This window comes from Adiantum capillus-veneris, chromosome 4 (genome assembly GCF_014529385.1).
Source record: "Adiantum capillus-veneris isolate H3 chromosome 4, ASM1452938v2, whole genome shotgun sequence".
NCBI classification, from domain to species: Eukaryota; Viridiplantae; Streptophyta; class Polypodiopsida; order Polypodiales; family Pteridaceae; genus Adiantum; species Adiantum capillus-veneris.
This window is the reverse complement of record NC_140934.1, coordinates 49,371,731-49,515,909: the sequence shown is the minus strand read 5'-3', so window position 1 is coordinate 49,515,909 and position 144,179 is coordinate 49,371,731. Positions and strand designations below refer to the sequence as shown.

General features: G+C 42.2%; 2 protein-coding genes across 5 annotated transcripts; one reads left to right on the top strand and one right to left on the bottom strand.

Annotated features, from left to right (window-relative positions):
- The first annotated feature begins 76,476 nt into the window (after positions 1 to 76,476).
- LOC147459130 (uncharacterized) lies at positions 76,477 to 78,742 on the top strand. The gene has a single exon (XM_086510461.1). It carries the CDS (start codon positions 76,772 to 76,774, stop codon positions 78,107 to 78,109), a length of 1,338 nt encoding a protein of 445 aa, XP_086366587.1. The 5' UTR covers positions 76,477 to 76,771; the 3' UTR covers positions 78,110 to 78,742.
- A 13,940-nt stretch (positions 78,743 to 92,682) lies between these two features.
- LOC147459129 (DEAD-box ATP-dependent RNA helicase 26-like) lies at positions 92,683 to 141,496 on the bottom strand. 4 transcript variants are annotated; one of them, XM_086510457.1, is made up of 13 exons: positions 140,859 to 141,496; positions 125,689 to 125,798; positions 124,679 to 124,734; positions 124,298 to 124,519; positions 124,013 to 124,219; positions 123,850 to 123,936; positions 123,675 to 123,770; positions 123,378 to 123,596; positions 94,292 to 94,474; positions 93,893 to 94,181; positions 93,756 to 93,800; positions 93,409 to 93,611; positions 92,683 to 93,327 (listed from the first exon to the last, which is right to left on the bottom strand). In XM_086510457.1, the coding sequence occupies exons 1-11, from the start codon at positions 141,224 to 141,226 to the stop codon at positions 93,781 to 93,783; spliced, it is 1,857 nt and encodes a 618-aa protein (XP_086366583.1). In that variant the 5' UTR covers positions 141,227 to 141,496; the 3' UTR covers positions 92,683 to 93,327; positions 93,409 to 93,611; positions 93,756 to 93,780. The 4 variants fall into 4 exon arrangements, with proteins under 4 accessions (XP_086366583.1, XP_086366586.1, XP_086366584.1 ...); XM_086510460.1 differs by having other exon boundaries at positions 140,928 to 141,494; XM_086510458.1 differs by lacking the exon at positions 93,756 to 93,800 and having other exon boundaries at positions 93,869 to 94,181.
- Positions 141,497 to 144,179: the final 2,683 nt, after the last annotated feature.

The following is a 144,179-nucleotide window of genomic DNA, read 5'->3' as shown; positions in this document are numbered from 1 at the left end:
TTGAAAGGTACTATGTGAGAGAGAGGCCAGACATGCGGCATGCATCCCATGCTAACCAATTCTTATCTTCTTCATTGGAGTCCAAAAAGTCTTTGGATAAAGAAGGTTGAAATGTAGCCTAAGACGGAGGACGAGCATCTATTGGAAATTTCATCCACAACTTATAGGCCTTGCCTTTAAGAGATAGACTTGTTTCCACAGCTGTCTTTATATCCGGGCTGTGTCTCAACCTATGAATATCACTCCATTTGTGTATGAACGTATTGACCGCATCCTTGTTGCGATCATGCTCTTCCTTGTGAAACTCAAGAATGGTGATATTCTTAAGCAATGCATTGCTACCTTTTGCATCTTCTAAAGCACCTGTCTCTTGGACTCCTTGAGTTGTGCGATCTTGGTTTCCTTGAACCGTGCCACTTGTGGCTCCTTGAGCCATCTGTGAATTCATAAATTTCACAAGTAGCTCAGTAAGATTTGTAACATTGGCATTGAGTCCGAGAGATTGCGTTCAAGTACGCTTTGATGATTTTCAAAGTCTTGAAAGCAACCATATCTACAAGTCCATGATCTCCTAGATCATCATCATCATGCATATTAGTGTCGGCAACACCCGTGGTGCCCTCATTTTGATCTACATGCTCAAAAAAGGGTGCATAGGTGGGATATCCTCACTGGCCATGATAAACACACACTAATGTAAAGAGAAAGAGAAAAAAGTCAACTTGTACCTTGTAAAGCTTGAAGTCTTTGTTTTTTTTATGCTCGGCGCTTTGTGTTGCATGCAAACCTCACCTTGTAGAAATTGTATTGCTTCAAGTGTTGTTTGTCGTAAGAACACCTTTGTTGATTCTTCACAAAAACTCGTCTTTCTTGTGAAGTCTTTTGTTCACTTTGAAGCTTCCTCCTTGAGGAAAAAAGAATTTTTGGAGGAAAACTTGTCTTCCTCTAAAAAGTGAAAAGGAAGGGTGAAACTACTTTCTTGAAGTTTGAAGCTTTCCTTTTCCTTCTAGCTTTCTTGTCAACACAAGTCTACTATCTTTCCTTGTTATACACAACAAGGCTCAATAGCTTGGTGGTAGAGTGTTAGCCTCTTACCCTCATGGGGCGGGTTCAACCCTCCTTCATGCAAGGGTTTATAAAGCCTTCCTACACATGGTGCAACCAACAGCACCAATGGAGCCTTCCGTGCTGTAGAGTTGTCGATCGAGTCTGCCTTGGTTGCCCTCCTTAGTCCTATGTTGTGGAGGGCGTGGGTGGGGAGGTTCCAGTCGGCTGTCATTGTCTACCTTTGCGTGTTGCACACAAAAAACTGTCCCTACCTTCTTTTTTTTGCACAATGAGATGTCGCTATCTGCCGATCATGGGAGAGAAGCAGCACGTCGCATGCACATGCAACCCGCTTTTCCCCTTTCCTAGAAATAGCTTGGATACCAGTGAAAGGGCGGTGGTAATGTGTGTTCTAGTCTCCATGCAACTGTGCTACCTTATAGCCTCCCCCTAGCGTACACACGGTGGAGGGCGTGGGTGGGGTAGTTACAGATGGCTGTCTCGCTGTCTGCCTTGGCATGCTGTACATAAGAGATTGTGCCTGCCTTCTTTTTTTTGCACAATGGAGACGTCGCTGTCTCTCGATCGTAGGAGAGAAGTAGTGCGAGGGTGTCTTTAGCACAAGAACTAAAAAGCACATTTGGTTCCCCAATAGGATCTCCAAGGATGAGAGAGCTCAAGAAATAAACCCAGCAAACTCTGCATTATGGGAAAGGTTTTTTGTACAAAAGCAAGACTGCTTGCATACCCTATCTACAAAGTGTCTTCCTCATTACATAAATTAATATGGCAAAAGAAGTGAGGGAGGTTTTCTCGGATACTAAAGTCCCCCCATTCTTTGGCATCAACCCTTAGAAGGAGATTCCATTCATTGCCCACAACAAAGGAGGCTAGAATCTCGTAGTAGGAACAAGATATAGTCAACCTAGAAACCTCCGGGCCAAAAACAAGAGAAACAATAACGTGCTCTACCATGTAAATTGAGAGGAAGCACAGAAGTGAGACCGTTGATGTTTGAGTCCTTAGTGTTTGAACTTGGTTGCAGTTGTTATATGAATAATTATATGGCCAAACCAAGACAAGCTTAAGCTTTCGTGACTAGTATCCACAAAGACTTAAGAGCTTCACACGCTTTAAGATTAAAATAAGAGATAGATAATGACCACTTTAAACACAACCCCAATTGAGAAGGCTAGTTGGTTTTTTTTACAGTTGCCGAGTTGAGTAGTGTCGCCTCCCTCTCCTTTGTTTACCGGTTTGATAGCTTCAAGACAACCTTGTGCAAAGATCCCTTGATAGCCTCAGTACTTCGCAGCCCTCTAAGGTCTTGTCTCCTCCACTTGTGTCTTGCAAGAGGACCCCTAGCTTCCACTAAAAAACCCTCTTTGAGAGCAATTCCTTCCACAATGCTGCCCTTGTATAGTGTTGGATACTACCTGAAGCTCCTCCAGTTCACAAGACGGGCCCCCTATGAACTTTTGTTGTAGGTTGCCTCAAAGCTCCTCAACCCCTTCTATAACGCTCCTCTTTAAGCTGTATGTAGCCCTTCTACTCCTTCTACTATGCTAGTTTCAGCAACAACAATAATAATGGCTTTACCCTCTTTCATAGGAGAATTGGAGATGAATCTAAGGTTAAGGTTGTGCCATCTCAATGGACTCCAATTCCACAGATAATGGACACAAAGAGCGTGCACGAACTAAGGTTCTCTCCTATAAGATATACCATTACTCTTACAAAAACTCTAAGGATCATACCACATTTATGGGGTTAAATGATCAAAAACTTGGAAAAGATGGGGGTGAACATCCCTCCATATAATAAACGTGCAAATGAATACATGGATAAAACTCAATCCAAGAAACCAAAAGCAAAACCAGTACTAGTGAACAAGGTTGGCGACTATTGTGAAGGAGAAGAAGAAAACACCACATAAACACTTGAGTACAAGGGAGTAAAAACAATAGCTATACTCAATAGTGGGGCTAGGATAGCCATCACTACAAAAGAAATCTGGGAGAAAAGGGGTAGACCACTCCTATGAAAACACATATGAAACTGCAACTAGCAAACGGGTTTGTAGAGAGACCCCATTAGGAAGAGGATGGGGTGTAGGAGGGCCTCTTTATTTTCCATGAGCTTATGGAGGTGATTAACATTTTGATGATTAAGTGTATGCCATGTGTGCAAGAATGGTGGGTGTGTAAGAGATGTCTAAGAGTGGTCAAAGGATGCACTTTTTCCCCAAAAAGGGAGATGGACAATTTTATGATTTTTGGCCTTCCATAACACACATATGATCTCCAATTTGAGCGGAGATTGTAGATCTTCAATCTACACATCAAGATCTTTCCATAGATATGTTACATGATATGGTTTACTTGCTAGATTTTAAATTCTATTTGGGGGGAACTTTGAATTCAAATAAACTAGCCGTTTTGCCTGTTTGAATTCAAAAGCTATCATTTGATTAGTTTCTTAATACTAAAGGTTTGACTTCCTTAAACTGCCAAATAAAGAGGCCCTCCTAAACCCCATTCTCTTCCTAATGCTTGGGAATGCTTGAACAAATAATTGTATCCTCATGTGGCATTGAGTATGAGCACACTTTTGTTGAAGTAGATTTTGGAAAAAGAAACAATTTTGAGTTTATTTTGGGACGACCATTCATGCATCAACTCAACATGGTTCAAGGTTGGGACTATGACGACCTCTAATTGAAACACATGGGTAAACCAACGAGGGTAAACACAAAGGCATTATAAGGAGAATGGGATCTAGGAGGGCCTCTTTATTTTGCAATTTAAAAAATTCAAATGTTTAGTATAAAAAAGTAATCAAAGAATAACTTTTGAACTCAAACAGAAAAAACGGCTACTTTATTTGAATTCAAAATATCCCCCAATAATGGAAGTTAAAATCTAGCGGGTAAAACCATTTTCATGTAGCATATCTATGGAAAGAGCTCAATGTGTAGATTCTAGATCTATGTTCTCCACTCAAATTGAAGATCATATGTGGAATTTATGAAAGGTTGAAAATCATAAAATTATCCATGTCCTTTTTGGGAGGAAAAATGCATCCTTTGACCACTGTTACACGTCTCTTACACACCCACCATTCTTGCACGCATGGCATAACCCTACTTGTCAAAATGTTAATCACCTCCATAAGCTCATGGAAAATAAAGAGGCCCTCCTTGTTAACTGAGTCAATCGTCAATTAACAAAAGCTGCTAAAGACCAAAGACATATGAATCCACATCGAAGATCAAAGTGAAGAAGCAGTAAAGATTGGAGTTACACATTTTCCACGTTTTCCCAAAATGGTCCCGTATTGTAAATTCCCAATTTATTCCAAGCCATTGTAATATTTTAATGTGTTACGGGCTCAATGGGAGTTCCAAGATGTAAAGAATAGGTCGATTAGAGTGCCTAGGTTGTAGATTCACTAAGTGGTGGAGCCCTAAAGGCCTTGGGCGCCCGGACATTGCATATTTTTACCCTAGGTATATAAGGCAGTGTGTAAAAGAAATTAGGGTTCTCAAGTCATTTGTTGAGAGCACTCTTTGGTGAGAGCTCTTGAGGTGTGTGGTTATGGATTCCTTGAGCTTCTCCTTGCTCATGAGACTTGATTAACACTAATCAATGATTCATTTTCTCTCACTATGCCTCTCTCTTACTTCTTATGATTGCCTATGATGCTTAGATTAACTAGATCTTAAATATTTAGTGGTTAATCCCTCTCTAATCTTGTGTGATTGCCCTCTTTTTCTTGTGTGTGCATGTAGGTTTGATTAGAGTGTGGTGCTCGATAGATCTATGTGTGTGTGATTGCGTTTAGTGTGTTGAATGATAGGATTAGTATTGTGTGCGTCTTGTAATCATAGTGTGTGTGATTGGGTTGATTAAAGGTGAAGAGAAGTGGATATGGAGATTGCCCTTCATTGCAGCTTCGCTCCTCCATAGGCCGAGAAGCTCACCTCATAGAGTTAACCATTTGTGTTGCCACAAGACTGGGTCTATGACTATATCTACTCGAGACACAAAGAGGTCACTACAAAAATTAGTGTCAAAGATCATAGTTATAGAGATGTAGAGCGAACCCTAAGGGAAGAATTAAACTCCACAATTGATTTTGAAAATAAAGCGCATATTTGGATGTACGGAGATCCTGAGAATGGAAATCTTAGAAAGGAAGATTGTATCTTAGAGCGTTCAGTAGAAGATGAGGCATATATACCAGAGTCCTTTTCAGAGGAGTTATTTGAACCCTTTGGATGGGATCAAATACTGGTGACTCTTGATGTTTGCGTAAATGAGATGACATACACCAAATTTTGTGATGAAGATGGCTATGATATAACTCCCTTGTTTACAATAAAGGTGTTGAAGGAAGCTAACGAGGTTTGTGAGTGTGAAAGCAGAAAATGTGAGATAGATAGCTACATCATGGAGCATGATGCCAAAGTGCAAATGAAAGAAGCAGAGCAACCACAAGAATATGTCATCATTGACATACCTGAAGAATTGACAAAAGCTGTTTCAAAGAAATCGACTACTAGAAAAAGCGCAAACAAAAGCAGATGAAGGAAAAAAGTTTCCAAGTTCAATGTCAAATGTTCAGAAAATGAAAGATCAAAAGAAAAACAGGGACAAAGAAGAAGATCGAGTGTCTCCTACGATGATCAAATTCAACATATGCGGAGAAACAGGACTCAAAATCACATGTTTAGCTGTGATAGATCCAGAAGCAACAAAGAATCTAATGACTTATGGAACGTGGATCATGATGGGAAAGCCACCAATCAAAGAGCTAGAGAAGATCGTGTATACAAGTTTGAAAATGCCGATTCCTAGCTTTGGAGTGGTAGAAGTTGTACTCAAGTTGAGTACCGTGGAGTATAAGGATACTTTCCACATAATCGACTCCCATCACATCAAAGAGAGTCTGGTCTTGACAAAAAGTTGGAGGAACATCTTCTTTCAACCACAAGGAAAATCTTCATTAACAACACCATCAAAAGCCCCAAAAGCACCTCAAGTCAATGCAAAAAAAGAGCAACCAAGCATAGCAAAAAAAGATAAAGCTAAGGTAAAATTTGAAGTATATCAACCTCGCAAGACGACTTTACCTTCAATGAGCCCCCATCAAACTTCCCGCAAAGTCTCTACATCAAGAGCCACATCATCAACATTGCAATGGAAACCAAAGCAAGAAGTCTACCAAGAGAAATGGATATGGAGATTGCCCTTCATTGTGGCTTAGCTTCTCCATAGGCCGAGAAGCTCACCTCGTAGAGTTAACCATTTGTGTTGCCACGATTAGCTCACTAACCGTGTGAGTGTTTCCATGCCCTTCCGGGTAGCTCATCCCTCCGGATTGATAATTTTGTTGGTCATTGGAGCTATTGCAATGATGGGACCCCCAACATTTGGCACCATTGCTGGGGACGATGACCTATGTTAGTGTAATTGTGGCATAAACAAATGCGTTTCCTCACTAATTTCACTTGTGTGTTTATGTTTTTGTGGATTTTGAATGTGTGTGCATGAAGCATTGTGTTCATGATTCCCTAATGTGTGACCATATCTTGCCAATTGTGTGTTTACACACTCTAATTTCTCACTAATCCCTTGCTAATTTGACTAACTTTTAACTTACTAATGTGCTATGAAGAATTGGAGCATTCGACCATTCAATTGATCTTCAACCATTCAATTCGACCATTCAATTTTGAATGTGTATGCATGAAGCATTGTGTTCATAATTCCCTAATGTGTGACCATATCTTGCCAATTGTGTGTTTACACACTCTAATTTCTCACTAATCCCTTGCTAATTTGACTAATTTTTAACTTACTAATGTGCTATGAAGGATTGGAGCATTCGACCATTCAATTGATCTTCAACGGAAAGGTAATTAAGGTGGTATTCTCAATCTCCCTAGAAATGATCTAGAGATGTGTAGAATTGTGCAGAAATCCCACCATGATGCGATGTAATGTTGATGCAATGTAATGCTATGCAATGTTGATTTTATGGATTGAAATTTTGCGATTATTCATTTTCACACCGTCGTAATGCCAAATTTTTTAAGAATTGGTGGCGCATGAATTTGATATGTTTCAATTGCTAATTGATGAATGTGGGTTGCTAATTGGGTGCCTAATTGAGTTAATTGCATGCTTGGATGGTCAATTTCAAAAGTGTGTGTACTAAAATCAAGTGTGTGTGTGCATTCTAATTGAGTGTGTGTATGCTAATTTTATGTGTGTGTGTGTGTGTGTGTGTGTGTGTGTGTGTGTGTGTGCACTATTTTGCCCATGTTTGAGCACCTAGAAATCAATGTGTGCGTTACGATTTTTCACTTGTGATGATTGATGTGTATTGTGCTCATGCCCAACTAATGATTTATGAAATCACATTGCAAATCCGACAAGTTTAACTCTTTTGTGTGCGCACCTAAAGATTGGTAAAAACTGCCAAATTTTTTTTGTGTGTGCGCCTAAAGAAGTGTTTAATTTGCATGATTGATTCGAATTTTGATTGCAAATTGGATGTGTGTAATAATTAAATGCTGCGCTTTTTTCTCAAAATAGTGATTTACACACTCCAATTGCATCGAATTTTGACCTAATTTTGTCGGTAATTTTGCCGGTTTAATTGCCTAGTCTTGATTTTATTGATTAAATTTTTGGGCAATTGAATTGATGAGATTTTTGTAATTTTATTTGGCTGAACTATTCCTCAATGTGTGAATTTTTTTTTTTTTAATGGGTATTTTTCGGATAATTTTTGTATTTTTTTTGGATTTTCGGGTGATTTTACGCGTTTCGGCTAATTTTCGAACTAAATTTGGTTTTTTCGGTTCTCGAGCGTGCCTTTCAACGCATGGACTTTCCTCGTCGGATAGAGCTTTACCTCTCTTGGGATAGTTTCCTACGACGCTAAAATAATCTTCTTCTTCTTCTTTCTTCTTCCGCTTTCGTCGCCGTTCTTGTGCTTCATGACGTGTGAACCCACCCTTACACACATAACACACAAGCTACAAGAAGACATTATACATTTTTGAAAAAAAAAGGGAACTACTTGTCTTCTTTCTCTCTTTCCCAGCTCGGCTATGGAGCCTTTTGTCTTTTTGCCTTTTTTTGTGTCATTGACTTTTGTATTGATTCATTTCATTTTGTTTCAATTTCATTTCATCTCGTTTTCTTTCCCTTTAAATTTCATTTCAATTTTATTTTCTTTTTTTCTCACTTTCATTTCATTACTTTGTTTATTAGTAAAAAAAACACAAAAAAAACCCATTAAAAATCATAAAAACAATAAAAATTTTCAAAAACCTAATAAAAAATCAAAAAAGGAGTTAGAAATTTATTTAAAAAATAGAAAACTCATTAAAAAAAGAGTAATTTTTTTAAAAAAAAAAGAAAATTCACCAAAAAAAAAACACATAAAATCACAAAAAATAAAAAATTCACTAAAATTTTTACAAAAATAGTAAAAAACTCAAAAACAAAACACAAAAAATCCTTAAAAAGTCTAAAATTGATCGAGAAAATTTCAATAAATCATAAAAAGTTCATAAAAACTCATAAAAATTAGAAAATTATCAAAAAGATTTATAGAAAATCAAAACTTTTCCAAAAAAAAATCATAAAAATACAAAAAATAGAAAATTCAAAATTTAAAAATTAGGAAAAAAAAGAGAAAGTTATCGAAAGTGGAAAAAAGTCAAAAGAGTCAGAAAAAGCCACACTCCGGGCAAACCGCACAAAAGCGAACAAGTGGAAAAGGCAAAGCCGAAAAGTGTACCGCACATCGAGCAAACATAGCAAACCGAGCACACCGTGCAAAGCGGATCAGATCAGCAAAAAAAAGCAAGCAAAATGACCAATTCAGAGCGTCAAATAAATTTCAAAAATTTTGCATGCGAGAATCGAGCAGGTGCAAGTGTAGCAGTGAAAGTAGTTTCCAATCGAACAAATAGGGACACAACTCGCATATGATTGCAGATTAGGCTAGTACAAGCAACATAAATTCTGTTAATCAACACGAAAATCTGTCAATTGACAGTTTTTATAGATTGAGCCAACATGGACTCAAATCAAGCCAAGAGTTCAAGTACATCAGAGCAAGCCAGTAGCAGTGGCAACACAGCTACAACTGCAATAGAGCATATTTTATAGCTTTATGGCTACAATGGAGATAAAGTCTTGTATATAGAATCAAAAGACCATAGAAACTTGATGAGCGGTAAAAGCAGCACAGAAGCCAAGATCTTATTGATCAGAGTAAAGCCAGATTCAGAGAACTCCCAGATGTTCACTGACTTCAGTGGAGCCAGGTATTGCAAGCTCAAAGATGAGGTGCAGATAGAGTTCAAAAAGTCAACCTAAATTGTTATCGAGAAATCTGCACAAGTTCGCAAAGCAACCATTTAATGCATATGCAACCAGGATCATTGTACATGGATTACAATGGTCAGATCTATAATCGAGAGCCAGAGTTGCAAGATCCAACAGATCGACCAATAGAAGAAAATCTAATTGGAGAACCAAGCCAACGACGGTACAAGGGTAAAGATGGAGCACTCTACAGCTTGATGCTCAGTGTTCTAAAAGAAGATGCCGACAACTTGACAAGCACAAAAATAGAAGCTCCTCAGCAAGAGCTTGACATGAGAGAACCAAATGAAATACCACCAGTCATGGAGTATTGCTCAAATTGTGGACAAAAAGGTGGACATTTTTTTGAAGATTGTCCCAGAAATCTTGACAACAGGGATACATCAACTGCCGAGCAAGGTACAGAGAAAATTGAAAATGTGAATCTCGATGTAAGTGCATCTAACTTGTCACTTTTAATGCAATCAGATAATTCTGCATTACCATTAGAAGCACAATTAAAAGCACTGCAAGTTCAAAATGAGCATAAAGATGCACAGACACCTGAAAAGCTTAAAATTGATTCTTTGAACAACAAATTCCTGCATGAATTTTAGTAAAGGTGTCGAGATATCACCAAAGGTTGAAAAGACTGTTAGGTTTGCAAATGATTTTGCATCCACTGCCATAAGTGTGCAATCATTCACGAGTCTAAGGGACACATCGAACAGAATGATGTTAGCTTTGTATGTGTACTTTGTATGGTACACATAATTCATATGCACACTATGTAGACCAAAAAGGAAAACTCTACAAAAAGGATCAACCTGTGTTTGAACGGCCCACATACCAGCTCATAGAAGTGTGTCCAGTGATAGATCAGAAAGGATGGTTTATTTCAGACCAAAGTATCTATTATAACCCATCCTCTCTAGAGCTGAAGGATATTACCCGAGTGAACCCAAAAATCTGTTGAGAGCCAAACTCTCCTCCATCGGAAATCAAACTTCGATGTTGTGACCAAACGAGCACATACTTTGACAAAAACAGTCGTAGATATAGACGAGAGTCTAGCATCTATGATACCATGGGTCCTGAAACCATAGAAGCTCACATCATAGGAGACCCATGGGATAGACAATATCAGGGCAAAGATGATGCCATCTATAGCTTGACTTGGGGAATAATTTGTCATGTTTCAAGGAGATACATAGGTAACTATGTAGAAGGTTTACAGATACCAAATGTCAACAGTGCTACCCAAAATGTACCTTCACAGTCCTAAAAGGTGAGACTAAATCAGAGCCAAAAAGTTTTGAACTCTTATAATGAAGCAGTCTATAGTGATCACCCTAAGAAGGGGGGAGCTATAAATCCATCAAGCTCAGCTTATGTATCAGGAAATGCTACAGCAGTTAGAAGCCTTAGAGCTTCTAACCAACAGACCCTTTCAAAGCAAAAACCATTGAAAGATCATATGGTTGTTGGAAGTTTCCAATTGACCCAGATTCCATCAAAATCTGCAGACAAATGCTTCTATGAAGATCATCAAGGATAGAAGTTTCAGCTGATCTCCACAAGTCAAAGTCAAAAACCAACAAAGCCCATAGTGTTCAAACAGTTACATGTGACCAAGCTCACATATGCATATCAAGATGCACATGGTAACGATTATCAGCAAGATGCACATGATAATGATTATCAGCAAGATCATGACCTTGTACAAACCCATACGGATGGCCCGATTGAAGTCAAGGACTATTTGAAGATGATGCAAAGCCTTAAGCTACCAGAACAGGTGATAGTAAAGTCAAAGTCAATGGGAGCTAAAGTTCAGAAGGCTACACAAAGGCCACCACTAAAATCTCCTCCAAAGAGACAGATTTTGCCAAAAAGTACAATGGATCTTCTAAGGTCAAGAGTTACTCAGATGCAGGAGGACAATGCTCAACAATTGGAAAAAAGTGAAATATTACAGTAATATGAGTCGACATCAACGGAAGCAGGTGGTCAAACCAAAGAAAATGCAGATAAAGTTCAACCAAAGGACACTGCCACAGCAAAAGTAGTCAATTCAGACACGAATCCTAAGATGATCAAGTGCAACATTGTTAATGAAAACAAAGAGAAGCTGTCAAGAGAAGTAAAGCTAGATTTTTAGTTAGACAAGAACCTTATGCATTTTTGCACTTGGAAAAGATGTGGCCAACCACAACTGGAAGATGCTCCTGAATTTGTGAGCATATCAGTAGACAAACGAGCAGAATGCTGGGGAATCATCTCCACTACCATTGAAGTGAGTTCACAGATTATCACAACTCAATTTCATGTGATCACAATAAAGGATATGCCAGACAACATCATAATGGGAATGCCAATGGCCCAGAAGATGTTAGACATACCGAATGCAAACAAGATGCAGTCATCACAGACAACAAAGAAGGAAGACAAAGACAGGTCACCCGCGGACAACAGCAAAAAGTCCTCAAGCACAGTTAAAATGGAGACTGATATCAAAGCAAATCTTATTGAAGATGATCCATCTCCATCAAACAAAACTTTAAAAGAGCTTAAAGAAAATCAATCAATAGTAAGTGCAGATCAAACAGAGAAAAGAGCAACCATGGAAGCTATTGAGCAGAGAATGCCACCAAAGCCAGAAGTTAAGAAGAACGAGGTTGTAGTCAACCAAGAAGCAATAGGAAGTTCAAAGATCAATCACTCATTGCTAGTTGAATTAGCTGATGAAAGTCGAATTGGAAAACTGGGTCTCAAGCCACCCTACATAGAGCCACAGTTAGATCAAGATGAGACCATGGCAAAAGCAGAACAAAGATCTTCAATAGAACCAAAAATCCTAGATTCAGAGTTGCACAAGTCACAAGAATCAAAGAAAAATCTTGCAGACAAAGGTAGAGCTAAAGTGGACCTCCCACTCATTAGCAAAGAAGGTGTGATAGCATATGCCTCTACATCAAAGAACCCTCATGGATCAGCTTCTTTGAGCAAGTCAGGCTTTTATAATTTCAAGTCAATTGCTGACCCAACTAAAACCTCTAAAGAGACACCCCGAAAAGCAAAGGTATATCAGTCAAAGTACTCAAGAAAGCAAAGGAAAGTCAAGCAAGTGTTTGTTCCGAGCAGTTTAATCAAAGTCAATGATCCAATTTGGATTAAAGATGGGAAATCAACACAAAAAGACAAACACATGGGATGGATAGCATCACAATGGAGCTTAAAAGAACAAGAGTACTATGGAGGTAACAGACAGATTTGGGTACCAAAACCGCAGGTTAGAGCATATGAAGTAGCTTCAGGTCCCTCCCAAGAAGGAAGGCCCACAAGGTATCAACCTCAACAATATTCTAGGATAGCTAAGAAGCAGGTATATAATGGAACAACATCAAAAGATGCTAAAGTCAACCACAACTCTCAAGAGGATACATAAAAAAGATGGATCTCAAAGAATCTTCCTCTTGGACAAGGATTCTACACATGCTATACAAAGATTTGGCTACCAATCAACTACAAGCCAACTGCAACTACACCAAACCTGCATGAAGATCTCAAGAAATCAACAAGACCTAGAGCAAAGCACAGTTTCGGGGCGGTCACTTATCAAAAGCTTCATATATCACGTGCGTTCAAGAGGTTATTAATAATACCTCAATATACATACTATATTTACACTACATGCCTATTTAAAAAACCCCACCCCCCTGTATGTATACATTTTGATACATTTTGATCTTTTAATAATCCTCTCCGGTTAACTCACGTGATAGCATACACATTCTAAAAAGTGACCGCCCCGGGAGCACAGTCAACAATGGAGATACAAAGGTCATCAAGAGATTTGGATTACTAAATCTTCCAATGCTCCTAGTCAAAAGCCAAATGCCGATAGACAACAGAGGCCTACAACAACATCAAAGACTCCTATCAATAGGCCTACTTGGAGAATCAAACCGATAATGGAGTCCTCACTGTCAAAGAAGGACAACCCAACAAACACAAATGCAGATTCAAAGATGATAAAACAGGCATGGAAAAAGAAACCTTCAATGCCAACTTGGTCCTTCACTAATCCTCTTTTTGAGGATTCAAGCTTACTTTTACCTGACGAAATGTTTGTAGTAAGCTCAAGAACGTAAAAAGTCAAGTTGCCAGGGTGCAAAAAACACTCTTTGGCATAGTAAGGGTCGGACTGTTGAGCCATGAAATGAGCAAAGCATTAGTCCCAAAGCTTCAAGTCATATTAAACTTTTTGCTAAGAGTTGTAGTTATTATGCTTACGCTCAAGCTAGAAGAATTGAGCATATCTATGTCATGTCGCTCATGCTGGATGAGATGAGCATAAGTGTCCAATGATGGGACATCCTATTTATGCATACACAGAAATGCATGGAAAACAATATGCTGTACAAGAAAGGTTTTGAGGGGTTTTTCAGAAAGATGGTGTAGCTATAAAAGCATATGACATGACTTTGCAAGCTGGCACCCCTTTAAGAATTGTTTTCATTGATGAGGATATGTGCTCTCACCTTACTGTGCACTGTGCGTGAGTGTTGGACTTTACAACACTCCACCAATTGTAAGTTAATAGACTTCGACTAACTCCACTGAAACCTTTGGTTTTTCCTTAGCATTTGATAAAGAGGATCTGCAACATGTGCATATTATTTCATTCTCTTTATTGCTTACACTTTAGTTGGACAAGATCAATGGCCATGAGGACTACAAATATATCCCACTATGAATATTTCTTCAACCCCAAACACTAACTTTTCACTAGACAATGTAAGTTCACATCTTCCAACCTTGTTAAAATTTTGTCGCGATCATTGATGTGGTTTGACACATATTTGAGGCACCCCCTCAAATCTAGAGTCTCATCTTTTTTGACTATGTTGCATCCTTTGATTGGCACGTCATCAAGAAAGGGCATTATAATTTGAGGTATGAAGTCGTGTAGACCTTTCTTCATACCATTCATCATGTGTGAAACCGAGCTGGTTGCTCCCTGTGGTAAGGTGCAAATCCTTACCAAAACCAAGGGTGTTCTCATGGTAGTCAAGTCCCTGCTTTCCATTGCTAGTTAGAACTAACCATACCCTGAGTAAAAATCCCCCATATAATATATTGCCCTTCTTGCAAATGCCTCTACAAACTCATATACAATTGCCACTGCACCCATATTCCTGATTGTGACTTTGTTGACAGGTTGCATGTCTTGAATGAAGTGTAGGGCTCCATTTTTCTTTAGTACTGTGAACCATCTGCTGAAGTAAGGAGCACATGAAGGCTCCAAAATACCATCTTTATCTTTTCATTGAGTAAGTCTTTGAGCTTTGACAAGAGTTCTTTTGGCACTAGAATTGGTCGTAGATTCCACAAGGCACATGCGTTACAATGAATATTACCATTGGTTTGACTATAGAAGGATCCACACACCCTATCTTATGTGGCTCAAATGAAAATCTTTTCCATTCTTTGAGAGAATCTTCTCAAAGAATTTCCTTTCAACATGTGTGGAGGAGTCATTGCTTCCAACTTTTAACATCTTCAATGAACCTTGAGTAAACTTAAGCCCAATTCTTTTTGGATCTCCGAAATTAGGTTGCAAAAAAGCCTCCTCCATCTTTTCCTTGCAACTTGTAGGCAAAGGCAGTGCCACTAGTTTCATCTTCTTTGCTATAATATTGTACTTTGTCTCCATTCACACTTCTAGATCTTTTTGTGCATTGAAGCACTCCCCATCTTTAAAATCTTCAATGATTCTATACATGTCCATAGAAACTATTTTTACCATGTCATTTCCATGTTGAAAAATAGAACTTGTTATAAGATTGAAATCACCCATAGTATCTACAAAAGAAACCTCTTCAAAAACACCTAAAATGTACTCGTCATCATCTAGAAAATCATGGTTTTTGTATTTTCTTTGTACATTATTTACATGTTTTTTTTTCCTTTCTTTAAATCTCACAGAATTTTAAAGATACGGATCCATCTTCTTCTACTAGGACACCTGTAGAAAAAGCTTCATCTCCCTTTGGATCAGGCAAGAACCTTTTTCTTCCTATTCAACTGCACTCTCGCTTTACAATGGTACTCGACCAAAACCCCTCATCTCCCTTTGATCTCGAAACTCCTTACTTGATTTTGGTAGAGAATGGTCCCTTAAGCTGTCACAATCTCTCATGGTCAATGCAAACTGTCAAGAATTAAATAGCTCGTTTTCCATCTTTTCTTTTGACCCTGGCATAGGTAGATCCATCATCCATTACTTTTTTCTCCATTTTCACTGCGGTGATGTATGGTTGTCCAAGGATTAGAAGATAGCTTGACATCTCTTGAATAAAGAAAATCTGCTCACCTTTCACATGGTTACATTAACATTTAGACTGTAAGGTCCTCCTCTTAGCCCTTACTCTTGATGACATATCTAAGCCATCGACTTTTTGAATATGATCTAGTAAAGCACCCTAACTACCCACGAGACGCTTTCGGTTTTAACCATGCGAACGTGGATATAACCAATGCATGGGATATTAGTTTTATCTCAAGAAAAAAAAAATTATATAAGAAAACCAAGAAAGAATAAGAGTAAGGTGAAAAAGTAACTTGTTGAAAAGTAGCTTGTTGAAAAAGCCACTTGTTGAAAAATAGCTTGTTGAATAAGCCACTTGTTGAAAAGTAGCTTGTTGAATTGAAAAAGTAGCCACTTGCTGAAAAAAAGTAGCTTCTTGCATAAGTAGCTTGTTGGAGAAGCTTTGAAAAGGAAGAAAGGATATTAAGATATGCAAAAGTAACTTATCACGATAAGTTAAGGGCTTTATCAAATTAAGATTAAAAGGAGGCCTTCCCTACTCATTAAACACTTCACTTCACTTCTCTTCACATTTTCAAAAGTGCAAACTTGATGGTGAACTATGAAAAGCCAATGCTAATCTTCCTTCACACACACCCCTACACACCTCTCTCTCCTCAAGAGAAGCCATAACCATAATCAAAATTACCATTACACTCTTCACCTTCTCTCTCTTAGTCTACAAGCTTTCCATAGCTTGAATTTTCTTAACCTCTCTCTATTCACATAGCCAAATCGGTGGTTTTCAAGAAAAGTGAAGCGGAAAGAACCGGCTACGTCAATACACTTTGTCGTTACTCTTCCAAATCAAGGAGAAGGTCCTACTATATACACATTAAGGTAAGGTTACCTTGTTATTTCTCATTCTTGAACTAGATTTGCTTCCATGCTTACTTAAATTCCATAAAGTCATACCCTCTTTTCCCACTTACCAAATGGAAAGTTCCGAAACCATAAGCCTCTTCTAGCAACATAATTAATCCTCTCCACGGTAGTAAAGGTATGCGTAAATCCCTTCTTGAAGAAGATTTTTTTAATCATTCATACACTATTACATGCAAATTTTACAATACATAGAAGGGTTTCACTCTTGTATAAGCACTCAAAGGAAGTTTTTTGATAAATTGCCCAAGATTGCAAGTTGCTGCATTTCAAAATTTGTGTGTACCATGCATAGACACACCAAGAAAAAATCATTATAGAAAGCATATGCATTGTTCATTTCAAGTTTGTCTACTTTCAAGTTTGTTTTTGCAAATTCAAAGGGGGGAGTAAGGGGATAGCTTCACGGATGTCGTGACCGTGTTGCTTGAACATAAAACTCCCATCGCTTCCATGGAGATGCCCCATGGATGGCAATGATAAAAAGGGACAAATGGGATGCATCAAAGACGGGATTAACTCGAAACTTACTTTGAGACAAAACCTTAAACTTCCTTGAGATTCGTTGTTTTCTTAAGGTCTTGTTTGAGTAGAAAATTAAAAGGAATTAGGAATTAAGGGATTATAACTCAAGGAGGTTAATCTAAATTTAAATTAGGATTAAAAACTTTACCAAGAAGATTGATGTGGATAGCCCTAGCATAATATAGAGATTTATGGGTGAACTTGTCTCGTGTTTGTTAAAAGACCAGCGTAGGTGTTTACCTGTGAGATACAATGAGGGATGGTACTTCTTGGCTAGGACTAATAACAGTTGGTGTATGTTTTGAGATTGGGCTTATTCATTTCCCTAGAAATGGAATTGAATGGGAGTGTGTCCCGGCTGGGTGATAGGGACCCGTGGATATGTCTGGAAATGGGCCTAGTCTGGGTAAACCTGATGCCAACGAAAAAAGGAGGAAGGAAAAAGGATCCATGGAGGGATCATGATAAGGGAGGATGATGTGATTTAATTAAGGAACTCTTCAAATTTTTTGGTAAAAAGGAACCTCGGAAAATCTAGGAACCTAAAGGGGCCATTCCACAATTGTCCTCAACACCCGGACCTTTGCTCTTCTTCTCGGGATTACTGATTTAAAAGAAACCTAAAGTAGATTATCTTTGAAGCCTTTCCCACACAAGATAAAGAAAACCTAAGAATCGGAATCTGTGTAAAGGCGTCGCCTCCTCACGTGGCAGAGGAGACAGGATACCCGAGTCCTGGGACAAGGATAGGGATATGCCTGGAGAAGTATATGTGATTGTTTGAAAGATAGCTAGATAATTTTACTATTATTAAAGGAAAAAAGAAGTAAAAATATTGTATAAAGGAAAAAGGTGGGAACAACATGATAAATGCACATTTGCAAGGGTATGCAACAATTTGCATGTTGATTTCAAATGCTTGAAATGTATTCTGGGTTTGACATGATTGGAATAATGTTTTCTAGTATCATAGTATTACCTTGGGAAGGTGCATTTATCAAATGGTTTGGTGGGTGATTTTGGAGGGTTAAGTGTTGGCCGAAAAGTTGAACCCAATTTTATGTTGTCCTAGAAGTAAAGTCAAGAGCGGGGGAGAGGGATTCCGATCCACGGAGCGGGAGAACAAGTTGGGATCGAGGGATTCGTGTAGATTATAATACACTCACCTTATGCAAACACATTGATGGCTGTGCTCGGTCATAACCGGGAAAAAAGTGTCAATGACCTTGAACCAAGGGTGAATTAGAGAACTCTCCCAGTTGACCCTAGAAGGTTGAGTTCCAAGTTAGTTTGATGACTTCGATTGGTAAGTTTAATCGGTAAGCAAAGGTTCTTTGGGGCTAAGGGTTTCATATGAGAGAAAGTGAATGTTATCACCCCCTTGAGTTGGCATCGAAGAGCAAGAGGAGTCCTGTCTTGGTGTCGGTCTCAAGCGGGAGGGATGGCGGAGATCACGGTGTATCTATTTCGAGATGGTACTCTTGGTGGTCCCTGGGCATGGCCCTCACATGGACAAGAACCCTAGATATCCCTAGAAGAGTTTTTTGCAGCCCTAGTCATCAACCTGTGGTTAGTATCAATCAACCACTTTCTCTTTATATAGAGACTCTTGGACATGAGGTTAATCTTTGAACCATGGTCTATCAAGGCCACATAAAGCTCTTGGAGATCTCCCACTTTAACCAAGGTTTTTGTTGTAACCCTCCTAATGGTTTCTAGAATAGTGGCTCTTCTAAATGACTTCCTCCTCATCTTCATCTTCAAACTTAACATGCCTATTTTTGCCGCCCAAAGATTGATAGAAGCTTACAACATTCTCATCTTCATCCTTTGTTGTACTTGTATCACATGAGTCTTTGAAGCACTCTCTTCAGGCTCTAATTTGATAGACAATGTTAAAGCTTGTCTCTTTCTTCTTATGATATCAATGATTTCCTTGTGGAACTCTCTCTTTGCAATGCCAAGGACTTCTCCTAATGTAAACTCCATCTTTCTATTTAAGATCCTTTCTTTCTTTAAATATGTGGTAGATTCAATATCTGATTGTAGCTTGTATGATGGGCTTTTTCCTTTTCTCTTTCCTTTATCTTGATTTTCCTTTGGTGCATCATCCCTCATTGGTGTACTTCTTGTGATGGAGGTTCCCTTGACATGGGATTTTGAGTGGGAACCCTATCCTTTGTTTCTCCACCTCTTGTAGCCCTCTTTGAGGGACCTTCATCTCCATTTTCTCTCTTGCATTTTTCTTCAACAAGTGCCTTGATTTCTCGACACTTTTCAATATAGGCATGCATTGACAACATATCTACAGCTTCATTCCACCCAGTCTCAAAACGAACATAATATCTAGCTTCATGCAAGATTTCTTTTGTTAACTTTCCCTTTATAGCTAACTCCATTGCAGATGGCCACACATCTTCACCATCCTCACTCACGTCTTAAATAAGTTTTGATACTTTGAGTATGACTTGGCCATCCTTCAAGCCAAATGATGCTTCTTTAACCATTAAGATGGCATGAGTGGTTTCCATGTCCTCAACTAGTTTTTTTATCTCTCCTTTGCCAAAGTTGGCTGCCAAGGACTCTCCTGTTTCACTTAGATGTATCTTTCCCTCTTTGAAGAAGACAAGATCTTTACCCAAGGCAACTTTGAAGCTTTCACAGTCCCTTCTTGGATGGTTTGAACTATCACACCATATGCACCTATTTACAAACCCCTCTCTGCTATGAGGTCTTAACCCCACGACTGTCCAAATGTTTGCCCCTTTCCTTCATTCCTTGCTAGCTTTAATTTCAGCTCACATATGCCCTTCATAAGTTCTTCAAGTATAGATGCATCATTCTTAGAAGCTATGACAGAAGATTTTGGTTGCTTTTAAGAAATAGCAAAAACTGGAGTATCGTTGTTCAACACCATCTTGTCTCTTCTGTGCTGCCTTTTTTCCAATAGGGAGACTGCATCTTGTACATTATTCCACCTCGTCTTCAAACCTTGATTTGTATCTTTGTCTTCCAAGAGAAGATCTAACTTTTCTTCAATTTCTTTGCTCGCTCCTTTTAGGAAGAGTTCGACCTTCTCCCTTCCAAGGAAGCTTGTTCAATTTGTGATAGTTGAGCATTTTGCTGTTCAAACTCTTTAAGAAGCTCTATAGCAAAAATCTCTTCTTTAGGCTTTGCGACCCAATCTAAGAAAGTCCTTTTGGTCATCCTCTCATAGTCCTCCATAAAGTAGTCTTCTTTTGTTTCTTCTATGAGCATTTTGGATTGCCCTAATATGGTCTCTGATCTCTAGAACACAGACTAACTCAAAACTTTGGACCGTGTCTTCCTTGCACACTCAATTCAACTCCATTTCCTTCATATAATCTTGTAGATAATTTTTGATTTCCTTGCTCTCAAAATAGTCAATTCTCTTCAGAATGGATTGAAGTGTTTTGGTGGTTGAAATCTGGCTTCTTTTCACTGCTTGTTGTTGCCGCATACACATGGAAAATGCTTGAAAAATCTGCATGACTACAAGATCAAAGTGCATCCCTTGTGTCTTTGGATTTTCATCTATGGCTAGCAAAGCGTGTAGATATGTTCAAAAACTCCCACCCTAGTAGCTTTGCACCGCGTTCATCAGAAATGTCGGATTGTGTGCGGTCTAGCTGGGAAGGTACAAAACCTATGGATATGAGACTTTGTGATGAGAATCACAAAAATTTCGTGAAAAAAGATTCACCAACCCTCTTCCTAAAGATGGTTTAAACTCTAAGATCGTTCGTGATGGATAAGTCACAAACCCTCTTTGCTATCGTGCTTGGAATCTGCTTGTTTTCGTAGTCAAAATTATGATAAAAGGATCACCAATCATATTCAATTTTACTTACAAAGATCAATTGAAAAGACTAAAGTTTCAGCCATGAAACCCCAATGCTCATACAAGCATAAATCACAATCAAAACCCAAACCTGATCTTTCATGGAATCATGTAGCCCGGTCGACCCCAATTACATAGTCGTAACATCAATCAACTGAAAGGAATACACGTGCTTCCACCTTCACGGAGACCTGATTTTGAAGAGATTTAAGAGCTTATAAATTGAATCCCACACACCATTTTGATAAGGGAAAACCCTAATTCACTCCCTCACAAGCTCAGATACAAGATTGCGAAGAGACTGGACTGCACTACACATACATTGAGCAACCATGAAAGCAATTGCATACTAGTGGAAAATTATCGGTTTTTTCTCACTTAAAAGAAGCCTTCTCTCTCTTCTCATGGTATTTTCAGCTGATGTGTCGATTTTTGGGCCATCTTTTCACTTTGGACCAAAATGGTCATTTTCAACTCATTTTTGACCCAAAAAAGGTCATTTTTTTGTGAAAATCCCAAACGGAGTCAAAAAATCCATAAATTTGTGGAATCACTGGCATAAGCATAGAAAGCATAGATATGCATCATTTTTCATCAATATTTCAATTTGGATCACTTTCCATGCAAATTTTGCAACGGTGCTTATTGTGGGTATCGAAGGTTCATTCTACACCTTAGGGAATAATATAGAGAATATGGTTAGTTGTAAGACTTTATAGCTCATTCCACTTACATTTTTTATTTTATCTGGCTGTTAAATTTGGTATTTGCTACATAATGCTATGACATATTTCAGTTGACTGATTTCTTATTAAATATTTATAGATGTTACATAACCCCATATCATTGTTTTTTATTGGTTTTTTAGTATGATTTCCAAATTATTATTTTGAAAATGGAAGATAGAGATTCTAAAATTCCTTCATGGCATTCAGATAAATTTGAGTTTTCATTTTCTTTTAACTTTCATGTGCACGTGTGTGCATGTATGCATAAACACCAACGCAAAATTATATTTGGCAATCTTGAGATAAGAATGATGGGTTATCTAGAATTTTGATTCCTTGGCATATGGTTAGCACACACTCACACATAAGATTTTGTAAGTGCACTCTAATGCAAGGCAAGGTTGCTTCAAAGTGAAGCAACTTGTACATTGTTTACTTTATTTGTCCATGAACCATGCCGAAAAACATTTTATCCCAATTTTTCTTTCCTTTTAACATTCTCTCTCTCTCTCTCTCTCTCTCTCTCTCTCTCTCTCTCTCTCTCTCTCTCTCTCTCTCTCTCTCTCTCTCTCTCTCTCTCTCTGTTAGAAGCTGGACACACCCCACGGCATCTAATTATTCGGAAGATTATTCTTTTTGTAATTATTCATTCATTGAGGAAAACCTGATTCTTCACCTTGTAAATATTGGGACTTATAGAAGTTTCCAGATTGTATCCCAGTTTTGATAGTTAGATTGAGCGGATGGTTGATTTTGGAACTTTAGGGTTTGAGAAATTGTAAGGTATATATATCACTTTTTGACCTTAATGAAAAACCTTTTGTCATTTTAAAGAAGTTTTAAAGTCTGTGAGTGAGCGTACTGTGTACGCTCACTGTGTACGAGAGAGAGAGTGTGAGCTTCATCTTGACGCTACGTGTGCTCCGGTGGTCGGAATCGAGTGCGGAGAAGTGCAGCGTGTTGCCCCCGACGAGAGCTACGCACCGATACCTACATTGCGCGCGTATGGTCCGGTTTTGCGAGCTCCTTCTACGAGCTTCATCGGGTGTTTGGGTGAGCATACGTTGTCCGATTTTGCATTGCAGCATATCCACGCATTCACATTGAGTAGAACTAAACATTAGGCACTTTAGATTTCGGAAAGGAAGACCTGCAGATTTCGGCTAGACATCCTACGTGTTTCTGCACCAGGTGTTTTGGGTTGGGATTTTGGTTCTTAGACCTAGGAAGAGCGACCTATTGGTATTAGTAGGATCTCCTCAAGTTCTATGGTGTTTCGAGATTGTTTGATGGGTGTTCGGCTCTAGAAAGCGTGGTAGGAAGTTTCCTCTTATGCACTCTTGAAGGCTGTGACTTAAACAATTGGTAGAGACCTCTGTAGGAATTAGTTAGGAGTCGGTCGAGTGTAGGTTGACACCTTATGCTTGCTTCCACGCACCTACGGGTCGAGCTTCGTCCTTAGCTGACATTACATGTTAGGTGAGTTCTCGTTGTGCTGACGTCCATCCCGGCGTATCCGTCCAACATTGGCGCCACTGCCGGGGACGAAAACCTTAGGTAGGTGACCGGAACTAATCCTTGAGGATTGGGATTTTTGGCTTGCCAAGAGTTTTGTTTTACATTTAGAGAGGAGAGCCTGAGGGTGGAGGACGCTCTAGGTCTTAGAGGGAGTCTAGGAAGCGTGTGTCTGGCCTAGATCCTTCGACTTAGGTAGATTAGGTAGACCAAGGTAGTTTTAGGTAGTAGTCGAGTTCTTGAGTAAGAGTTGGAGTGGTAGAAGTGGTGAGAGGAGAGCTTGAGAGTCCGGAGAGGCCAAAAAGCAACCAAAAACACCATTATCACCATTTCACATGATAAGTAGGAGTAGAGTAAGTAGGACATCATGATTCAGGATCTAGCGCATTTCATGCATGTATACTTGCTTTGTAAAGTCATTACAAGTTTGTAAAAGACGCAAAAAGATGCAAAAGTGTGTTTGAAAGCCTAATCAAAGTCCAAAAGTTACTGTGAATGTTTCTGATAGATCTACAGAGCATCAGAAGCATTTCTGTCAGAAAAAAATTAATTTCAAGCCAGGAGACATCCTACGCATAGGATATCTACAGGCTAATCTGGGAGGAATTTTGGGATTTTGAGTTTACCAGTGTGTTCAGAAGGTAGGGTTTACTCTACTTTCAACTGGAAAGTGAAAATTTGGCCATATCTTGACAGGATAAGGCAAGATAGACTGAAATTGCCAGACATCCTACCCAAATAGTGCCAAAACATTATTTTGAGACCAAAACCATAAGAGGGTTGCATGAGCATGTCTTGCAGGATATATTGAGTGACTAAAAGGGGTTTCACCTCATTTGGGTGAGAAAATTGGGTTCAAAGCGGACTTTAGCACTTTTGACTGAAAAAGGAAAGAACAGTTGAAATTTGGGACTTTTGAAATCCAAACCAAAATCTAAGCATACCACTGGGTTACTGACATCAAGGGGAAACTGTGGGTCAAGTCTGGGGTCAAACAGGCCAAATAGACATCCTACACGTAGGATGTCTTCTGAGTGATTTGGGACTCCAAACCAAATTTTGAGTATACAAAAGTGATCAACAACTTAGGGAGAGCCTGGGCTTTAAGTTAGAAGCCATTCTGATGAAATAGACATTCTACACGTAGGATATCTAAAGCAAGAAATTGAAGCCAGACTTTGACAGTGAGCATAGACAGGTGTTGTATAGCCTAAGGCAAGCCTCCTAGTCAATTTTGGTCCAAATTTGAGTTGATTAGATTGATCAATATCAGCAACAGGCAGTCGGAACAGATTTTTGGCTCATTGACCAGCTAATAGGTGTCCAAACCAAAAAGTAAAAGCAGCTGTAAGCTCAGCACAACAAGGGGAAACCACAGTGCAAAAATCCAGGCAAAACACAGCAGGAGACATCCTACGCGTAGGATGTCTATTGAGGCATACTGCAAAGAAAATTTGACCTAGCATAGACAGTGAGATTCTATTTGGCTTAAGGGTTCCAGAACTTCTTTTAGAAGTGAATTTGGACCTTGGTTGCCCATTTGACGAAGCAAAGACTGAATTCAGATTTTTTCATGTAAATTGACCAACATCCGAGGGAAGTAGAGTTTCAGATTAGCATACCTAATCCAGAACATCAACAATGTATAAAATACAGTAGTGGTTGAGATTAACCCTCCACTTATACCAATCATTACTAAGATAACCTCTAGCAGATAAATGCTTTGACTCGATTGCCGAAATTAAAACGCTTGTGTACAGGTATATTCAACAACAAAGCAAGAAGTTGTGCAGAAACTGACCCTTTGCCAGGTGAGTGGTTGGATTTGTGATAAATTGCATTGATAATCTTGATGAATTTAAGATCAGAAAGATACATTGTTAGAGACCAGAAGGTGGCAGGTGACCAAGATAGCTTAGTGTCCACCGAAGAGAGTGTAACTCAGGCAAGGCTAGATCCGCTAGCACCGATTATTGAGGAAGGTAGTGATACTGACACTTCGTCAGACAAATATTTCTTCATGATGGGTAGTCAACAGCCAGGAGGTTTCACCTATGATGTACCTATGCGAGGAGGAAGCACCTCCCAAAATCCTTTGAATTATTCCAAGCTCATTGTGATCTTCTTAGAGGGAACAAAATCGAGGGGAGCCCTAGTCTATTCTGACTATTGAGGCCGCAAGTGCATTTGTATCCAAGAGAGGCCAGCTCAAAGATTGGAGATAATCCGAGTATATGATGATGGAGATAGATTCCGAGACGAAAAGGGGAACCACTATCTAATAGTTAGTAACCCTGAAGATTACAACAGATATGGAGATAACGTGGCGAAAGGGAAAATGGTTTCAGAAACTCAAGAACCGCCACCAAACATTGATCGACCCGGAGCTATTTTTATGTATGAAAAGAAAACAACTAGGGTTCCAACTTATAGTGAGAACGTGGGAATCTACAAAAATGAGAGTGAGGGTATAGTCTCTTACTTTCGCAGCAAAGAACCATACGTAAACGAACTAAGCAAAGACAAGGTTCTTTACTTATTCTCTTATGAAACTACTACGGGGTAGGGTATAGTTTTTGTTGATAGATACGGGCTAGAATACCAACATATTCTCCGAAAGGAGGTAGAAAGGGCAACAGGTCCAGGAGCATCAGCATATGCCCCCGAGGAAGTGCCAAGAGCCACCTACACCCCAAGCAAGTCAACGAATCCTTTTTCAGATGAATATGACGCTACCTCACATTCCACCCGACCGCAAGCATTCAACAACCAAGACCAACTGGCAAACCAGCCTTCATTGCAGGCATGGCTTCGACAGAGTGCAACAATGGAAAAAGACCAAAACCGAGATGGTTATCAAGCCGCATGAGGGATAAGGGATTTTCAAGAACCACCACTCTATTCAAGGTATCAGGGAGAGAGTAAGCCAAAGACTCAAGGGTCGACTGAGCCTGGAGGACCACCCATAGAACGAGTTCGAAGAGAAGAACCACCTTCAGCGAGAACCGTTAGAAATTATGGCTTAGGAGCACCATTGGGAGAGGGACTAGCCTATTACAGAAGACCTGAGGAGGTATATCGATTAGGACGGGGAGATCCAATGATGAGGTTTGTAGATCATCGGAGAATTAGGCCTTCTCAAGTGCAAAAATGGGTAAACAAGAAATACACAGGAAGCAGAGACCCAAGAGATCATGTAGTAGCCTTTGTGCGTGTAATTAGAGCCGAAGAGGTGTTAGATTTTCCTTCCCAATTTGCAGGGTTTGGACTAACCCTAGAGGATGATGCTGCCACTTGGTTTGACTCTGTAGAGCGTAGAGACTTTGAGTCTATGGAGGAAGTGTTTGACGAGTTTATCGAGGAATTCTCACAAAGGGGAATAGCTCATAATACCGTTTCACAGATCCATAAATTCAAACAGAAAGATGGAGAATCTGTACGAAAGGCAGCCCTAAGACTAAAAAGATATGTTAATTTCTGTCCTGTTGAAGAACTGCCAACTCAGTCCAGACTTATGCTGATATTCATCCAAGGACTAAGGAATGCAGATCTCCAGAAAGACTTACATATGAAGAGGAGCACTACGTTGAATGAGTTGACCAAGGAAGCTCTTTACCTAGTGGGGACAATTGTGCGGTCTACAAAGAGGGGGAGTTCAAGGACCTTGATGACGATTCGTCTTCACAACAAAGTGGAAGCAAGTCTTCTAAGACAACACCGAAAGGAGAAGTGGCTGTAAACCAGGAGCAGCTCGTAGATGAAGTGCTAAAAAAGATCAACTTGTACGCCAAACCCCAGGCTAAACAGCCCAAGTGGTGTGCTATTGAACAAAAATGGACAAACCATGGGACCGAGGAATGTTATTATAACAATGTATATGTGAGAGAGAGACCTTACACTCCCCAAGCTCCACTAGCTTCCCCTCAAGTTCCACCGATGCCTAGATATCAAGCAGGCAACCTACCAGGACCTGTAGGTGTCGAAAGACCACAACCGGTGTTGGGGCAACAACCACCCCTACCAGGATTACGACCGGTTGGTATAAGATACACACCAACAGTAATTGAATCAGAGGATAAGGCTTTGGTGCCTATGCATGCATATTATGAAGATCCCAATGGATATGCGGCAAACCCTGTCTATTATCGACCAGAAGAACCCTCGACACCAAAACCATGGAGCATGATAGGAAATACAGGACCACCAACTGCTACACAAGCAGCAGGAGAAGGAAGATATAGCTCAGATGAACGAACACTGATGTTCATAGCTAATGGGGGCATGGGAGGGCAGAGACATGCATACTAACAAAGAGGAGCTCAAGGAGCACCTCAACAACCCAAGGGACCCTGCTACAAGTGTGGTGGAGACCATTGGCTGAGAGACTATCCTCATGATGAAATCATTAGAGTCAATGCGTATTGCTCAAAATGTGGAATTACTTATTTGGTTCCCGATTGCCCAAAAAACCCGAGCAAAAGAGCAAAAACCACCTTGAACATGTTAGAAACAGTACCTTCCAGTGGAGGATCGGAAAATGAAACAATCATACCCATCCAGGCGGTAACACGAGCCTAAGCTCAAAGAAGGACAAATGAACCCATAGTTAAAGAACCAAAAACCGATGCCCAAAGTTCGGAAACGAGAAATAAGAGAAGCACTTGGAAAGCTAGAAAGGCTCATAGGAAAGCCAGGAAGGAACGAGAGCAAACAGCCCTATCCGAGGAGTTGAAACATACAAAGGATAGATTGGAGCGATTAGAGGATCTAGCTAGCTTAAGCTCACACACCACAGCAACCATAGCACCCAAGGAAATAGCAGAGCCCAAAAGTGCAGGATCAAGAGGATCTGTACTGGCTGACAAGGTAAATGAGCAGTTGGATGCACTTCTAAAAGCTTATGAAGCTCGACTTAAAAAGAACCAAACCCAGGAGCAAAGGTGGATGACTTATCCATATGCAGAAATAGAAAAACAAAGGTTGGATATGTGTAAAAAGATGATCGAAACAGCTCAATCATTGATGGAAGACCCGCTGGGTAAACCTACAAATTGGCATGAGGCACCAGCTCCAACCCCTATCCAACCAACATTAGAGAAACATGTAGAAACGAAGGAAAGACTCACTAATGCCTATGAGTCCAGAGGAGAGCATGTCATAGTGCCAAATACTACAGATAGGACAAGTGACGGATTCCAGCCTAAAATATTGGCAGAAATGGGTAAGGACTGTAATGGTTTAGATGATCTGTGGAAGCAAATCCGTGAGGCCAAGGAGGCTAATAGGATGAGTAACCACATGAATAGCACGAGAAAAGAAAAGAATGTAACCTTACCACCCATTGAAGAATTGAGGCAAGATGGCAAATGAACTTGAGATACATTCACAAGGGGGAGACCAAGGATCAATTAGTTCGGGGCATAGCCAACCAGACTCGCTAAGAACTTTACCCTCTTACCTAGGAGAGTTACGGAAGCCAAGTCGGAGGTGAGAGCAATCCCTTCTCAAAGACTTTCCTCTAACAAGGTGGTGGATTTGCAAGGATTGATTGAGTTGTTGTCCACTCCGGTGGTATGCACAATCACATTGGCAGAACTCCTAAGGTTACGGCCAAACATGTGGACCCCAGTAGGTAAATGCCTAGAAAAATTTGGAGTAAAAGACCCCACTGTGAGGCTTCAGGAAGGGATCAGAGAGTTGGACAGGCCTCAACTAAACACTAGGCCAGTACCATTGAACAAGGTTGGGGAGTACTGCGAAGGGGAAGATGGAAACACCACGCTACCGGTAGAATTCCAAGGAGTAGTTTCCAAAGCGATTCTTGACAGCGGAGTAGGAGTTGCTATCGCCACCAAGGAAATCTGGGAAAAATGGGGAAAACCACCTTTCAGGGCTACCAGGATGAAACTGCAATTGGCAGATGGGTTCATGGAGAAGCCTCTAGGACTCTTAGAAAAAGTGATTGTCACTTCGTGCGGAATCGAGTATGAGCATACATTTGCAATAGTCGATTTCGACAAAAAGAATATGAGATCATCTTGGGGAGACCATTCATGCGACAATTGAAGATGGTCCAAGATTGGGGTTATGACCACATATACCTCACACATGGCAAGACAACAACTAAAATACACCTGAAAGACCATAGTTACAAAGATGTGAACCAAACACCTGTGGAAGAGTTTGATTCAGCTACAGTAGCAAGACCAGAACTCCCAGCATGGTTAGGGAAACCAAAAGAGCTATGGATGTGCGGAGCTTCACATTGTGGAAGCTTAAGAAGAGAGGAATGCGTCTTAGAAAGAGCAATTGAGGACAAAGAGTATATTCCGGAACCTTTCCCTGAAGATTCCTTGGAACCTCTCGAATGGGAACACATACTAGCAACATGGGATGTCTGTACCATTACTGTTACCATATACATGTGGTAGTGATGTGTGTGAACACACTAGGACCGCCGGGGCATTTTTTCCCTCTTTAGGAGGTTTTTTCCCCCGTGCATTGTATATACACCCATCACTCTAGGGCTATCTATCTTTCCATTGCACACTCAATAACACATTCTCTATTGTGTGCCTTGAGCTTCCTTCGTCTTCTCCAAGTTGTGTGTGTTTCTCTGCAACCCTAATTCCAACAATTGGTATCAGAGCAGGTCACGTCCTCCCGGGCTTAGTCGCCAGCTGCTCCAGCACACGCCTGCTCACTTTCTCCGATTTCAGTGAGCTTTGGCGAGCGTTCGTAGGTCGACAAATATTTTGGGAAAGCTAGAAGAGCTTGGTCTGCTCAGAATTTTGATTTGGGCTCATTTCGGCCTCCGTTTCCACTACGGGCAGTACTGCACAGGCTATTTCGTCATTTTGTGCAGATTTTCTGTCAGTGTCGTTTTCTGCATAACAGGTGCCTTATAGTCTTCTACGGTTTGTGCTATATAGCACAAGTTGTTCCCGCTCCATTTCTCCTATTTTCGGGCAGTTTTCACATCAGGTGCAGCATTTACCATGGCTGACAACAACAACACAGATGTGTTCAAGATGTTTGCTGTTGAGGACAGGTTGGATGGGGACAACTACCCTATGTGGGCTTATATGATGCAACATGTTCTTGTGTCAAAAGGTGTCTGGAACATTGTGCAGGGCATTGATGTACGTCATGGTTCTGAAGATGTAGGCGATATTGAGGATGTTGCAGGTCTTGCTGCAAGGATTGCAGCTGTTAGAGTTGTTTTGCCTACAGCAGAACAAGCTCGTTGGGATGTTAAGGATGCGCAGGCTCATGCATTGATTGTGTTGTCTGTGAAGCGCACCATTATTCCTCACATCCGTTCAGCAAAATCTGCAAAACAGGCTTGGGATATTCTAGCAGGTCTTTATGCAAGCCGCAATGAGGCTAAAATTGCTTTGCTGCGTAAAGAGCTAGAGTCAAAGATTATGCATGAGGAAGATGATATGGACACTTTCCTTGCTAGTGTCAAGGATATCAATGAGCAACTCATTTCTGCAGGTGAAGTCATTTCGGACAGTTCCCTTGTGCAGACTGTTCTTGATGCCTTACCAGATTCCTACCAGACTTTTGCTAGTACTTGGAGACTGATGACCCAAAGAAATCCTGAAGTTGTCAAGTTTGATGCATTATGCACATTGCTGTTGCAAGAGTCACTTTCTAGAAAAAACAGGACTAGGCAGCGTGCAGTTGAACAGGCTTTTATTGCTTCTCAAAGAAAGGGTGGTAACAGTAATGCAGCCACTTCTTATGGTTCTGCTGCGAGTGGCAAAAATTCTGTTCCTAATGCTTCTGCTGGCAGCACTTCGTCTGGCAATTCTGGTGATAAGGGCAAAAAGAAGATGCATTGCCATTATTGTAAAGCCAATGATCACTTGATCAAGTCGTGTCCTAAGTTGAAGGCCAAAGAGGCTAAGAAGAAAGAGGGTGGTTCCACTGCAAATGCTGGTTCCACTACAAATGCAGCCATTGTTGAGTCTTCTGTGAAAGGAGATTGTGATGCTGATGTTGATGCAGAATGGGCTTTTAGCGCAGAGTGCACTTACAATCCTGTTGTCCATGATGCATGCTTGTCAGTTGCTGCAGATTCACATGTGTGGTATTTCGACAATGGTGCTACAAAGCACATTACCTCACATCGTGAATTGTTTACCTCTCTCGAGTCTGTCCCTCATGGGAATTCAGTCACTTGTGCCAACAACGCCTCTTATCCAGTTCAGGGAGTTGGAAAGATTGTGCTCACTGCTGCTAATGGCAGTTCCTTCACACTTGTTGATGCACTTTATGTACCTGGGATCAAGAAGAATCTCTTGTCTGTATCCGCACTTGCTAGACTTGGACTTGTAGTCAAATTTGTGGATGACAGATGTACAGTTCATGATCTCAGTTTTGGTGATGAAATTGTTGCATCTGGGCTTTTGTGCCGTGGGCTGTATAAGCTCACTTTGTATGACAAGTGTGGACAAAATTTTGCAAATGCTGTTGCAGATTCAAGGGCTATTTCAGATGCAAAACTTTGGCATGCACGTTTTGGTCATCTGAATTTTTCCAGTTTGCTGCGTTTACAGAAATCTGATATGGTTGCTTCTTTGCCGCCTCTTGAAGCACCTGTCAAACATGTTTGTGAAGGCTGTATTCTGGGTAAAATGCAGCGTTCTAAGTTTCCAAAGGATGGTTCAGTTAGGGCCACATGCAGGTTGCAGCTTGTGCATAGTGATGTTTGTGGGCCCATGCAAACTCCGTCCTTGGGCAATTACCTGTACTTCGTGACTTTCATTGATGATTACTCTAGGCATGCATGGGTATTTCCGCTTAAAGCGAAGTCCGAAGTTTTTATGTGCTTCAAACAATTTTTGGCTATGGCTGAAAATGTCTCAAAATGTACTATGGGCACCCTCCGTTCCGATCGAGGGGGGGAGTATATGTCTCATGAATTTAATGCATTTCTGGCTAGTCGTGGGATAAAACACCAATGTACAATGCCTTATACACCTCAGCAAAATGGTGTTGCTGAGAGGAAAAACAAGTCACTAACGGAAATGGCACGATGTATGGTCAAAAGTCAAGCTTTGCCGTATTCTTTTTGGCTTGAGGCCATCATGTGTGCCACTTATGTACTTAACAGGTGTCCTATCAAAGCTTTGCAGTCTATTACTCCATATGAAGCATGGCATGATAGAAAACCTTCTATTGAGCACATGCGTGTTTTTGGCTGTTTGGCATATGCTTTGGTGCCACAAGTGCAGCGCAGAAAATTGGATGATAAGGCTGTCAAATGTATTTTTGTTGGTTATAGTGCTGAAAGCAAAGGTTACAGGTTGTATCATCCGCAAACAAAACGTATTCTGGTTCACGGGATGTAGTGTTTGTGGAAGACTCTGTTCAGCCCTTGCTGTCATGTACTAGAGACAGTAATGTAAGCTCACAGGACATTTATGACACTTTGTTGCCTCTTTTCAGTGGTGAAAATACGAATGTAAGTTCCAATGAGACAAATGTACAGCCTATGGGGGTTTCTGAAAATGTTTTAGAACAGCCTATTACTGATGCAGATGTACATGATGTACTTGATGAGGAAAGGGCTGAAAATGAGCAGGCTAGAGGTATGCCAAAATGGCTGGTGCACACTTTGCGTGACAGTAAATTGGATGCACCTTTATCTAGTCGTACTCGTTCAGGCTCTCGCCATGCATCTTATGCATCAGATTGTTATGCTTTGGCTGTGTCTAGTTTACATGATGTTGAGGAGCCTCTGTCTTTTGTTGAAGCACAGAATTCAGAAAATTGGATTGCTGCCATGAAATCAGAATATGATGCACTTATAGAGAATGACACATGGACTTTATGTGATTCGCCTCCAGGAAAAAAGGCCATTGGTACGAAGTGGGTTTACAAGTTGAAACGGAAGCCGGATGGTGAGATCGATCGCCATAAGGCTCGACTTGTTGCAAAGGGTTATGCACAACAAAAAGGCATAGATTATGAAGAGACTTTTTCTCCCACTTGTCGTATGACTACTGTACGTTTTCTATGTGCATTGGCAGCTCATTTTGGTTGGGATGTACATCAATCAGACATTGTTACTGCTTTCTTGAATGGTGACATATTTGAGGAAGTTTATGTAACGTAGCCTCGCAGTTTTGTCATAAAAGGACAAGAGGACAAAGTGTGCAAATGTAAGAAGGCTTTGTATGGGTTGAAGCAATCTCCTCGTGCTTGGTATGAGAAAGCTGACACTCATTTGGTTAAACGAGGCTTTCGTAACAGTCCAACAGAAAGCACATTGTATGTAAAGCGTGAGGATGATGTATTTCTCATTGTGGTTCTTTATGTTGATGATTTGCTGATCACTGGACCAAATGAGAGACATATTGCTGAATTTAAGGCTGATTTGAATGCTACTTTCAAGATGAAAGATTTGGGGCTATTGCATCATTACTTGGGTATACAGTTTAAGCAGTGTGATGGTGGTATTGCCTTGTGTCAGAAAAGTTACATAGAGACATTGCTATGTAAGTTTGGACTTGAGGATTGCAAACCTATTGCCACTCCCATGGAAACAGGTTTGAAGTTGAGTCTACATGATGCTGGCGATCCTGCTGATGTCACTCTTTACCAAACTGTTGTTGGCTGCCTCATTTATGTATGCAACACGAGGCCAGATATTCAGTTTGCAGTCTCGCAGGTCAGCAGATTTATGCATAGCCCAGGGTCTAAGCATTGGCAGGCTCTCAAGAGGATTTTCTGCTACCTTAGTGGCACTTTACATCTTGGCTTGTTTTATCCCAAGGGGGGATCATTGCCGCCAGACTTACATGCTTTTTCGGACTCAAATTGGGCTGGTTGTTTTGACACGCGAGTGTCCACAAGTGGTTTTTGTTTCATGCTTGGCAGTTCATGTATATCATGGTTGAGCAAGAAGCAACCTACTTTCCCTCTTTAGGAGGTTTTTTCCCCCGTGCATTGTATATACGCCCATCACTCTAGGGCTATCTATCTTTCCATTGCACACTCAGTAACACATTCTCTATTGTGTGCCTTGAGCTTCCTTCGTCTTCTCCAAGCTGTGTGTGTTTCTCTGCAACCCTAATTCCAACAATTACCGACAGTCCAACAACAAAATTTTGCGATAAGGATGGCTATGATGTGTTACCCTATTACATGGTAAGCGTTATACCAGGAGAAAAAGAGACGGTAGAACCACTAGAACAAGAAGAGTTTTACAACTCCTCTGAACATTTGGAAGTAAATAATGAAGCAAATAATGAGTGTTCAGACACCTCAAGTGAGCGTGGAAATGAAACCGAGAATATCAAGTTTTATGATTTTGCTAATCAACACCCTAGACGTCAGGAACGCTATAGGAGGAAACGAGCAGAAAACAAAGCGAGAGAGAACCTGATGCCCAAGATAAAAGGTAAAACTCACTATTTGATACTTGTAAAAGCAGAGGATTGTGTAAAAGATCACATATCAGGAAGATTCTCAAACGATCAAAAAGAAAGAACGCGAGAGGAAATAAAACAGGTACGAAAAGCTAAAACCAAAACAAAATCACAAAAGTCTCAAAAATAAAAAAAAGACACAACAAAAGACCAAGCGTGGACCAAACTAGAGCGTAAACAGAAATACCAAGAACTGAAATGGTCTTTACGTGAGATATGGACTACTGAAGAAGATAATGATGGTAAAGGGGAGTCAGAAAAGGAAAACAGGAATGTACCATCACACTATCGGAAATTTACTATCCAGGCCAGAAAAATCATCATGACACCACCAGTCAGGGAAAGAACCAACCAAGAATCTTACGATGGGCATGAAAATGCAAAAAAGATAGACCTCGCAGAACCAGGTGAAAAGCCTCAGCCGGTCTATATAGCTAACGATTTAGAGCCTGAGGAGGAAGAACAGCTAACACAACTTCTCAAGAAGTATAAAGATGTGTTCGCTTGGTCCTATAAAGACCTCAAAGGAGTTGATCCATTGATATGCCAACATACAATTCCTTTGAAATCGGATGCAAAACCTAGCAAACAACGTCCTTATACATATAATGACACATTTGCTAAATGAATCAAAGAAGAGATTGATAAACTGATGGAAGCTGAATTCATCTATGAGATTGAACATACAGATTGGGTGTCACCCATTGTGGTAGTTCCCAAAAAGAATGGAAAACTGCGAGTGTGTGTAAACCTCAAAAAAGTAAATGCAGCCACCATAAGGGATAATTATCCCTTACCAATCACAGAACATGTTCTTGAGCGAGTGGCCGGGAAACGGGCTTATTCCTTTCTGGATGGGTTTTCAGGATACAACCAACCAATAGCAAGGGAGGATCAACACAAAACAGCGTTTGCCACAGAATGGGGGATTTATGCGTATCGAGTTATGCCATTTGGCTTAACTAATGCCCCAGCCACTTTCCAAAGGTTAATGATGCACGCATTCAAGGAATACCTAAGAATATTCTTAGAAATTTACATGGATGATCTTTGTGTACACTCTCTTATATGAGAGTAGCATATCGACCATTTGCAAAAGGTCTTTGAAAAATGCAGGACGTATCGAATCTGTCTTAACCCGGAAAAGTGTGTATTCATGGTTAAGCAAGGCCGCATCTTAGGGCACATTGTCTCAAGAAATGGCATAACCACAGACCTAGACAAAGTCAAAGTCATTGTAGACCTACCCAGTCCTACTAATGCGAAACAAGTGCAATCCTTCATGGGACACTATGAATATTATCAAAGATTCATATACATGTATGCGGTTATCTCACAACCTCTGTATTGTTTGCTAGTCAATTTCGAGTGGACCGAGGAGTGTGAAACTTCATTCCAAAAGCTGAAGGAAAACCTTATATCAGCACCTGTACTAAAAGAACCAGATTGGGAAAAGATATTCCATGTGCACATTGATGCTTCAGCATATGCCATTGGAAGTATTCTGGCTCAACCTGGAGATGAAACAATGGATTTTCCGGTTTGCTATGCGAGCCGACAGTTAAACAGTGCAGAAAAGAACTACACAACCACCGAGCGGGAAGGGTTAGGAATGATTTATGCTGTAAAGAAATTTCGTCATTATTTGCTCGCAAATAAATTTGTGTTCTTCACAGATCATGAAGCTCTTTTGTATCTGGTAAATAAACCTTGCAACAGAGGGAGAATCGTACTTTTATTTATTATATTGCTAGAATTTGACTTCACAGTGGTGGTCAAAAAGAGTAAAACCCATCTACGAGCGGATCATCTTTCAAGGATACACAACGGGGAAGCTCCTGAAGGAGTAGATGATGACATACCAGATGCTTATCTTTTCAACATTGAAATGGTACCCAAATGGTCTCAGGAAATTGTTAGCATTCTTTCCTTTGGAAGTAGGTTTGATAATACGGAATGCAGATCCAAATAGCAAACAATTCGACAAACAAAAAACTTCCAGTTGATAGCAGGACGGCTGTATCATCTTGGATCGGACCTAATCCTACGATTATGTATAAATCCGGAAGAATTCGAGTGCTACCTTGAAGAGGCACATGTCCAGGATTGTACATTACATTGTTCAACAGTGAAAACACACCAAAGACTGAAACAGCTAGGGATTTATTGGCCAACTATGTATGCGGACACCCATTCTTATGTTGCCAATTATACTATATGTAGTGCCAAAAGACCTGTGGATCACGCAACTTTGTTTTAGGTAAACATAGCACCTGCATGGAGTCGATATATCATTGACTTCTTAACCACCAGGACGTTCCCTGAGAACGTCACAAGAGCACGGAAAAAAGCTATAGAGCTGGAAGCTCGTGACTTTCAGTTAATTGGGAACCAACTCTATAAGTGAGGAAAGGACAATCAACTTAGAATCTGTGTGAGTGAAAGCGAATACCTGCTGATTCTAGAACATGCACATAGTGGAATAAGTGGAGGCCATTTTTCGAGCGATAAGACGGCAAAAATTGTCTTAACCACAGGAATTTGGTGTCCTACATTACACATGGATGCTGAAGAATTTGTAACCGTTGTGACGCATGCCATCGCACCAAGGTGCCAATAAAAAGAGATGAGATGCCATTACGGCCAATGATGGGAGCAAGAGCATTTGCAAAATGGGGCCTTGATTTTGTAGGACCTATATCACCCCCTGCATATCGCACCCATACCCAATATATCATTGTGGCTACGGACTATCTCACAAAATGGGTCGAAGCCAAGGCAACACAAAAAGCTGATGCACGCACCACTGCACAATTTTTGTATGAGAATGTTTTTGTACGATACGGGTTACCAATAGAAATTGTCAGTGATCGGGGGACACATTTTCTCAATGAAGTCATTGAATATCTGCTAGAGGAATTCATGGTCATACATAGGAAATCTGCACCATACCATCCACAGGCCAATGGGAAAGCTGAGGCCACAAATAAAACACTATGCACGGTTCTCACTAAAATAGTGTCAGAATCAAGAACAGATTGGGATCAGCAGCTACACTCAACACTATGGGCATACAGGGTAGCTTACAAAACATCAATCATAACAACACCATACAACATGGTGTTTGGCCTAAATGCTATACTACCCATAGAGTTTTTAATTCCAACTCTACAAGTAGCAAAATTCTTAGAATGGACAGGGCATGAGCTCTCTTCAAGAATTGATGATCTTGAAAATCTAGATGAACCCCGCTTACGAGCTGTAGCTTCAATCTATGCTAAAAAGAGAAGACAAAAAGAATTTTTTGACAAATATGTGCGCACTAAAGAGTTCAAAACAGGTGAGTACGTACTTGTTTATACCTTGAAGCAACATGCCAAGAAACTTAAAAAGCGAGGGATGGGACCATTTGTGATTAGTGATCTATCACAAAGTGGAGCTGTCAAGATTGCTACATTAGCAGGTGAAGAAATGCCGAACTGGATTACGACTGAATTATATCATCTACCACTCACACAGGAGATGCTCCAACAAATTCATCAAGGAAAACAAACAATGAAGGAAAAACAGAGAGTACGAGAGGAAGCTCAAGCAGAAGCACAAGAACGCATTGCAAAAAGAAGACTTCTCCGACAAAAACAACAAAGTGGAACGCCATTGCGAATCAATGCCATTCGACTGACGAAGTTGGATGAAGAAACAGTGGAGCCAATAATCGCGGTCAAAGTGGGCAGCAATCAAGTTGAATCGATAGCATTGCTCGATTCGGGAGCTCAAGCAAATTTGATCTCTTACGGATTATACCAACAGCTCAAAGTCACAGGTCAACTTCATCCTACCGTTGAAAACATTAGGATGGACTATATTGCATGTACAGATACATCAATATATTTACCCACACAAATTCTATGTGGTGACAGATGAAAGCACACAACACCCAATGATGCTGGGGCAACCTTGGCAAAAAGAGTACAATGTGCAGATCGATTGGAATGCAAAGGCAGTCTAAATTTAGCATGCACATGAACAACAGGTGATAGCCTTTGCTCACCAATACCAGAATGATCAGCTGCAAGCCATGCAATCACTGGAAACAAATCCAAAAGCACAAATTCCATCAAAGAACATCATGATACTCGAGACCAACAATCAGGTAAAATCCAACCGTACTACTTATAGACATATGAAGTCACCGGCCGCATTGCAAAGATCCAGGTTACCAAAACAAAGGAAACAAGTATGGATGCAGAAGGATAGAAATGCCATGGCGGACAAACAACAATGCAACAAGAGAATTCCAACAAAGCAGATGGTTCAACCACAAACCAAGGGCATAAAACAGATATGGATCCCAAAGAAAATGCTTAGCCATAACCCAAATGTTACTCACATTTGGATACCAAAACAGAAGCAAAAGGAAATCCCTTCAGTACAAGCAACAATGGAAGGCAGACAGCTGCATTTCAAAAAGGAAAACCGACTTATGTGGATGCCAATCAACAACAAACTAGTGGCAAACAAGAAAGTGCCAAACCATCTACAAAAACCGGCAGCAACAAAATGCCAATGGAAAGCAAAGGCAATACAACCCATAACCACTACGGCCCAGCCAATTCTCTCCTTGGACACAGCTACGGCTCTATCAACAGTGTCGACAAAGCAAGTGCCTTTTGCAAAAAAGACAATTAAACAGAGAGCAGTAGAGTTACAGCTGTTACTTATAAAAAAAACAGGAAACCTCAACGGAGAATGCCAATAAGCATCTTGCTTCTTCCCTTCTCTTGCACAACATTAATTTTTCCATGCATTGACCGAGTATGCATAAAGTAGGTCCACATTAATCGGCCAGGCATAAGCACAACTTTTTCAACCTATGCATGGCACATACTCCAAGGCGATACCTTGTCGTCCGAGAGGACTCCGGCTAGGAGGGAGGGAGGCATTCTCAAATGCAGAACCAATAACAGAAACATCAAAAAAAGGGCATGATTTTCGACTATTTTAAGGGTTGTTGTTGATTGCAAACTTTTTTGGAGTAACCCAAGTACATATGCCCTTATACAGCATGTATCTACAGGTATATGAGGCCAAACGCCAAATCAAGCCCCTAGGTGTGTGTATATAAGTAGAAATAGCCATTTTTCGGGCAAAATATTGGTAAAACGGAGAAATCCGGCCATAAAAATTGCATGCGAGTGTATATAATGTTTTGCAGTGATGTTTGTGATTTATTATGATTTTTGGGAATTTTCTGGGTTTGATTTGCTGTTTTCCTTTTAATTTTGCTAATTTTCGGCAGAAAAACTTCAAAAATACAAAAAGCAGATGAAAAACGATCGTAACGAAAAAACAAATATGGGGATGATCAGTGACTATAGGACAACCTATGGTACAATGGGGGTGCAATTGTGAGACTGGAGCGGAAAGCGTGTTTTGGCCAGGTTTTGATCGAAATGCCAATTTTTTGGTAAACAGAGCAAATGGAGTCCAAATCAAGAAATTTTTGCGCCTAAACCGCATCTCGCAAGAAGATAGGAGCACATGTCAAATTTCATGAAAAGTGGTTCGGGGACCTCCATTATAAGAAATTTTCACCCCATTTTTAGCTCATTCTCACTATTGACTTTGTGGAGAGAGCTTCTGCCACCTAGAGCAGACCGACCTTCCAGCAGCTTCTACAACGCACACGACTACCCGACGAGCTCCAGACATGAGAGGTAGGCTCACCACCTTGAGCTTTTCGTGCATGTTTGTCATTATGTCGTGAAAACTAGCATAGGGGTCACACACAAAGCGGGCGGTAGAGACCTACAAGTAGAGACAACGGCCTAACGACTAACCCGAAAGCAACAAGACTTCATTGGTAGCTTACCCTAGTCTAGGAGACCAGTCCTGGATGTCCAAAGGCAGTAGGAAACCATCGGAAAAAACCCTAATTCCCAGAAATCCGCAAGAGGCCACCAAATGGGAAATCGGTGAAACGGCGACCAAATGCTACCAAAATTCATAGGTAGGAGCATCTCGACATGCTCGACAAGTCTATATGACCCGCATGACCAAAAAGTGACCCGAAGCACCACTAAACTTCAAAAACAGCATCAGACACACAAAGCGTCAAATTGCTCTTGCGGCCAAACCGCAAGTCCATTTGCAACCAAACTTCACGAGCGGCCTTCCTAGACCATCAGCAACCAAGTTCTATGGTGGTAGACCACCACAAATCATCGAAGGTATGTAAGTGCAACCACGGGTGCTTCTAGAGCGACAAATTGCCAAATAGAGCTCCGGTTAAGCCAAAGTCAACAAAAACCATACAGCAAGGATCCCCAAGGGATCGAGAAGCTATGGAGACCAACATCAAGAAATTTCATCGCCAAAAAGCACTCCAAAAGTCAGAAAACGGCTCGGAGGCTCTGAAGTCCACACAGGGAGTTATTCTCTATCCATTTGACTTTTTTGTTGAAATTAGGCTCAAAAGGGACTTAGGGGGGGCCAAGGGCAAGCACTGGGAGCACCATCCATGAAAAAATCACAAGGAGACATCCTACGCGTAGGATGTCTCAAGGGCACTTTTGGGCACAATCTCCAACAATTTTCATCATGCACATTTTTTGAATGACATTTACAAGCTATCCACCAAGTCTCATCACATTTGGACCAAATTTGACCTCATATGCATGAAAAAACGCAAAGTTAGAGCATAGAGGCAATAATGGGCCATAGACCTACCCAATCTTGTCCAAATCCAATGAAACTTGCACAACACATTCACCAACACATCCACAACCAATCTGTGTGGTCAGAAGGAAAAAATGATGAAATAGACATCCTACACGTAGGATGTCTATTTGACTTTTTTGACATGCAGGGGATGTTTTATCATTCCAGATCCAATCACCTCATCATCAGGAGCCCATATATCAAGTTTGAGGCCGTTCTAATCATTTTTGACCCCCAACACCTTCAAGATACACTTTTTGAATCCAAAAACACCACACAGGCCCTTACAAGCATCAAATCTTGTCCAAATCCAAATCCAAGAACATGGCCATGTTCCATAGGCTAAGGACAACCCACAGAACAAGTTTCATGTCATTTTGATGAAAAAAGACATCCTATGTGTAGGATGTCTCCAGCATAAATTTAGCCTTCTGTGCAAAGAGTGACATCATGGGAGCCAATACCATGGTGCAATAAGCCCATATACCAATTTTCAACCCATTTGGACATCAATTGCTACCTATGATGGACATTCTACCCAAATTGTGACCTAAAGCCTGAATCAGCCCAAAAATCCACTTTTTGATATCCAAATTCAAATCCAAGCACATAGCCATGTTCCATGGGCCATACACTACCAGCATATCAAGTATGAACCAATTTTTATGAAGAAGACATCCTACGCGTAGGATGTCTAGATAAAAATTTTTTGCCAGATTTGCAATGTGAGCACATGCACAGCTTCACAAGTTCCTTTTTAGCTTTATTTTCAATTTTCAAGTCATTTGGATAAGTAAAACTCAGTTTCGCAGCTAATATGGAAAAAACACTAACTTCGGACTACTGAGTGCAACAGGATCTATGGCAGCCTCGAAGACACCGGCAAAGAAGAAGAGAATGACCATCAAGGATAACGTGGAAGAAGTGGAACCCTTCGTCATTCCAGAAGGAACACTAAAGCCCATCAGCACATGGATACAAGAGGATCTGTTAGGGTCCAACGACCTACAGATCTACCAAGGAGTGTTCAAAGACACTGAAGGCCATGTTATTGAGCTACCAATGCTGCCGAGAGAACTCAATGAGTTCGTACGAAGCAAGATGGCCGGATACTTGGAGAAGATTGATCTCCACAACTACTTTGAAGCAATACCGGCCGGGGTGGACATCAGGAGAGTCTGGGAGTTTGTGACAAGCATCAATGAGGATGGAGTGGCCAAAGTAACAGATTTACAAGGCAGACCAGAACAGAGATAATAATCATTGAGCGGGTTGTAGCAGATGCACTAGACCTCTCCAACGAGGGGGATAGTGTAACAAAAAGAAGGGATGAGGCCAAGGTGTACAAAGAGAAGAAGGGGAATTACACCTTTGAAGATATTTCCAACCCAAGAGTGGCAATCATGAGCCAGTTATACAACCACTACTTCCACATGTACACGAAGAGGTCACAAAAGTACAGGATTCCGCTAGGTGCAATGGCCACGACATTCACGTGGGCAATGACGAAAGGCACCCCAAAGATAATCAACTATGCAGCATATTGATAGCCGTTTTCGGCTCTCTGTAATTTCCATAGCGAGTTACCTCACCCTAGCAAATCACTCAAACACTGTGGTTACCCTCACCCTTTCACTGTATATAGGTGTGTGTGAGTTAGGGGACTTTTGCCATATCTTCTTAAAAACCCTCAATTAGCTAGTCACTAGGTTAGTTGAGCCAAAAATAAATAAATAAATATAAAAAAAATTATAAGTATATTATGGCCCATTTGTGTGTAAATATTTCATTGTATATAGGGCCTAAATAAAATGATTTTTCATAATTATTTTGGTATTTATTTAAATATTTCTACCTATGGTGTGTTATTTATGCTATGTACATTGACTTACCATTACCATATTTTTTCTTACCATTTTGCATACTCTTTATTCCATATAAAAATAATTTCATGCAAGCTTCTCTTATTTTTTGTGTAACTCCATCCCAACAAAAATTAAAAAAAAACTACTTCTATTTATGTGTATATTTTTTCACTATTGTGATTTTTTCCTTCCTACATCTATTCTCTATTACTCTCATAAATTAGACCACTAAAAATATTCATCTTTTTATGGTAGACTTATAATGAGAGAGATTTATTTTCACCCCTTTATATTTTTTCCACCTATATTATTTATATTTGACATATACATATTTTTTTAGACCCCTCAATATTTGATTTTCTTAGTTGTACTATTCACTTATATCATGATCTCAACAATATCTTCAATTATAGACCTACCAAATAAGGTCAAGGGTATGTGGCATGCATGCATGCACTATGGGGGGCTCACTCTTGGAGGTATTCAAAAGAATCATCCAAAGAAGGACCTCACAAGGACTTTGTGAAGTGGAAAAAACCAGTCGGTTTTGTTGAATTTTTAAAGATCACATGCTCCCCGAATTTAAAAAGGTGATACAAACAAACTTTGTAGCTCGTGGGCTGAAATTTTACCTCAAATTTTTTCATATTTTTTTGAGCTACGATCAGTGAGCTATGATTTTATTGGTGGACCCCAGTTTTCCCATGCTATGCAGCCACACTCCCTCTTTCACTTTATCATTTTCCTCTTTCACACACACTTCTCCACTCATCATCCCCACCTCTCTCACCACTCCTCTCTGCACCCTACTCACCTTCTTCTCAACCTTAAAGAATAAGAGAAACCATGGTGAACTCATGTCTCCTACACACACTTCCATTCCAAAATTGACCACCTAGTCTCATTTTTCCTCATTCATATTACCCATATCTATCAAAAAACCACAAAATTCAGCCTCTTCTCTTGAAAGACAGCATCATGGTGATTGATTACTCATGTTCACTTACCTTGGCTCCCAAGGGAGGTCAAGAGTGGAGAAAAAACGTATCATCAAAGCTAGTGGACCGTCAACAAGCGTCAAAATTGACCCTACTCAAGACACTTGGAGCATCAACATTGTAAGAAATCCATATTTTCTTACCTATTAAGAGTTTTTTCTTCCTTATTTGTATCCTACTTGGATACTCCCATTGTAAATATCCAATTCCATTTGTAAATCAATAAAAATACTAAGTCTACTAATTTACTAACACTAACCTACTATGAAAAGTCCTATCACCTCCACTTCTCTCCTCTCTCTCTTCTTCATCTATCCACACCAACTTCTTGATAATTCCAAGCAAAATAAATTAGATAAGTGCTGAAAATCTAACCCAACCATGGTTAGAGGAGTAACCCTAGCCCCCAAAATTGCTATAAAAGGAGGGTGTAGCTAGCACAAAAGGGGGGAGCCATAAGCAAGAGCACTATGCTATAGCTTGAGAAGCCAAGCTCAACCTCTCTAGAAGGAGCTCTTGAGTGGAAGCTCATTGTCTTATGCATATGCATGTATTGTATTAGGGGTGATTAGCAAGGGAGCTCTATGAAATTGTAAGAGAGAGTGATCATTCAATTGAGAGTAGGAAATCTATAATTTCTCCTACTAGTGTAAGCCCAACATTTGTTGAATCAAGGAGGGTGGATTTGGACTGAGCTTGGATACTTTGTCTCTCTTCCAACGTGAAGTAATGGACAACAATGATGTGTAAGTGTCTTGGTGTTTTCTTTAAGTTCTTAATAGCTTGTCTCTGGGTGTTGTCATCAATTTAGCCATAAATCCCATATATTGTAAGAGGGCGACAGGGTGGAGAGGACTCCCCTGGCCTTAAGACAGTGATTGGGGTGGCTTTTCTTGTGATGTGTTGTGGTGTAATTTACTCAAGCTATGTTGAACAAATACTAATCTCACTTTGATTGGTCATGACAGATTTGTAAGAAGGTATTAATGCAACAGCACCCCCTCCCCCTTCTCTCTCTTTTTTACATATATAATTGTGTTTGCTTGATCATTGCCGATACATTTCAAAGCAGCCCAAGCAATCTCTCTCTCTCTCTCTCTCTCTCTCTCTCTCTCTCTCTCTCTCTCTCTCTCTCTCTCTCTCTCTCTCTCTCTCTCTCTCTCTCTCTCTCTCTCTCTCTCTTTACGCGTCCTAGTTCGCATCCAAAACTAGGTGGTGCCCCAAATTTGTGTAGGATTAGGTTGCGGGTTTGTGTGTGTGTTTGTTGTTTTTTCCAACCCCAACCCAATTGAGCAGCACGGGAGCCTAGAAGGGTGCTTAAAGGCCACTCTTCTTGTTGCCCGCCCCGGACCGCCTCAATATATACATGACAGCCTAGTAAAGATGGGCAACAAGAAGCCAACCTATATAGTGCCAGGAGAACTAATCACCAAGGTGATTTATGAGGCACTACACGCAAAAGGAAAATGGTCTGACACCCCGTCTCAGAATGATTGGCTGAGGCTAAAAGAAGACAAGGAAGATGAGCCGCAAAGAGCACCAAGGGTGGCAACAAGATTGAAAAGACGGCTAGAGCCAGTTCAAGAGGAGCAGCCCCAGCAGAAGAAAGGGAAGAAGGAGTTTGCTCAAGTGCTGGCCAAAGAAACAAGGTCACCGAAAGCAGCAAGACTAGAGAGGCTGATGGAGAGCTTCCGAGCATAGAGAGCCCTCAAAGGCGATTTGAGTGAACTCTGGAAGCCTTCTCTAGAGTCTATGTCAAGATCATCCAGAAGAGTGCAAAGGGACCGATTTGAAGACTATATCAAGAATTTTGAGATTCTTGATGCTGCATCAGAGAACATTCCACATGTCCCTTTCATAGAGGAGGAAGTACAGCAAATACAGCAAAAACTGCTCGATGAACAAGAGAGCCAAGAAAGAGAAAGAAAAACAAAAGCAGATAGGGACTTAAAGGGCAAACCTGCATCTCTACTAGCCAGCCCTAAACCCAGCCCAAATCCATCAGCACCTCCTAGCAGCGAAGATAAGGAGGCTGAAGACAAAGCAGAAGAACGGCAAGGAGGAGAGCAAGAGCAAAGACAAGAGCCAGAGCCAAAAGAAGAGGCTAAGCCTCAAAGTGAGCAAAAAGAATTCGAAGATTATTACTATGCATTTTTGGACCTGCTAGCTGCAGGATATACGAAGGAAGAAGCCGCCACAATCGCATTTGACTTGGCGAGGACAGGGCCTAAAGAACGGATGCACGGCATCAGGCTAGTAGAGCTGAAGGAAATTGCTACAGATACAGTGGACCTGCACCCGCCCTCCAATGACTGGAACGTGGTGATGACCAAGCTAGCCGGGTTGAGAGCTCAATCCATGGCTTCAGAAATAGAGATGGCAGCTCTCAAGGCCAACGAAGTGAAGATTGAAATGGAAGTAGATTCTCTGCAAGCACAAAGCCAAAGACAAAAGGAGAGAGAAGTTGACCTCTCCTCTCCCTCCCTGCTCCCTTCTCTTCTCCTCCTCCCCTCTCTCTCCCTCTCCCCCATTGTCCCCTTCTCTCCTCCGATGTTCCTCACTCTCCCTCCCCACTCTCTCTTTTCATCCTTTGCTTCCTCAGAATAGCTGCCATGGTGCTCATGGACATCACAAATCGTATGCATACATATTTTCTTGTCATCGGTGTTTGCACCAAAGGTCGCACGTGAGGGTGAGCAGAGGTCATCCCAAGAACGTCGTACCGTCGGTGAGACAAATGTTGATGGTTATTCAATATCTTGGGAGAGGTGAAGTAGGCTTGTTAGGCTATTGCAATTGGTTGTGTATGGGTGCAGGTGCTTCTTTGCATTTGTGGATGCACGAATGTCAAGCTCTTCTCAAAACAGTGACATTACAAGAAAGTATTTCCTCTTCGAAGAGGGACGTTGAAACTCTCCAGCAAAAATTACAAGAAAAGGATGTATACATTATGAAGTTTGCCAATACCATCACATATTTGAATAAAACACCCCTTTGTGCAAAGTAACAATATACTTCTTACTTTTGGTTGTGTTCTTCTTTATCATAGAGTTTGAAATCTAAGGTGTTGCCTCTACTTGTTTTGTAGTGCTTGGCACAAAGGTTGCTTTTGTGCACAAATAGTGAAAGGTTGTAGGTTAGAGAGGCCAAGTGTCACCACTTTTCCTCTAAAACTTTCTTCTTTGTTACATTTTTCAAGTAGGTGCTTCAAATCTATGCTTATTAGAGGTGGGTAATCTTATCCTAATGTATATTTTAGGATTGTTTATTCCTAGTTGGATGGAAATACTTGCAAATTTGTACATCATATTCTTAACAAGTATCTTTATTATACAGTTTACAAATGTTAAATTCATACATGTTTTTGTTACAAGGTGACCTCTTACTATGCTAATTGAGTGGCGTTGTTTGCAAGAATGGCTCAAGGAACTGGCATAACATGAAGCTTTTACGGTGGCACAAAGCTCTCCTCAACGGTAATGTGACTCCCACTACCAAAAATCATTATGCTAACATAGAGAGATCCCTAGTAGGACAATGCAACAACTTTTCATCAGCAGCAACATACCCTTTTCTAACATGAGGGCACTCCTACCAAAGGTATTTTTATGTGATAGGTCACCCCATGAGCATACCATGTCATCGAATGGATGTAAGAACTATGACCGCACTACTCCTTGGAAGTTGTTCACAAATGTATGTTTATCAAAGTTAATGAGAAGAAATTTGGACTTTTTTGTTTTTGCTGTGATGTGTAAGAGCACTCTAGGTCTACCATATTTTAGATTGTTTAATAAGTTAATTAAGATTTGTAGTCATTTAAAGTATAAATTTGTTTTTTTTTTGTAAGATTGTACATGAGAAGACATGGTAAAGTACAAGAGATCTTGACGGAATAAACCTCAATTAGATTCCTACCATGCACTTGTGACACCATACCTCTCCTTGAACCCTTTGATTTCTATCGCTGTGGGAAGTCAAAGGGTGATCTATTTTCAAATTTTTAGCAATAACTTTTTTTTAAAGGAAATTTTGATTATTTTAAAGTTTGTACACAGTCTACAAGTTCATTCTGATTGTTTTCCTTCAATTTCAATTTTTTACCGAGGGCACTCCTTGGAAGCCACTTTTGAAGGTGTTAGGGCGAGATTTTGAGAAAGTTTTGTATGTAGAAAATACAATCGTTAACACAATAAAAAACATTGGTTCTTTGAGTATTTTCACATACCATGGTTTTAATGCTCGTTCGAGCCCTTAGATTAAGGAAAAGGTAAAAAATGTATGTTTTACATCATTTTTTTAGAAATTGCCAAGTTGCACGTTGATTTTTGGAGAATCCGAGCAAGATATGATTTTTTTGCATCACACAATGGTCGTAGAGCGTGAGGAGATGAACAAATTTATGTGAGACAAGCCCATACAAATTTGGAGCTGATTGGAAGCTAGAAGCTTTTGAAAATAGCCTAACAAAAACTTACCACTTGAATCATGGCCATGCATTAAAAAAATGCTTGTACTAGCAAATTTTGGATGGTCATTTTGCATGCCCTTGTGGCCCCTCTTGTTGAGGGTCCCTAGGGCCTTAAAATGGCTAGTATAGGCATTTTTTTTATGCATGGCCATGAGATAGAACTAGGCAGTTTAATGTGTTTAGAGCAAACTCCCCCTCCCCAATGGCAAATACCTAGATCTTGTAACATGCTTATCAACCATTTTCTACTTCCTTGTGTCCATCCCCTATTCTTGGAAATATCTTGGTCCCTATTGGTCCCTGTATGGTAATTTTGTGCACCCTTGTGGCCTCTCTTGTTGAGGGTCCTTGGGGCTTTAAACTGACAAATAGGGGCTTTTTTTTAATGCATTGTCATGAGATAGAGGTGTAGTGTTTGATGTCCGGAGTATTCACTATGTAAAATTTTCCTATATCATGTGAGTTCACCACAATGGATTAAAAGTACCCCTTATAGGCCTTACCTACACATGTTTCTGTAGCTTTACAAGAATATAAATTCCCTTCTATTGAACACATGTGCTATGTTACATATACTTTAGTGAACTCCCCACGTCAAAGGCCTCACAAGTTCTGTGCACTAAACATTTACACTAGAAATCAACCAAACAAGGAGCCAATTTTTACTTCCTTGTGTTCTTGGGAATGTTTTGGTTAAGCCATTCCTTTGGTATTTGAAACCACAGGTTTCTTGATTAGCAGTTTACATAGGCTCGAGTGATACATATCTTCTATGTTAACAATGCATGTATCCATAATTTATGTTTACACTTTCTCTATCCAAATGAGCTACATAGTAAAAATCAAATCCGCAATTTAACAATTAAGTTCAGTGATAGCTATTGGTATCATATTTAGCAATATCAAAAAAATAGCTACCAATAGCGAATGAATAGGGATATTTAAGAAGATTTGATACCAAAAACTTGTCAACACTACTAAAAAAGGTGGAAACTCAAAGGCTTTACAATACATGTATGATAAGTCACCCCTATACATCGACACCTCCATCTCAAGTTGTCATTTCTCTAAGTCAAGCTTGGCATAGGCATAGTTTGGAAACAATAACATGTTAGAAAGCAAGAATTAAGCTTTCTCAACTTGTGAAATTGTTGCTAATGATATATATTCCACATCCCCAAATGAGGACACCTTGACAAAGGTTATGATCCACTTTAATAAGAATAGCCATTAATGATTAAACTGAAATCAAAATATTACATGAATATCTTCATGATGGAATATTAAGACTTGAGACTTGAAACATCTTACAAGCAAATCAAAATATCCATAAAGTTCAACAATATTTCTTAAATCTGTATGAAACTCCAGTAATCCAAATTAAATACTCTCACTCAATGCGACACCATTTAACAAAAAGACATTTTTATATCGCATTTATAGAGGAATCCAGCCTCATAAAAATAATTACAAACGGAGACAATGTTGTTGTTGTTAGGCTTCTCTTACAAGTATTTGTATTCCTCATCTAGAGATTCATATACACTTAAGTATTTGTGTGTCTATGACACTAGGGAAGATAGTAGTCCTATATGGATGGCTTTCTTGAGAGTACCTATTGGTTCAAGATTCTACAAAAATCCTACCATTCTTATCAAAATCTTTTAACATGGTATTGAAAGGCCCCTCACGAAACAAAAATAGGGTAATTTCCATCTCTACACATGGTTGCTTGCTCATGTCCTCTCAAAACAAGTTGACTTTGTAAGTAAACAACAGATTATGTGAGCACAAAGTTATAAAGTACAAAATGATATCATTCTAATAATCTAATGACAACTATACAAATAATAAATTATAACAAAAATCTTTGATGACTCTCCATAGATAACACAACTTACTTGCATCGTGAGACTCAATCACAAGCTACACAACTATAGATAGTGTACCAAAGCCATCAACAAAATAGCACCACCCAGTGTTATGAGGTGTGAAGCCTAAACATTGAAATCCATAAAGAGGTTAATTCTCTCCATCATGATAAACTTAAAGATGGAGATGATGTTAAGCTTTGAATGTAAGCTATAAGGGTAGTTTTCTCACCATTCTATCTTTATGTTGCAGATGAACCCTTGCAATGCCCACTCACTATTCACACCTCCTGTTGTTGTGGTATGCAAGTCATGTGAGCTCATACTTTTTCCACCTTTGGGATTAGAGGTTTCCATGTAGTGCAAGTGAATGAAAGTAGAAGGAGTAGAATCTTGTTTATGTTGTAATGGAGGTGAGAGAAGGGAGAGGAGCTAGCTTGGTGTGAAACTATGTGGTGGGCAAGGGGAAGAGATAGGGAAAAAGCTTGCTTGGTGCTACAATGGAGATGAGAGAAAGCTAGCAGAGAGAGATATGCTAGACTATAGGGGGTGCATGTGGTTGTTGCAGCCATGGAGGGCTTGGAAAAGGGTTTGTAGAGAGAAAATCACTTTTTAGCTATAGAATAGGTTTGAAAAGACTTTGGAGTGTGGAAAATGATGTTTTGAATTCTTTTGGAAAAAAATAATTTTTTGAAATTTTTTAGTGCACGTTTTTTACTTTTGGAGGCCAAAAATACTTTTTTGACCATGACATAGGTTAGGAGACCTTTTAAGGAGGGAAAACTTGAAATTTGATTTTTTTTTTTAATTTAAAATTTTTAGTGTATTTTTAAATCCAAGCCAAAAAGTGGGGGAAAAGAGGTCAAAGTGGTCCCCCCCCCTCCATCCCTTTCCCCTAGCCACCTCCCTTACCTTCTCACTAGGTAAGAGGCCATTAAGAGGTGTAACGCTACCTTGTCCCCCTACTTTTTTGAGGGTATAGAGTGTGTCCACCACCCTCTTTCTATTGGGTGGCCTCTAATTAACCTTCATCCCAAAGGGCCCCTAGAGGGTTCATATTTTTTCTAATGATTGTGGCTCATGTGCTACTTTTGCTACTCATAAGATACCTATGGCCTTCTAAATTTGTACACAAAACCTTATCTCCATTGTAGCCATAGAGCAATAAAACTTTCTCTATTGTATTTATGCCTTTTCTACTGCCATTGACTAGATTTGGTTCACTTGAACTCTTGGCTCGACTCGAGTCCATCTTGTGTTGATCTGTAAGACTGTCTCCTCACATATTCTATTGTTGCATGGTAAAATTCCTCCTTCTCAGGTTGAAAATATTGCTTGTGTCAAAGCAATTCTAGAAGTTGAAAGCTTTTTGGACACACAAGAGTTGGGATAACTCTAGATTGAATGCATTAGAATTCGAAACGGTGAAAAACTATGGCTCTAAATAGCTTGATTTGTAATCACATGTAGCCTTGGTGATACTAAGCTATCTTCGGAGCGTCGAAGATAAAATTTCGCTATTTCAAGAGATTTTTACAAATGTGATTTTCTTGGGTTTTTACTTGTAGTTTCAAGTCTCTCCATTAAGTTTCACAAAGTTTGAACTGCATATGAGTGGTTTACCATCTCTTTTTGTCCAGTCTTGAAGGTTTCCATCTGTTTTGGTGTTTCAAGTCTTTGCACAGCTTCAGAGTTGTTCAAACTTGCTCAAGAGCTCTATATGTCAATGAAATTTTTGCCGAAATCACCTTTTTGGTAGAAAATGCGCATAAGAAGATTCTTCAACTTTTAAAATTTGACCACTTGAATGGGGTTCCTATGATAAGACAAAGCTAACCCTAGTGTCAAGATTAAAAAATCACCTTTCTAGTAGAAAAATTATCTTATGCGAGTATAAGATAAAATTCTCCAAAAACTAAACTATGACCACTTGAATGGGGTTCCTATGATACAACAAAGCTACCCCTAGTGTCAAGATTAAAAGAATTACCTTTTTGGTAGAATATTTATCTTATCCGCGCATAAGATAAACTTCTCCAAAATTTGAACTTTGACCACGTGAATATGGTTCCTTGATAAGACAAAGCTAACCCAGGTTTCAAAACAAAAAAATCACCTTTTTGGTAGAAAAAATTATCTTATGTGCGTCTAAGATAAAACTCTCCAAAATTTGAACTTTGGCCACTTGAATAGGGTTCTTATGACAAAGCTAACCCTAGTGTCAAAATAAAAAAATCACCTTTCTAGTAGAAAATTTATCTTATGTGCGCATAAGATAAATTATTCAAATTTTGAACTTTGACAACTTGAATGGGGATCCTATGATAAGACAAAGCTAATCCTAGTGTCAAAATAAAAAAATCCCCTTTCTAGTGAAAAATTTATCTTCGACGCACATAAGATAAATTTTCACTATTTCAAGCGATTGTTTCCCAAGGTGATTTTCCAAGGTTTTTACATGTAATCCTAGTATCAAATCAAGAAATTTATCCTTCTGGTGGAAATCTTATCTTATGCACGCATAAGATAAATTTTTCCTATTTCAACATATTTTTTCCCAGTATGACTTGTCTCTGTTCTTATATGCGATTTCAAATTTGTTCACTGAGTTTCACAAAGTTTGGACAATTTACCAATACTTTGTCACTCTTTTTGATCCTGTAGTCAACGTTTCCAATTTTCTTGGTGTTTTTACCCTTGTACAACTCCAAATTTGACGAAACTTGATTAAGAGCTGTATTATGCTCTAAATAGACCCTGTGAATTGAAATTTTGGCAAAATACCCTCTCTAGAAAGATTTCTATATTCGGCACACGTAAGGTAAAACTCTGCCAGATTTTGACCTTTTTCACTTTTTTCTTCAGAGATTGATTTTCCTACACTGTGGTTTCAAATTTTAGTCAAAATTGACTTTCCTTTTGTTAATTTTCTCTGAAGTTGGTGGTTTTTTCCAATTTTGGGCTTGACCAATGTTGGAATTAGGGTTGAAGAGAAACACACACAGCTTGGAGAAGACGAAGGAAGCTCAAGGCACACAATAGAGAGTGAGTTCCTTAGTGTGCAATGGAAAGATAGATAGCCCTAGAGTGATGGGCGTATATACAATGCACGGGGGAAAAAACCTCCTAAAGAGGGAAAAAATGCCCCGGCGGTCCTAGTGTGTTCACACACATCACTACCACATGTATATGGTAACAAATCCCCCCTGGAGTGATGCGGTGAACGAGAGCTGGCACATGAGTAAAGGGAAGTGCCATGCCCTGAGGACAGGATCAGTCCACAAAGGGGAGTAAGCCCAAAGCTTTGCGGAAAGCTTCAAGCTTCTCACGAGACAATGCCTTTGTGAAAAGATCTGCAAGGTTGTCCTGTGTTGGCACATAAGCCAAGCTGATCTCTCCTGCTGAGAGCCTCTCCCTGACATAGTGGTAATGCACCTCAATGTGCTTTGTGCGAGCATGAAAAACTGGGTTCCTCGCAACTGCCAATGCGCTCTGACTGTCAGTGTAGATAGTGTTGGCAGTGTCCTGTCCAACACCCAAGTCAGCCATAAGGCGTCTGAGCCATACACACTCAACCGTAGCTGTGAAGACTGCCCTGTACTCAGCCTCACAACTCGAAGTGGCCACAGTAGGTTGCTTCTTGCTCAACCATGATATACATGAACTGCCAAGCATGAAACAAAAACCACTTGTGGACACTCGCGTGTCAAAACAACCAGCCCAATCTGAGTCCGAAAAAGCATGTAAGTCTGGCGGCAATGATCCCCCCTTGGGATAAAACAAGCCAAGATGTAAAGTGCCACTAAGGTAGCGGAAAATCCTCTTGACAGCCTGCCAATGCTTAGACCCTGGGCTATGCATAAATCTGCTGACCTGCGAGACTGCAAACTGAATATCTGGCCTCGTGTTGCATACATAAATGAGGCAGCCAACAGCAGTTTGGTAAAGAGTGACATCAGCAGGATCGCCTGCATCATGTAGACTCAACTTCAAACCTGTTTCCATGGGAGTGGCAATAGGTTTGCAATCCTCAAGTCCAAACCTACATAGCAATGTCTCTATGTAACTTTTCTGACACAAGGCAATACCACCATCACACTGCTTAAACTGTATACCCAAGTAATGATGCAACAGCCCCAAATCTTTCATCTTGAAAGTAGCATTCAAATCAGCCTTAAATTCAGCAATATGTCTCTCATTTGGTCCAGTGATCAGCAAATCATCAACATAAAGAACCACAATGAGAAATACATCATCCTCACGCTTTACATACAATGTGCTTTCTGTTGGACTGTTACGAAAGCCTCGTTTAACCAAATGAGTGTCAGCTTTCTCATACCAAGCACGAGGAGATTGCTTCAACCCATACAAAGCCTTCTTACATTTGCACACTTTGTCCTCTTGTCCTTTTATGACAAAACCGCGAGGCTGCGTTACATAAACTTCCTCAAATATGTCACCATTCAAGAAAGCAGTAACAATGTCTGATTGATGTACATCCCAACCAAAATGAGCTGCCAATGCACATAGAAAACGCACAGTAGTCATACGACAAGTGGGAGCAAAAGTCTCTTCATAATCTATGCCTTTTTGTTGTGCATAACCCTTTGCAACAAGTCGAGCCTTATGGCGATCGATCTCACCATCCGGCTTGCGTTTCAACTTGTAAACCCACTTCGTACCAATGGCCTTTTTGCCAGGAGGCAAATCACATAAAGTCCATGTGTCATTCTCTATAAGTGCATCATATTCTGATTTCATGGCAGCAATCCAATTTTCTGAATTCTGTGCTTCATCAAAAGACAGAGGCTCCTCAACATCATGTAAACTAGACACAGCCAAAGCATAACAATCTGATGCATAAGATGCATGGCTACAGCCTGAACGAGTACGACTAGATAAAGGTGCATCCAATTTACTGTCACGCAAAGTGTGCACCAGCCATTTTGGCATACCTCTAGCCTGCTCATTTTCAGCCCTTTCCTCATCAAGTACATCATGTACATCTGCATCAGTAATAGGCTGTTCTAAAACATTTTCAGAAACCTTCATAGGCTGTACATTTGCCTCATTGGAACTTACATTCGTATTTCCACCACTGAAAAGAGGCAACAAAGTGTCATAAATGTCCTGTGAGCTTACATTACTGTCTCTAGTACATGACAGCAAGGGTTGAACAGAATCTTCCACAAGCACTACATCCCGTGAAACCAAAATACGTTTTGTTTGCGGATGATACAACCTGTAACCTTTGCTTTCAGCACTATAACCAACAAAAATACATTTGACAGCCTTATCATCCAATTTTCTGCGCTGCACTTGTGGCACCAAAGCATATGCCAAACAGCCAAAAACACGCATGTGCTCAATAGAAGGTTTTCTATCATGCCATGCTTCATATGGAGTAATAGACTGCAAAGCTTTCGTAGGACACCTGTTAAGTACATAAGTGGCACACATGATGGCCTCAAGCCAAAAAGAATGCGGCAAAGCTTGACTTTTGACCATACATCGTGCCATTTCCGTTAGTGACCTGTTTTTCCTCTCAGCAACACCATTTTGCTGAGGTGTATAAGGCACTGTACATTGGTGTTTTATCCCACGACTAGCCAGAAATGCATTAAATTCATGAGACATATACTCCCCCCCTCGATCGGAACGGAGGGTGCCCATAGTACATTTTGAGACATTTTCAGCCATAGCCAAAAATTGTTTGAAGCACATAAAAACTTCGGACTTTGCTTTAAGCGGAAATACCCATGCATGCCTGGAGTAATCATCAATGAAAGTCACGAAGTACAGGTAATTGCCCAAGGACGGAGTTTGCATGGGCCCACAAACATCACTATGCACAAGCTGCAACCTGCATGTGGCCCTAACTGAACCATCCTTTGGAAACTTAGAACGCTGCATTTTACCCAGAATACAGCCTTCACAAACATGTTTGATAGGTGCTTCAAGAGGCGGCAAAGAAGCAACCATATCAGATTTCTGCAAACGCAGCAAACTGGCAAAATTCAGATGACCAAAACGTGCATGCCAAAGTTTTGCATCTGAAATAGCCCTTGAATCTGCAACAGCATTTGCAAAATTTTGTCCACACTTGTCATACAAAGTGAGCTTATACAGCCCACGGCACAAAAGCCCAGATGCAACAATTTCATCACCAAAACTGAGATCATGAACTGTACATCTGTCATCCACAAATTTGACTACAAGTCCAAGTCTAGCAAGTGCGGATACAGACAATAGATTCTTCTTGATCCCAGGTACATAAAGTGCATCAACAAGTGTGAAGGAACTGCCATTAGCAGCAGTGAGCACAATCTTTCCAACTCCCTGAACTGGATAAGAGGCGTTGTTGGCACAAGTGACTGAATTCCCATGAGGGACAGACTCGAGAGAGGTAAACAATTCACGATGTGAGGTAATGTGCTTTGTAGCACCACTGTCGAAATACCACACATGTGAATCTGCAGCAACTGACAAGCATGCATCATGGACAGCAGGATTGTAAGTGCACTCTGCGCTAAAAGCCCATTCTGCATCAACATCAGCATCACAATCTCCTTTCACAGAAGACTCAACAATGGCTGCATTTGTAGTGGAACCAGCATTTGCAGTGGAACCACCCTCTTTCTTCTTAGCCTCTTTGGCCTTCAACTTAGGACACGACTTGATCAAGTGATCATTGGCTTTACAATAATGGCAACGCATCTTCTTTTTGCCCTTATCACCAGAATTGCCAGACGAAGTGCTGCCAGCAGAAGCATTAGGAACAGAATTTTTGCCACTCGCAGCAGAACCATAAGAAGTGGCTGCATTACTGTTACCACCCTTTCTTTGAGAAGCAATAAAAGCCTGTTCAACTGCACGCTGCCTAGTCCTGTTTTTTCTAGAAAGTGACTCTTGCAACAGCAATGTGCATAATACATCAAACTTGACAACTTCAGGATTTCCTTGGGTCATCAGTCTCCAAGTACTAGCAAAAGTCTGGTAGGAATCTGGTAAGGCATCAAGAACAGTCTGCACAAGGGAACTGTCAGAAATGACTTCACCTGCAGAAATGAGTTGCTCATTGATATCCTTGACACTAGCAAGGAAAGTGTCCATATCATCTTCCTCATGCATAATCTTCGACTCTAGCTCTTTACGCAGCAAAGCAATTTTAGCCTCATTGCGGCTTGCATAAAGACCTGCTAGAATATCCCAAGCCTGTTTTGCAGATTTTGCTGAACGGATGTGAGGAATAATGGTGCGCTTCACAGACAACGCAATCAATGCATGAGCCTGCGCATCCTTAACATCCCAACGAGCTTGTTCTGCTGTAGGCAAAACAACTCTAACAGCTGCAATCCTTGCAGCAAGACCTGCAACATCCTCAATATCGCCTACATCTTCAGAACCAGGACGTACATCAATGCCCTGCACAATGTTCCAGACACCTTTTGACACAAGAACATGTTGCATCATATAAGCCCACATAGGGTAGTTGTCCCCATCCAACCTGTCCTCAGCAGCAAACATCTTGAACACATCTGTGTTGTTGTTGTCAGCCATGGTAAATGCTGCACCTGATGTGAAAACTGCCCGAAAATAGGAGAAATGGAGCGGGAACAACTTGTGCTATATAGCACAAACCGTAGAAGACTATAAGGCACCTGTTATGCAGAAAACGGCACTGACAGAAAATCTGCACAAAATGACGAAATAACCTGTGCAGTACTGCCCGTAGTGGAAACGGAGGCCGAAATGAGCCCAAATCAAAATTCTGAGCAGACCAAGCTCTTCGAGCTTTCCCAAAATATTTGTCGACCTGCGAACGCTTGCCAAAGCTCACTGAAATCGGAGAAAGTGAGCAGGCGTGTGCTGGAGCAGCTGGCGACTAAGCCCGGGAGGACGTGACCTGCTCTGATACCAATTGTTGGAATTAGGGTTGAAGAGAAACACACACAACTTGGAGAAGACGAAGGAAGCTCAAGGCACACAATAGAGAGTGAGTTCCTTAGTGTGCAATGGAAAGATAGATAGCCCTAGAGTGATGGGCGTATATACAATGCACGGGGGAAAAAACCTCCTAAAGAGGGAAAAAATGCCCCGGTGGTCCTAGTGTGTTCACACACATCACTACCACATGTATATGGTAACAACCAAGTGTTTTAGTGATCCAGATGTTTCCAAAATCAAAGGGAGTAGTCTACTCAAGTTGGTTTACCACCTTGTAAGTCCGTTTTTCCAATATTAGTCTCAGAAACCCTCTATCTATCTTCGACGCACCTAAGATATATGTGAAATTTTTTGTGTTTTTCTCAGTGCACCTCAAATTAGATGCAATTTTGATGGTTTTGTACTTAGCCTACTCCTACTGAAAATGAAAAAAAAATACAAAAAGTGAAAAATTCAGCCTTAAGTCTCAAATGTCTATTTCCTACTTAGGTGATACCCTTAGCGACCACTAGCTTGTCTCAAGGACCCTCTACCTAGTCCATCCTACTAACTAGAGCTCCCGAGGTCCTTACCGAGTATCTCTACTCTCAAGCACCTCCCAGCTGTGACAAAGTAAAAAAATGTGATACTCTAGCAAAAACTAGAGGAAGTAACAAAATTGTAAGTGAATTCTTTAGTCTAGGTTGCCTCGTCCTTGGCAACAGCACCAAAATGTTGGTGGATTGCCAAGCCTCACCATATCGATGCTAGTACAACGAGAACCACGGACATTATATGTCAATCCATGGGATATACTTGACCCGACTAGTGCATGGAGGCTAGAAGAGATGGACAATCTCTCGAAAAACCCAAGTCTAGTGAGCTCTCCAACAAATTGGTCTCGCGTGTGTGTCAAATACCAAAGCGATTTTCCTTACCGCAAGCATGATGCAATAAATTTGTATAGCTATATCACTCCAAATGCAATGAAACTTACCACTTATGATATACAGAGCATCCTCTTCATTTGCATGTGCTCAAAAGTCATTTCTGACACTTGGAAAAAATTACACATAAGATAAACAACTTGTTTACCACAACCCTAAATGTGATTTCATGTAGCTATAGTGCCCCAAATGCGACGAAATTTTCTACGTAGGATGTGCAGAGTATCCTCAACATACGTATGTGCTCCAAAGTCATTTTTGGTACTCTGTAAAAATCACAAAACTTGCTACATAGGATGTGGAGAGTATCCTCAACATCCCTATGTGCTCCAAAGTCATTTCTGACACTTTGGAAGAATCACACATAAGATAAAGGGCATGTTTATCAAAGCCTGCACCAAATGCTATGAAACTTGCTACATAGTATGTGCAGAGTATTCTCAACACTCTCATGTGCTCAAATGTTATTTTTGAGACTCTGGCAAAATCGCGCATAAGATAAACAACATTTTTACCAAAGCCAAATAAGTTTATTTTTTGTAGTTACAGTGCTCCAAATGCATCAAAACTTACTACCTAGAATGTGTAGAGTACCCTCAACACTCTCATGTGCTGAAATGTCATTTTTGGCACTCAAACAAAATTGCAGATAACATAAACAACCTATTTTAGGTCAGTCAGTTTTGAACTCTGAAGCACTCTATAGCTTCCTTAGGACGTGCTCTATCTACTCCTGTGGTAAAAACCAATTAATATGGGTGTATTATGTGTAGGGAGTGAACATAGCTTCTAGACCAACACACCTAAAAACACAACCTCATTGTGAGAAATTTGCATAGAAAGAGAGAGATTTCACCTATGATGAGTGCATTGGTATTCTCGGATTTGTGATGCAACACGACACGAGGGAGACACAAAATATTGAATCAACAAAGAGCTCACATGACTTTACTGCAATGTCCGCTCACTTTCATTATCCAAAACTTAGGTCCAAACTTACAAAAATTGGCATGTATACCTTAGCGAAGGTTTAAAATGTGCAATTTTTGGGCACCAAAAGACCTTTGAGGCTCCACAAATTACTGTATCTGCAACCTAGGCACGTTAAATGACCTATTACCTACATCTTGGATCTCTCATTGAGCCCGTAACATGTTACAATCATCACAATGGCTAAATAAATCGAGAGATTACAATACAGACCATTTTGGAAAAATATGAAAAATGTGTAGCTCCAATCTTCACTGCTTCTTCATATTCATCTTTGATGTGCATTCATAAGGCTTCAATCTTTGATACTTATTTTGCACATGGCTTTTTTAGAAACATTTTTAAGTTAATAATGTTTTGTTTTATCTAGTTTTATTTTGTAGCATATAAAATGATGTAGTTTCTTTTTCCTTTTCTTGTGTCCCTTTACTTTTGTAGTTTTATGAGTGCTTTATCCCCTCTTATAATTTGTGAGTTCAAACTATTCTAAACTTATGAAGGTATACCTTGTGATTGCCTAAGAAAAGGGCAAGAATTACATGCTCATGAAAATTCTATAACCATGTAAGATTGTTGCTGCATTCCATTGTCTACATAGGAATCATATGATTGTTGACTCTATAGTTCAAATTGTTTGTCCAAACAACCAAGCAAAGGTGCTGCAAACATTTTAATACATAGCCAAAGGCCTATTTTGAAGGTGGAGGTCACAAAAGACAATCAAGACTCAAGGTTATCTCAAAATGTAACCCTTCATTTGGAAGGTAGTTCTATTGCTTGTTGTAGAAGCTTTAAAAGTAGTTAGCAATCAACCACACGATCAAAGAAAATTGGCTTGCTCTCAATTGAACACACGTGCTTGTTTTGTGACATGCATCATAACACAGCTGACGTAGTCATAGAGGGGTTGCTGCCAATGATCGAGTGAGTTTGGTAGTAGTCATCTAGGGATTGGTCTTTTTATTTTCTTCACAACACTAAATTTCAATTTTGGAAGGTAGTTTCATTGCTTGTTGTAGAAGCTTTAAAAGCAGCTAGCAATCAAAACAAATGATCAAAGCAAATTGGCTTGCTCTCAACTGAACACACGTGCATGTTTTGTGACAGGCATTATAACACAGTTGAAGTAGTCATAGAGGGGTTGCTGCCAATGATCAAGTGAGTTTGGTAGTAGTCATCTAGGGATTGTTTTTTTTATTTTCTTCACAACACTATATTTCAATTTTGTATATCGTACTGGTTCTTATGTTTCTTGTTTGGTAAGCTTTGATATCTCGCATCTGCTTTCTTGCAATCAAAACTTATGCTTGTAGTTTAAGGGTCATGATTGGCCCATTGGATATTATTTGCATAGTTGAATACATGGCTGTCCAAAGCAAAGAATCACCATTTTTACACGTGCAACTGCTCTATTATATATTGAGCTAGAGTTTGATTTCAGCCACTTTTGGAAGGTTTTGTTGTTGCATCACTTGTGGGAGCTGCTTGAAGTACCACCTTTGCGGGGTCAAGAGTAGGTTGACTTGGATGTTGCATAATGATATGTATTTTTGCAATAGTGTACTTAGTGTATGCTCTTTTTGCATGAATGTATTAGGTAATGCCTTCATGGAAGCAACATGTTCTCCAGTTGAAATTGCACTTGATGAGGATATTACAAGGTATTTCATTTATTATTAATTATAAGTAGCACAATTTAGTACTTTTCAATCTTGTGAAAGTGACCTTGTCTTCTTATTTGATAGTGCTTTCCTCTAAAATGTAACTTGTATATGTGTCTAGCAACTTATGTGTAAGTTGTAAAGTCATAATGTTCAAACTACAAATAATTGAATTGGCGCTTAGTGCTTAATTCATTCTACTTCTTATATGCAAGGTTTTATAAGGAGAAACGATCAAGCTTGTTTGTTCTATTTATAGAATTAGTTCTTATTGCTTCATGAGTTCTATTTTTCTATTCTGGCCACATTTTCAAGTTTAAAAGCAGAAATTATTAAAGCTTCAACCAATGAGTGAGTTTGGTTGGTTTGGACTCCATATATCATACATTCTTCTAAAGCCTGGGGTCTCCCTCACCTCATAGGAAGAAAAGAGATTTTTTTTTGAGTCTTAGCTCTGCTTCATGGTTGTGTAAAAGTTGTAAATTTTTTAGATAGTGCCATGGTGGCCATCATACTGTATAGATATATGTAAAAACATTTTCTTGTTGGGTCTCTAAAAACCGATTGATGAGCTTGCTGGTTACTGGTTTGATATGCATTGGCTAACCTTGAACTATTTTGGTCTCTACAAATTGATGTTGGGATATAATGCTATATTCTAATTATAGAATTCTTCATATGGAATTTTACACATTTAACATTTTAAATTTTTCAAAAATATTTTTGCGATATACTATTGGAGTATGCCTATAAATTTTTGATATGATGTACCTTGAGGTTGTTTAGGTTCTAGCCTTTTAGGTACAGTTACTCCCATGAGGGATAGTACTTGGGATAGTTGGATTTCCTACTTGGATTTCCTACTGATAAATCTTTTTGACTCATAAATTCAATTCTGGGGTCTGAGCCTACTTTAGAGATAGAGATTGCAAACCCTGGCTAGTGCTAGGTTTGTAAAAAGCTATAATAATTATTTATCCTAATTTACATCGGTATCTTATAAACCATGTCGGATCAGATGAGCTCTTGGAATTTTAAATTTTTGGTTGTGTGGCACTTTTAGCTAGCTTTAAACTATCCCTTGAGCTAGACCCAACATTAGGCTTTTACTCATAAAAAGAGAGCATCTATTTGGGTACTTAATGCTTTATGTATCCCAAGATAGTAGTTATTTTGGTATTTGGTTGATTTATCTAAATAATTTGGACTCTAGTCTAATATGAATATGTTTCAGTAAGCAACTGGTTCAACGTTAGATGATGAGTTTGACTGGTCGTTTGCCTTGCTCAATTAAAATGGATGCATGTACATGCAAAATCTAAAATTAACTACTTATGCTCAATATTTGTTTAAAATAGTTGTATCCAAAGGGGTAGTGGCCTTTTGATGCCCTTAAATTGGGTTATAATTCAAAAAGATACTTCATGTTTTGGTTACTTCACTCTTCAAAAAATAATGGGTCAACACTTGGATCAAGAAGGGCGATGGCCTTCTCATCACAGTTAAAACATTTGGAAATATTTATCTTTAACTACTTACTTTTGAAAGGATGTTTGAAAGGATAAATAAAAGATGTTGGGTGTAATTTTAAAGACACCTTAGTGGGCTAGCTCACATTTCAGATAAGAATCAAAAAATGAATAGAGATATTAAAAAATCCTAAATAAAGTTTTGTTAACACTTGGATCAGAAGGGGGGATGACGTTATGATCTTAACTAAAACCACTTGAAAAAATATGTTTTTTAGGTTTTAAACCACTTAATTTTGTAGGGTACTGATAATTGGCACTATGTGACACTGTAATTTATTTAACACTAGTCCGGTAACCTAACAGGACATAAAAGTGTCCTTTCACGGTTTTGGAAAAAAATCTAAAACTATAGTAGATCCACTCATTTTGAAAAATCCTCTCATGAGCTTATAGTTCAAGGATTTCTACATATGGATAAAATAAGAAACTTGTAAAATTTCTCATGGCTTGGTCACAACAAACCTCCAAAGTTGATGGACCAGTGCATTTTGTCCAAACCAGCCATTTCTTACGGTTAATTGCATATAAATAAGAGTGGGGATTTTTGTAGGACATGAGATAAAATGCCCCATTAACTTCAATGGGTTGGTGATTTAAAAAAAAATATGGTTGCTTTTGCCTCACTAAATGGCAAAAACAATAGATACAAAAAAGTTGCATTTTTGCCATTCTGTGGACCTATCATCAAAGTTTCTATAGTCAAGCTCAATACTGATATTATATACATGTTTTGTTAGATCCCTTTGGGCATTTGGATTCAAAAGGAGTCATGGAGCATGTCAAAAGAATAATGGATCTCTTACTAAGTGGAACCTTGGGAACAATGATGAAGTGTTAAATACAGCAAACATGAGAAAACTGGGTTTAGCATTATGACCTCTAGAATCCATTAGAAACTACTCAATATCTAGCCAAATTTGTAGTTTATAATTAGATATGGTTACTACCTACAAAATACACACAATTGGCCCAAGAAACTAGCAATATTGAGAAAGCTATACTTGCTACAATAAATGACTCATATTCTTCAGCAAATCAAAAAACTCAACCATCATCATATACTATGCTATATAGCACATTAGGTCCCCCAAAACTCAAGGAAGATTATATTTATGCTATATATGCCACTTACACAATCAAAATTGCATTTGGATATCAACAAAGATACTAAAAAAATCATAAAGGTGCTAATTTTGGCCAAAAAATTAGGATTAAGAAATTCTTGTAAGTTGGTCATAACTTTCACTTTTAACACTTAGTTCTCCCTAGAAGCATCAAAACATGTTGAGAACTATGAATTCTTATCCTCTAGCAATATAAACCTTACAAACATGAATTTTAGAGTGGCATAGTTGCAAAAATTTGAGAAAAAGCCAAAAATAGGACATGATTTTTCACATAGTTTAGGCTCAAAAATGTTGTGCAAGAGTAAGGTAAATGGTGAGATCGATATTCCAAAAAAAATGTCAACTTTTTTTCAGCTCATAAGACAACTAATTTGTGGATATATATATCACCTAGAAATTCATTTTCATACTCTTCAAATAATTCAAGAAAAATGGTCACTTAACAGGACACAAAAGTGTCCAAGGACATAAAAGTGTCCTGTTATAATTCTAGTGTTAAATGATGGTAGGTTTATGTTAAATTTTTTTAAAGTAGAAAATGGATAACAATTGATGGGTTTGTTGACACTTGAAAAATCTATTGTCTTGTTTATATGGATACTGGTGAGAATCCTTTATATGGATTTCTTGATGTCCATCACTAAAGAACTGGGCTTCCTTTGCCCAGTGGACTTCCACAAATCAGTAGTTTTTTGTAAGATCATTTGGAATGATTTCTCATTCTTATTATATAACTGAGTCATTTTTGTATGAATATTTGTCCAGTTTTCTAAAGCTAGTTGTCTTTTGAACGGTTAAGTTCTTTTGTGTATATGTATTAAGTTTAATATAGAAACCCAAGGGGTCCACCATTCAAGAGGTAGTTTTAAAACCCCTCTACCCTCTTCCTTCATAAACCTATAACGTTTCTTCAATCTTTTATTTTTAAACCTCTCTTGTACATATAATTTAGTAACTTTTTGGTATATTAAAACCCCTCTGGGTGAACTCACATGCTACACTTACATATTTTGAGGCGGACCCTCGCGTATAGCAGCAACACACACACACACACACACACACACACACACACCATGAATGCTTCACTTACTTATCCTCCCTGATCTCTATATAAATTCTATAAGGATTGAGGATAGTGACATTGTGAGAAGATAGGACCAAACAAACTTGTGTGTCTATATGTATCTATGTAAAGAGAGAACTAAAAGATGCATCAAGATTAGAATGGAATGTGTATAAATAGAGAACTTAGAATGTGGGTAGAGTTTTCCAACCTCACTCTTTGTCTTAGGGGAAACCAAAAATATTTGCGGACTCTTTGGAACCCTATTATTCATACCTTTTAGCAGAAATATGGGTATCACAAAAAATCAGTTATACATATGGTGACATCAAGAAATAAGTTATGCATATGATGACATCAAAAAACCCCAACCCAATAATATAGTTGTAAATGTTGGGGCTGTCCTCAAGGTAACTCCACTTGCTTTTGGTGAATTTTTGGTGTGTGTTTTAAATGCAATGGCTTTGGACACTTTGAAAGAGCTGAGTTTCTCTAAATGTGGCTTCCAATACCAAGAGGCACAAGTGCTTGGATGACTAAAGGAACACCCACCTGACAACCCAAAGCTCTCTTTATGTATGAGAACCTATTTGATGTGCTATGGGATACCAACCTCAAGAACCTACTAAAAATTAAACAAAGATGATTAATTCCCAAACTAAAGTTTGAAGGAGAATGCAGAGGAAGTGCTACCCAAATGGGGTTGGGGTCTCAATGATAGAAGACATATCTTTTAGTCATTCAAACATCAAGGGCATGAAAACCAGCAAGAAATATGCCATGTTTTGAGATGAGATAAGGAAAGTTGAGGAAGTCAATTGTTCGGCTATACAAGAGCATCACCTCGACTCCTCCAATAGAAGGAATCAAGCATCAAGCAAGAAGCTATAATTCTATGGACAAGGAATAGATGGTTACATTGGCATTCTTACCATTGTGGATGAAGACGTTGTTAAGTATGGAGCCTGATTTACCCTTTGTAATTTTCTGTGGTAAAAGCGCACATTTGTAAGGCCCCCATTATGAGGAGAAGCCATCGTGCGTGAAGGAAAATCACTCACCGGAAACCAAAATTTTCACGGACAAGAATCAGGGGCAACTTTAAAGGCCTCGGGGGCGGAGGCCCCCGAGACTTTTTTTTCGCCGAAATATTATGGCCGGACGGCGGCCGGAAAGTGGTCGGAAAACAACCGGTCGGTTGGCCGGTGGCCGGTAGTCAATGGCCGGTGTTTGGAAGTCAATGGCCGGTGGCCGAATTCAATGGCCGGTGGCCGAATTCAAAAGCGGACTTGTCTTCTCAAGGGCGGCCACACATGGGCGGATTGGAGGGTCCGATTTGGACTTATTCGCACAAGGGCGGCTACACATGGCTGTCTCTCATAAGAGAGGGCAGCCCTTTTGGCCTATAAAAGGAGGCCATTTCTACACACATTTCATAGTGTGAACTTGATACAACAAGGTGAGTGTGAGGTGGTGAGAGTGAAGCAAGGCGGGAGCTCCATTAAGGGTATAATCCCTTTGTAAATTACTTCTTGTTTTGAAGTACTAAAGCCATTGAGTGGCTGCTTTCCCGTGGACGTAGCCCACATTGGGTGAACCACGTGTATCGTGTGTACTCTCTCTCTCTCTCTCTCTACTCTATAATCTCGTGTATGTAAATCTGTCTCTCTCCATTAAGTAATCTACTCAATTATCTATTTAGCTACGTCTTATTTCCTAACAACTGGTATCAGAGCAAGGTTTGCTCGTAGCTAAATTATCTCAAGGAAAGGATTCCTTGAATTGAGTGGGAGTTATGGCGGAGGAAGGGAAGCTCAAGATTGAGAAGTTCAACGGCAAAAACTACCAACATTGGAAGATGCAGATTGAAGACTATCTCTACCAGAAGGACCTCTATTTGCCACTAGGCGGTCTTGCGAAGAAGCCCGCAACAATGGCAGATGAATCATGGATTGTCCTTGATCGAAAGGCACTGGGAACAATCCGGTTAAGCTTGGCGTCAATGGTGGCCTTCAATGTTTCGGAGATGAAGACCACGGAGGACTTGATGAAGTCACTTGACGACTTCTACGAGAAACCATCGGCATCCAATAAGGTATTTCTTATGAAGCGCTTGTTCAATCTAAAGATGGCAGAGAATGGTTCAGTTGCAGAACACCTAAATGACTTTAACACAAACATAAGTCAACTTCGATCAGTGAAAATCAATTTCGATGACGAAGTACGAGCTCTCCTTATACTATCATCTCTACCGGATAGTTGGGACAGCCTTGTGATGGCTGTAAGTAATTCTATCTCTGGCACAAATACTCTTAAGTTTGATGATGTTGTGGGTGTTCTCCTAAGCGAGGAAATGCGAAGGAGAAGCACGAGAGAATCATCAAGTGCTGCACTATCAGTGGAAACAAGAGGAAGGCCTAAGGAGAGGTTCAAAAACCAAAAGGGTCGTGATCGCTCAAGGCACAGCAAGTCACGCACAAAGTCAGTTCTTGAATGTTGGAACTGCGGCAAGAAAGGCCACGTCAAGAAGGATTGTTGGTCCAAGAAGAAGAAGGAGACAGAGTCTCAAGACAACAAGCCAACATCGGAGGCCAATGTGGCAGGTAAAGTAGAGCAAGATGCTCTAATTCTCTCATTAGACAATGTGTCTAATTCCTGGATAGTAGATTCCGGGGCTTCATTCCATGCGACACCACACAAGCAACATTTCCAAGACTACACCAAAGGTAATTTTGGGTATGTATACTTGGGAGATGATGAAGCTTGTGAGATTGTCGGCAAAGGTACAGTTTCTATCAAAACTACTAACGGAAATGAATGGAAGCTTAAAGATGTTAGGCATGTTCCTTCTCTTCGCAAAAATTTGATCTCTACAGGACAATTGGACGATGAAGGTCACAACATTGCATTCGGAAACAAACGGTGGAAAATCTCAAAGGGATCTTTGGTGGTTGCCAAGGGTGAAAAAGTCGGTACACTTTACTTGTGTACTGTTAGCACGCAACCTTCATCTTGTGCAGCAACTACAGAAGTTGACAGTGCGGTGTGGCACTACCGACTTGGGCATATGAGTGCCAAAGGAATGCAAATCCTTCAAACAAAGAAGCTTCTACCAGGTTTGAAAGAAGTGGACTTAGAGTTCTGTGAAGATTGTGTTTATGGTAAACAAAAGAGGGTAAAATTTCAAAAATCAGGAAATGAAAGAAAAAATAAAAAACTTGAGTTGGTTCATTCTGATGTTTGGGGTCCTGCAAGTACACCATCACTTGGTGGCTCATTGTACTATGTAACATTCATAGACGATGCGACTAGAAAAACATGGGTTTATGTCATGAAGAATAAATCCGATGTATTTTCCATATTTCAAAGGTGGAAAGCCTTTGTGGAGAATGAAACAGGTACCAAGGTTAAATGCCTCAGATCCGACAATGGAGGCGAATATTGCAGCCAAGCTTTTGAAAGCTTTTGTGCTAGCAATGGAATTCGGAGGCAAAGGACAACCCCAAGGACACCTCAACAAAATGGGATTTCGGAAAGGATGAACAGGACAATCATGGAACGAGCACGAAGCATGCGGCTACATGCAGGCCTACCGCTTGAGCTTTGGGCAGAAGCTGTAAGTACGTCTGTGTACTTAATCAATCGGTCACCCTCAACGGCATTGGATGGGGGAGTTCCAGAAGAGGCATGGACAGGTAAACCGGTGAATTATGCATTTCTCAAAGTGTTTGGGTGTGAGGCTTTCATGCACATAGATAGAATCCTAAGATCAAAGATAGATGCAAAGTCCAAAAAGTGTTTCTTCATTGGCTATGGAGAAGGAGACTTTGGGTATCGCCTATGGAATCCTGAAGATGGTAAAATCTTAAGGAGTAGGGATGTAATTTTTAACGAACAAAATATGTACAAAGATTACTTGGAAAGAAAACAAACAAAAGAAACAGGTGATGAGTACATGGAGCTTGAGGACGGTGAAGACTCAAGGACTGCAAACGGTGACAATGTGCAACAACGTAAACCAAATGAGGAGCCTCAACCTATTCCCCGAAGATCTACAAGAGCAAGTAGACCTCCAGAAAGGTTTGTTCCTTCCTTCAACCATCTCTTGATCTCAGATTTTGGAGAGCCGGAATCATATGAAGAAGCTATGCAACATGAATCCAAAGAAGAATGGACGAAGAGCATGCAAGTGGAGATGGACTCACTACATCACAACCAAACATGAGAGTTGGTTGAGTTGCCTAAAGGTAAGCGGGCACTTCAAAACAAATGGGTGTACAAGATAAAGGAAGAAGAAAGTGGAAAGAAAAGGTACAAGTCTAGGCTTGTGGTAAAAGGTTTTTCTCAAAAGAAAGGTATTGACTTCAATGAAATATTTTCTCCTGTTGTAAAAATGAACTCAATTAGGCTTGTCTTAAGCCTTGTGGCTGCTCATGATCTAAATCTCGAGCAAATGGATGTAAATACGGCATTCCCTCACGGTGACTTAGAGGAGGAAATCTACATGCTTCAACCAAAGGGGTATGAAGTAAAAGGTAAGGAGAAAATGGTTTGCAGATTAAAGAAGAGCTTGTATGGTTTAAAGCAAGCATCAAGACAATGGTACTTGAAGTTTGATCGATGGATGTTGGATCATGGATTCACAAGATGCAACTCGGATCACTGCGTCTACACGGAGAATTTGGGAGATGGGAAATTCATCATCCTAATGTTGTATGTTGATGACATGTTGATTGCAAGTGCTAACATGCAGGACATCAAAGACCTAAAAGAGGAGTTGTCCAAATCTTTTTCAATGAAAGATTTAGGTGCTGCAAAGAGGATACTTGGTATGAAAATATCAAGGGAAAGGACGAAGAAGACAATAAAGCTATCTCAAGAAGATTACATCAAGAAGGTACTAGAAAGGTTTGCAATGCAAAATGCAAAACCAGTTTCTACACCTTTGGTTGGTCATTTTAAACTAACGAAGGATATGTGTCCAAAGACACAAGAGGAGATAGCCTATATGTCTAAAGTTCCATATGCTGCATCGGTAGGTTCTCTAATGTATGCTATGGTCTGGACAAGGCCAGACATTGCACATGCAGTGGGAGTTGTGAGTAGGTTCATGGACAACCCAGGTAAAGAGCATTGGCAAGCTGTGAAGTGGATACTTAGGTATCTAAAAGGGACAACAGCAAATGATTTGTATTTTGGAGGAACTTATATTTTTCTAGAAGGGTATGCTGATGCAGATATGGCAGGTGACAAAGATACTCGAAGGAGCACTACTGGCTATGTGTTCACGGTTGGAGGCACAGTAGTAAGCTGAGCTTCAAAGCTGCAGAAAGTGGTTTCACTTTCTACCACGGAAGCAGAGTATGTAGCAATGACGGAGGCAAGCAAAGAAATTCTGTGGCTTCACAGATTCTTAGAAGAGCTTGGATTCAAACAAGACAATTGTGTCTTGTACAGTGATAGCCAAAGCGCTATCCATCTGGCGAAGAACTCAGCCTTTCATTCAAGGACAAAGCACATTGAGGTGAGATATCACTTCATACGCACTCTTTTGGAAGAGGGACAACTAAAGCTAGGAAAGGTGCATACAAGTGAAAATCCTGCAGACATGTTTACAAAGGTGGTCAACAAGGAGAAGTTGAGCTTTTGCTCATCTTCAATCGGCATTCAAGGATAAGAAGCCAGAATGGAAAGCAGTCACAGGTTTGGTTTGGAGATCAGTCTCCAAGTGGGAGATTGTTAAGTATGGAGCCTGATTTACCCTTGTAATTTTTTGTGGTAAAAGCGCACATTTGTAAGGCCCCCATTATGAGGAGAAGCCATCGTGCGTGAAGGAAAATCACTCACCGGAAACCAAAATTTTCACGGACAAGAATCAGGGGCAACTTTAGAGGCCTTGGGGGCGGAGGCCCCCGAGACTTTTTTTTCGCCGGAATATTCTTTTTCGCCGAAATATTATGGCCGGACGGCGGCCGGAAAGTGGTCGGAAAACAACCGGTCGGTTGGCCGGTGGCCGGTAGTCAATGGCCGATGGTTGGAAGTCAATGGCCGGTGGCCGAATTCAAAAGCGGACTTGTCTTCTCAAGGGCGGCCACACATGGGCGGATTGGAGGGTTCGATTTGGACTTATTCGCACAAGGGCGGCTACACATGGCTGTCTCTCATAAGAGAGGGCAGCCCTTTTGGCCTATAAAAGGAGGCCATTTCTACACACATTTCATAGTGTGAAGTTGATGCAACAAGGTGAGTGTGAGGTGGTGAGAGTGAAGCAAGGCGGGAGCTCCATTAAGGGTATAATCCCTTTGTAAATTACTTCTTGTTTTGAAGTACTAAAGCCATTGAGTGGCTGCTTTCCCGTGGACGTTGCCCACATTGGGTGAACCACGTATATCGTGTGTACTCTCTCTCTCTCTCTCTCTACTCTATAATCTCGTGTATGTAAATCTGTCTCTCTCCATTAAGTAATCTACTCAATTATCTATTTAGCTACGTCTTATTTCCTAACAGACGTAAAGCCAATGCTGGTCCTAAACTACGCTTTTGGGATATTCCTTGGGGTGAAGATTAATTGAGCCTATTACCAATCCTAATGTATATGGCCCTTGTGATTCCAAGAGTAGAGCCAAACTATGTGTATATCTCATAGACTACTTGTTTGAGGGTGGCTGGTGTCTGATAGGGGATTGCAAAATGGTGGAGAATAGAAAGCTAGAACTAGCTCCTCAAGTTTTTTTGCGGGCTCTGAAAACGTGAAATGGAGAATTGTATGTGAGAAGTGGGCCTTGGTAGACCTATGGTTGGTTGGGCCATAGAGAAATAGGACAAACGTACATAGACAAGCCTTCAATATGCTCAAATGGACTCATGACTTCATAAGTGCCACTCCTCTCATCATATTAGGATATTTTGGAGGTTTTTGGAGGGCCTTTTAAAAAAGAGAGGAAAAAGAGCTTCTCCAATGAGAGAAGAGCCAATGTTATGTAGAGAAATAGGTTGATACTAACAAGAATATGAAAAAGGTGTCAGGAATCCTTGAAACCAGAATGTCCCCCATGTGCCATTAAATAAAAGACCCTTTTTAGGGGTTTTTGGGCCTTTTCTCCCTCTCTAGGTGTTAGATTGAGGCAAGTAAACATCCATTTTTTAGCTTTTTGGTCATTTCAAATGCATTGGTAGTGTCAAAAGCTTCAAATTCTACCACTAATTGAAAGTTTTGTGTTTTTTCATTTCATACGCAAATTGCAATCCATTAAAGACTCCAAGTCTTGAATAGTATCCACAAATGAATACTCATCAAACACTCCTATAATGCATTCATCATTTTCTAGAAAACCATTCATCAAACCTCTTTGTACACTATTTACATGTTGTCATTCACCCCGCTTTAAGTCCTCACACTTTGTAAAAGCAATAGATCCATAGTCTATTAATCCTACAAAACCTGTAGAAAATGTTTCCTTTGCATATACATCATGCGAGAACTTTTCTCTTCTTGTACCATTGCAATCCCGATCTCCAATGGTACATGGCCAAAACCCCTCGTATCTCTGTAGTCTTTGAATTCTTTGTTTGTCTTTGGCAAGGGTTGCTCTCTAAGGCTTTCACGGTTCCTTTCATGGTCCACACAAACAGTAAGAAATTGTATTGCATGCTTCCCATCCCTGCTCCTTATCCTAGCATAAGCTGGCCCATTGTCCATTACCTTGGTTTCCATGCGAGTAGCAGTGATGTATGGCTGCCCAAGGATAAGAGGGAATGTAGACATCTCCTGTACAAAGAAATTTTGGTAATCTTTCACATCCCCTATAGTCACCTTTACATTTGGACAAGCTCCGTACAACTCTTCTGATTAGTTGTTTGCTGCACTGATCATCCATCCATGATTTATATCAATTGGCCATTTTCCCTTTTGATATAAACTCTTTGACATAAGATTAATTTCTGACCCATGATCTATCAGTGCTATGTATGGCTCTTCTAAGTCTCCCACTTTCACTAGGGTCTGAGTAGTTGCTCTTGTCCAGACTCTTCAAGTAGTAACTCTTGTGAGTGGTCTCGACTTCATCTTCATCATCAAAGAAGAGAACCTGTTTTACTCCTTCCCTAGACTTGTAGCATCCAACAATAGTTTGATCACCTTGCTCACCCTAGACATGTACTCCTTGTGTATTTAAAGTCTCTTCTTCACCTTGTACATGGATAGATTCAGTAAGAGACTGTCGCTTCCTCTTGATTATATCAATTATCTCTTCATGGAACTTCCTCTTTGTTATTCCAAGGACCTCACCCAATGTAAATTCCAACTTACTGTTCAAAATCCTCTCTTCCAAAATCTTTTTGAGGTCTGTTGCCGCCTCTATGTCAGATTGGAGCTTGTAGGCCGAATCCTTTGCTTTAGCTTTTGTTGCAACCTTCTTCTTTTCTTTAGAGGCTTCTTGCATAGGATCTCCTCTCTTCTTCTCTCTTCTCCATTGTTGCACACACACACACACACACACACACACGCACACACACGCTCTCGCACGAGCACTTCAGGTCCCACATAGCAAAAGCATTGAGAGTGAGGTAGATAATTTAGTTTCACATTATGCACGTGCCAGGGCACGACAACGGAGGGTGTGGCTTGAGTCTACATGTCTTATTTAGTCTGTATTTAAGTTTTTCCTTTAGTTTATGTTTTAGTCTAGAATCTTTTTCTTTAAGTTTCTTCATTGTGTGCCAAACCTACTCCCTACTAGCTCGCATTTATTTCGATTGGCGAAATCTTTGCAGATGCTCCATTCCTCAACCAGCCCTTTTATGGGTGCTAGCCAAACACTCCCCAAAAGGGTTCAAACTTGTGCAGGAGAGCTTTCTGTACTAGCAACGCTGCACTAACCGCCTCATCCAATGCACTTAAATGACCTCACCTCGTCCTCGTCCACATCAATATAGAAAAAGTAATACCATGCATCTCTCCAACACGCTCACTGCTCTCCGCCTACTCAACACCTTCTTTATCCGCTCTCGGCCTACCCGCCGCCTTCTACACATGTGCAACTAGACACTCGAAGGATGTAAATGGGCCCCCATCAGCTGCATTCGCCTTCAATTTCTCGTGTGACACCTCTGCCTATGCTCTCATCGACTGAGATTCTCAGGTTTTTTCAAATTGTTTCCCAGCTAGTATCCTCTACTCGCCCCATGAGATCCATTATGTGAGAGTTTGGTCTACATGAAAATAAGACTATCAACATTTCTACTCTCCATGCTTCTCCAAGAGGCGGATATAATTGACTATGTTAGAGGGCTCCCCGAGAGAACCCTTTAGCAGGTGGAGGTTCCTTTGATTGGAAGAGGATGTCCATGCTCCACAAGGTGCAACAGTTTTGACCTGCAGCGAGCTGTTATTAACAGTCACCCTTTAAATAAAAACGAAGGGCGTTGCAAATTCAAAAGTTGCTACAATCGGTCAAAAGCGAATTGCTTGATCTAGTGGGTGCCCCCATTGAAAATGAAGGAAAGCCTCGCAAAAATTTTGTAGCTATGATCCCAGAGTGCAAATGGGCACATGGGGCTACGATTACATAATATGAGGGCCCTCCACAAGCGTTGTTAATGGGCCTATGGGGGAGCCGTCTTAGGCTTATGTGCAACTTTGCTTCACTTTTCCTTGTTAAGCAGTTGGGGGCCTCGGCAATAAAAGACACGGGCCTTTAATGTAGCCCAGGTGATGGAATCGACAGCACAGAAACAAGGCACTTTTCCCAAAACATTTATAGCCGTCTGATGGGTCCGAGTTTACTTTTGCTTGTATCGGTTTACTTTATACATTTTCAAAATGGCTATGGGGATCAATGAAACCCACATGCAAGTGTGATTTGGACATTGGACTCTCAAAGTGGAGGTCGAGGATTCAAAACTCAGGCGCGAGGGAAGAGGTCCACGTTGTTGACCTTTTGTGCACCTTCCAATCGCCTAGAGATTCGAGCAAAACTATGTCCGCCGTTGATCCCTTCGCCCGAATTCGTTAAAGACCTGTGTGATTTAGTGTTGTGGACTTGGCCCCTTGATTCTCTTCTCTAGAACAAACTTCAAAGACCCTCTTTCTCTTGCACCCATATGTTCTAGAAGAATTGAAAACATCTCTGTGAATAAATTGAGGAATTGAGAAGCACTTTTCTTGGTGGAAGAGTAAAAATTTTGGGATGTGAAACGTGGCCGCACTGATAAAGAGAGAAAAAGGTTTAATGGTTCATGATCTTCCTGAGGCTGCTGCTCAGTCAACTCGCAGCGTTTGCACCATCGAGCTGTAAAAATAACGGCCCTACATGATTGTGCACGCTTCCTCTCTCTCTCTCTCTCTCTCTCTCTCTCTCTCGTCTCTCTCTCTCTCTCTCTCTCACACACACACACACACGCACACGTGACATACATTTCTTCTGTCAACATTTCAAGCCGCGTAGTAGCGTACCTCCCCCTCTCTCTCTACCCCACCTTCTGATCTCATTTCCCCAATTGTCCAATTCAATCCTTCATATCATATATTATATAGGCCGCCTTACCCAACTCTTCAACTCATTTCAATTTTGCCGCACTCCCTAATTTCTCTCACTCTCCATGCACCACAATATTAGACTCCTAATCCATAAATATTTCCATTCCCTAATCCACGTTAATCAAAGTTTAGCCATCTAATTAATCTTGGATAGCCTTATAGTTTTCTTCATTTCAAGATTAATCCTGCTATCTCTTAATTAAAGCCTAATCCTGTCTGTTGCAGTACTTTGCCTGCCTTTGAAAGCTTCTAAGGTTAAGATCTGACCTTAATTGGGGACTGATTCCTTTGCTAATTATGAAAAGCTCAGGGGAAATTGAAGCCAATATTGGCACCCACTTTACGCTTTCAGATTGGGAGCAGGAGGACCCTTGTTCCCTATGGAGATCTCCAAGCTCACCTCCATACAGTGAACCCATCTCAATAAATCAGAGATCTAGTGCTGATCAATCGTCGTCGCCGAGCACACCTTCCGAATTCGAGTTTGATTCTCTTGCGACGCCCGATCAGATCAGGGACGAGCTTCCGGTTTCTCCTAAATTCCTATCCTCCTTTGCTTGGGCTGCCATGGCATCAGCTTCCCAGGAGGACTGTAGTGCTAGCACGTCGATCTCTCCATTGCGCCGCGATATGGTTGTTGCACCTTCTAGCATGACAGATACCCCTCTCTCCCTTTCAAAAAAGCAACCCTACACCCCTCCCTCACCCTCTGTTCGGCAGCTCATCACCGAGGAAATGCATGGATCAGGCGAGCACGATGAGTCAGATCTCGATTTTTATTCTGCACCGCAGACGCCGGCTCCGTGCAGCAGGCCTCTAAGTCCCAACCACAGACCCTTCAGCCTAGACTATCAGCCCTTGGCTAATCTTGACAAGCAGCTGGGCAGTCATGATGTGCTTCCTATGATGGAACAAAGGAAGAGTAGGAGCGCCGGCGTGTTGGACAGGCGCAATGTTGCGCTATATCCTGGGCTCACAACAACGGCAATGAAGGGCCTCACACCCAGCAAATCCCAGCCTCATGCAAACTTCATTGAAGCAACATCATCTTCTGCACTGCATACTTGGGACAAGAGTGAAGAGGACAAGAATTATACTGGAGCAAAGAAGGCAGGCAGCTCCAAGAGCTTTAAGTGGGCATTCAAGGATTTCTTGAGAAGGACTGTGCCAAGCTCAAAGGTAGATGCCCATTACACAACCAAAACACTTGAAGCTACAAGCTCTTCTAGAAGCTTCTTTTCCCATTCTAGGAGCACCCCTATCAGCCCTCAATCCTCCCCTTTAAGATCCTACATAGATTCAACCTCTCGCCCGCCCACATTACAAGCCGGCCGCCCATCATCACATACCCCCCGATCTCCACCACATCGCCCACCATTCACACAGGCCGGACGGTCCCACTCGACCTTAGACACCCAGTCAGATGCAAACAAGTCACAATATGCATCGACACCTAGTCGGACACCCGTGCCGTCACCTCCACGGTCACCCTTGTCTCCCCATGTGGCGCACTACAAGCTTCAAAAGGCCCAATCGCAAGAGCTCGGGAGAAAAACCTTCTTGCCATATCGCCAAAGCCTACTTGGTTGCTTAGGTGGGTATGGTGCCTTCTCCTCTGATCAACTAGTTTGGTGACAATATAGATCATGATGTTACTTTTTCCATGAACATGTATGGAAAAGCTTTAGCTAACATAAGTACTCATGTGAATGCATGCCTTTATGGGGTACACGACCATGCTATACATCAATCTCTTATACATACCAACTAGTTCATGCATGTGATTGCATGCCTTAATAGGGTACATGACCATGCTATACATCAATCTCTTATACATGCCAACTAGTTCAGAGGCATGGAGACTTCTATGAGCTTAGTTTGTCTAGGATTGAACACTAAAGACTCACTAATCACTCTTGTAGCTTATCTCATTTATGCTTGTCTCAAGAGTCTTTTTATATTGCCATTCAAGTCAATTATTAATCCAACAAAGCATAGAGACATACTTCAACACCCTACTATTTGATTACAAGGATATGATCTATCCTCACTTTTACAGCGATGCTATGTTCATTTTAGCTAGCTATTCATAAGTTTCTCTTTGGAGCTAGCTTGGTTGGTTAAGCATTCATCCTTCGTGACCTTGGTAACGGGTTTGAATGCGATCAAGCGACCTTGTTAGCGCTCATGGATGCCCATTGTATCACCATGCAGAGAAAAGTGCATTCTTCTACCCTCAAAAATTAAAAAAGTTTCTCTTTGAAAAGATGGTGTCCTCTTAAGTGTTTTATCATATTGTATCAAAATTCTTATTTTAATCGGTTAAATATGTTTGTTATCACGAAAACACAATTTTGTTCACACACACAAGCTTTTGATTTGGTAGAAAGCAAGTTTGATGCGTAACACATTATTATGTCTCTGTAAGCATTATATATTTAATTTTTTTATTTATTTATTTCATAGAGAGAGAGAAAAGGGGGGCTCAAGATTAAAAGCAAGGGGGTATTTAATGAAGTCCTAGCCTTGGGATCTACAACATGCACCCATGTTTGTTTATCACGAGTGTTCACACATACAATCTTTTGAGCTGGTAGAATGCAAGTTTGATGCGTAACACATTACTATCTCTCTCTGAGCGTTATATATTTAAATTTTTTATTTATTTATCTTATAGAGAGAGAGAGAGAGAGAGAGAGAGAGAGAGAGAGAAGGGGGGCTCAAGATTAGATGCCAGGGGGGCTTTAATGAAGTCCTAGCCTTGGGATCTACAACATGGATACGCTCATTTGGAAGGAAGAGACTAGGTACTAGAAGGGTAAGGCTAGACACTGGTCTCCTTAGGGTCCTATGTTGGAAGACTTGGGTCTTAATAACCTTTGGATTGAAATAGCCAGAGTCTTAATAATAAGGGATTTGTCACTTTGGATCCTTTTTGGGACTATATGGGGGTCACTATATGTAAAGCGCTCTATTTATCATGTGCGTTCAAGGACTATTTATAGAACCTCTTATCTGTGAATTTTTCACCAATTAAAAAGATCCTAATTTTATTCAATCTGTAAATTTGTTTTCAAGGCCATTTTTTCAGCACCCTTATGTATGTGAAAATGTGAGAAAATATATAATAAAAAATTTCCTATTATTGAATTCACGTGATAAATATTTTTTTATTGGAGATACCCCTCGAGATGTGTGTGTGTGTGTGTGTGTGTGTGTTGTGGGGGGGTTGTTTAGAAATGCTATAAAGAAAGCTATGAAGCTCGGAAATGTTCTAGGAGGCTCAAAGAGCATTTCCAAAGATAGTTTTCAAGGATTTCCATCTGAGTTCTTTTTTCTCAAAACTTCAAAACTATCAATGGACACTCTATATGTATCTAATATAGATCCACTGGCTTCCAATTTTTGATTGGTTTTACACTTAGTCGATGGTCTCCTTATAGGGGGTCACTACTTACTTTTAATTTTTATTGGCACCCCTTTCGTTTTTTCTACTCTGGGTTGCGAGGTTGCCTTTAATGCGTGTCATAGTCTTTTGGGGCCTTTGGTGTTGAAGGGAAACTACTAAGATGTGTTTTGCACCAGATAGGAGTTAACACTAGTTATGTAATTGGACACTTAAGTATTCTGAGACACTAAGTGTCCCGTTTTTCTACCAAGTTTTGGCAATTTATTTGTCAAGCTAGAAAGATGTTTTCTACTCCTTGCTTCTACCATAGATTGGTTATGAGGGAAAGAAAACATTGGATTTTTTTGCATATCAAAATACTATTTATATGGAGAGAATTTTGGTAAATTCTAAGACATAAATTTTAGTAAAATTTCAATCTGTTTTGCCAAAAAAATCATAAAAACATTATATCTTTTTGTAGAGATGGCCTTTTTTATGTTTATAAAGGCCAAGTGTCAACACTTAGTGTTGCAAAATAATGGAATGCACTTCAAAGATAAGTTTTCAAGTCACATGTAAGCTATAAACATAATTTCATACTTGAGCACGTGCTCAATAAGAGCATAACTTTGGTCTTCCAAAGGTCCCCTCATGAAATTGGTACTATTCTAGTGCAATTTGACAACTAAAAATGACTTTATATGTTTAAACCAAGAAATTACGTATTTTTTGGGCTCTCTAACTCAATTAAATCTCGTTGCTTGAATTGTATCTTGAATTTTTTTATCGTGCAAAAACTCTTGAAAATCTTGAGTTCTCCATAATAACATTGAAACCAAGGTTTTAGACACCCCAATTGTGTATGTATCACGTACTTTGATACATTTAGTTGATCTACATGGAAAGTTTGATATTATTTGAAGTTTTGAAGGTTTATTTCTCAAGAATGAAAATATGAAAGTTTTCTCTTATGCAGTTTTGAATATTTAAAATGATCCAATAATTTCTACATACCAAAGTCCTTCTACTTGCCACCTTGAGTGCTCAATGGAAAGGGCAAGCAATGTATCACTTTCTAAAACTCACAAATACATCAAAAACGTATTTTTCTTTGTACAACGATGTGCTTGAAATTACTTTATCAAACACATGGAACTTTCCATTATTTTATATACTCCAAAGTCATTTTTTTGCACATGAAACTTTCAATTATCTATAGCAAAATTGTGGAAGAGTCACCTAAAATTTTCTACAATGTCGCTTCATTTTTTATTGAGCTTATAAAGACGATTTCTTCAAATCGTCAATCGCAATCTTACGAGGGTCAACTTGATGAGTATAGTTCTTGATCATGATACATTCTAAAATGCAAGGTTATATTTTTTTAAAACCCTCTAGCTAACATATTTAAGCATATCAAGAGGGTTTTCTTAAATAAACCGTCTAATGCAAGTAGCATTTAATTTAAATTTGTTAAAAAAGGACACTTAAAGTGTCCTGTTTTGGTACCAAACTAGTGTTAACCCACATGTATCACTGCAAAATTAGTATAGATTGCTCTGCCCTCACCCTCTCACTTTAAGTCTTCCAAATGAGGTGGAGTTACACAAACCCCCACCAATTGATTCTGTCTCTGCATCAAAAATAGAACACTAATGGCATCAGTCTCAACCCCATCCCATTATGTGCGAAATAACTCTAAGTTACTGATGATGCTTATCATCCTCAAAGGGAAACTATGACCTATGGATCCAAAAGAAATATATCCTATCATGCTCTATGTTGACCAAATTAGATGCTCTCGATGATTTTGGACCGAATAGATAAGGGTGGCAATTGAGAGTCGAGAATGTGGCTAGGCAATAGGAGAGAAACGTACCTAGGGAATGGTCATACCTAAAAATATGAGGAAAAAGAGTTTTGATACCATCAAACTTGTTGAGCATTCAAGTAGGGTGTGATGCTCAAACTCTTTTAAATGCAAAAGACATAGTATTCACAAACAAGCAGACTCTTATATGGTGCCCAAACGCCACCATTACAAGAACTAAGTCCACAATTAGTGAGCATAACTACAGAATAACAAATGAATATGGAGAGAAAAAGTATTGACAGAGCATGTAGTTGTGCAGCTATAAGTGCAAGCCTACATTGCAGATACCCCTCACTCCTATTCAAAAAAGAAATCCCCCACCCCTCCCGCACACGGAGGAACTACATAGATGCAAGCACGATGAGTCAAATTTTGATTTTTATTCAATATTACATTATGCGACTCTGTGCAATAGGCCTCTCACTCCCAAGCATAGGCCCCTCATTCTAGACTATGAGCCCTTAGTTGATCTTGAAATGCACTTAGGCAACCATGATTTTCCCATGATGGCACAAACAAAGAGAAGGAGTGGCATGTTGGACACCCCTCAACCTACACAATGAGCCCTTAATTGATCTTGACATGCAGTTAGGCAGTCATGATTGTGGCTCCCATGATGGCACAAAGAAAGAGTAGGATCAGCATGTTGGAAATGCACAATGTCGCTCTATATCCTAAGCTCGTAACCATAGCAATGAAGGCCTAACACCCAATATGTAAAAATTGCATATAGCATGTGCAAACAAGAGGTATTTAATTCCTTATCTATGTATTTTCAAGTGATATATGTACCCCTTACGTATGCATTTTTGTAAAAACACTAGCCCTTTTGTATGAAAATTTTCACTTTCTCAATTGAAATCCTTTATGTAAGTACATTTTTCTGTGAATGTACATAATTGTAAATCCCTTATTTTGTTTGCACGTGTTATCTTACATATTTCCTAGTGGACACCCAAGGCTTAGGACAATGTGAAAAGAAGAAGTATAATAACTGAGAATTTGTTGGGAAAAAGGGCCATGCGCATGTCCGTACCCTTACCGGGCGGATGTATATTTGCACCCTTATCAAGTGGTTGTAGATACAACTCTTTTGTACCCACAAACACTGTGTCAAAGCTATCCTCTCCATCTCTAGCTTCTATTCATCTTTTGTGCGTGCATCTCTATCACTTTACTGTCGCATTTGATTTTGCAATACAGTCAGATTTCTGTGTCTAAATTCTATAGGCTATTGAGTCTGAATCTGCAGATTAAACAGACTGCTCAGTCTGAATCTGTAGATTAAATAGACTGTTGAGTTTGAATCTGCACTTTGAGCTTGACGCGATCCTTACAAACTAGTATCAGAGCTGTGGTTTCACGACCTGGTGCATTGAGCATGGATCACCATCAGAGTTGTGTTTCGATAGTAGAGTTCTGGTTCAACATTGGCACTGTGGTTGAGCATTGGAGTGTGCTGACAATCGTTGTCACTACATTTGTGTGTGACATTCAGGTGGAGGAGCAGACATGCGGAGAGTATACACAAGCCTGAGATGCTTATGAGCTTTGAGCTCTCAAATTTGTAATCTTGGTAACTTAAATTCAAGGTAGGCAAGCAGTAAGGGTTTCCAGCAAGGGTTTCCCAGAGTGTGCTAGAAGTCCAGAAGATATGAATCTGAATTGCTAAAGCTGAATCCAAATTGTTGAAGTTGAATTGGATTGATGCAGCTAAATCAGATTGCTGGTTAATCTGAATTCTACATTTTTTAAGGCTGGCTCAGAATAGTCTATGCAGCTAATCTTGTGCTTCTTTGTCAGTGGCTATTGTGTTGCATACCAAATTTGAGATTCCAATCATCAGAGGCTTTAGTTTCCTTCTTTGGGCTGAAGTCATGGCAAGAAACAGTGACAGCAGTAATCTTTTGCACATCAAGAAGCTTGAGGGTGCACACAACTTTGCTGTATGGCAGAAATAGTGCTATAATGTCTTGGTGCAGAACAAACAAGTGAAGCTACTAGTAAGGTTTACTGGTTGGTGTATGCTCAGAAGATTACTACTAGTAAGATTTACTGGTTGAAGAGTTTGATGGACCTTCAAATGAAGGAAGGTACAACCATGATTGGACATCTTAATGAGTTCAACACAGTTTTCAGCCAGCTAATTGCTCTAAAATTCAACATTGATGATGAATTCAAAGCTACTTTCCTACTATGCACTTTACCTGAAAGTTGGGATACATTCAGGACAGTCATGAGCAACTTCGATGCTATGCTAATGTATTCTGATGTGGAGAGATCTTTCAGGTCAACAGTAAGGTAAAGTGTCTACGCTTTGACAATGGGTGTGAGTATGTGTCAAAGTCTTTCCCGGATTTTTGTGACAATAAAGGGATAAAGAGGTAACTAACTGCACCTTATAATCCACCCCAGAATGGTGTTGCAAAGCGGGTGAATCGGAATATTCAAGAAAAAGTTTGATGTATGTTGTTTCATGATGCGTTACCCCATGGTTTTTGGATAGATTCTATTATAACAACCATACATTTTATTAATCAGTCACCAGACGGATCTTTGGGTGGGGGAGGTCCCCAGGAAGCGTGGTCAGGTAATCCACCTTCATATGCTCATTTGAGAGTGTTTGGTTGTGAAGATTTTGTGCACATCCGTAAGGAAGACCGCAACAAGTTGGAGCCAAAGTCTTGTAATTGTGTACTCCTAGGATATGGTGACGATGGTGAAATGCGGTATAGATTATGGGATCCCAAAAAGAGGAAAATTGTTCGCAACCATGATGTAATTTTCCAAGAGGATCGCATACACAAACAACCTCAAAGGAATAAAAAAGTAAGGAGAGTTGTTTTCCAAGAAAATGTACCTTTTGGATAGTAGTGTATGCCCAATGGTCATCAGCAAATTGTTGATGATGTTTCCAAAAGTGCAGGGAATGCTGCTAAAAATGCTCATCCAAAAATTTCCCATCATAGTCCACAGTCAGAGCAACACAAATCAAGACAATCATAATTGGCAGACCCGCATGCAGGATAGCATGTAGGACAGTCAAACATTGGATAGTTTGCATCAGCTGGTCAGTCTGAATTTGGTAAGTTTGAATTGTCAAGACAACAAGCTACAGATTTGCAGGTTGGACAACAAGCTAAAAATACGAAGCCTTTGGTTCCGAGGTTAACCCTACCATCAAGGCAGTCGGATAGATTTGTTCCTAGTGTTGACTATGTCATGTTGACAGATTGTGGTGAACCATGTAAAAACCGCATTTTTACATGGTGATTTGCATGAGAAATTTTATATGCAACAGTCTAATGCTTTTGTCACGAAAGGGAAGGAAAAGATGGTATGTAAACTCAAAAAGAGTTTGTATGGGCTGAAACAAGCACCTCCGGAATGGTATCGAGATTTGATACATTCATGAAATCTCAAGTGTTCAATCGAAGTCAGATTGATCATTGCTTGTACACCAAGAGGGCAATAAACAGCAGTTTGCTTATCTTGGTTTTGTATGTGGATGATATGTTGATCGCAGGGCCAAAATGTTCATGCATTGGACAGATTGAGTCAAAGCCTACACAACAGCTTTGATATGAAGGATCTTGGTGAGGCCAATCATATTCTTGGAATGCGTATATTTAGGGACAGGTCAAAAAGTCTCCTTCATTTTTCACAGTTGGAATATGTATCCAAGATTTTGCAGTGTTTCCATATGGAGGGGGGAAAGCAATTGGTGTATCATTACCTCCATATGTGAAACTTAGTGAAGCGGGGACAGCCCTACATCTGATGATGAAAAGGTTGAAATGTCCAAGATTCCATATGCTTCATGCGTTGGTAGTTTGATGTATGCTTGTTGGCTACACGTCTCGATATTGCATTTGCAGTGGGAGTGGTTAGCAGGTACATGGAAAATCCTAGCAAAAAGTATTGGGAAGCAATGAAGGGTATTATGAGGTACCTCAAGGGCACAAAGGATTTGTGCATCTTCTTTGGTAACACAGAAGGAATCTATGGCGAGCTTTATGGATGCAGACTATGCTAGTCATGCGTACTGCAAGAAGTCTACTTCAAGGTATGTTTCACAACGGGGCAGTCTCTTGGATATCCATGCTAAAAAAGTGTGTTGCATTGTCTACAACAGAGGTAGAGTATGTTGCTACTACAAAGGCATACAAGGAGGCTTTATGGCTTTCACGCTTGGTGGGAGAGCTTGGAATTTCAAAGATTTTGATTCTCCATTGTGACAGTCGGAGTGCTATCATGCTAGCTCAAATCCTGTCTTTCATGCAAAGACAAAGCACATACAAGTGAAGTATCACTTTATCTGGGAATTATTTGACAACAAGAGCATTGATCTCGTCAAGGTACATACAGATGATAATCTTGTAGTCCTTCTCACAAAGGGTCTTCCAGCTGAGAAGTTTTCTCATTGCCGCGACAGATAATGGGGCTTAGATAGATATAAGTGTTTACAGTTTTGTACATAACTGATTCTTTTATCCACTTCAGGCACGTTGCCTTTAGGTGGGAGGTTGTTGGGATAAAGGGACACATGCCCGTCTTGCACCCTTATCGGGTGGTTGTATAATCCTACACTATATCTATTAGAAAAAACCTAAAGAGGTACAACTCTTTTGTACCCACAAACATTGTGTGGAAGCTATCCTCTCCATCTCTAACTTCTACTCATCTTCTGTGCGTTATCTCCATCACTTTATTGCTAAGTCTGATTTTGTAGTACAGTCAGATTGTTGTGTCTAAATTCTGGAAACTACTGAGTCTGAATCTACGGATTGAACAAACTGCTAATTCTATGCAGTTTGAGCTTCACTCGATCCTTATAGAAGCAAAATAGAAAAACATCTCCAAGAGTTTTAAAAAGGGGTCATTTCGGGATTTGTTGAGAAAGGCAGTGCCAAGCTCAAATGCAAATGCCCATTACATAACCAAAACACTAGAAGCGACAAGACCTTACAAAAGATTGTTTTCCCCTTGAGGTGTTTATTAAGGGGTTACTATACGGTGTCAGATGAGTGTACAACAGGGAGGGGTTTAAAGGCAAAAAGGTAGTTACAAAGGGAAATTCCCTATCTAGGGGTAAAAATGGAAGCTTTGGTGCATGCAAGAGATGTCTCCCTAGTACTACTAGTAAATCCCCTAGGGTTTTTCCATGCTAGGAGCACCCGCATCAGCCCTCAAGCCTGCCCTTGAATGTCCTACAACCTCTCGCCCATCCACATTCCAAGTCAGCTACCCTTGTCACACATACTCTTGATATCCACCACATCGTCTACCATTAATACATGCCCGATCACCTGTCCACTTGAATGCAAGCAAGACACGATATTCATCGACATCTAGTAAGGAATCCATGTTGTAGGCTCCACAATTGCTCTTGTCTACCCATGTGACCCACTACTAGCTTCAAAAGCCCCAATAGCAAGAGCTTGGAAGAAAAACCTTCTTGTCCTACCATCAAAGCCTTACTGTAGAGATCCCCTCCTCAAGGGTCTATGTAAGAAAATACAATTTACCAATCTTTTATTGGTTCACAATATATATTCCATCAGAGTGTAAAAGTAGAAGATAGGGAAGGAGTTTGCATGCCTGACATGCCATGGAGTTTATGCCACAAGCCAGACTACAACCAATGGTACCTAGCATCTTGTGCTACCCCTAAATGTGTATGAATGAAAGTAAACTCATAAATCACCAAGTGAATGGTGAATATATATGCTTCATGCTTCAAGAAGAAAGAGAAGAGAGAGAGAATAGTAGAAAATGAATTTAAGTGCACAGATGGACACAAAAGAACATGACTTTCAATATTTCAACTAAACAGAAACACATAGGAATAATGAATTATTACTATCAAAATGAGTACATCATAACCTCCCTCCATGAGCTTGAGCTCTGAAAGGATCCCAAATACTTGTCAATGGTAGGATATCAATACCAACCAAACAAGTTTAGATGCCATAGTTGTTTGGTGACCACATCACGTGCCAGATCAAACCCCTCACATATGAATTGAGTCGTGCCTAACACAAATCTTTCTAACTCATCAAAAAATCCTACCTTAGCCAATCCCTCCTACATGAACAGACCCAAAAATCAAGATTTTACATCTTGATTTTGAATGTGGGTTTGGTGTCCTCCTGTGATCAAGTAGTTTAGTGACATGGATCATGTTGTTACTCTTTTCATGGACATGTATGATGATTCTTTAGCTAACATTATTATTTATCTAGCAAGATTTGAAAATGCTCGGCCTTGAGAATGCTCAGAAAGCTTGAAGGAGCATTTCCAAGGATAGTTTCTAAGGATTTACTTATGCATTTTCCAATCAAAATGATCTTGAACTTATTTAAAACTATCAATGGACACATAAATGAGTCCATTGGCTGTTGATTTTGGGTTGGTCACAGACTAGGTTTGCATCCTCCCTATAGGGGTTGACTATTTGCTTGTAAATTTATATTTGCACCCCCTTCATTTTTGAACTACATAAGGACTCCTTAGTAAAGCGTTGAATTTTTGGTGCAATTGTGGGCCATTGAATAAAACATGCGGATCAGTGCCACATTGTAAAAATATTTCTTTTTTAATATGTTTTCTAGGTCTTTGTGAGAGGTGTTGACATTTGTGTACCTCTCTCTTTAAAGAGGGCTATTGAATATTGGGTCACATGTAATCTTTCTCATCCTCTTCCACATTTATTTTTCTCAATTTGCTACAATGCTTCTAGATGGTTTTTCAAACATTACTTTTTATGTTTTTGGAATATATTGTAGTCTAAATAGTTTATTGTTATATTTTTTTTCAAGAAACGTAATATTTTATTGTTATGACAAATGTTTTAAAAAATTAGTGTCACTTGCTTGTTTTCTCTCACAAAGAAACCTTTTATTATTAAATTCTTTTCATAGCCTTATGTAGGCCATAGTGAACTTTCACCTTGTTTAGGTTGTGGGTTGCTAGGTTCGTTTTTTAATGTATGTCATGGTTTTTTAGGGCGTTTTATGTTGAAGGGAAATTAAGACACTTATGAAGCCTAACCCCCTTCCCCCCTTTCTGTCAAAATCATCATTGAAGGTCAACTAAGCTCATAGAAAGGGACACGTTGAAGTTGTGGATGACTTCAACCTCTGAGCCAAGGAGGTGTTGAAGTTGATGACTTCAACATGTGAGCCAAAGAAACACCATGTTGGTACTAAGGAGGATAGAAAAGAAGTCCCAAGTTTAAGCGGGTGTTGTTGGGGTAAGCCGAACTTGTGAACTATCAGTGGGCCTAGCTCTAAAGTTTGCACAATTTGGCTAGATCAAAGGTCCACAACACCATGAGGTTTTCAGGTTTGGATGGATATCCTAATTTATCGGATGTCGCAGTTAAGCATGTATGTGCAAGAACAAAACAGGGATGAATGCCATGTTCTCGCCATATACTTTCAAATTTGATCTATGGGGCCAAATAAAATATATTTGTCATGCTCCATGTTGAAAAAATCAAGTACTCTCGATGCTCTTGGATTGTGCAATTGAGAGTGGCAATTGAGAGTCAACAATCTAGCTAGGTAATAATAGAAAGAGATATGTAGGAAGTGGTTTGGGCTAAAAATTTGAGGAAAACAAGTTCACTTAACATCACCAATGTTTAGAATTCAAGTAGGGTGTGATGCTCAAAATCTCAAACATGCAAGCAACGTAGTGTGCATAGCAGATACACTCTTCCCTAGTGCCCTAACGCCCTACCAAACTCAAGGGAGTAGGTTCTAAGTTGGTCACACTAAAGGGAGTGGGACCTAAGCTAGATTACAGCTCGTACAAATTACACATAGATGATAGGCTCAAGCATCTAAAATAGAATTTTGTCTTTTCTCTTAACAAAGAAAATATTTTTTTACTTGGGGAAATCTGGATGGTACAAGGTATAAAGCGTGAATTTCAAGACTTTTTCCATGCTCTAAGACATTCAGTTAGTGATACATCTTGAACCAATTGTATTAATACCATCTTCTAAACCAGTTCTCGATATTTTGCACCCATCTTGAGCTCAATGTTTTAAACCTTTCCTTGCAATTCTAGGAAGCCAACGTGTAGGGTTTTGGTGCACCTTTATCATGTACTCCACAAATCTCATTGTGCCTCTGAGAAAGTATCCTTAAGTAGGCCTTATATGCAAGCACTATATTGACTTTATATATATATTGAATAAGAAAAGGTGATTTTTTATTCATGAGATATTATAAATAAGAAGAAGTCATTTAAATAGGTCTAAAATGCAAGCAATATATTGTTATAGTGAACTCCCTGAGCTTCAACAAATTTATGTGATGGCACATATTTTCACATGCATAGTAGGTTCTTGTTTGAGCTTCAAGCTTCCATATAGAACATTTACACCATTTCTTATTTGCCAAAACCTCAAGGTTGACATAAGTGAACCTTTCTAGAACGTTATGTGGTTATCTATTACACACAATCCATGATTATTCCTTGTTCATAATCTTCAAAATCATAATCTTCTTTTTAAAAGTATTTCCCCTCATATCAACTAAAAGTTGTCAATAACAATAATGGACTTTTGTGCACCTTCAAGGAATGAGCCAAAACGACTACCAATAAAAGCATGATCGCAAGAGTAGCAACAGGAAATTTTTTAATTCCTTCTTGGTGTATACACTTGAGAATGATGTGCTTCAATACACCACTGCATAGCATTTTTTGTTCAGATTGTCCCTTTGGACGTGTTATGGCCAATGTTTGGGCCTTCGATTTCTCGGACTTCAGAGTTAGAAGAGAGTTGGTGAAAGTGGGTATCTTTTCTAAACACCAATATTTCTTGAGAGATTTTCTAAAATTTCCTCCTCCAAACATACTTGATACATCATTTTCTCATATATGTGTGTGAAATTGCAAATTTGCATATGAATCAACACTTGGTACGTGGTGTTCTTCTATGTGTCTTCAAAGAATTCCTCACAGTATCAAATTAAAAGCCTTCTTGAAGTCCACAAATAAACAAAGCATGCCTTTGTTTTTCAACGTAGTGTTCTCTATGAGAACTCAAAGGTTAACTAGATTATGAATGGCCTTATGATGGAAGCTCACCTCCCCATGAGAATAAGTGCCATTTTCTTCAGCACCCGCACTTAATTTTTTGAGTTACTTACATTCTGAATGGTAAATGGAGGTGTGCATGAAAGAGAATCAGACAATTTTCTCAAGCTCAACATGAAGTGCATGCATGTGTAAATTGTAAAGAAACTCAAAAAGAAAGCATGTAGAGAGTTCTGGCAGCTTGAATCTGATAGACATATATATATATTGTACATTCTCTGCTTTTGATATGCCTCTTTATTATTGTTTGGATTCAAACTCATTCAGAACTCTCAAGCATCTTGGAATTCTTTATCAAACCAAATTTCCCTTAGATAATGTTTAAGGACACCTTTTTAAGTACTTTACGAAAAAGCATTCTTGTGTACACCACAAAACAACATTCTTAAATTTCTTGAAACACCATTTCGTGAAGAGCATATGAAGGCTTGTATTTTTTACATTTTTGTGTGTGCAAGTGAATGCTTAGGATGAGTGCTCAATGTGTACTCAAGGTTCCTTTTACTGAGTGAGTTCCTTTCACTTCATGAGAGATGTGCAACGACTAGAGAGAGAGAGGAGAGAATGATGATGTGAGCAATAGAGAGACAAAGAGGACTAACATTGGATGGGTTCCCAAATCCCCTTAAAGCTCCCCCCCCCCCCCCCCCCCCCCCGCCCCCGCCCCCGCCCCACCCTCCTCTTCTATTGCTAGAGAGGTATTTGCGTTAGATTGCACAAATGCAAAAAGATGAATTTTCTACATTAGGGTTGCAATCCCCATGTTTAGTACTTTTGTACTTTTTGTTGCTTACATTTTTTAAAATATTGTGTTCACAAGCTTCTAACAAGTATAATGTTATGCCGTCTATTAGTTCACATTTCTCATATTTCCAAAAATGTACTGCATAGTTCGTGCATAGAGAGATTGAGATTGTTATAATACATTTACTCATCCTTTCAAACATTGCATGCGCGCGCGCACACCACATCATGGTGGAACTACAGCAATGGTGCTCTATAGCTAACTAGAGGATGCACAAGTTATTGCTAGCTACACATGCATGCTTATGTTGGAAGAATCAAGGTCATTCAACAAGAAAGGCAAGGAAGACTGTCCAAAATGAACAACAAAGACCTTATTGAAAGCCCATCAATCAAAGGAGCATCATTCAAAATGTGTCTCTAATTTTGGCTTGCAAAGTAAAGGCCAATGAAATATCACCTTCAATGCACTAAGATGAGGACACTTAATTGTCTCTTGCAATCTCTAGTTAGGGAAGTTGGGGTTGTTTTACTTAAACAACCCCTTTTTCTTAAGATTTTTTTCCCAAAATGCAATAAAACCCTTTTCCATAAATGTATTTCTGTTCATATTTTAAAAAATTTGCCAAATAAAAACCCCCTAATTTTGAACTCACATGCTCAGCTTAATTTTTGGGATAATAGATGCAATTGATCCATCACTACATCGCTCCGTACTAGTTAGTACTTGTGTGATCTCATTAACAGTCGACTGACCTGACCGATGACACAAACTTCACCAACTGTACATCCAAAAAGTAGGCATTGCAAGCACATCACAATACCTGCACCTACCAGTCATCACCTGCATACTTTCAAGTAAAATAATTGCACCACAAAAATCAAACTGCCTAATTTCTCCACCAGAATCATCAACTGAAGCCAAAGAGCATAAGATTCCAAAAAGATATTTTGTTGTTCCATCAGAAAAGATGTTTCCATGAGCTCTCTCAACCCAAGAGGCATCTTACCGTAGATGGAACAGCGCGTCTTCAATCTAATATTATTAACAAGAATGCTGAATTTTCAGATGACGAAGACTTCAGAAGCCTCTGAAATCCCAACTTGCTTAGAATGCTTGGAAACATACTTCTTGCATCTTCTTCAGAAAGCCTTTTCATAAACAGCCCTCTGACAATCATTGATACTCACAATGCTTCTAAGGTCCTTACACATAGGGCCTTTACAGCAGGCTCATAACTTACCAGCTACCATTTTTAGAGTATGTTCCGGCAGTAAGCTGTCAGAATCACAAGACACGCCTAAAGATGTGTGGAGCTTTGGTCATAGCAACTTCCTCAAGCTTAAGTGTCCTTGTCATGAATCATACTAATCCTGCTTCACAACCTTCTTTTATGTGGAGTACCATCACATTGAAGATTGGGTGGCATGCCATACCAGACAGCGTGTGCGCTAGGGTCACATTACTTCGAGATTCACGCTTGATGTCTACAATGTACATGCGATCCCTCGTCCAGTGGATGATCTTGAAGGCCTGGTGCTGAAACTTCCACTTAATCCTTTTCCTTCTTCGCATTGATGCCAAGCTACTGGAAGTGCACGAACTTGAAATCCCATCTGTAATCTGCAATGAAGAGCTTGAATGCAAAGCTTTCAAAGACTATGCCTTGCAGAAGCTTACTGTGGAGACTTGGGCTGTAACATCCAGCTAGCTCTACGGCTGAGCTCAACCTGAGAAAATGTAAAACAAGACAAAATTTAGCATGCCATGGAGAGAGGATCCTGCCGATGCACATCAGGCCAAATGCAGACCTCTTGCAGACCGGTAATGGCATGGAGTCTCCCACTGGTGCTAACCCTAACTGCAGAAGGTAGCATGAGCCTAGCTGCCTCCGTTAGTGACAGTTGATGCTGCAAAACCTCTTGCCAAAGCTGCAATAAGTCACAAGCAGGCACAGGCGAATTTTTGGGTCCAAGTAAATGCTGTAGAGGTGAGCCCTTTCATTACCGACATCCTGTGCAATAGAGTGAGACACATGTCAAAAGCTAGGAGATGAGCATCCAACACACTTCTCCACTAAGGTCTCTTTTAAGCAGGCCAATAATCACACAGAGTTGCATGCGAGATGAGCCCAACCAAGTACAAACATCTCACAGACCTTGGTAGACAACTTCAAACCTTTCTTAGCAAGTAACAGTCTCACCTGGAGGCATAGTCAATCATAATAACAAAATTTAGCAAGATGTCTTTGTTGTTACCTAATAGTAATACCTGATAATTAGATCCAGAAATTACCTCGATCCAGCTTACTTTCACTGACACCATTTGTTTTGCGCACATATTCGGGTCTATTTCTCCTTGTCTTTTTTAGACCACGAACCCCGTAAAGACCCATTTTACGAATGAGATTCCTTGACATACGTGGGGTTTCATCGAATCCAATAGCCAAACTGAACTCATTGGCATGACTCACGATTGTTTCTTTACTTAATGGTAGATTTGTCAGAGAGGCATAATAGCCCAGCCATGTGCGGTATGCATGCCACCTGATCATAGAGTCCATATTTGACAATGTTTGTAAAATCTGCCATGAGTTTCGAGCTCAGTTCAGTCCTGAATTGATCATGCTTGGTGTAGCTCAAAAATTCACAAATTCTTGCTTGTTTATCGCTGCTTTTAAAGACAGATACTCACCTTGGCTTCTGTCAAAGAGTCAATCTCAGGAGCAGAAGATAGCTCGATAGATTGATTTTGAACCTTTTCAAGAAAAAACTCCTCCCAAGCTGTTATTAGGAGTAGTGACTCTCCATCCTTTCCAGATCGACCTGTTCTTCCTATTCTGTTGATATACGTTCCACCACGCTCTGGCAACCCAACCTACACAAAAGGAAAGGCAAAAGAGCATATGGATGATCTAGCAAAAACAGAGGTATTAAAACTCTGTTGATCATTTTTCAACCAGTTGAGTGCATTTGTATGCTCCTTCAAGTTGACATCAGTAATACATTCAGCTTGACAAAAATAGCAAAGAATGTCTCCACAAGAAATAAAAGTTTGGCCTTAAACAACCATGTAGGAGAGCCTGACACACTTACGCACGCCCCCACACACAACAAAGAAGATCAAGTTTTCAAGTTTCAAGCCATCATTCCTCTGGCTGCTGGCACATAATACACAGAATCCATCGTGTTACTTTGTAATGTTGTGCCCAAAAACATCCCTTCTTGCTTGGTTGTTCTGCTACTAAGTTCTTTGCTTCTATACTTGGTGGATATTCCTTGATCTTGAGAGAGAGAGAGAGAGAGAGGTGTGAAGGCTATCTTAGGGGGAAGGAGATCACACTAACTTAGGGTCCCAACCAGCCCTCTTAAGGGGCCCCCATCCCATTACCAGAGTGGTATTTGCTTCTAAATTGCGCAAGAACCATACCTTGATGCTCATGAAACGATGATACGAAAGAGATGTGCACAACGACCGTACCTTGTTGCTCATGAAACGATGATGATGCCTTCCATATAGATCCATCGAATGACAACTTGGCATTCACTAAACGCACTCCTAAGCCTCTTCCTGATGCTGTAGGCAAGGTCTATTGCAACCAGAAAGGGCACCACTTGCCAACAGAAAATGACAACTGGAAACAACTTTAGAGACTTGAGATGAGACACAGAGTTCCACTCCCAAATGCACTAGCCCCTCAACTAGGCGCCCCTTGGGGTATTTCTTTATTATTGATCTTCACAGATATAATTGCCAATGCAAGCTCCAACTGGATGCCTAGAACTTGCACAAGGCCTCTTTTATAGGCACTTGGCCTCTTGCTTTTACATGGCTAAAAAGCCCTGGAAACAACTGTTAATAAAAAACTAGCACTCCAAAAGCTAGAAAGTTCACCTCCAGTATAACTGTAGCCCAAAAAGCGTCAAGCATCCAGTCTGAACCGCCGCTCCCGCGATTTGCGGCACAAAACCCACCGCAAATCACCTGACTACCGATGTCAGAGAAGGGTCCTCTGCTACGGTGCATTGCGGGCCTGGCTATTCCTCAGTCCTCCTGATTCAATGCTAGCATGCCAAATCACCAAGTTGTGATATACCCCCCAAATAACCCATGCAAAAGAAATCCAATTCTAGAACAGACACCGACTTCATGCATACGTGCCAATGGCCATTCCTGCTAAAGAGTACATTCTGCAGCATGCATCCACACAACATCCAGTTCCACAATTATAATTTTCCGGTCATCTCATCCTTTTCAAAATTCTATAATAGCGATCTTCCTAGTCACCTCATTCTTTCTAGAACTCTTGATATTCAAAGTAATGATTTATCTAGTCATCTCATCCTTGCAGGAACTCTTGATGCACTAGTTTTACCATCCATCACCTTTATCTCATCCAAGCCAAAACTCTTGATGCACTAAGACCAACTCTCTAGTTTATCTCATCCAAGCGAGAACTCTTGATGATTACAATCAAATTTCTAGAAACTTATGCTTCACACTTGCAACACAATGCCAATGCCAATGCCATATAATGCACAACTTACAAATGCATTCACGAAAACATTAAGACATAAAGTCCATCCCTCAAAGCGGGTATACCACCGAGTCTAGCTGCTCAAGCATGTGCTTAAAGCAGGAATTTCCTCAGCGTAAGGCAGGTATACCACCATGTTCATCCACTTAAGACAAGTCTACCACCAAGTTCATCCGCTCAAGGTGTGTGTACCGCCAAGTCCAAACAAGTTTAAAAAGATACCAACCACATCCAAACACATCACGTGCGCACTACATTTGCCCCACATAGACAAGCTACTGCTACAGTCTAGCTTCACCCTTAGCTAGCTTAGGATCTAGCCTCGCATTATGAGCCTCTAGAAGGACGTGCATGATCAGGCAAGTCATAGTTGCATCCCCTCACTTGCATAGTTAAGTCACTTAAGCATATATGCATATGAACAATCACTTTAAGTCATTTATTAATAAGTGACTTTGACATGACATTCATTAAAAGTAGGTAGGGCAAATGGCTAAAAGACCTATGAAAGAAGCCCTTTGGGCGCTAGAGAAGGCAGAAGAGGCAGAAGACGAAGTAGTATCGACAGCACCCTCTTCTCAGCATTACCCAGCACCCATCAACGTTTTCTGCCATCATTGACGTTTCCCCTCGGCCTAGCCCTAAGCACCCTGAATTCAGCGATCATCCCTTGCGGATCAGCAACATTTTCAGATCAGCCAGCAGGACTAGCGTTTTTAATTTTTCAACCATCGCCGTCCCCAACGATAGCACATCAGCCCGCAGCCTCCTCCTCCTCCTCGTCACAGTACCAAGTATCTCCAGCAATACCCATTAGCACCTCAGCAACATCGCAACACAAGTACCCCTCATTGTCATCGTCGTCGTCGACGCAGTACCCCAGCATCTAGCACCCCTTGTGTTTTGGCTTAGTTCCTACCTAGCTCAGCGTAGGGATCAACAAGACCTTCGGGTCCTTAGCACCCAAGTACCTTCAGTACCAATAGTACCCGCAGTACCGAGTACCAAAGTACCTGTAGTATCGAATACCAAGTACCCGTAGTATCCAGACCTTAGCCTCAACACTATCCCACACCTCCAGCAAGTACCCATCAGCACCTTACCAGTACCAGTATCATTAGCATCAAGTACCCATTAGCATCTCAGCATCTCGCCATTTAGCATCATTGTATCAGCATTTGTGCAAGTAATAAAGAAAGTGCTTGCTCTGGCAATAGAGCAAGGGGGTCCTTGAGTGTGGTTGGGACCCGACATGCCGAATCGTCTCTTTCTCTCCCTCTACGTCTCTCTCTTTCATTCAGTTCAATTCAGTTCTTTTGCAAGTGAAGTAAAGTAGCCTTGTGTCTGTGCGGAGTCCTAGATCCGAGCTAAACCCTTTACACACTTCCGCCGCACCTGACATTGGTATCGGAGCTCTATGTGCGTTTCACCCAACATTGGTATCAGATCTGTGTGTGCATTGCACTTGACAAAACAAGTTTAATTTGTAATGGACTTGGACACTCCAAGCCGAAGATCTACAGCAACACACGTGAAGAAACTGCAAACAACTAAACTAAACTTGAATACACACACACACACACACACACACACACACACACAGAAGAGGAGAATCCACACGAAGTGGCAAAGTTCCACTTCCAAATGCACTGCCCCCAAAGACTGACACCCCTTTTGGTATTCCTTTTTTTTTTTTCAAAACACAGATCCTTCTATTAGTTAAAAATCGCCCATTGGGCTACAATACCCCCGAAGGAAAAGATACATGAGGGGAGACTCTCCCAGCTGAAAAAATATGTACAAATGTAGGCTAGATTAGGAGATAGGGGGTGGGAAGAACCACACTAGTGGGCGGTAATGCCATCGAGGGGTCCCATGCTCAATAGTGAAGAAGAGGCCCGAACTCCATAGTCGTAGGAAAGCTTGTCAATGCTCCCTCATGCGATCCGATCCACCCTGAAGCTGGTCAAACTGGCCTCGTAGGGTGTGTATGAGCTCTAGCCAAATGTCTCAAGTGGAAATGCTCTGGCCTCAAATGCGAAAGCAGCAAGCCATATGAACCACAGTGTCAGGCTGCTGATTAGGGCCCATCGGTTGTCGGCCTCTTGTCTCCAGGGGAGGAGTCCTGGAAGGAGTTTTTGCTTCAATGGCTTAGAGCTCGAGTGCCTTAGGCAGGAGGCCCCTGGAGACCTTCCATCAGATGGATCTTCACAGAGATGCGCAAAGTTGGTCTAAGCAGGAGACTGGAGGATCGTTTTTCTGTGAGCCTGCTTCGCTCCTGGGAGCAGCTACGGAGAGGCCTGGAGCAATTCCAGCTCACTTGCACAGAGGAACGCTTGAGACAGCCCCTTGTTTGGAACCCCATGGTCAGCACTCAGAGAGTGCCGCTTGGTACGTAGTAGGCCCATGTTTCTTGGGGTCCCATGGCAGAGGGTCCAACACGCACTTTAGGTGACTGGCTGCAGTTCTCAGGTTTGTCAAAGGAGTTATAGAGCATCCAGCTGCCGGGCATAAGAGGGGTGCAAAGCATATGTCAGGACATCACATAGGCAGTACCAGCTGAGTGGCTCACACCTCTAGAGACAGCAGCTCCCAGATGGATGGGGGCCTTCACGGGACTCGAGGTCCTCATCGTAGTTCGAGCTTGCTCAGAGATTGTACCCTCCATATTCTTCGAGATACTGTGCGAGGGCCGATTACTCAAAGTCTCAATAGAGGCTCCACAGGTTGCAGAGTGTTGTTTTCAAAGGATTCGAGTATTGGGCATCTGCGGGAGGACTTGTGTCATAGATCCTGACCCAGCAGCTCTTGAGACGGGCCATTGGAGGCTTTGGGCTTGGGAGAGTTGTCCAATGACACGAGTGCAGTGCGATCCTGGAGAGTGGTTTTGGAGGGACCTTTCTCTTCAGCCGACCATCCAAGGGTCTCTTTCTTTCAGTACATTGTTCGACTGGGACGTCACATACTGGCAGCACGGATAGAGCTGTTGCAGCACCTCATTGGCAAGAGGAGGGTCTCATAGTTGAGTTCTTATCTAACTTTTGGGCGAGGTTGTGGGACGCCAGAAGGCCGCAACGAGTCACTTTGTCCCAGTGGCTAGTTGTACATAGAGCTACAGCACTGGGGAGTTGGCTAGTACATAGTGGCCTTTTGGCAACATGCGCAGCTTGTGACCATCCTTTGGAGAGTCAGCGTCACTGTTTGTGGGACTGCCCTATGGCACAGCATGTTTGGCTTTGGGTCCTTCAGCTGATGCCAGCTCTTTCCATAGCACGACAGTACACTTGGGGGACAGCTGCTTGGTCCACTCTTACGGGCCCTGTACTACAGTTTAAGCTATCCTCCACTAGCAGGATGATAGTGATACAGGGGGGTTGACCTACACTCCAACCTGCTACAAAGCTTACTCCACAATAAAGAGAGGTGTGTTGGGAGCTCGTCTGTGGCCTGACACTCTGGTTCATCTGGCAGGCCCGCTGCTTCCGCATCGTCGACGCTCGCCTTGTGCCACCAGCGGAGATTGTTCGAGATTTTTGGCCGGAGTTGATCCATACTCTCAGGGGACTTTTGAGAGACTTCAGGGCAACTCCGATCGCATGCAGGAGCGTAGAGAGGCGTTCCTTCGACTTTGGCGCCCTAGGCCTCTCTTCACCATGGTCCGGGGTGAGCTCAGATGGCACTACCATCCACTTGTGTGGCTTTTCCCTCCTCCCATCTCCTGATTTAGCCCTCATTGTACATATGCTGTTTTTTCATTTCGAGAGTCTCCCCTTATGACTGTTGTAGCCCTCTCTAGTAGAGGTGGTTGTAGCCCTAAGGGCAATTTTATTAACTAATAGAAGGATCTTTTTCTCGGAAAAAAAAAAACTTTCTATCTTGGAACTCACGAACACATGAGTTCATGCTCTTACTAGCAATATGTCAATGATACTTGACCGGCTTATGGAAAAGCGTATGCTACAACCATAACTTGCTACTTTAGTGGTCAAACCACATAGCGTACTTGATGATCAATGACCATCAGAAACCACTTCTCAGTAGAGAAATACAAAGTGACCGACCACATCTCACATAGAGATTCTTGTGTCGGAATATCATGGCACGCAAAAAGGCGCTCGAGAGGTATCTAAAACCGGCCCATAGGGCGGTAGACGTAGGCTTTCACCCAAAACTTTACTTCAAACTTTAAAACACACAGAAACTTTGCAGATAAAACCTGTAACGGGAATTGACACTTCAAACACACACGGCTCAGAAGCTAGAGCGCTCCAAGCAGACGCCGACACCTTGTAGGCCCCAAAGACTGGGCAATTGGTTCTCATTCTTTGCCGGAGCTTCACCATCCTTGGCACCACGAGTTATCCATTGCTGTCCACTACAGTCTATTGACCTTCCGGCTACCAGATTTTTTTGCCCATGCTCAGCACACTTCTCTTATTCTCCCAGCCGGTGTTCCTTCCACCTTGGCTACTTCTCCCTTGCTGCCCGGCACCGTCTGATTGACTACTACTCTTCAGATTTGGGACTGATTCTATGATTTTCAGCCGGCTTATGGTGCATCTCCCTATCCTCTTGCCACCTCTCCCAACATCCGGCATTCGGATTGCGAAATCTCTGTTTTCAGCAGAGGTTTCCAGCCCCTTTTCTGTGTTTTTCCGGCATGGACAGCACTTTATCTTGGCCTCGTCAGTAACCCTTCGGATTCCTTTCCTGATTCACAAGTCTTTACCCCCTACCCGCACCGGTGTGGCGCTTACACAGCGTGTTTTCAGATCGCATTTCAACTTTGCTCATCCTTCTTCTCCTCTGACAGTGAGACGACGACTCGGACGGATCTCCCTCGACATTGCAGGTCTTCCCTCCCCGTGGCTCTCCCTTGGGAAGATGCAGGGGTTGGTGTTTATACACGTTCTTGAGTATCTCGCTACAGAGGTCGGTTTATGTTTCTTTGCTCTCTTTTGTTCTTTGTCGGTTCTTATGTGGACGTGGCTTGTGTTTTCCACTCCTACTTCTACCTCAGTAACCATCCCTCCCTCTCCCTCAACTGTTGTTTCTCTATTTGGGATTGCCCTATCCACCTCCTTCATTGGTTCTCTGTATGATAGACCCATGCCTCTAGGCACGTCAAACACTTCTCTTGGACATGTTCTACTAGATGTGAGTATCCTTTGGCATCTGGATGCCTGCATGGTCTCTTCCGGCAACTGCTTCATGGTGGCTCTTTTGCCTTGCCTCTACTTGGTAGAGCTTCTTCCTTGCTTCTGCTTGGTCCTGTGGCTCCTCCACTTGCAGTTTGGATGTACCTATGCACTACCTACACGGTGAAGACCTCATGGATGTTCCTTGCTTTGCTGATCTACTCCGAGGCTATGACTTCTACATCACCGGTCATTCTTCCCCTTGCATCCTCTCAGTTGTCCTTTACCTCACCACACTCCATTACTTTCCCAGGGGGGAGTTCTCCTATGTCGCGTGTCTGCACAACTTGCACTTGCAAACTCTCTTGGATATTTTGTCCAGACCCCGGTGGTGGATGTGCTCCCACAGGTTGACTTTCCCCAGGATCTCTTCTGGCTCTCTTTTGTCGGATATTGTGTGTGTACCATTGAACGACAGATCATATTGAAGCTTATATATACCTCCAAGACGACTCTTCTCCAAGACGACTCTTCTCCCAGAAGATTGCACACATTGCGGTCTCTACATGGATGGATTTCTTATCCTATCATCTTGTCTACTATGGTGGACGATGCCTTCCCTATTGAGCCTCTTCTTCTTGCTCTTCCTCCTCTTCTGCTCGAGCTTCTTTGACTTGGATATGCTACCGGTTTCCCACCTCGGCAGTTTTCCTCTCCTCGTGGTCAAAGTGTTCCTCTTCGGTGGGAGTGCCCATGTCTTGTCCCATGCTGCTACACTGGGTTTTCTCCATCTCAGTGGTGATCATCACTGATGGGCTATTGCACACTCATCTTAGGTCACTTCCTTTGTCACATGACACATCCCAACCCTATGTGTCCGTGGACAAGCTACACCACAGTAGGGTTCAGTCAATTCAGTCAAGTCTAGATTAGAAGTGATCTGGCACTTTTGTGAGTCTATTCGTAGACCGTGCATGCCCAATCACTTAGCATAGATGCATATCCTCCGGTTGCACACAGCATGATCATCGGAATTCCCATCAGAATCCATTAGCATCAGTTACTGCTTCATATATAGTATAGATGTTTTGTAAGGCTTTTTTTGAGTGAACCAATGAGTGACACATGGAGGGGTGCTTTGGCTAAAAATTTAAAGCTGCATGATATATATCAAAAACAAGTGAAAGGGTCACGATGGCTTTCTAAAACAATAAGAAAATGATAAAATCATTAGGTTGAGTTTAACTAGAAGGTAAAGCATTATTCAGGAATATCTCTTTTATTAAGGGACTGAGTTTCCTCCCTACAAAGAAGCAAACTAAAAATAGTAGTCGAATTTTTTAATTTGCAAGATTTTTGAACTGAGTTGTCACATATTTCACCATTTTTTCTTCCCTTTACCATGGTTTGCTCTTTTTTTTTTTTTTGTGTGTGTGTGTGTGTGTGTGTGTGTGTGTGTGTGTGTGTGTAAAATAAATAAATATATATATGTGTGTATGCATGTATATGTATAGAATTCACTAGAATTATGCAAGATGAAGCTTCACTTTAGCATTCTAAAAGAATAGAATGTAAATGAAGTCAAGCCGTGTAAGGATGTGAAATGAAAGGTGAAATACAAAGATTCATTTAATATTTTAAAATGAAAATAACGTTTAAGGTAAGTCTCCATCATGGCACTGAAAACAATGAAAATATGCATAACCCAAGGGGAATTTTCCAGTGCATTTAGCCTAATTTCCTATTTTTGGTTATTTTCACTTATTATTTTTAAGTGACTTTCCAACAAAAGTAGGTAGGGCAATTTTGCTAAGTTAATATATAAGCAAACCCAAGTTAGCACTTTCTGGCAGAAGAGGAAGCAGGAGCTTCCCGCTCAACAGGCAACTTCTCAGCAGTACCCCCCCCCTCAGCATCAGATCCATCGCCACCATCTCCCCTCATCTGGCGTTTTCTCCCACAACATTCAGCCATCGCCATCAGGACCCATCTCGTGGCGTTTTCCCACACAGTGTCCAGCATCGCCATCAAAGGGCATTGCCTGGCGTTTTTCCCACAACACATTTCAGCAGCGTTTTTCATTGCAAAAACGCCAGCCTAGACCTCAGCTTTTCCAGCGTTTTCAGCCCCAACACTAACGCTAGGATACCTGCAATTTCAGCACTGACAAAACGCAGGAATTCAGCCTTAGACACAGAAGCAGATCAGCCCCCAGTCGGTTGCAGATGTTCCCCCAGCCATAAAAACGCAGCCAAAACAGTCATTTTCAGCCACCGAAACAGTCCCGAAATTCAGTGATTAGAAGATCTCAGATTTCAGCCATCAAGTCGTCGTCGTCATCTCCGTCGTCGTCATCGGCATAGTCCCATTGCATCAGTCCATTGCATATGCATTGTACATCTTTGTGCAATCAAAGTAGACCACTCTCGCCGACGAGAGTGGGGCCTTCGGAGGAGGGTTTTACAACCCCTCGGGTGTCGTATCTCTTCTCTCTCCTTCTCTCAGTCTCATTCACTTGCACGCACAATATCCACTCACTTTGTTCGTGATCATAGCACTCTCCATAAGACGGAAAGCTCTCTCTTTTCCTAAGAACTAAAAGGAACCTTGAGCAATAAAGATCACTAATCTTGAGAAAATACAACATTCATTCCGCTGCACCTTACATCCTTATATATATACTCTTCAGCGACTTCTTCCGTAGCTGCCACCTCATCAGCTTCCTTGTGTGACTTGCTCAGATTTGCCTTACCTTTGGTCATCATCACATTGGTGTTGTACGGATTGTCGTGTTGTTTGGATGGCGTCATCATCATCCTCTTCTACGGGATTCACATCTTCTCCAGATTTTCCAGGCGTGTTGCATTTCTTTCTCGACAACTTCTCCGCATCTGTTGTTGAGGGGACTGTTAGATTTTTGTCATCACCCGATGCTTCACACCTTGTCTACAGGCTCCTCACTTCCACGTGCACTGGCCCTTGGTTGTGGGTTGGCCACCCGCACACCTGCTGCACACGGATCTCAGGCACATTCAGGGTTGTTTCAGCACATTGCCCACTTAGACCTGTTTTGGTCACTTCACATTCCCCCATTTATATTGGAGGGTCATTTATTAGGTAGGGTGATTTATTAGGCATTTGCCCGACCTGCCCCTATTCTCCTATATATAGGAGCAGGGGCACCCTCTTTCCATTGTCTCATCATTGTACATGTTCGCCATTTGGAGTATATTGGCTTGCCAGCCTTTCACCATCTCTCTCTCTCTCTCTCTCTCTCTCTCTCTCTCTCTCTCTCTCTCTCTCTCTCTCTCATGGTTCACTCCCATGTATGCCGTCTTTTTTTACTATTGAGGATGTATGCCGTGGGCTTGAAAAGTTGGCCACTCGCAAAGCGGGAGATCTTCAAGGTATCAAGCCGGAGATGATCAAATGGACGGGAGATTTTACCCATGAGTGGATGTGTGATATGTTCAACCTTGCACTTCAACATGGTATGCCTTATGATTGGAGTACTAATTGGGTTAAGCCTTTGCATAAAGGAGGGGATGTAAAGAATGTAAGCAACTACCGGACTATAATGATTGGGTCTCTTATGGCAAAGTTGTTTGGGTGCATAATGGAGATGAAATTGAGTGATTGGGCTGAAGAGAATGACAAGCGTGCAAAGGGACAAGCGGGTTTTCGTCGATGCCATAGCACCATTGATCATCTTGTCACTCTTCGTGTTCTCATGGAGGAAAGTCGGTTGAAAGGCAAGCGATTGTATTGTTGTTTTGTGGACTTTAAGAAAGCCTTTGATATGATTCCACGTAACAATTTGTGGAGAAGGATGGAAGAACTCCAAGTGCCAAGTGAGTTTATGCTTGCGGTTTCTCGAATCTATGAGAAGGTGATTTGTCAATTGCGCATGGGAAGAGAAATTTCAGAAATTTTTGTAAGCACTATTGGGGTTAAACAAGGATGTCCATTGTCACCAACTCTCTTTGGTCTATGCATCGATCAATTGGAACAAATGGTACTTGACTTTATGCAAGAAGAAGGCATTGAAGAGGTCACTATTTGCAATGCGGTAATCATGCTATTGTTGTATGCGGATGATGTAGTGCTTCTAGCACACACTTTAGAAGATGCACAAAAGCTTATGGTTGTCCTTGAGAACTTTTGCTTGCATAGTGGGCTGATTGTAAATGAATCCAAAACAAAGGTTATGCTTGTGAAAACCAACCATAAGGAGAAGCCACGCATTGTGTACAACAACGAGACACTTGAAGTTGTTGAGAGCTTTAAGTACCTTGGCCTTGAGGTTCCATCCAATCACAAGTGGCATGAATGTGCTATGCGTCGTTTGGAAGCGGGAAAGAGAGCATATTATGCATTTGAGAACATGTGTAATGCGGGAAACATAAAGTGTTGGGTTCTCAAGAAGTATCTTTTTGATGCATTGGTGACACCGGTTCTTCTTTATGGAGTTGAAGTGTGGGGCGGGAGCATCTCAAAGTCTACTTGGAAAGAGTTTGAGAATGTCCAAAAGCGTTTTCTTACAAACTTTCTCCAAGTTAAGACACAAACACCATATATGCTCCTACTTCTTGAGTCGGGATCTCTTCCAATTGAGGTTATGGGCATGGAAAGGGTTGTGGAGTACATGATAAAGATGCGTCAAAACCCCTCACATCGACTTCCTACAATTGCATGGGAAGCAAGCAAAAAAGTTCAAAAGACGCATAAAAGCAAGATCTTGAGCACGGGATGGATGCAAGACATAAAGAAGTGGTTTGGGAGATGGGATGCATTACACTTGCTACATGATGCTTCAATTGACTCTCAAGTGAATGAAGCTTTTCTACAACGCCAATGTATTACGGCTTGGGAGAAATCCGGTGGGTCACGCTTCATACATTACACCACCTATATTGCCCCCAACTACAAAACCATGTTCTTCGGTGAGAGAGGAAACCGTACTCACACTTACATGCTTGAGCCTATTCCCTTGTCCGCGATACGCACTATCGCAACAATTCGGCTTAGCTCCCATTTCCTTCGATGCGAGATAGGGCGTTGGGGCAATGGAGAAGAGTCAAATCGATTGTGCACATTATGCTCACTGCAAGTTCGAGAGTCTGAGTACCACACACTACTAGAGTGCTCAGCTTTTGATCACATCCGAACTTGCTTCTCTCACATTTTCAGCCATAACTTAGACCTACACACTTTCCTCTCCCAGCCAAAGTGTGAGCTCTCCATTGCGACTCTCATCACTACAATTTTGGAGCATCGAGTCACTCATCAGCCATACACATACTACATCACATGTAACTTTGGTCCCATAGGTCATATTTGACCTCCGAGGACGATAATAAAATCTATCTCTCTCTCTCTCTCTCTCTCTCTCTCTCTCTCTCTCTCTCTCTCTCTCTCTCTCTCTCTCTCTCTCTCTCTCTCTCTCTCTCTCTCTCTCTCTCTCTCTCTCTCTCTCTCTCCGGTGCGCACTCTGACAATCCGCACAGCGGTCCCCTCGCATCCCCGGACCTCCTGGGGGTATTAGGGACCGTTTAGGGCCGAAACCTAAACCTGCAAAAATACACAGCAGGCTATACTTTCCTGTTTTGGGCTCCGTTTCGCAAGCCGAATGCATCCGTAGCAAGCCCTCGTACTCCCGCACCCGTTGGGCTACTTGCCCTTTGAATCGAACGAGATTTCTCGCGTGAAATCTCTCCGAATTCACGTGTACCTGCGGCAGATTAGCAATTAGCAATTAGCTAATCCAGTACCTGGACAAGAGGCTCTTGCCTTGGCATACACGCATAAACCCACATAATTGTAGATACAGAGAAATAGCCCTCGAGCGGGGCATCACGATTCTGTGTTCAAAACGGGGAGAGAGGTGCGCGAGAGCAAAATTATCGCGCTACATAGTGCAAGGGAGAAGGCAAGCTTTCCGTTAAAGCTTCAACACTTGCACCAACTACTCACATACTCACTGTAAGTCACTATGAGAAAGAAAGGCAGACCTCAAGTGGATTTTGCACCAATTTTCAGCTGAGGTGGCAGAGTTTGACCCTATGGAGACTCTGGTGCTGCCAAGTGTCCACTATGCCTCTTTGAGTAAATTTTCTTAGTACCCACCGACTTATCGATGTAGCGAGGGGGCCTAAATGACTTTGAACTGAGCCTAGACACCCTTTTACTACTCAGATTCCAGTGTCGACTGGTCGAGTGGCCCGATCATCTCGTGGCAACCTGCCCTTCCCAACTGTGGGTGAAACTCTCGGCCATCGACCGTTTCACACTGGCCACGCAATGTCCAACCATTTGTGACTTCAAAAAGAGGGTCCCAAAAATTATATAAAAATCATCGAAAAGAAACCGACAACTAAGGTTAGCAATTGCCACGTCCTCGTGACAGTAATTAGCAGTTGCCACGTCCTCATGACAAGTATCTCAAATGCCAATCCACTTCTTGAAAAGGAAGTTGACTCATCTCATTCTGGTTATCAAAAAAAATTTCGACTAGTAGTCGACTCACCTTGACAACAAGGTCTACATCTTCATGCATTATCCATGTACCCAAAAATTGTACATAATACTCATGCTATGTTAGAGCATTGGTAAACTTGGAAGATTTCCTTCCCTTCTTAAGATTCTCATAGCGAACACGCTCAACTAGATGATTCAAATCTGGAATTTCTCGAGCACAGGCCGTAGCCATCTCTTGCTCCTTCCCTCATAAAGAGAGTGTTCATTCACTTGGTGAGAAAAGCACTACCATATCTTCCCTCACCAGGTAGGGGGTGTGGGCTCATAGGAACCTCACGCTTAGTGAAAACTTTCTCAGCTTGAAATCTCAAAATGGTTCTTTGGTAATGTCCTATTCGTAGCAGCAGTTATCTTTTGAAGAAGTACCGGTGGATACTAAATCAATCATTGATTGACCTTCCGTGGTTGGTCAAATCAATTCATCACATAAACAATGTTTCAACTAGACGAAAAGCTGAGTGTGCTCGAAAGGAGAAACTGAGAGACTAGCTCGCTGCTGCTCCCCCGCGCTCCCCCCCCCCCCCCCCCCCCCCCCCCCCCCCCCCCCCCCCCCCCCCCGCGGCCTGCTCCTGCTCCCCCGCGCCATAGCCCTCGCGCTGCCCCTGCTCCGCGCTGCCCTCTGCCTACGCGCTGTCTGCCCACGAGCGCTGCTGCGCCTGCACCCAGCCAGCGCGCAACGCAGCCTGAGTGCAGCCCCGCCCGCTGCTCCCATCTTGTTCGCTGCCCGCTGCCCTCGCCTCTCCAGCCCCCTTATCCTCACGCACCCTCCCTTTGCGCATTTTCGCCCCCCCCCCCCCCCCCCCCGGTTCCGAAGGCCTCGCTTGAACTACCTGGCAGTGGATTCTCAGATGGACTCTTCTCGCCGAGCTCTCAAGCGTTAGCCTTCTCGTCCGCCTTTCTCCTTCAGAGCAGCAGACACTAATGGAGGCTCATGCTCCGCCCCAGAGGGACTCCTCCGAAGCCCCCTCGCCACCGACTCCGCTAAGCCCACCATTCGACTTGCTCTTTCACCCACAGAGCAAGCGAGCCTAGCCGCAAAGGTAGAGCGTTTGCAGGCGACCTCGGTCATCTGCAAGATTCTCGGCACCCGACCCAGCAGAGGAGAGCTGCGTGACCTTCTCCAGGATCGCCTTCTCGCAGAGGTGGGCAAGATCTTGGACGTTCAGATACTCGGACGAGGCTACTATCAGATCGAGTTTGAGGCCTCCGAGATGGCGTCCAAGGTCATCGTCATGAGTCCTTTGACCATCCGAGCAGCTCGAGCCCACTTTCGACAGTGGAGACATGGTTTTGACCCTGCTTCAGATGTTTTGGTAGAGGAGGCAGACATCCCCATTTCCGTCTGCTTCCCGGGTTTGCGGAGGGAGTACCTACCTCTTTTGTCCAGGATCGGCTCAGCCATTGGGACGGTCTTAGAGACACCTCGCACAGCAACCTCAGTAGCTGCCAAGGCGGCTGGCATTCCCTCAGTTCACGTTTTGGTCAGAGACACTTACACGCTCCCGAAGGTTATTCTTTTGCCTCGGGTGAGTGGGGGTTGGTTTAGACAGATTGTTGAGTATTCGGGCCTCCCGAATTAGTGCTTCATTTGTCGACAGATGGGCCATCTAGCGAAGGCCTATCCACGGAGGAGGCCTCGACCTACACCACAGCCTCAGCCCCAGCCTGCAAGGGCTGGCCAACATCCACAGACAGACACAGCGCACACATGCAGAGCCACCCTCTGAGCCTGGGGCACCAACGGAGGAGGGATGGCAGCAGGCCCGTGGTAGACGACGACAGGGGCCACAGCGTCAGCCTGGCACTCAGAGTGGTCCTCAGGCGCCTACTCAGCAGCAGTGGGTTCCCACGGGGAACCGTTTTGGTCCTCTTGAGCAGGAGGAGGTCCTTGCTCCAGCCCCCACCCCAGCTTCACCCTCGAGCCCCGCTCCCCCCAGAGTTCCCCCCCTCTTCCTCATCCTCCCCCCCACCTCCTGCTCCCGCCGCCTCTTCCCCCCGCCCCTCTGCCTATGTCCCCCCCTCCCGCCCCTCCTCTCCACCGCTTCCCCCAGCTCCTTCTTCCCCCCCTCCTGCTCCAGTTCCACATTCGACCCAGGGGGCAGGGCCTTCTCCGGCGGCTAGGAGATCTCTTGGCAGCGCCTTTGCCACGAGTCGCCTAGCGAGAGAGGGTCAGCCTTTCTTACGACCCCCTCTGCAGGTACAGACATCTTCCCTTGCAGCTATCCCTCGAGGTCTGACGAGCATTGACATCCGGCGCCGATGGGACTTCTTCGACTACGGCTTCACTCGTTTTCTCGGTGACCCCTCAGTAGACCATGAGGTAGCCTGCTTCAGGGTCCATGTTCTGTTCCTTGCCGCTAGGGGGACAGAGGCCTTGGACTCAGCAGTTGGTTTCTCTTTCCCCCTTTGCGGCAAGGCCCAGACAGAGTGGACTCTCGACTCAGTGTTGGGATGGTTGCACACACAGGTCCTAGAGCTCTCTCACCACATGGGAAAACTAGGAGTTACAGACATGCTTAGACGTTGTGGCCATTGGCCAAGTTTGCGGTGACACCTCCAGACTCAGTAGGATGTAGGCACATTGTGGTTTACTTCTTTGCTGATACACAATGCTTGCCATGCTATGTATACATTCATGAGGACTCCTGGACAGAGGAGGTTGCTTTATGTACGGCTCGCTCTGCTTGGGCTTGGGCCAGGCACTCGTTGCAGTCACGCCTATCTAGAGGACGCTCGGATGCGGATTACTCCCCATCCAAGCCAGCCTCGAAGATAGCCCGTCTAGTTGCTGCGGCAGCATCTGTTCTCTCTCGCTCCCCATAAGGATCGTCTCATGGAACGTGCAGGGACTAGGTGGGCCCCAGTTTCAGCGTCAGCGAGGCCAACTGCGTCAGGGAGCTTCAGCGTTGCCTTGTGGGAGGAGAGATTGATCTCCTTATGCTTCAGAAGCACCATCTGTGTGAGAGCCGCATTAGACGTTGTGGTCAGCTCTTGCGTGGACGATATGATACTTTTTGGTCAACTGCTTTTGGACCTGGAGGCATCCAGGGTGGGGTATGTATGACTATTGCAGACTCATTGCAGCAGGGCATTGTGGGCAGAGGGAGCACGATGCTTCGCATCCTAGAGAGGGTCTTGTTGGACTCAGCACTCAGAGAGAGGGTAGAGTCTCTCTGGACAGAGGGCATGGACAGGCAGGATTCTCCTGCTTACAGAGTGGCCTCAGGCCTAGCTCAGATTAGCCATTTTTTTCTCTAGGAGTCTCTAGCTCGCCGGGCTGCAGCGAGAGAGACGGAGCAACGTCTCAGACGGGGCATTGCTTCGTTACAGAGGATGCAGGAGCAGCATCTTGACAGTCCTTGGTTGGAGGAGCAGTTACAGCAGGCTCGACAGGAGCTTGCTAGCACAGAGAGAGGTGACATGAGTTTGTTTTCCACCGACAGGCATCTCAGTGGACCCAGGTGGGCGACAGAGTGACTGATGCTTTCTTTGAGGCAGTGGGACCTCAGCACTCGCATGCCAAGGTAAGTCAGTTGAGGAGGCCCGACAGGTTAGTTACTTCTGAGCCCGAGGATATGTGTGCAGTTGCTACTAACTTTTACCATGAGTTACTGTCTGCAGAGCCCCAGTCAGAGCGTCAGGATGCATGCAAGAAGCAGGTTTGGGCACAGATGCCTTGTCTTGTGACTGAGGAGATGCGTCAGAGGTTAGAACTGCCACTTCAGCTTGAAGAGCTGCACACGGCTCTTAGGGCCCTCCCCCGTGGTAGCTGTCCAGGTGAGGATGGGTTGACTCCCAGTTTTTTCTTGGAGTACTGGGACCTGCTTGGCCCAGATCTCTGTAGTGCTTTTCAGTACATTTTGCACACAGGAGTGATGCCTGACAGCATGAGTGAGGGCCTGATCTACCTCATTCCCAAGGAGGGTGGCTCCTTGGATGAGATTCGACAGTTGCGTCCCATCACCATCCTCAACTCAGCCTACAAAATTCTTGCCAAGGCTCTGAGTTTGAGGATTCATCCACTTCTAGAGAGCCTTATACATGGGACCCAGACAGGTTTTGTCAAGGAACGCAGTATCCTTGACAACATCTTTACTTTTTGGGAGGCTTCTGCCATGGCCCGGCTCCGTGGTGAGGACCTCGTGATTCTTCTTCTCGATTTTGAGAAGGCATACGACAGAATTGACTGGGACTTTCTAGAGGGCACTCTACGTAGGATGGGCTTCTCAGATGCTTGGATCAGAGGGGTGTCAGCCTTGTACAGACAAGCTCATAGTTAGGTACTTTTGGCAAGAGGTAGAGGTGATCGCTTCATGCTTACTCGTTCGGTCAGACAGGGCTGTCCTCTTGCCCCCTTCCTCTTTCTGTTCTATGCGGAGGCGATGAGCAGGTTTTTGGTGCCGTAGCAGGTTGGTCTACGGGGCTTAGCACTCCCTATTCGGGGAGATGAGCTACTCGACACTGAGTTTGCCGACGACTTAGCCTTGTACTTAGATGGCCAGGAGGCCAACCTTAACAGATGTGAGAAGGCTCTGGAGACCTTCTGTTGTGCATCGGGCGCACTGATCAACTCGAGAAAGACAGTGGCTTTCTCGGTTGGTAGTGCTCCTGTGCCAGATTGGATGCCAGGAGAGGGTTTCAAGTGGATTCCCCCAGGGACAACAGTTCGTTACTTGGGCTCTCAGGTTGGTTTGGACTTGTCTCTCGAGCAGCAGATTGCTCCCCTTCTCCTGTCTATCAGGAGAAAGTTGTTACATTGGAGCTCAGCACGACTTTCTTTGGCTGGCAGAGTAGTAGTTGCCAACCAGGTGTTGTTGGCGACTATGTGGTACATCACTTCCTGCTGGATCTTCTCGAGTTCTTGTATCAGCCAGGTAGAGAGGCTGATCAGAAACTTCCTTTGGTCAAGACATGACACTCAGATAGCCCGAGCCAAGGTGGCTTGGCAGGTCATCACTCTTCCTTGTTCATAGGGAGGGCTTGGGATCATTGATCCAGCACAGCAGAGCAGAGCCCTTCTTGGGAAGTTCATCCTCAGAGGACTTCTTCCAAGTAAGGAGCCCTGGAAGGAGTTCTTGCTTGCGGCTTCGTGCTAGGGTGCCTCAGTCAAGAGGCCCTTGGCAACCTTCGACCAAATGGATCTTTACAGAGATGTGCAGAGTTGGTTTGAGCACGAGACTGGAGGACCGCTTCGCTGTGAGTTTGCTTCGATCTTGGGAGCTCTTACGACGTGGCCTGGAACAGAGACAGCCTACGTGCACGGAGGAGCGCCTACGGCAGCCCCTCGTCTGGAACCCCATGGTTAGCACTCAGAGAGGCCACTTGGTTGGTAGTCGGCCTCATGTTTCCTGGGGTCCCATGGCAGCAGGTCCAGCGCGTTCTCTAGGTGACTTGCTAGAGTACACAGGTTTGTCAGAGGAGGTGCAGGGGCTCCAGCTACAGGGAATGAGAGGGGTGCAGAGCATGTGTCAGGACAACTCAGAGTCGGTTCCAGCTGAGTGGCTCACGCCTCTCGAGCCAGTAGCGCCCCGGTGGATGGGAGCCTTCACACGACTGGAGGTTCTCATCTCAGTCAGGGCCTGCTCAGAGACTATCCCAGCCCTATTCTTCGAGCTTCAGGGTGTGGGACGCCTACAGCGAGTTGCAGTAGAGGCCCCGCAGGTAGCAGAGTGTTGTTTTCAGAGGATCCGAGTAGTGGGCATCTGTGGGAGGACTTGTGTCATAGACCCTGACCCAGCAGCTCTTGAGATTGGACACTGGAGGCTGTGGGCTTGGGAGTCCACTGGCATGAGTACAGTGGGATCCTGGTGAGTGGCTATGGAGGGACCCCTTCTCTTTTGCAGACCACCCAGTAGTCCCGTTCTTTCAGTACATTGTTCGACTGGGACGTCATATACTAGCAGCACAGAGAGAGGCCCGCCCCGCTGCAGCACCTCATTGACAGGAGGAGGGTCTCACAGTTGAGTTCTTGGCAGCCTTTTGGGAGAGGTTGTGGGACTCCAGACAGCCGAGGCGAGTCACCTTGTTTCAGTGGCCTGACACTCTGGTTCATCTGGCGGGCCCGCTGCTTCCACATCTTTGAGGCTCGCCTTGTGCCACCAGCAGAGAGTGTTCGTGATTTTTCGCTAGAGCTGATCCATACTCTCAGAGGACAGCTTGAGGGACTACAGGGCAGCTCCGACCGCATGCGGGAGCGCCGCGAGGCTTTCCTTCGACTCTGGCGTCCTGGGCCTTTTTACACCATAGTCCAGGGTGTACTCCGATGGCATTACCGACCACCCTGTGTGGCTCTTCCCTCCCCCCATTTCTTGATTTAGCTCCATTGTACATATACTGGTTTTTTCATTGGGAGAGTCTCCCACCATGGTTGTTGTAGCCATCTCTTGAAGAGGTGGTTGTAGCCCTATGGGCAGTTTCAGTAACTAATAGAAGGATCTTTTTCTTGGAAAAAAAAAAAATGTTTCAATTCGACTCTACTCTCATAAACACTCGAGAGTGACCGGTCCTGGTTAGACATGTGTATACCTCGTGCGAAAGAAAAAAAAACACTTTATGATTGCCTCAAAGATGTAACTTTGATCAAAGACCCGCCCTCTCACTTAATGTTCGAGGATCTTCTGTTCAAAATCTCAGGAGTTAGATTGAATTCCCTTACTCCAAAACTTTCTCCGGATAGCAACGTATCCTTCAAAGAGAGGTAACAAAAATTTGATGGTTTTGTGTCCAATAGTTCCCATCCCACTATAGGAATTAGATTCTCTATACACTGAAGTGTACACTTTCAACTTGCATGGCTGACTCCACCATCCGCTTCAAAGTATCTTGCAAATGCATCTACGAAGTTCGGGTGAAACTTCTTCACGTTTTCTTCCTCAAAAGGTTTACCTTTGAAAGAGTGAGCCAATACCTGTTCACATAATCCGTGACTCGCTCGTGCTCCGTTTGGGTCAAACCAATCCCAATCTTCTATGATGCCTTCCTCAAAGTGTAGAGGAAAAAATTTGTCGAAAAATTGAGCCTTGAATTGAATCCAGTTCTTGGTTTGAATTCCTTGCAGAGCTTTGGTATACCACCAAGGACTCGCAATTCCCTTGTGATGTTTGGTCACATGCATCATCTTCGACACTTCAAAGAAATTGCCGTTTGCAAAGGCAATTTCAAACTGTCGAATGAAAGCGGTCAAAAGTTTTCCCCAACTCTACGAGCATTTTGCTGCAAGACTTAGGGTTCCGCCAGCTTACTTCTCTCTTGGCTTGCAATGGCTTCTTCTTGTATCTTCATAGAGTCGTCCTCCTTTTACGGAGAAAAAGAGGAGACCATGCTCTGATACCACTGTAACCAACGAGAGTGCATCACAAAATAAAATATACTCAAAAAATAGAATTTATCTCTTAATATTGAAGCCAGAGGATATAGAGAGAAATAGAGAGAGCGAGAGAGATAGAGAATGAGAAGATCGACACGTACTAGGGACCAAAAGATGGGTTGGTCACCTCCCGTAACAGTATCTTTATTACTCAAGAGAAGTCTATACAAGCACTTGAACCCAATGTATGACCACGTTCGTTCTAGCATAAGACTCGATGGTTCTTGGAAGCCTCAACTTCCTATTCCTAGGGCAGAACCCTATTCCAAAGAACTTCCGTTCCTTACTCTGAATCCTCGAGAATCAAGGTTCTCGCCTCTCGATCTCACCTTCAAGACTCGGGGCATGGCACCCCTGCAACTCTTTTCCGACTCTGTTCCCAGAGTCCTCTTCTTGCAAAACAACTTTGCTTTCTTGGACGCGAAGTCCTTCCTTGGGAATCTCAACTTCCCGATCCCAACTCGAGACTCTACCACTCTTAGATCCATGGATCTACTCCCAAACTCAGGGTACGAAACCCTTGCTCTCAGAGCACTTTTCTCCTGCAGAGGCTTATGCCTTCCTCTGCTCCTACTCCCTCGCGAAGAAGGAGTACACCTGCAAACAAATACCATAGATCATAACATGAAAAACGTTACCTTCAAAGTCTCAACACTCGAAAAACCACCTTTCCCAAAAGAGATCTCTATGCAAAGAAGTCTCTCTTCCAATCCTACACACAGAAGAGGTGTGCTCTCAAATCAGCCCTGTCTACGACGTTTATGGGCTGAAAACAGAGAAAAACAGTAGCTTGTTGCGATGGAAACACTCTCTGTAGGCACTTCTTCACGATGGAACTCGCCTACATGGTCTAGGCGTCATCCGGTACACTCGAGGCAGCCATGGGCATCACCAGCTGCAGCATATTCACGGCTGAATCCACAACAGCCTCTCCTTGTGGCTAGCACTGGCCCTTTCTTCCATATTCCTCGCGGCAGAGTTCTGCTCCCTAGCGCTGGCACATCTGTTTCTCTGTGAGAGAGAGAGAGTTTTCTTTTATTGCTCCTGGCAGCCGGTAGAAATAGGGAGCAACCTTCCAGCAAGAATAGGGCAGGTGGGAGGGCGCCTCAGATAGGGAGAGGAGATATCGCTTTTTCTTGTGCCAAAAAGAGAGGAGAGTGGGGGCGCTACTACATTGCTGCTTTTTTTACCAGAGGATGCCCACTTACAAAGTGGGCGGCCCATCACACTATTGAAACGGTTTGAACCTGCTAGAAACTCAATAAAAGCTTGTGAGTTAAAAACGAATGCTTACATTGCACTTCCCAGGCATCCTTGGATGCAACCCCATGCATAGATGCAATGCAGACATAGACCTCTTTAGAAAAGCATTTGCTTTTTTGAAAAGAAACCCGCTTTCTTAGATAGCATCTGCTTTTCCTCAAAGTTTCCCCTAAACCCATCTTCACTCAAGTGCTTGCTCATCCTTGTGCACAATTCTAACACAGTTCGGAATTTCCTCCCGACTAAGGAATATTTCCTTTCTGATGCTCCTGTCACCCCCCATGTGACACATCAAGAATACCCATCACCTAGTCCTTTCCTACCGAACTTACGATACAATCTTCTTTGTGATGCTTTATGTCACCCATCCTATGACACATCACAGATGTCCGTTCCCAAATAGTCGAATACTTCTTCCCAATGCTCCCTATCACCCATCCAATGTGACGCATCAGAAGTACCTGTTCCCGGTGGCTTACAGATATTCTCATTCACAATGCTCCCGCTCCCATCAGTACTCTGAATGACACACTAGAAACATCTGTAGTTGGATGTCTCTAGTGAGAAAAACCCTCTCACTTAAAGCACATCCTATCCATCCTCCCAAGCTGCATTTGCTCTCGTCAATCTGGTCTTTATTGCTCTCCTCAAGAAGAACACTAGACCACTGAAGATCACTCCCAAATAAGTGTATGCGTCTATAATACTCTATATACTCAACCATCTGCTGACCATAAATGAAGGTCGGCGCAAATCGCCTAACCCACTGTGTTGTGGTGTTGAGCACCATAACTTTGGTCTTGCAAAGCTCATTGACAAGCCACTATCACTAGCAAACATGTGCAATGCATCCAAGTGTCGCTGCATCCCCTCAGGCAAATCTAAGATCAACACAATATCATCTCCATACAGTAGTAATGTAATCCATGTCGCTACTAGCTATGCTCCTCTATCGCCTCCGCTCTCAATGTAATCTAAAACCTCATCTACATACAAACCAAACAATGTAGGGGAGAGTGGGCATCCTTGTTTCACTCCAACAGTGGAGTGAACATGCTTTGATAACCCCTCGGGAGTACGAACATCCCCTGTATAAAGCCATGACTCCCCAGCTTTGTGGGTACTCCCATCTCCTATAGTCTTTGCATCAGTCGAGCTCTGAGAACCGTATCAAATGCTTTGCAAAAATCCACAAAGGTATAGTAAATCCTCCTACCATGCGATCTGGTTTCTAACAGCTCTGAGTTTCAATATTTGATAAGAGTAGAAAAACCCCTCCTGAAACGTGCCTGGCACCTGATGCTCAAATGCCTGCTCTCTTTGCCCATCTACTCAGATCCCGCTCAAGAATGGATGCATACAACCTAGCTAGTGTGTGCCCAATCATGATAGTACGGTAATTCCCCAATACCATCGGGTCTCCTGCCTTGAAGATAGGCACAATAGTAGACATGCTCCAAGTATCTGGAAAACCCTCATACATGGCTCAATTGAACATATCACTGCAAGTCTGCAAGAAACCCTCCAAGCATATCTCTAGCACGTATAAAGAGCTCCACCATCAATCCATCATGATCATATGCTCTGTTGGTCCTCATCTTGTCAATGGCTTTCTTTACCATCTCAACAGTAAAGAAAGTGCATGTTTGTGAGCATGGCTCCAGAGGGTCGGGTAGAGACTGCTGCTCTGGAACTGTGTAAAGAGATGCTACACATGCACCCCAAATCTCCATGGATGTGACAGCCGGTGGGGGGGAATGCTCATGAAAAATCTCCATGCCTCGCCCGAGTCCTGGCTCATGAATAGCTTGTACAACTCCTCCTCTAACTGGGCAACATAAGTCCTCTTCTTCCGGGGGGGGGAGAGAGAGAGCGAGAGAGCGAGAGCGAGCCAAATAACATAGTATAAGGAGAGCTTTCACCTTGTCCATCTGATAAAGATGTATGGGTTAGGAGGTCTAAGAGGTGTAAAACTAAGAATTGTCTTAGTTTTGCTTTGGTTTGTATATTTGTATTTATTCAGAGATTACTCCTTTTATGTGATCAACACTCTTGTATATTTTAACTTTGGGTCTCTGCCCTCAAGATATTTAATTGATAGAAAACACCTTTTTGTAAAGAGAGAGAGAGAGAGAGAGAGAGAGAGAGAGAGAGAGAGAGAGATGAAATGAAATGATATATTAACGTCTACAAAAGGCCAAAATGACCTATGAGACCAAACTGATTACAATGGTGAGTCTAGTACCAAGTCTGGGTACAAACAAAGAAAACTACAAACTAGAAACTGAGATAGGAGTGCTACCGACTCCTATGGGTGGCTGGTAAGCTGAGCAATGGTATAATGCCACAAAGGTACAAAATGGGGATAAGTGTCACCATGATACAATATAGCAGTAGCATGAAGTCTATCCTGATCGACACTCTGGGTGTCGTGCTAGAATCCTGTGGATCCTCTGCCGCAATCTTCGTCTGTGCTGCGTGGCTCCCCTCGTCAATCATGGTCGTCTCGATCTCCCCAACTCTATAGCTCGGTCAATGAGAGTACCACTAGTGTGTGTATGGGTGGGAACCAAGCTCTACGGTGGTGGTGGCCCCTCTGCCTTTGTGGTACTCTGACTGAAGAAATCTGAGATGCGTCTTTGGGACTCTCTCTGTCTATGCCCTCTCAATAGAGTCTCTCTGTCTCTATATCTCAAGTAGAAATAATCCGAGACATCTCTGATCCTGATATCTCATGACTCTATCTAACGAGTCAAAACCATCTGTGAATAAACAGTGAAAGTGTCCCCGTATCTCATAGTAGACTGTGCAGTGACATGTAGTGAAACTCTGTCTCTGGCTCTACATGGCATAACTGACATATCCTACTGTCTGCTGATATGCCTCTGAATCTACCTGTCTCAATCCCAAGCTGGTGTGAGGATGTGCGTATCTGGCCTATGGCACATCGTAACCCATGAGATAGATGTGTGTCCATGTAGCTACGCCGTGTGACAAATCCGTTTGTCGTGAGTTGGAGAAGATGCTCTCTATAGAAAGCCCTCTTCGTACCCAACTCCCGTGATGGCTCTATCCATGTCCTCCTACCATCAGCTAGATAAGATCCTGCCGAATGAGTCTAGTAATCTCCATCCGTGTAAGAGCCAAAGATGGTGCATCAAGAGGATACTGGAAAGGGGGCAGCCTGTCCATGCTGAAACCATGAGCTCATCTGTGCATACCAACATGATGTATCTCCCTGTAATGCCAGCTGTCTGGATGACTCAAGAGCAAGCCTAGCATATCTGTCCCTGGTGGTGTCCCCCATAAGCTGTGTACAAATGATATTGATCTGGTAAGTGCCTCAATCTCCATAGGTGGGGCAGCCAGCTCCGCTCGTATGATGTCATGTGGAACTGAGGCCTTGGCTCTAATCAGCCTAGAAATCATAGATACCAAGGGCCTCTCCATATTACTCCATCCAGCACTGTCAACAAATGGTCCCCAAACCTAAACCCCGTAGTGCATAGTTGAAGCGACCAAAGTGTCGAAGAGCCAGAGCTTTGTTCGAGGTTCCTGGAACTGAACCTGCGAACAAATCCTCTCTAAACCGCCTAGGGCTGCATAGGCACGAGTCAATCTAGTGTCTGCTGTCACTTTCAGTGTGAACCTCGGTCCACTAAAGACCACCCCAAGATATGTATACGCATCAGTGTACTCCATACTATCCTGACCATATGTGAATGTAGGTGTTGATCTCCTGACCCACTGTGGCGTGGTATTAAATACCATGACCTTGGTTTTACCAAGGGTGACAAACAATCCACTATCCCCTGCAAAACTATGTAATGCGTCCAAATGTCTCTACATACCCTCTGGTGAGTCTGATATCAACACGATATCGTCAACATACAATAAAAGAGGGATCCATGTCCCTGCAAGCTGAGCACCTCTATCTCCTCCTCTGTCAATATAATCAGAGACTTCATCAACATACATACCAAATAAAGTAGAGGACAATGGGCATCCCTGTTTCACTCCGATAGTGGAGTGAACTATGTCAGATATCCCCTCTAGGGTGCGTACATGACCCATCACTGAACTGTACAATGCCATAATCCCCGATATCAGCTTTGTGGGTACCCCCAATTCCATAAGTCGGCGCATCAATCTGGCCCTCGGTACTGTGTCAAAAGCTTTGCAGAAGTCCACAAAGCTGCAATATATCCGTCTACCATGTGCTCGACCCTCCTCAATGATAGCTCTGAGTGTAAAGACATGATCCAATGTGGAGAAACTCCTCCGGAAACCAGCTTGTCCAAGTGCCCGTATGCCCATAGTCTCGGCCCAACTGCTCAGCCTATGCTCAAGGATGGATGCATACAACCGTGCCAATGTGTGTCCTACCATGATAGTACGGTAATTCCCCGGCACTGTGGGGTCTCCTGTCTTGAAGATAGGTACAATAGTAGACAATCTCCAAGACACAGGAAAGCCCTCACACATGACACGGTTGAACAACCGTGCAAGCATCTCTGCCAACAAGTCCCTAGCATGTATAATGTGCTCTACTACCAAAACCTCATGATCCTGTGCCTGTCTGGTCTTCATCCTGTCAATGGCCTCCTTTACCATCTCAGTGGTAAAGAAGGTGCTCGTAGCCGGACATGGCTATGGTGGATCTGGTAGTGGTGGCTGTCCAGGTACAGTGTATAATGATGCTGCATAATGCCCCCATATCTCCGTAGAAGTAATCACTGGTGGGAGAAACTGCTCATGGAATAGACGCCAAGCCTCTCTTGAATCTCTACTAAGGAAGAGCTGATATAAATCCTGCTCCATCTGGACCAAAGAAAGCTCGCTTCTTCCGTCGTACTAGTCGTCGTGTAGCAATATGAGACTGTCTATAGGTGATCACTCCCAATGCAAGCTTTTGCTGGATCTGAGCTCTCCTCTGTCGACACTCCTCATCATACCAGTTGTTCTGAGGCATGTGCCCAGAACGACGTCTCTGACCAAGCTGAGTGTGTGGGTATGCCTCTGTCACTGCCCCATGTAATGTCACTGTCAGCATAGATGTGATCTCCTCCCCTGTGTATACTAGCCTTGTTGTGCATAAAAAGTCTACGTATCTCCTCTGCATAGACTGAGTCAGCTCTGGTGTAAAAGTATAGCGTGGATGTCTACCACCCCGTGAAGCCTGAGATATATTGTACTCAAAGGAAACTGATAATGTCAAAAGTGCATGATCTACTGCTATCCCAACAGGCCTTGGCCCCACTGTAAAATCCTGAATGTGAGAGATAAAGCTCGGATGTGTCAGAACATAGTCTACAGTACTGGCCCCATGTCTGTGTGGAAAACAAGTAAAACCTGTAGATGATGGGAAGGTCGGTAAGCCATTCAGTATGGCTAAACTGTGAGTAGTCGTCATCTTGCTGAGGTATCTTCCATGCTCTGTATGCTCTCTGTCATGTGAGCATCTCTCAAGCCCCATCTCCTCTGGCTCTAGCTCTCTGAGCATCTCCTCTGCGGTGTCATAGAAAACCGTCTGTGAACTGCCTGTACGGGCATTGAAATCCCCCAATAGTATGATGTCTCCATCCCTGGAGAACTCCCAAATGTCATCATCAAGTACAGAGTAAGAAGACTGTCCTCTAGGTGAAGCATATACTGAAGCGCTGGGAGGAAAATAGCAGATGGCGATGTACAAGAAACGTCCAGTCTATTGTATGAGGACGTTGCTTGCTACTACTGCTCGCCCCCCTCCCCCTCTGCGCCATCGCTCCCCCCCCCCCCCCCCCCCCCCCCCCTCTGCTGCCTCCCGTCCCCTGCCTGCCCCTCGCATTGCCGCCCTGCCTGCCCGCCCGCTCACGCGCGCCAGCCACTCCAGCCCGCCCCTCCTGCCCCCGCTTGCAGCCTCGCCTCGCGCTGCCTCCCCGCAGCGCCCCCCTTCTCACGCCTCCTTCCCCCCCCCCCCCCCCCCCCCTCTGCCCTTTTTTCCTCACTTTGCTGCCGTTTTTCTTCCCCCCCCCCCTGCTGCCCTTTTTTCCTCACTTTGCTGCCGTTTTTCTTCCCCCCCCCCCTGCTGCCCTTTTTTCCTCACTTTGCTGCCGTTTTTCTTCCCCCACCCCCCCGGTCTTCGTCAATCCTGAAGGACCTGCACTTGGCTCTGCATCTCTGTTACTTCAAGCAGTGCTCGGCGGGCTCAGTTGCAGAGCGCCTTCACCGACCGCTTCTTCGCCACAGCAGTAGACACAGATGGAGGCTCCAGCTCCGCCACAGAGGGACTCATCCGAAGCCCCCTCGCGCAACCCCGCTGAGCCCACCATTCGACTTGCTCTTTCGTCGACGTGTAGAGCGCGTACCCTTCTTCGTTGTTCCTCTTCAAGTGTCTTGTTGATTATGTCGGGTGTAGCCGGAATGTCCTTGCCCTTCCCCTTCTTGACAACTTCAATCCACTTTTCAGCCTCTTCCACCTTATTTTGCGTTTTGGAGAAAACCTCCACCCATGAGGTCTTCTTTTCTCCTTCCTCCTTTATCTCTTTGACTTGCGCTCGTATAATATTCAGCTCATCTATCATTGATGGCTGAATTTCTCCATCTTCAAGGCATCCTCTCTCTTTAGTTTCGGCAAGTTCCTTCCGAAGGGCTGAGATGTTACCTTTTAGAGCTTGAATTTCAGCCCGGAACTCTTTGCGCTCTAGTTCCCTCGCCTTTTCCTCCCTCTTTTTCCATTCAAGAAGTGAGCTCTTCTCTTTCTTCCACTCTTCCATGTGAACTTTGCACTCTTTCAACTCTCTTTCAATGGCCTCACTTGGCATATTTGTAAGTGTATTAACAACAATTGCATGAGTGAGAGAGAAAGAGAGAGAGAAGAAGAAGAGAATTTTAACATCGTAAGAAACTATCCCAAGAGACCTTAAAGATCTATCCGACGAGGACATAAACTTTACAAACCTGGACAACTAAAGTGACATTTGGATAATCAAGTCCACGAGAAGAAACATCTGATGTAAACATAATCATTGCCCCTTCTGAATCTCGAAAGTCCTTGGACGTATGAAAGCGTGACATTTGGCCCTTCTTTGAATGAATCTCACAACAGTTAAAACCAAGATCCTTGAAGAGTTGATGCATGAAGGCAGTAATTCTTGCTGTAATACAGAATACAAGAACCTGTAGGAAAGAGGGGCACAGATTAGATATGAAGAATACAAGTTAGACAAAGGCCAATTTAATGGAAAAAACAGAAACCTTATAATTTGAGTTAAGCGTTATGTGTTCCTTGAAAACCTCATGCAATACTGGGAGATGCTTTTCAACTGGCGCCACTATGCATTTTTGCTTCACCTGATTTCAGTAGGTTTTGTAAATAACAGCTCTAGAGAAAATGGGGATAGCCAGACAACATATATACACAAATTGACACCTGTTCATGAATAGTACTGCCACTGAGCTCCACCATATCAATGAATTTATGACCATCTTTCAAGGCTATCTTGGAAATGCTTTGTATCTGTGTAGAAGTTATTTATATATTAAACAAACCTCATCAAAAGTGAAAAATACACTTTCAGAACAAAGATGATTACCTCTTTTGGAATCGTGGCTGAGAACAGCAAAGTTTGACGAATTGTAGGTAAGTATCGCAAAATTCCTTCCACAGTCTTTCGAAAGCCCACATCTAGCACATGGTCAGCTTCATCGAGGACAAACATTTTGAGCTTCCCCAATCTTTCTTTGAAACCTTCCGTCTTCTCTAGATGATCAAGGAGACGTCCTGGCGTAGCAACAACAATCTGAACAGCAGAGGCATCACTGGATACCGTAACCCTAGATAACCTTAAATAGAATTGCAGAGTACCAAGGGTTTATACCGGACAAGAGCTGCATTGAAGCTTTTCTCTTTCCTTTGATATTCGGAAGCCTCCAGTTAACACTTTGACATTGAAATCTGTGTGATACTTCAATAATGTTTGAGCTTGGGTGAAGATTTGAAGAGCAAGCTCTCGTGAAGGACATAGGACTAGAGAAAAAATATCAGTTCCAGCCCTTTGACTGCTTGGGCAAGCCTCCAAAAGCACCTCTATGGCTGGGAGCTGAGAAAATATAAATATAGCAGTACATTATACTACTAAGTGAGTCACGAAGAGTATGCAAGTTCAGATAGTGAGCAACCGATGCACCTTAAAGCTCAACAGGATTGAAAGAGAAAAAGTTTCAACACTTACAATTACAAGATAACGAAACTGCCTTACCAAATATGCAAGTGTTTTCCCACTGCCTGCCTTTGCCTTAACCACGACATCGTTTCCTGAAGAGATTAGGCAAATTTTTGTTAGAAGTCAAATCACTAAATTCACTCACAGTCCGTTCGCTGGACTGAAACCTTAGTCACAAATAGAGAGCCAACTCCACGAAAGAATACATAACTAATCTCAGCAAGATCGGATAATAATCAAGTTCTAAAAACCAAACATGATAACTGAGGAAACATTTGAAAAACATCAGGTGAAAATACCAGTATTACAGTAAGCACATGCGCGTAGACCCGTACATTTATAAAGACCTTAGGTTGCTTAGTGAGGGCCATGTAGAGAATGCAGCGAAGTCTAGCAGACAGCTTTTATTATCAGATCTATGCTCCCCAAATGAGCCACACTTCAATTCCTGCTATGCAATCTGCTCCTGCTCTTGCTCTCCTGTCTCTGGTCATAGGACACACTACGGCAGGTACACCTGGCTTTAACATGCCCTGCCCTCCACAAAGAAAGCAGAGAAGACAACATAGACCCTCTGAAGCGTTTCTCCATCATGAATTGTTGACAGAGAATACCAAGGATTGCTAAAGAAAAAAACCATGGATATGGCCAAGACTTCTCCCAATATCAAAAACATGTGCTCAACTCCAGGACTGGAATTTAGAGTCCTGACTCCAATCGCAAGACCACCTCCTAAAGACACATCATAATGCCTCCCCTCCACTTGTCAAAGATGGCAATAGCTCGATAACAAGGCCGTGTGCAAGAACCAATTTAAAGCGCCCTTAAGCTATAAAGCACCCCCTCTGTGCACGCATGTATGTGTGTGCACGTGCATGCCAACGTTTGGAAATCTGTGCTTATATCTTTTACTGGTCCTTGAGACAATCAAGTAGCCTTTAAAGGTCAGGGATCAATCAAGTCAATACAAACATTTTACACCAATCTCATTCTTTGGAAATAAAAAAAACAAGAAGAATGTTATAAGCATAAACTAAAAGTTATACCTTGCAAGATTGTTGCGAGTGTTGCTTCTTGCATGGGGGTCATTGTCTTGTAGCCAAACGCATCATGTAAAGCCTTAAGTGATAGCGGCGACAGGCTAACCTCGTCAAAACTGACCCAAGAAGAGTATCAGCGAGCATGCTATGCAGAAATTGGTCAAGTACCAAGTATTAATAGCGCATTGAAGTTAGTTTATTAAACAATTGTACTTATAAAAAAAACAATAAGTGACCAACAACCCATATGTGAGAAGGTAGAAACAAATGTTTAAGACTTGAGGGTTCTACTTATGTCAATAGAATTGACTTGAAGAGTGGTTATCATCACATACAAATTGCTCCTGGGGATGTCTATAACAGCATTCAGAACGTCTTTTTGATTGTACGAGTATTTGGTGATGCCTTTTGGTCTAACAAATGCTCCTGCGACGTTCACCAGGATGATGGACAAGATTTTTCAAGAGTATAGGTCATTTGTGGGCACCTTTTATGACGAAATCATCGTATTCTCCAAGAATGAGGCAAAACAACGACACCACCTGTTACAGGTTTTCCAGACACTAAGGCAACATCGGTTGGTGGTGAATGGGACGAAGAGCGAGTTTTCCTTACCCGAGATCCACTTTTTGCACACATCGTCTCTGCGAAGGGTTTCAAAATAGATCCGGCCAAGGCTGAGACCATCAGAGATTGGCCCGATTTGAAGAATGTTCATGAAGTTCAAAGCTTTTTGGGTTTGTGCTCTTACTACCGACAGTTCATTCAAAGATTGTGGAGGTTGCTTCTTCTCTACATGCTTTGACACAGACCCTCAAGGAGAAGTTGACAACTGGCCAGTATTTCTTTTGCCAATCTTGCAAAAGCCATTTGAGGTACATTGTGATGCATGTGGTCGCAGTTTGAGCTTATGAGAGCGGTACACAGATTTATGAGAAGGAGCTTTTGCCAGTTATCCATGCTCTTACTCAGGGGCGACACTTTCTACTTGGAGCCGATTTTGCAATGTTCACCGCTCATCCGAGTTTGCGCTATTTCTTGTCTCTGAAACAGCTTTCAGACAAGCAAATGCGATGGGCAAACATTTTGTCACAATTTCACTTTCAGATTGTGCATGATCAGGGACCGAGAGTGTGGTGGCGGATGCACTCTCTCATAAACATTTGGTGTTGGCTATTTCAGCACTTCATCACCACAACTTCAAGGATATGGTAGATCAGTACGCCACAGATCCAGAACTTTTAGACATCTTTGTCCGATTGCAGAGTGGGGAAATGGTTGCGGGCTATCCGCTCATGAAAGGCTATTTGATGCGGAATAAAACTTCGTGTGTTGTGGCCAACACTCAAAAAGCATGTGACGAGTTTGTTTGATATGTCAAAGGGTCAAGTTTGGCAGGCATAAGGCACCGGGTCTTTTGCAACCCTTACCAGTACCTAGTACCTAGCTGTTCATGGGAAAGTATAGCAATGGATTTCATTTTTTATCTTCCCAAGACTCAGAGTGGGCAATGGGCATGATGCCATTTGGACAGTCATCAACAGATTTAATAAATGGGCTCATTTTGTTCCAGTCTAGAAGACGGTTAAGCCCGATCAATTGGCTAAACTGTTTGTCTCACAGATATTTCTACTACATGGTATGCCTCAGTCTATAGTTTCCGATAGAGATCCATGTTTTACTAGTCTGTTTTGGAAGGCAATCTAGGAGAATATTGGTACACAGTTACAATTCTTGTCCTCTTCCTACCCACAGATAGATGAGCAATCGGAGATAGAGAATGGAGTGGTTGTTCTAGACTTGTTGAAGTCATACATCTCTGATCAAAAGGCTCACAGAGAGAAGTATTTGCCCTTGATGGAGTTTGCCTACAACAACACAGTACATGCGTCTACGGGGAAGGCGCCATTTGAGATCATTGAGGGTGCTAAGAAGGTTCCACCTATTCTAAGCACCAAGGATAAGATTTTTGAAGCAGATCCGTACGTTCAAGATCTGGAGACTGCTTTTGCAAAGGTGTGTGAGGCTCTTGAGAAGTCTCAAGCAAGGCATAAGAAAGCAGCGGACAAGCATTGGCATGACTTGCACTTGAAGGAAGATGATTGGGTGCTTAGATTGAACCTTGCTGATTCATCGGGAACTTCTGGCATACATAAAACTAATAGCCCCAAAGCATCAAGGTACAGCTCTCTCTGAAGAAAATTTTGTGAGGTTCTCTTCATCCACTTTGCATCGAGGGCCAAAAAGTACCTGTAACTAAGTCAGACTTTGTAAATAATTAATTTATTTACGAGAAAAGAATTATCTAATTAGTTGTGTGCACATCAAAATAGATTTAGCAGTTCTGGGGCCTCAGGTGCGCCCAAGTTTGGGCCAGTGCACCTCAGGGAGACCCTAGCAGAAAATACCCTGAAGCCCTAGCGATTGGGAAATCGGGTCTTCAATGAAGGGGTAGATAATAGCCTCAGATTACAGGCTCAGAAAATTATGTGCGCTAGTGCAAGCACAGGAATAAGATGGGGTCCTTAGACTATTAACCCTAAGGCCAAATTATTTTACGGCCTTAGGATAAGTTAGTTAAAAGTATCTTAAATGATTTTCACTGGACCAAATGGCCGAACAAGTGCGAACAGGTAATGCCAGAGCATTGCTGGTACGGCAATGCGCTAGGAAGCAGCTAACATTTTCATTTGTTGCATCTATGTGTGCAGTTGTGCACTTAATTGCACATTTCATTAACTAGCATAGGATTTTTAAAGTCAAAAGTTGAATGGTTTTTAATTTTTAAAGTAAGTGTGCCACTTGGCACACTTTCCCATGCAATCTCTCTCTCTCTCTCTCACACTCCCTCTCTTCATGCTAGCGTCCCCTCTTCTGGGAGGCTATAAGAGAGCAGCCCCTCCCCCTCTTGCCAGGTTGGCAGTGCACTACCCCCCCCCCAAGTTGACCATCCTCTACGCAGTGAAGCTCTCCATTGAAGCTTGAGAGCAGCACCTTGTGGTGTATGTGGAGCCTCTGAGCACCCATCACCTAGAACAAGGCCTCTCATGGTTGCATGCAGCTTTGGGAGAAGTTTCATCGCGTAAAGTAGTAGAAAACTCTCTTTCTCCCTTGTCTAGCTGCTGCAAATTCCCTGTTTTCAGCCCCTAATCACTTGTATTAGGGTGAATTTCAGCAAAGTCTTAATAGAATCTCATTCCCCACTACCCACTCCACGCATACACCAAGTTTGGAGCATTTCCATCACGAAAAGGACCTCCATTTTGGCATTGGAACGCGCTCAGGTAACAATTTCTGGTTATGTGCAGAAAATTACAGCAAGCGTGTGTGTGTGTGTGTGTGTGTGTGTGTTTTGCATGTTTCTGTGGTTGGTTGATTGCAGGAATGATTACGTCCAAAGTGGCACAGTTAGCGGAAGATAGACCCTCATTCGTGAGAGCTTCCGATGAGTTTTGTGGAAGGTAGACTCTCCCCTACGAGAGCTTCCCAAAATCTCGTAGAAGAGGATAGATCCTCTCAGTAGTCAGAGAGCAGTTCTTCTACTCTCTCAGTCAGAAGCATAAAAAGACCAAGAAAGAATAGAGGACGGGCTTTCGCCCCGTTCCTGTGCTTGTAAAGATTCTCCCTTAGTAATAAAGATATTCTCTTTATGGGGGGAAACCAGCCCATCTTCTGGTCCCCAATGAAGTGTCAAGCTTTCTCTCTCTCTCTCTAATTCTCTTGAGTATTTGAAGTACAATTAAAAGTCAGTTTACGCTTCCGTATTTTTGTGACAGTACCCTTGACCAAATTATCCGGTGGACCTAGCTTACCTTTATGTTCTATTCTTGTGCCCTTTGACCTGCTGGTAGCCCTGCTGGCCTCCTTGTCCTCGGCACTACCATCTGGATCTCGGGAATTCTCTGATCTACCAGCTGATTCCCTTTTCTTTCTTTCCTTGTACCCTGGGCCCTGTGGGTAGCCTCACTAGCCGTGCCTATCCATTGGTACGTCAGTTTCAATCGTTGGGATTTTCAAACGCACTATCATTTGATCCCTTTCATTTTCTTTTCCTTGTGAGCCAAGACCTGTTATGGAATGAGAATTTCCTCTATCTCTTCCACTTTGAGCTGCTCCTCTGGCTCCCTGTCCACTAGCACCTCACCTTCAAAAGGTTTCAATAGACTCACATGAAATGCATTGTGAATCTTCCAAGTGTCTGATAACTTCAGTCTGAAGGATTCATCGTTTATCTTTTCCCGAATCTGAAAATGGTCATAGTATCTCATACTCAACTTTGGAAAAAGTCACTCCTTACCCTTTCGTTTCAACGTGCCTTCTCAAACCATAGAAGCACCCAATCATCTTCCTTCAACTGCAAGTCACGTCGATGATTGTCTACTCTCTTCTTATGCCTTGCTTGAGACTTCTCAAGAGCCTCTCGCACCTTTACGAAAGCAATCTCTAGATCCTAAATATACTGATGTGCTTCAAAAATCTTATCCTTGGTGCTTAGAATAGGTGGAACCTTCTTAGCACTCTCAATGATCTCAAATAGCACCTTCCCCGTAGACGTATGTACTGTGTTGTTGTAGGCAAACTCCACCAAGGGCAAAAACTTTTTCCACTGAGCTTTCTGATCAGAGATGTAAGACTTCAACGAGTCTAGAACTACTCAATTCGCAATCTCCGATTGCCCATCTGTTTGCGGGTGGAAAGAGGACGAGAATTATAAGCGAGTACCAATATTCTCCCAGATTGCCCTCCAAAACAAGCTAGTAAAATGGAGATCTCTATCTGAAACTATAAACTGAGGCATGCCATGAAGTCAAATTATCTGCGAGACAAAACAGTTTAGCCAAATGATTTAGCTTAACCATCTTCTTGACTGGAATAAAGTGAGTTTGCTTGCTAAATCTATCGATGACTATCCAAGTGCCATCGTGCCCACTCTAAGTCTTGGGAAGATCAAAAATAAAATTCATTGCTATACTTTCCAAGGTTGTCTAGGTATAGGTAAAGGTTGTAAAAGTCCTGGTGACTTATGCCTGTCGATCTTGACTTCTTGGCATATCAAGCAACTACAAACAAAGTTGTCCACATCCTTTTTGAGCTTCGGCCAATAGAAAAACCGCTCCACACCTTTCAAGGTGGTCTCAATGCCACGGTGGCCTGAAAAAGGTGGACAGTGGCACTTTGTCAAAACCTTATTCCTTAATGTTTGTGTAACACACAACAAATTCTTCTGCATCAAATAGCCTTCCTTGAGTAAATAGCCCGCAACTGCTTCCCCACTCTATAACCGGTCAAAGATGTTTGCAAAGTCTGGGTCAATGGCGTATTGATCTACCATATCCTCGAAGTTGTGATCATGAACTACCGGAATAGCCAAAACCAAAGGCTTACGAGACAGTGCATCCGCCACCACATTTTTATGTCCTTGAACATGCACAATCTGAAAGTGAAATTGTGACAAAATGTTCTGTCACGTGCACATCTAACCCTATGTGCATGTGGACAAGCCAACTCCTATTTCTAGGGTTTGGGTTAGCCTAGGAAGTGTTATGGCACCCTTGTGAGCCTGTACGCAAGACGTGCATGTCCAAGCAATTTAGATTAGTTGCATACCCTCTGATTGCAAGTAAGCATAGCCAATGTCTGCTACATGAATGCTTTGGGGAGTTTTCCCATACAGTTGCATTAGTACCAAGCCTACGTTTTTCTATGCATGTGAATCACCTCTTATTAGTAGTTCATTAACTTATTAATAAGTGACATTTTTGCACCATTTCAAAAATCGTGGGTTTTTAAGTTGGATTGCCTCGAGCAATAAGTCAATACCCGCAATACAAGTACAAAGTACCCGCAGTACCTCAATAGCAACTCTTGCGTTTTCACCAGATCAGCCAGCGTTTTCAGTTTTTTGCCGAAGTAGCATTTTTCAGTTTTCAGCCCATCGTCGCCACCGGCGATAGCAGATCAGCCCATAGGCTCGTCGCCATTGCAGATCCTAGCTAGAATCCCTAGCGTTTTTGGGTTCTAGTCCTTAGCCTCGCAGATCCAAGCATCTACCTCAAGATCCCATCAGCATCTCAGCATCTGGATCATTGTAACAGCATTTGTGCAATCTAAAGCAGAGGGGGGCCCTTGGAGGGGGGGTTTGGGACCCCATCTGGTGTCAATCTTCTCTCTCTCTCTCTCTCTCTCTCTCTCTCTCTCTCTCTCTCTCTCTCTCTCTCTCTCTCTCTCTCTCTCTCTCTCTCTCTCTCTCTCGGTATCATTCTCTTTCTCAAGAGCCCAAGTACACCAAGTACCCAAGCACTCAGTGCATGGTCATCACCAGAAGCGGAATGAATACTCTACGTAAAGGTGATGAGAGTGGAATTGCAAAAGAAGAAGTCCCGACACCACGAGGATGGTTTCCAGATCCTCCTCCATCCCCATCTATGCCACGGATTGCACCAAATCCTATGGAGACTTTGGTCAAATCTATGATGCAGATGATGCTACAGCAAGAGGCTCAGCACGTCGCAATGGACAGAGAACGTGAAAAACGGAGGGCAGCTATGGAGCTCGAGCGTGAGCAAGCACGCGAAGCTCAACGCATAGCCGCTAAAGAAAAGAGGGCAGCTATGGAGCTTGAGCGTGAGCACGCGAAGTTCAACGCATAGCAACTGAAGAAAAGCGGACAGCTATGGAGTTAGAGCAAGAGGCGCAGCGGGACCGACACATGAAAGAGTTGGTCCTACAGGTATTCTCCATGAAGAGCGAGCCACTCAAGGAGGCCAACGAGTCATCCCGTAGCACAAGTAGAGACGACCCCAACAATCCAGTCACTAAGAAGTTACTTTCAATAAGTATGATGGTAAGATGGATGCTTATGTGATTCATTCTTGGTTGTATCAATTTAAAGCTCCAACAATCCAGTCACTAAGAAGTTACTTTCAATAAGTATGATGGTAAGATGGATGCTTATGTGATTCATTCTTGGTTGTATCAATTTAAAGCTTACTTTGCAACCAATAAAAAAAACAGTAACAACAAAGTTTTGATTGTTGCCATGTATCTATCGGGTGATGCCATTAATTGGTATCCACAGATGGCCGAGCACCTTGATCATGCCGCGGATAGCGAATCGTTGTCTTTTAGTTGGGTTGACTTCCAAGACAAGCTCAAGGCTCGTTTTATGCCACCGCAGTACCTTGATCGGTTGAAAGAAGATTGGCGAGGCCTCAAGCAAAATGAAACTCTTGTTATGTCTTTTTCTAACCATATTTTGCAGATTGGTGTTCAATTGTGTAAGTCGGATGAGGATCGCAAAGAGGCTTTTCCCTTTGGTTTGGACAAAGACATAAAATACGATGTGCAAGTCTTCGACCCAAAGGACTACAATAACGCCGTCAGAATCACTCTCACGCAGGAAATGAAGCACAACAAAGGTAAGCCGAAAGAGAGCAAGTCAAGTACCCCTCAGGATCAACAGAATGGTAAGAGTAATGGTAAGAACGACCGTAATTCTTCCTCTTCTCAATCTTCCTCTACATCTAGAGTACAGAACTCTTCACCTAACACTGATAATAAAGGAAAGGCTAAAACTCAGGAAATCCCTCAGTTGACACCTGATGGAAAAATCTACTCAAGGAATAGTAGGAGGTTGGTTAAGTCTTGAAGAATGAATTGGGTATGGAAAAGAGGGAAGACGTTCTCAGTGTCGCAGTAAAGGTCACATGAAAAGAGATTGTCCTACGATAGCACGCAAAGAACCCACAGAATCCACATCTTTTGTTTGTGTCATAAATGAGAAAATTAATGTGCCCCAAGTTTCTAATGATCATCTAGTGAGTCTCTCATGAAGTGTTATGGTCATGTGAAGTGTCAACACATTGTGATCTTGTTTGATCAGGTAGTATGCATGATGTGATTAGTGAATCTCTTGTGAAGAGTGCACGTTTAGAAGCTATTCCAATGGATCCCATTGTGGTCTTTGAATTTGCTCCTGGCATGCACTCCTCACTTATAAATGAATGTCATACTGTGAGTCTCAATTCAAAACATAAGGTTTTGTCTTAAGTTTTTCATCTCTCCTCTGTCTGGATGTGGTATGATTTTTCGCATACACTGGTTTAAAAGTTTTTATCCACGAGTCAATTGGAATGAAAACACTCTCTTTCTCTCTCGCAGTTGAAGGTGCCTCTCCCGTGGTTATTTGTTGTGAGAAGAATATTATGTCTTTGTCATTAATCTCTCACTCTCATGTTTTGAAAGAGGATAAAGCACGCAATACCCTAGTCTCCCTCAGTAAGCAATCCCACAGTTCAGAAAAGAATCAGCCATTGCATAACAAGGACCCTCTCTCTGTCATTCATTCTCTACAGCATTAGAAGCATTTTTTGCATGATAGAGATTTCATTGTTAGTAAGAATCATCAAGCATTCAAGTGGCTCCAGTCTGTACCGAGTACACCTTGGAGTGACCATCAAGCTCATGCTTCCAATCTTGTGAGAAATTTGGTGATTAGATTGACTATGTTCCCAACCCAATTGCACATACAATCAATCACGAAGGACCGATCTTGGCTCTCGAGTCGAGGTCCACAGTACCCATTCAGGAAGTATCTTTTGTTCGCATGAAAAGTTCGTATGCATTTTTCGAGTCTCTCATTCGTGACAATCTCTTGTCTTTTCGTCACTGTCTTTGTGTGTTACCTTCTCATGGGAAAGCCATATTGCATGATGCACATGATTTACTCACCAAAAGCACTCTAGAAAGGATAGAAAGTTTGCATTCAAGGAATACACAATGTTTCACCATTGTAGATCATGTCACTAAATTTTGCACAAGACTAGAATAAACCCCTTCACAAAATAACAAAACGAGCACCCAGCCAATGTTACGTAAATTGCAGAGGCAGCGCTGGCCAATTGGGTCGTCTCCTGCCACCTTTCCGCGCTGGGTTCACACACTTGCTATGGCCGACGAGCATCAGTGGACAGATTTCCCTTACATCTCGTATATAGACGAGATTCCCGAAGCGGTCTTGCCGGCGTATTATCTACCGGCACCCGAAATAATCGTCATTCCCGATACTCCTAAGCCGAAACCCGTTCCAAACGCAGTTTTCGCTCCCGAGGTATCAGTTCTTAAGCTTATTCGGCGAAAAAGTTACTTTCGCTGAACAGTCAGCACGGCCAAATCACAAGGTGGCGACGACAATATTTTATCCGAGGATCCGATAGCAGTTTTCAAAAAACAGATGGTAGCAATTTCAACAAGTCTCGCATCGATTCACACTCGCTTGGATCAAATGCATATACAAACATCTTCTCGGAGTCACCCAACTGCTTCTCCGACTATACATGCATCTTCTTTCGATGCTTCAGTGGTCGACCAAGAAGAACCACTCAAACAAACGGCTTCGGAACTCAAATTTTCATACCCAAAGCATGGTTTCTCAGAGACAACTAGACACAAAGTATCTTCGTGCAAGCAGCAAAAGTCTCAGTATGAATATTCTTGGAAAAGTTACAATTCTAAGCACCTACTTCTTATCAGAATCATCAGCAACAAAAGCAACAATATGAAGCTTCCAAAGGATCATCAACGATATCAAGATGGGCTTACTTAGTGGCACATATATCCGACCCTAATCGAGTACTCGATCGTGAATGCTGCGACGCTGGACAAGTTCCCCCTTGCAAGCCATGCCATACATTTAAGTCTTTCTTATCTTATGGTAATAAAGTTGAAGATTTATTGATCCTTTCCTTGTGCAAGAGGATCCTTCAGACATCTAAGAGGTAACAGCTCCATCGACCTCCCCCTTCTCAATTGGAAGCCTTAATACCCGCTGAGAAAGCTGAAGGTTCAGAAGATTCCAGTTCTTGTGCGACAACCAACAAGCACATAACCACTTCTTTGGTCGTGATCCAGGCAGAAAAAGTCGCCTCATCACCGCCCTTGCAAAATAAAGTCTTTGTCTCTGAACAGATACCAAATGTTATGGTGAATGATAATTCTTTAAACTTGAAGATACCAGTTCTTACCTTCAATGATACAAAGGATAAATAAAACATGCAAAATCTTGCAGCAAGACTTCAGTCGCTGCAATTGAATCTTTGGACACAACTTCTTCCACAGATAAACCTTTACAGATGGATATACCTTCAAACACTACTCTGTTTCAGTCTACGACATCCCTTCAGGAGGATTTTTTTGTCCTAAACAAACCAATGGAATACCTTTCGGATTTCCAACCAGTGGTCTTTACTCAACAGAAAACTCAAGTCAGTTTACCAATAATTTCACTCAAAGCAGATACAAATTCAATCTTTTATTGAACAAAGCTCGAAGTTACACATAACTTTCACAAAGGCACTTATCAAGTTGCAGATATGATTAGTTTTCAGTTTGGCAAAATAGTCATGGTCAATAACAGTGCCATGACGTGGGACTTAACAGAAAGAACCTCATTGCAGATACGATCAATCACGGAGAACCGATCTTGGCTCTCAAGTCGAGGTCCAAAGAAATCACTCAGGAAGTATTGTGTGTTCGCATGATTAGTCAGCACGCATTGTTCGAGTGTTTCATTCGTGACAATTTCTTGTATTTGCGTCACCGTCTTTACGTGTTCCCTTTTCATTGGCATGCCATATTGTACGATGCACATGACTCACTCACGGATGAGCACAGATGTATGAGGATCACTCTCAAAAAGAAAAAAAGTTTGCATTCAAGGAATTCACATTCCATCTCTCTTCCTTGGCATGACACAATCTCAAAAAGAGCACAAGAAAGATTGTCAATCAAGCATCGGCATTTCTATTGTGATTTGCACAGTTGATAGGTTTAGGTTGAAAGGTCAAGATTCGATCTAACTTTTTGCATGTGGTTGGTGAACGGTGTGACACTCCGTCACTTTTTTCATCTACATTGCATGCACAGTCATTTAGGAAGGATAGTCTTTTTCCAGTTACTCTACATGGAATGGGTATGATTATGATTTTATGTTGGAAATGGCTTTAGGAATTTTCCTCCTCAGAGATTCTTGAAGAAGGTGGACCTACGTCCATAGCCGAAGTTGAAGCGTTGAAGCAGCCACAAATCACTTTGTCGCTTTCGACGCGGCCCAAAGAAGCAAGCGTTGCAGACCTTCATGAAGTTCAAGTATCGCATGACCCACGCATGAGTGGGCCGGCGAAGCGCTCTTCGCAGGATTCCCGTAGTTGTTGGCGCACTCCCTCGACGCCAAACAACTCCGTACCAGTACCTCACTTTGAAAAAGAGAGGATGTCACGTGCACATCTAACCCTATGTGCATGTGGACAAGCTATCTCGGGTCTAGGGTTCAAGTCAGCTTAGGAAGTGAAGTGTTCTGGCACATTTGTGAGCCTGTGCCCATGCCGTGCATGTCCAGGCACTTAGAGTAGTTGCATATCCTTTGGTTGCACACAGCATGATTATCAGAATGACAGTCAGTACCCATCAGGAGCATTTTACGTTATACAGAACCCATTTTCCCAATTCATCCATTTTTCACTTATTATTTAATCGATGACTTTTGTTGGAAAACTGGGTAGGGCCAATTTTCTAAGCATCTATAAAAGAAACCTAGCACTAGCACTTTCTGGCAGAAGAGGCAACAGAAGTTCCAGTGACTTGCAGTGCACCTTCTCAGCGAGAAGGGTAGGAGACTTAGCGTTTTCAGCCATAAGACAACCTGTCGTTTTTGGACATCCCAGATCAGCCAGCATTTCCAGATTCCAGCACTTGGCGGTTGCAGATTGCAGATCATGCCTAGCGTTTTTGCATCTTGCCGTCTTGTCTAGCATTTTGCAGTTTCTGGCGACAGATCAGCCCCATTGCATCAACGTTTTCAGTTTTCAGCACTTAGACACCGCAAAATCAGCCCTTAACCTAGCAGATCTCACCTACCCGCAGTAGATCCTCACAGTACCGTCAGATCAGCCAGCATTTTCAGTTTCAGCCCGCTGTCCGCAGATTTCAGCATCTGCATTTTCAGCGCATCGTCGTCGCGTCATCGCCACCGCCGTCCTCGCCGACACAGTGTCAGAATTCAGCAGAAGTCAGCATTTTCAGATTTCAGTCCGTCCTCGTCCTCGTCCTCGTCGTCATTGTCGGTGACATCGTCGGCAAGTCCATTACATCTAGACCATTGTACCAGATTTGTGCAATCAATAGCATAAACCTCTCGCCACAGAGAGGGAGCCCTTGGAGGAGGGTTTGAAAACCGTCTGGTATCATATTCTTCTCTCTCTCTCTCTCTCTCTCTCTCTCTCTCTCTCTCTCTCTCTCTCTCTCTCATTCACAGTGTCATTCACTTTGTTTGTAATCATTGCACTCTCTCAGTAAAGGAACGAAAGGCTCTCCCTTCCGTAAGTAAAAGGAACCCTTGAGCACAGTTCGGAGCACTCATCTTGAGGAAAGTTCAACATTCACCCCCGCTGCACCTTACATAGACCACAACAAAATCGCTCGATTTGCTGCTTGAACGTAATTTTCTTGAAAAAAGAGGCCGGTAAGAAAGTGTCCCAAAATTTCTGACAGTATGTATCTAAGGTATCATCCTTGGTCATCCTCAAATGATTCTAAGCAGTGATCACATCACATTCGTATTCTTGAGTGTGAGCCATAAGGAAGTGAGCACTCTTTTAAACTAAAGCCACTTCGTTGGTGCCTCCCTCCGTAGAAGCAGGGTAGACCACCAAGTCTGTGCGTTCCCCATGAGGTAGGATGCCACCCTCTGGACTTTGGAGTGCTCAAAATAGAGCCCTCCTGAGTATGCAATGTCAAACTGTTGAATGAAAGCGAGGGCTCTATGGGTATCCCTAAAGCCAAAAAAAGTGTCAAACTTTATTGCTTGCCTGCCCTCCTTAAAGTCTTTCGGTTTCTTCTTCCTATCCTCGAGGAAATCATATTGGTTGGCTCAGTAAAATTGCTACCTCTTTGCAAACATTGGCTCATCACATTCTGAGTTGTCCGAGGAAGAGGAATCCTCATTTGAACCATCAAAGTACTTCCTGGATGTTCTACGGGATCGACTCTCCTTTGCCTTCTTCTTGCCTTTGCTATGTCTCTGGATCTTTCCCCTCTTCTGGATCTTTCTTCCTCGTCACTAGACTCGAAGGTCGAAGAGCTGTCAGAGATATCAGAAGATGAGGACGAATTGAAATCATCCTCAAATCGAACTCGCTTCTTAGTCTTCTTAGCATTTTCAAAAGTGATTTATGACCCAAGTAGCCGAGATGGTCTGCTGCTCGACTCTGCTTCCTGGTCCACTTCTTGGTCTTCACGAGTCTGTTGACTCATCGCTCTATTGCTTCTTCGAACTCATCCTCTCAATACACCTTCTATCTTGGAGACCTAGGAGTAGTTGACTTCTTTATTACCGATTTCACAGGTGATCTAATGACGGAGCACCATTTGGAATGCATCTCATCAAGCGGGTGTGGCCAAAAATTTTGTATACTGTGGATCTTTGGAGTACCGAAGCAACAACGCATTCCATGTTTCTAGGTTGAAGTTGGTTCAGGAAGATACCCCAAAGGAGATTTCTGAAGAGGACCACGAACCGAAGTCATGGAGTCGGAGCAGATTTTATTGCATCATTTTCGCCACAGCTCAAAGAAACAAGCACGGTAGTACTTTTGGAAGTTCAAGGATGGAGGAACCCACGAGGCAGTGTTGGTCAACGAAATTTCTTCTCAAATTACCATAGTTGTTGGCAGACTACAAGGAAGTCATGCAACTCAGTACCAATACCTCACATAAAAAGGGGCGATGTCACCTGCACATCTAACCCTATGTGCATGTGGACAAGTTGTGCTCACATAAAACGGGGGGTTGTGACGTGCACATCTAACCCTATGTGCATGTACTTCTCTATGGTTTAGGACAACCTCAAAAGTGTTTCTGTGAGTAGTGGGCATTAGGCTTGTTAGCATTGTAGGACTCAAAGTCAATAGAACTTGCCTAGGTAGTTCGACATGTGAACCTCCTCTTATCAATAAGTTAAATTATTGATAGTTGACCTTGAATAAACCATTTAAGAAGTCACTCACGAGTTTCCTCTTGCTGCTCGACTCCACTCTTTGGCAGTATATAGGAACGCCCCCGGTCACCCCTTCGAGCATCAGATCATTAGAGAGCACCAATGGGCCATTAGTGCCACAGTACCAAGCAGCAGTACCTCGCGTTTGCAGATCAGCAGGACCACTTGCATTTTGCAGCAGATCAGCAAGTGCATTTCCATCTACAGCTCAATACCCTTTTCTTCATCAACGTTTTCAGAATTTCAGTCCTCAGCCTCAGCGTTTTCAGAAATCCAGCCCTCAGCCTCAGCGTTTTCAGAGTTCAGCCAATAGCCTCTTGGATCCCAGCATTCAGTGCAAGATCCCATCAACCTCATCAGCATCTAGATCCATTGTATCAGCATTTGTGCAATCTCTCTTCCACTTACAATATCTCTCTTCTCTTCTTAGCCTTTGCACATCTCTCTCATGAAATACAAGGAAACTTGAGTACGCATTGAGCACTCATCCTGATCTATCACCATGAATCACTTCCACTGCACATTAAAAACATGGAAGGCGGTCATCTTGCTCTTTCAATTCCCCGGTCCACATACTTTGTACGAGGGATCTCTTACAGATCCGGCCTTCATGTTTACGACCTTGGGCTATAGATGGGGTCGCTCAATATGCTTCCTTCTGTTGTGCATTAGTTCAATATCCAGTCTTGGCTATGATTTGTTGCATCACACTACGGAATATTATTATATTTGGAAGCTCATATACTTGGTTCACAGCCTTCCCCTACATCTACTACCTTGACTAATATCTTGTGGGAGTTGTGGCATACTCGAATCAGTCAATGGGATACTTCATCACATTCCTCCACAACCACCGTAGAAATTCATTTTCTGGACTATGGGTGCGTACCTCAGTATTTTTCAGCTTGAACCAGGGGCACATTACATGGCATTATGCACCCCCATAGTGGTTCTCGTTGCACTCATCACAGAATGCCACCTTGACATATACATAGCACACACACGACACTCTTACAATTTTGTACCCCCCCCCCCCCCCCCCCCCCCCCCAAGTAGTGGGTGTAGAATTAGAACAATAAGTATACAGAAAGACGACATATTCAATTGCAAAAATGCTTGTGCTTACAGGGAGTGCAATGATTGCATATGTGTCATCAGTGTGTGTGTGCGCGCACACACAGCAGCAACAGCTAACCTTGAGCTGGTTAAGGACTTTGAGTTTGGGCTTTGAGCCTCATCAATATCGAACAAGTTTTCCCTGTCTTCTTTGAAGCCCAAGAGAAGCTTTCCAATCTCAAATACAGAAGCCTGAGCTCGGGCTATGGCTTCTTGAGATGGAGCATTCACCTGTTTCTGCGAGTCACGCTGCGCACAGCTATGGAAGCTTCTAACCCAACCAGTTGAGACTTTCAAATGCAACTCTAAAAATTCGCTTTGCCGCAATATCGTTCTGACTGCAGCAAGGACCGCCACAGCTCCTTTCTTCTCAAACATGGAGTGCTTCGACTCGGCACAACTGACGCTGCTCTGTCTGTATGAGAGAGACAAGTTTTAGCTAATCACGTTCATTTATTTTCTGATATGTGGTGAGAGCCCCCCTTTGTATTTGATGGCACTGCTTGCGTGCTTGCAGGGAGAGATACAGGCGTGGTGCCTATCAAATGTTGTACACATTTTTTATTTTTAAGGCTTTTAGAAATTCGCGATAGCAGCTGCGCAAACAAGAAGGAACTGCAGAAGATTCTCTCTCTCTCTCTCTCTCTCTCTCTCTCTCTGCGGCCCTTGTTGATTTGGTAGCTTAAAAAATTTTAAGGATAAAAGTATACATGTATAGTGTATAATAAAATTAAAAAGTCTTCCAAACGGATTGGGACCCAATACGTTAGGTCTCCCCAATTTTGGAAAGCAAATTGTTTAGGTAGAATCTAGAAAGATACTTTGTTTAAAGGGATATAAAAATAAAGTTAAACGTTTTAGTTTTAATAGAAAAGCAAGGAGCCATTCATGTGCATGCTTGTGAATAGGGGAAGGCCAATGTCACAGCTTAATATCGTTCCGATTTCAGTTTCAAAAATGCCGGTTGACAGCAAGGGGGAAAAGGAGAAATTCCGTTACAAAATAGAGAAAAATAGTGTAAAAATCCAAAAATTAAACCTAATTTCTTGAAATTTTCTCTTGGCATATTCTTGTTTTGACAATTGGGATCCTTTTTTGAGTGCCTGACATGTAATTATGTCGCAAATTACCTTGCAGAAAAGGCAATTATGTCTAAAGTTAATGATGCAATTCATCTCCAAATCCTACATAACCAACTCAAATTGTAGTTTTATCATCTTGTACTGATAGACAATCAGTGTTCTAATGAAAAGCTACAATTTTTCAATGTATCTTTGAAGGAAATTAATCTCACAAGCAGGGGTATTTCTGGAATTTCTAAAAATTTGAAGAGCATTCTGGGTATTTATGACAAAAAATATTGGGGGTGCTTTGGGAATTTTGGAAATTTGAGGAGTGTTTTGGGAATTTTCGCAAATTACAGGAGTAGTATTTTCGTAGTTTTCGCAAAAATGTAGGGATGCCAGATGCCAATTGAGGTGGCAAAGCACCAGTGAAAGGCAGTTGGCGCAGCATGTGGCGCCTAGGGGCGACAGACGCAAGTAGGCTATGGGCATAGAGCGCGCAAGTAGAGTAGGCGACAGTTTGGCATGTGGTGACGGAGCAGAGGACGAGCAGGAGGCGGGAGCGGCATTTGTCCACCTGCGAAGGGGCAGACCACCATACCCTAGTGCACCAGCGCCAATATGTGCATGAGAAATCCGCATAGTACGAGGTAGTTGGGGTACCTATACAAACTGTCTGTAGGCAGGGGTTGAGGCGTCTCACCTGAGAGACGATCGCGCACACAAGCAATGGAGTGCAACAGTCAATGGGGACGTGGTGCGACACACCACCAAGGCCTGAGATGTGTGAAACAACCAACGGAGCGCAAGGCAGACCTCAGCTTGGATGGAGCGCAAGAAAACAGTGTGTGGACATGGCAAAGCGCACAACGAGCGCAAGGAGCTCTGCAAAGGGGCGACGATCGATCGTCGTGGGAGTGTCTTCAAGTCAAAACCTTTCAAACTTGATAAAGTCAAGAGTAAAAAGAATTGCGTGAGATTCCATCTAATTAAATGAGTTTCGACCGAGTAGGCGTGCCCAATTCTGGTTTGGGGTGAATTAACGCGAATGTCACTAGATGTTGTTGAGTCTTTGAGGGAAAAGAGAGGGGGGGGGGGGGGGGGGGGGGGGGGCACGTGGTGGAGAGAGAGAGAGAGAGAGAGAGAGAGAGAGAGAGAGAGAGAGAGAGAAGAAGAAGAAGAGAATTTAAACGTCGTGGGAAATATCCGACGAGCAGAGTTAGTGAAGGCGTGTTATGAGAGAGAGAGAGAGGTTGCGTCGATGGAGTATTCGCAGAAGCACAGACGCGACAGGTGGAACTGTTCAAAGCCAGGGTTGGCTGCGCAGGAGTGGGTAGCTTGGGAGGCCTGCTGACGGGCTGAAGGAGTGACAGGAGTAGGACGAGCTTGTTCGGGAAAAGCAAGGCGAATCTGCCGCCATGGGAGACTCTGTTTTTGAGCAGAAGAGCAGACGTGCGCGCGTGTGTGTGTGTGTGTGTGTGTGTGTGTGTGTGTGTGTGTGTGTGTGTGTGTGCGCACGCAGGGCGCAGAGGGAGGACTGATGGAGGAGAGAGGAGAGAGAGGGGCGGGGGGATCTGGGGAGATTCGGGTTAATAGTGCGTGTAGACCCAGTAGGTTACCTACATAGGTTGTAGGTTACCTACGTAACCTACTTGCTCGTTTCACGTTTTATTGGGTGGAGTCTTCAGAGATTCCTCCCTCGGTCAGATGTGCATCCACTAAGCAAGCAAAATTGGAAGGGTTCAACTGAGAATCGAACTCGCCGCCTTCCAAGGATCGACTCTACACGCTAACCACCCAAGCACGATCGCCTTGTTATCAAAACCATTATTGTATTAAGAAAAAAACAACCTCTGTCTCTCCCTCTCGTTTTCGCACCTTCTCTCGCCTGCCCTCCAACACACCACATATGTTACCTCGTGTCTGCACCCTCTTCCTCTCCCCCTTGCGCAATACTTGCCTTGACACCATCTCCACCATTGCAAGCTTTGACCCGCACCTCCTCTCATGCGCCCTCGTCCAAGCCTGGCAAGCTCGTTGCCTCTACCTATGAGTTGTCGGATGCATGCACTATGCCACTGTTGCTCCTTGCTTAGCGATGGCTACCCTCGACGCTTCACCATCTAGCACTTTCCTTACATTGAAAATCACATCTAGCTTTATTCTCTTTTGTTTCAATTTTTCCAGCTAGTACGACCTATTTGGATTCAAAAAAAATTAAAACCTTAAAATACTCAAAGATTCATAATAAGCAATTTTTTTAGCCG

Excerpts from the sequence above, each read along its gene's own strand:
- LOC147459130 (XM_086510461.1), top strand. The coding sequence starts at position 76,772 with ATGAAAAGCTCAGGGGAAATTGAAGCCAATATTGGCACCCACTTTACG.
- LOC147459129 (XM_086510457.1), bottom strand. The coding sequence starts at position 141,226 with ATGTTTGAGAAGAAAGGAGCTGTGGCGGTCCTTGCTGCAGTCAGAACG. Across the intron at positions 124,735-125,688 it reads ACTCGCAACAATCTTGCAAG|GAAACGATGTCGTGGTTAAG; the intron begins GTATAACTTTTA and ends TAATCTCTTCAG. Across the intron at positions 124,520-124,678 it reads GGAAAACACTTGCATATTTG|CTCCCAGCCATAGAGGTGCT; the intron begins GTAAGGCAGTTT and ends ATATTTTCTCAG.